This window comes from Pezoporus wallicus, unplaced genomic scaffold, assembly GCF_028554395.1.
Source record: "Pezoporus wallicus isolate ANWC-B61680 ecotype Strahan unplaced genomic scaffold, APGP_CSIRO_Pwel_v1 contig_1181, whole genome shotgun sequence".
Classification (NCBI taxonomy): Eukaryota; Metazoa; Chordata; class Aves; order Psittaciformes; family Psittacidae; genus Pezoporus; species Pezoporus wallicus.
Genome location: NW_026641428.1, coordinates 4,073,812 through 4,216,566, shown reverse-complemented (window position 1 = coordinate 4,216,566; position 142,755 = coordinate 4,073,812). Strand labels below are relative to the sequence as shown.

Here is a 142,755-nt window from a genome sequence, read left to right as displayed (position 1 = left end):
GGAAAGGCTTCAGGACAGCCTTGGCAGCAGAACCAGAGAAGCTGCAGTCATCCTCGCCGAGAAGAAAGAACGGGAAGAAATGCATTTACGCTCCAAAGCTGCTGTAAAAGACTGGCCTAATACCTGTATGGCAAGTACAACACACATTTGTAAACAAATCATATATGCAAAGCCACTCATAGTAATATTGCTAGCTGCACTCCCTTTGTTTAACATTTGCTTTTAAAATATAAATATTTTAACTAAAGACAATTAAATATATTTAACTTCTAATATCAACTTTTTTTTAATCAAAAGGTAAAATACAAAATTAATAAAAACCCAAAACACTGAGTATCTCACCTTCAGAATGGTTTATACATTTTTAATCCATGGGCTTTAGATGTGATTTCTAATTCTAATTTTATCTGCAATATAGGGCATGGCACAACGGAAACTAAAAGCCAGAAAATTACGTGAAGAAAGGGAAGAAGAAGAAAGAAAGTTAATTGATTTGGAAGAAGCAAAGTTCCAAGCAGCAAAACGGAAGGAGGCTATTGATCGTGCAAAAACCTACCTAAGCTATCAGAACGAAAGAATTAAAGGGCTTCATGTGTGTTGACAGGTTTTCAAATTCAAGTTGTACTGAACGTCTTTAAACACTGCTGAACATGCAAATTATTCTAAATGTTCTCTTGCAGAGTGCACTTCTACTTACCAAAGTCCTAAAAGAAAGAGATGCTCAAGTTGAATTTAAAAAGTTAAAGTCAGATGCTAACAAAAAGAAGGATGAAGAAAAGGAACATGAATATAAAGAAGCTAATTTCAGGGATCAAGAAGAGGCACGTCGGCGTTACATGAATGAACAGGCACTACGCAGAGATCAGCTGGAACAGTAAGTAATAATCAAAAGTTACCCTAAGTTGTTATTTACTCTTCTCACAAATACATTATACAAAGTTTTTGCAGAAACTTACTGAATCCAGGGTGCCACAAAGGACCTTGCACAAATGGGAAAAGCTGTGATATTGCACTCTTTTACTTGCCAACAGTCTACATGTAAACAGTCTAGCGGGCTTCAATAGGTTTTAGACAAATCACTACTCAAAAGTTGTCACTGAAAGTGTATTTGAACTCAGTTTCAGTTCCAAAAATGGTTAAACCAGATTTTCCATTCACCCATAACTGGAGTCCGGAGAATGCATCAAGAGAACACATCACTGCCACCTCCACCGGCATCAAGAGAACATCATTGCCATCTCCATTCTTTCTGTGGGGCTCTTCCAGATACCTTAATGAAGGAGTCCCCAGGAGTATTTACAGACATCTGGCCCTGGTGATCTGATAGGAGTCAAATTCCCTGAGGCAGAGGAAGGGTTCAAAGACTGGTCTCACGTATTCCAGGTCCAACACATGAATCCTTGCAGAACTTCTTATCGAACACTACCAGCTTAAGCTATTGCCTGCATGACCAGGGAGAGAAACACAGATACAGTGGGACTTACTGGAGAACTCTTGTGACTGAGGATGCTGCAGAGAGAGGCCAGAACATTATAAATGCAATGGTGCTAACGAGTCATCCAGATAAAAGATTGCAAACTGTGAGCACACCATGTACCCAATTTCTCGTCAAAGGATCTAGGGCTACCATTACAAAAAATGATGCCATTTTTCACCTCTGATATTCCACCCATCTTCAATTTAAAGTATCACATTCTTCTGTGCAAGGTACCTATGGTTATGCAGAATCCACATCCGTTCATACTTTGTGCAGTCCCTAGCACATTTATTTATTTATTTTTCCCAATTCAGAATAAAGGAGCGCAAACGTCAGGCAGATCTGGCCAAGCTAGAAGACAAAAGAGAAGGGGAACAAATACAGTTATCAAACCAATTGTACCAACTGGAAATTCAGAAAGACAGAGAAAAGGAAGAGAAAGAAAAAGTTGAACGCCGGAGGCAGCATCACGTAAGTAACAGGAAGTCAGAGTTTAAAATGCTTGTTTCACCTTGGCTGCCTGGAGTGAAGCTGTTGCATTTGGCCCACAAATAAATGGGCCTCCTGGCAAGAGGAGGTTTGCTTACAGCTTCAGTAGCAGTGGATCATATGCCTACCTTGCCAGCTGCAAGCTGTGTCTTTCCTCTGTGCCTTTGAGAAAGGCCTCTTGCATGTACTGGTGGGGGTTGCACAGTCCCATTCCTCTCAACATCCCCCTCTCCCATGTGTGTGAAGGGAAACAAGGGATAATGCTCACTGCATTGCATAGCAATTTGTCTATGTAATGGGCTGGAGAAGCAGCTGGTCAATGCTCAGTTCCCCTTCTCCTTACTCATATCTACTATCTTCTCTTCATGTATGAACAGGGAGGCAGGAATGAAGGTACTGAGAAACTATTCCCTCTCTTTTTTGAAACAAACGCAGAAAAAGAGAATTGGGAGTGATTCTTTTAAGCTGCTACCCTAGGCCCAGATTTTCTCAACTTTCCCCGTTACATCAGGACCGTTTTGCCCCTGCAGGAGCATGTAGCTGACCAGAAAATAATCAAAGCAGTAGAGAAACAAAAACAAATGGAAGAAGATGCTCGGATCGAAGCTCATTTTAAAGCAAAGCAGATTATCGCCAAGATGACAAAAGAGAAAAAAGCTGAATTGCGTAGGTAGGTACAAAAATAGAGTATTAATTGCAAATAAACTAAAAATCATACTGTAGCCATTTTCAAATCTTTCAGGCTGATGATATAACACAATCCACAGTTATTCTAAAAATTAAATTATGATAGAGAGGGTAGGAAATTTGGGAGAAAAAGGAAATTCTGTCACGGGTTCCTTAGTAAGGGGGGGGAGGCGGGGGAAGCGATCTTTCCGCCCTTCAAAGTACAAAGACATACAGAAGTACAAAGCTCAACACCAGTGTGTTGGGATTAGTGATTTTCCATGTCACCTGCCAAGCCTCCACCTCCTCAACAACTAAAGACAATTAAAATCCTCAACAAAAGTATTTTTGAGCATAAGCTATATTTCCCTGTACCAGATCATGAAAAATAATTGACTTCTTAACTAGGCACCTGTATTAATTAATTACATTGGGTTATTATTAAGGGAAGGTCATTTATCAATACAGGGACAGCATGATGATACCATTGAGATGATCTAAGACTTTCCTTCTTTTCTCATTTTGGGCCAATAGACCCAGCATTTCTCCCCTCATGGCAAAATGCTAGGCAGACTCTCCACTGCATGATCCAACTCATTACTGCAGCAGAAAGCTAGTGTTACAAGAATACAGGGAATATTTATTAAAGCAGACAATTAAAAACAAAGAAACAGGAGGAACACTGGAGATTGAGGAGTTGGGTGGGTTGGGGTAGACTGTGTGGCAAGAGGAGAGAAAACTAGAAGCAGAACACCTGAGTTTGGTATCAGTAGTGCTTCAGGTAGGCCAAGGTATGTATCCTGGTATGTTATGGTAGCTCATATTCTTCTGCAGACAAGCGCAGGAACGTCAGGACAAAATTGTTAAACAATTAGCTTTACAAATGGCTGAGACATTAAAGAAGGAAGATGGTCATCTTGCTAGAGACACTGCAAAAAAAGCTGAAGAAGAAAAAAAACGCAGAGACAAAGAGGCAAAGAAGCAAAAGGCTGCAACTGAATCTATTGCTGAATACAGAGCCACTGCGGTAAGAAACCTAGCCTGTTCTTATTCCTGCTTTACCTCAACCAAGGAGCCTGGCCCAGGTCACCTCTGGTGGCTTTAGTGCCCTGCATCAGCATGCTCCACCAGGGCCACTGACATCTTTCCTGGCCTTCTCTCTCCCTCTCCCACTTCTCTGTTCAGTGCATATCTGCCATGGCTGCTGAAAGCCCTGGGTTTGGACACTGGCCAGCCACAATGACCATGCTCATCAGAGCGCTGATATGGGGCTGCTTCTGCTAAAAGATATGAGTTCCAGCTTAGCAGGCTAGCTCCTTGGCTATCCTTTTTTGTGTATTTTGTAAAATACAGATGAAGATGAAAGCGGACAAGGAGAAAGAAGAAAAAGCAGAGAGTAAAAAAGAATATAATAAAATAATGGAAAATTACCACATTTACCTGGAAAAGGAAAAAGACAAGAAAAAAAGACAACGTGATGCCAGTATGGAAGTACAGAAATTTCAGATCCAGCAAATGGTAAACAGAAGAGATGTAACCTGAAAGAAACATGCATCTAAACCAACAGCACTAGCTCCTACCTGAGAGGAAGAATGGAAGCTTACTGTCTTTTGGTTGGGGGGGGGGGGGGGCATGAGGGGGTGTGTGTTTGTTGGGTTTGGTTTTCTTAAATCAATTATGCTCTGCATACACAGAGTAGCCTCCTCTCAGCAGTGGCACAAGTCAAGGTCGGTTTACAGTCACAGATTACCTCCTGCACTGTGCCATTATGTACTACTGCTGTCCTCTTGTATTTTCTGGGCAGGTCACCAAAGAGCAACAATTAATGCTGATGTTCACTCAGCTATCTAATGTACCATTTTTGAGGGGATGCGGCAGGGGAGAAGAGTGGGGAAAGATTATATCTGACAAGTATCAACTAACATCACCACATCTCCTAATACATTTAAGTTTTAAGGGACAGTTATGTTGTGAAAGAAATACTAAGCTTTGTTATTCCCTTTTCTTCATCAGGCTGAAAAGCAGGCAAGAAAACAGCAGGAAAAGCAAGCAGACTTGGACTACAATGCTCAGACAGAGTTTATTGCTCTCTGTAAAGAGCAGGAATTTCAGAGCTATGCAAAGCAAGTAATTGAATCAGAGGCCAAGACTACACATCATCTTTATCCTCTTCTGAAAGCATACAAAGATGTAAGAGGACTTGGACTCAAGCCATTTTCCAGAGAAGAAGGATCAAATGGTTTTCAAGCACAGGATGGTGCTGGGACCCAGTAACCTTGCAGATGTACTACTGCACAAGAAGTTAAAAACATGAAGTAATACAGAGACTATCTAGCAGGGAAGGGCAGAAGCAGTTTTCATGTGGTTAAAAAATGTCTTTTTGAACCTTACAGGCAGAGTTAAACTGCATCTATTATATACTGTGAATCACAAAGTCTATTTGAAAAACAAAAAGATATTGCCTGAGAACTGGTCATATTCTCAAAAATATAAGTTAGTTTATTAAACTTGAGGCAGGAATGCATGATATATAATTGACCATCCATGTAACCCATTCCAGCCAAAATCTCACTATTACTGTTATATTTTTATTATTCACTGTTCTAAAAACTCACTGTCCCAGGTTTTTCAGGCCTGCAATACAAATTCCCAGTGCAAAAGTTCACATTTTTCACTAGCTTACTTCCAGTTAAGTATTCCCCATACTTTCCACAATCATCAGAGGAAGAAAAAACAACCTTATACACGTGAAAGTCAGAACAGTACTGCAGTTTTTACATAATTTTGCAACTACCTCTGTAAAACAAATGTTCCACTATAAATGAGTTATATTTCTATGAAAATAGAATGTGATTTGATCACAGCCCTTAAGAGGTCACCTAGGAAACAAATATAGGTCCCAATGTAACTCTCAATAGCTGCTACAAAAACAGCATGGCAATGAGAGACAATATCATTGAACTGTTCCTTTAAAGAGACTGATTCAAGCTGTGGTAAATAGATCTGACCTGAAATTGCTTCTCAGATTCTTCATCTGATTTACTCTCCAACACCCAAATCACCCACACATCTCACTCCTTAAGCTTAGTTTCTTTGCCAAAATTTTACCATCATGTTCCTGCCTTGGACAGGGTTAAGGTTTCCTGTAATGACTTTTGTGTAATGACCTGGAGTCTAAATAGGGTATCCCCCTATTCTGGGTTTCACTGGAAACAAAACCCAAGAAACCTGAAGCTTTGTTTTGTTGCACACAAGCTTCTGTCCCAGCCTTCCAGCTGCCCATCTCTGCTGGACAAACTAGAAAATTATGCAAGTTCTAGAAAAAAAACAGAAACACAAACAAACAACAAACCTGAAACTGGTTTTACAGAAAGGATGCTTGACAATATTTCAACTTGGAAACAGGTCTTTCGTGAGCCTGGTTTCAGTAGCAACAGGCTTTGAAGGAAGCACAGGACTTGAGCAAGACATGAGGCTATACCGGGTGAGTTCCCTCCTGCAAGCTGAGGGCCAAGCAAAGCTAGTTTTGCCTCCCCTACAGTGTAAAACATCTGGATGTAAGATGAATGTACTCCTTCCCCAGAGCAGCAGCCACCTCCTCCCTCGAGGAGTCTCTTCCAGGCAGGGCAAGGAAGGAACTTGTCGAAGGAGGGGGAGGAGAGACCCCCTCATCCAGCTCCCAGGGGTTTTCCTTAGGGAAAACAGTGCCCAGGGGCCACTTACTGAGTCCAGATAATGGATAAAGGCAAGTCTCCAACACGCAGCTACAGGCAGGCCTAACTGGATGGGTGTTACGTGCGGGAGCGGCAGCCCACAGAGCCAGCCAAAGCGCCGCACCACCTGCCGCGCAGAGCTGAGGCAACCCGGCGGGAAGAAAACCCGCCGAGCTCGGAGCGGAAAGGCGGAGGCAGAGCGGAACGTTGCAGCCTCTTACCGGGTACGGGCCCGTACAAAGGAACGGGTGTTTCACGCACCGGCTGCGGACGAGGGCGGCCCCGGGACAGGACAGGACAGGACAGGTCGCGTCGCGCCGTGGCCTCTGCAGTGACCGCCGCTGGTCGGGCCGGCTTTTGTGCCCGGCCCGGAGGAAAGAAAGGAAGGGAAAGAAACTCCTCAAAGGCTGAACTGAGCCTCCCCTCCCTGAAGGAGCAGCTGACGCCCGACAGCAGCTTCCGGGCGGGGCGGGGCGCTGTGTTGCTATAAGAGCTGCGGCACAGTCCCCACCGCTGTTCGTGCTGTGAGGTAACGCTGCTCTCTTTAGCTCCGGGCAGGGTGGCTCGGGGCTGGGAGCTCCCGCGGGCACGGAGCCGGGGGAGGGTGGTGGCCGCCGCATTTGTTCCCTCTCTGGGGGCGGAAGAGCGAGCCTCGACTCCCCGGGACACCGGGCTGTCGGTAGGGATACGGCTCTCTCTCAGCAGACGCTACCGCTTCCCGGAGAGTCGGGCACTGGGCCGACCCGCAGCGGAGAAAAGCCGAGGATGGACCGCGACGGGCCGGACGCTGCTCGGCGGGAGGCAGAGGTGGAGCGCGGGCGCTACTTGGCGCGGCGGGCGGTGGCCCAGGAGCAGCTGGCGCAGTGAGTCCGGCGACGTGCAGAGGGGAGCGCGGCTGGGTTAAGCATCACCCCGTAACCAGCTCCCTGCTGCCGGGGCCCGCCTGCACCGCCCGCGGCGGGGGGGCACACAGCACAGGCGGCGAGTGCTTTGGCGCCAACGCGGCTGAGGCGACCCTGCACCAGCCGAGGCGGGAGCGGGTGACTCATTGCTCGTAAACCATTGTTTGATTCAGCATCGCTCCCTCGTCAGGCTGAAAACTCGTCACCCCCTTGTTCCTCCGTAACTCCGTTTTTCCAGCTTCACAAACGTCTCTTGCTTTCAGGGGCAGACCTAGTCAGTTAAAAGAGACTGTCTAGATTCTGGCAATGAGAACAAGCGGCTTGTTTCTCTAAGGCAAAATTCCTTACTGCCGATGCCCCCTGCCCAGAATCACTCGCAGATCCTACTGACACGGCTGATGACCATGGCCACGCCTTGCACAGTGCTGTGGCACTGCTTGGAAGTCAGCTAGCTGACAATGGCCCAGCTTGTGACAGTGAGTGGGCTGACAATTAAACCGGGCTAACCAAATTATATCTACTATTTGAGTCGCTATACACGTCATACTTGTTTTTGCTAGTATAGGCTTAACCAGCTCCCTTGCACTAGACCCGAGCTTTAGCCAAAGGACTTGCACCTGCCTTTGAAAAAAACATGGTTCTATTTTTAATCTCTGACATTCTACTTTCACTTCAAAATATTAAGGCTTACTGTTAAACATACCTGTAGCTGTGCAGAATCCACACCTGTTCATTACTTTGTGCAGTCCCTAGCACATTTATTCAACTTTTTCCCAATTCAGAATAAAGGAGCACAAACATCAGGCAGATCTGGCCAAGCTAGAAGACAAAAGAGAAGGGGAACAAATACAGTTATCAAACCAATTGTACCAACTGGAAATTCAGAAAGACAGAGAAAAGGAAGAGAAAGAAAAAGTTGAACGCCGGAGGCAGCATCACGTAAGTAACAGGAAGTCAGAGTTTAAAATGCTTGTTTCACCTTGGCTGCCTGGAGTGAAGCTGTTGCATTTGGCCCACAAATAAATGGGCCTCCTGGCAAGAGGAGGTTTGCTTACAGCTTCAGTAGCAGTGGATCATATGCCTACCCTGCCAGCCGCAAGCCATGTCTTTCCTCTGTGCCTTTGAGAAAGGCCTCTTGGAAGTTGTATTATGGCACCTAAGTATTGACTTTTCTAAAATGGAAAAAGTCTGCTATAGATATCAAGGAGATTGTCCTTGACTTGAGAACTGAATTCATGGGTTCCATGTACCCATTCTTTAAGGCCATTTGTTGGGAAGAGGGAATTAGTCTGAGACTGAACATAATATCTTTTTGACTTGTCTTTCCCTTTATGACTGGAGAGGTTTAGAAAAATCTGTCAAGACATCCTTACCACATCCAGTATTTCCCTCCCCATGCCTGCTTGAGCAAGGAGAAGTGGAGGTACTGTGATGATTCACTGGATTGTGAGAGAGTAAGAGGAGACAACTCCCACTGAAACCCCACTTGCTCCCCCACCCCATACTCTTCTCACCCCAGTTACACAACTTTTACCTCAATTGTTCCCAACTTTTAATACACAATAAAAGCTGTATATGACTGCCAATTCTGCACTTTTAATACACAATAGAAGCTGTATATGACTGCCATTTCTTTATATGACTGTGCATTCTGCACAAATGCCTTGTGCTTTACAGTTTAGTGGTTCTACAGACTCCTACTGTTTGAGGCCTTCAGTCTGTGCTGTGACTGATGCACAGGATGGGAGCAGTACAGTTGGAGCCAGCGGGAAAGTAGAGGAAATAATATAACTTACAGATACTGTGCCATGGGGCTGCAACCAGACACTGATTTTACTCTTGTAGTAGTTTGTGGTAAGTAGGTCATGAGAATGCTCCTCCACCTTTGGGTTACAATTTTCTATAGCTTCACCACTGCTACAACCAAAGAACTCTTATTAGGTTAGGCCTGAAGTCTTTGCTATATTCCCCCCCCCCCCCCAAGTTTATGTTTTCAAAATCTCATTCTACATAAAGGCTGTTTTCTATGTAAACAGGAGTATGTATCTGAAAAGAAAACAATTAAAGCTGAAGAGAAACAAAAAGAAGATAATGAAGATGATCGGATTGAGGCTTATATTAAAGAAAAAGAAATGATGGCTGATCTGGCAAGAGAAAAAGTTGCTGAGACTAATAGGTAGGTCTAGGGCTACACTTTTCAGCATTAAGATTCAAACTTGCAATTTTATTTTGTAACAAATGTTACTCAATTTTGTATCAGCAAAATTGAAACTTTGTGATGTAGGCAATCTTTCTGTAATTAAAACTTGAGGGAGAAATAGAAAGTACAGAAAAAAAAAAAAGACTACTAGTTCCAGTAGTAATTGGTGCTGTTGGGGGTGGGATTGCTGGCTTTGGTAGGAGCAGTGCCCCAGGTAAACTGAGCAGATATCCTGGTATGTTACAGTAGCTCATGTTCTTCTGCAGGGCAATCCAGGTGCATAAGGACAAAGCTCTTGAACAACTAACTGCGCAGATAAATGAGGCATTTAAGGTTGAAGATGATCGTCTTGCTAGAGGAGCTGCAGCAGTAGAAGATGAATACCAAATAAAAATCAAAGAGAAAGAAGCAAAACAAAAGGCTGCCATTGAAGCTATTGCTGAACACAGAACCACCATGGTAAGAAACCTAGCCTGTTCTTAATCCTTTTTCTGTCATATACTTGTACTTCTGAATACCTTTTGGAAACAGCATAGATTCTAGAAAAACAAGTGAGAGGCACATGCAGGTTCTCACTTAGCAGCTGCCTCTCAAATTTACCATCTGTAGTTTCAGAATGAACTTCTTAAAGAAGGTGTAAGCAGTAGATGTGATGATCCTCTCTCAAAAGTTAGAAGGCTCCAGAATTGTTGGCAATTTGTGCAGACATTTTTCCAGATTCTGCACTGCAGCTGAGGAGCCTGGCCCAGATCATATCTGGTGGCTCTGGTGCCCTGCATCAGCATGCTCCATCAGTGCTACTGACATCTTTCCTGGCCCCTCTCTCTCTCTCCCACTTCTCTGTTCAGTGCATATCTGCCATGGCTGCTGAAAGCCCTGGGCTTGGACACTGGCCAGCCACAATGACCGTGCTCATCAGAGTGCTGATACGGGGCTGCTTCTGCTAAAAGATATGAGTTCCAGCTTAGCAGGCTAGCTCCTTGGCTATCCTTTTTTGTGTATTTTGTAAAATACAGATGAAGATGAAAGTAGAGAAGGAGAAAGAAGAAAAAGCAGAGGGTGAGAGAGATCGTAATCAGCAGATGACAGCAGATCACACCTACCTGGAAAAGGAAAAAGACATGAAACAAAGACAACATGATGCCAGCATGGATGTACAGAAATTTCAGATCCAGCAAATGGTAAACAGAAGAGCTGTAACCTGTCAATGCCTTCAGACAGAAGCACGCTTCTAAAGCCATAGGATTAGATTTCCTGGACGGGAGAGAGAAAGCAAGCTTACTGTGGGTGTGATATGCGTATTCTGTTGTTTGCTTGTTTTTACCTGTAAGCACTGCAGGTGCTGAAGCTGGGGACCAGCTTCCTCCCAGAGCAGTGGAACAGAAGCCTCTTCCAAGGTGACTTGGCCCGTGCTGGTCAGGGAGGATGACCTGAGAGGGCTGGTAATAAGAAAGAGATCAACAATGATGGATCATATCCTGTCCTATATCATTATGTCATTTTTTCCAACCATATCATTGTTTTCCTTTTGTATCTTCTGGAAAGAGTAGCAGTCACTGAGCTATTCAGTCTACCTTTTTCATGGCGGGGTATGGCAGGGGAAAGAAGTTTAGAGGAATGATATTTGACAAGTATCAACTAACTATAAACTAGCATTACTTCAGAACTCCTGTAAGCTCATCCTCTTGAGTTTTAAGGGAAAGTTAAGTTGCGAAAGAAATACTAAGCTTCGTTACTCCCTTATCTTTACCAGGCTGAAAAGCGGGCAAAAAAACAGCAGGAAAAGCAAGATGACTTGGACTACGATGCTCAGAGAGAAGCTGCTTTCTGCAAGGATCGAGCATTTTGGAGATAAAGAGTGAGTAACTGACTCAATGCCATTACTGGATCTAATTTTTATTCTCTCCAAGCTTCTAAGGAGGGACCAAGACCTGGGCTTCTTAACTAGCAAACTTGCAAGATTGGTGGAGTGTATACATGTGTAGTATTACAAAACAACTCAGGGGTCAGGGGGAAGGATAGTTGATAAGAGGATTCTCCATATTCCTCCTGCCAAACGTATGTGAGCCCTCAAGGTTGCTCAGGGACTGAGCATTGTGCAGGAGTGTTACGGCTTGTGTTGCCCCCTCAAAGCCCTGCCTGATGACAGAGACAAGAGCTCTCCTCCAAGCCAGCACATACCAGGAATTGTCTTGGTTAGTCCATCCTGCTGTGGCCTAGGCTGCTACTAGGTTTTTGGACAGCAGGACATGGCTGGGGGGGAGCTGACTGGCTCCCAGTACCCATGTCAGTTAGTGTGGCCCATAAGGGGCTTGTCTGTAGAGTGAGGAAGTTGCTGCTGAGAACTTTACACCCATGATGCGTGTTTTTCAGAGGTTTTGCCTAGAATAGCTCTAGCCACTGCTTGAAGCACATCTTCCTATTTAAGTTTCATCCAAAAGGATCCAGATTGTGATCGCTCTGTAATGTGAACCAAAGCACAGTAAGTAGAAACAACCAAGAGACTTGTTTCAACAACTCAACTTGTGATCTAAACTAAAATGCTAACATTGCTGAACTATCAACTGAAAGAGACACAATTCTCTCCAATAATCTTGGAGTAATGTATTTTTTAAATTACATATTTTAAAAAAAGAGACATGGCAATTAACTTGTGAAACTGTCTCAAAAAATTTACTTGGTTCACTAACAAAAGACTTATATCCCTTCTCTGAGCCAGTGCTCCTTTTACTACTTCAAGCTTTTTTCAGCAAGCAGAAAGAATGAAAACTTCTATTAAAGCCTTTTGATCACAGAAGCTGGAGCCTTGAGAAGCACTGACAACAGCAGACGTGGTGCTGAAACCTGCAGAGCTTGGTAACTCTCCAAAGGCACCCTCAAGTGCATATTTGCACGTGCTCACGACCATGCAATTGGTGAGTTAAATGGGTTTTAGTCTACCTCTACAGAAGCAAGAACCAAGGTGGACTGCAGCCCGATTTCCTGTTCTGCTTCAAGAAATGCCCTGTTCTGCAGATTATGTATGTCTGCATTTGAAGTCTACAGCCTGCTTCCATGGGGTTTATACTCTTTTTATTGTGAGCATCTACAGAAATATCAAAATCAACTACCAGAAAACAACTCTTCCTTTCAGTACACCTAAAGCGAGTATTTTTTTTAAAGCACATTGGCTAAATGCCGATTTAGTTACCCAAATTAAGCATGGAAAAAATCCAGTATGAATCATGGTATCACTTTATTCCATAGTCTGAGATGCGCATGCTTTGTGTGTCTGCTTTAAATGACAAGCTCTAGTTAGTAATCCTCTATAAAAGCTGGCAAAAAAATCTTCAAGGGTTTTAAGAACACGAAGAAATACTCCAGGTTCTAAAATTTTCAGTAACATTTAGTAACATTTCATTGTCTTTTACAGTTTTCCAACATGAAAGGCAAGAATTGGAAAGCTGCTTGCAGGAATAATACAGAAGACTAAAATCAGTTTGTTTATGGTATGTTGAAGATGACAGGAGTAGAGGAAATAGGCTGAGAGAACAGCTCCTTGTGCAAGCAAAAGGAAGCTATTCAGCAAATAGATGAGAATCAGTCCAGCAATGAAAAGACTCCTTAAAGAGCCAAACTCTTCTTAGCAGAGTCAGGTGACTGATATAACAAGCTGTGACATGGGACAACAGGCTGAGTAGACACGAAAGCCTGCTTCAGCAGGAGGTGGTGGAATCAGTACTTGTGAAGGCTTTAAAGATGTCCCATGTATGGCAGGAGGTTCGTCTAGCTGACCATCAGAGGTCCTTTTCAGCTACCATTTAAAGATGGCAACAAAATACATGGAGATCAACTGCAGCTAAGGAAAATTGCTGACCTGGAATAATCTCCTAATTGAGAGGTACCTCTGATCTAATGCCTAGCATCACTACTTGTATTAGTTAATAGTTGGAGTTGAGTCACTATCCTCAGAGGTATTTAAAAGATGCATAGATGGTGGTGGACTTCAGTGCTAGGTTAAGTTTTAATTAATAGCTAGAAAATCAGAATATTATTTGAGAAATTATTTTACTGGTAAACTTCAATTACTGTTTTTGCTCAACAAAGCACCCTGTCAGATGGTCTGCTGCTTTAGGAAGTTATAGCAGATGAGAAACATAATAGGTGTTGGCCTTACTACAAAGCCAAGACCTTAGAAGTGCAAGACAACCCTTGGAGGGACTGAAAGAGACCTCAAAATCAAACTGCATATTTTCCAAACCTGTCACCCAACTCTGGAAGTGGAGCAGCAACTGAAGTTTAAACACACAGGACTCCAGGGTCTAAGATGATATTCTCCCAACCGTAACACAACTGGTACCTGTGGCTGTGGTACCCTTGTAAGACAGTGCTTTCATCATGGATCTAATAAAACTCCTACCTAAGAAACTAAGAGAGGAGCCTTCTAAAATGCCTCCTCTGCTAAGGGAATTTGAGTTGACTCACTGTGCAGCTCTTTACTGTTAGGTAGTGTTCCAGGCTGGAGTTGTTACTTCTGTTCAAGCTCTTTTTAACATGACAGCCTTTGCAACTGCTCGGCTCTGAGGAAGTCTGAAGAGGACACATACCTGGAAACAAAACTACCTACAAACAGAAGAGTTGGTGCTCCAAGAGCTGGGACTCCTAAGGGTGGACACTTTCATGTTCCAGTACAGACTGGCTGGGTACTCCTGAAAAACAAAGAATTTTTATTTATTTGCTTATTTTTCCCAAAGCTCACTGGTCATGTTAGAACAAATTATTCGTTCTGTTTCAATAGGTATTTTTTTTCAGATGCCTGTTATTAACTTACACCTTTCTGGTATCTCTTGAATGGAAGAGTGCTACTGCTAGTTTGTAATCTTCCTCCTTGTTCTAGCACTGCATATTTTAGAGAAAGAAAATCTGCTACTTACAAATAGCTCTTAAACCCCCCCAAAACAGCACTAACACAAAAACAATAACCCTCATCTCTGACAGCTAAGACTAAGAGGGAGTTGAAGGCCAAAGATGTGACAAGACCACATGAGATGTCATCTTTGGAATCATTTTAAAGGAATTCCTTTCTATTTAAAATAAGCTGTGCTATAGACTTTGTTAAAGTTGAATATATGTAGTCATTCCCTTTACATTCCTGCCCTGCCACCATTACAATTTAAGCTTTTTCTAGTTTTGGTGCATCATGGTCTTTGATGGCAAGAACTAGATACCCAAGTAGATACATAAATGATTCAAACCCACCCTTTAATCTGTTAATCTCTAGAAAGCAGTCTTAAAGCATAGTTGTTCATAGCTGGTTGAGACTGTATTGCATAAACCAGCATGCCACTTTTTTTCTGTAGGCTTCCTCATCTCCAGTATATTATCCAGAGAAATGCACAATTCTGTTAGGTGATGAAGGGTTTAAACATCAGAACTGCAGGTCCAGTAAAATTCAACATTACATCTCCATTAACATAATAGTAGTTGCCCGTCTTAAATGAGTGGCAGCTGGTCTGACTCCTTTCCTATTTAAAAGGGAAAAAGTGGGAAAGGTTAGAAAGCAGCAACATGTACTGGAAGAAGCAATAGTTACTGAGCAGACCAGAGACAAGATCGAAGATGAGACCACCGATATCTGGTAAATACAGATCAAGCAACTGGTACAGTGGCATAGTGGAAAAGGGACACGTTGGACATTTTGGTAAAGCTTAGTTATATATAAGACAAGTATTTCTGCATTGGTTTCAATTACAGATGATCAGAGCATATACATATAAATGTAGTTGCTAATTATACAGCAAGACTTAAAACTCTGTTTCTTCTTCAGAAATACATCAGATAACTGCAGAAGTATCTACTAAGGAATAAGAAGCTAGCCACTGCCTCCTTACAAGTTAGATGTGCCTGTGAAACCTATCAGTGCCTAACAGCTGGAGCAAGTTACAAGGCATGCTATTTGCCAAAAACCGCCTATACTCAACTTCAGCTCAACAACAAAGTGCCACAGCTTGCAACTGTATCAGTAACCGCTCTGTTTTATTATGGAACAAAGCAGTAGATTTACTTTTTAGAAGTCACAAGGTAACAACCAAAGGTAAACTATCAACTCACCTGCACTGTATTTGAGTATTGCTGGGCCTCCAGGGTTCATTCAAAGTTTATGCTTTGGCTTAAAAAAAAATTTCTTGCTGAACAAATAATAAAATTGAGTAAGCTGTTTAAAAACATCTGCCTGTATCAATAAGATCAATGGTGAGAGCACCTTTTATTTGTTACAGTTTTCTATTTGTGACTTTGGAGAATGCAATGGAAGATAGTATTCCTATCTTGAGATTCAAGTTGTGGCACTGAGTCTAATCCTTTATGGGAAAGTGATGTCTGCATTAAGACTGTGGGTATCTAGCACACAAGTTTCTGAAAGGACTGTAGGGAATGGGAAAAGTACTTTGTTGCCAGGCTGCCAGTAGGTGACTTTTTTGATCAAAAGTTGTTCTTTCATTCAGTTATAAACTGAATGTAAGCTGTCTTACCCCTACTTTTGAGTGCAGACCATGAACAGGGAGTTCTATAACTAGTGAAAGCTACTGTGCTTCACACACAAGACTTATATTTATGCAAGTACAAGATCAAAGTTTGCCACTAGCAAATAAACTATCAGTACAACAATCAGTTGCATTATATGACTACATATTTATGTATGTTACAATATATAGCGAATAGACTGTCATTTGTCATTCTGTAGTTATATAGTGAATAGACTGTCATTTGTCATTCTGTAGTAGACATTCTAATTTCATCTACAGTATCATCCAATTTAGCATGGAATAAAAATCTGACTATTCACATCTTCAGTAAAAATGAACAGACTGGTTTAACTGAAGAGGTAGTGCCCTGACATCAAATCACCATACTTTGTAAAGCTGTACTGACAGCACTACCACTTTAAAAGGCTGAAGATTTGACACTCACAAGCACATTTACACACACAGGTTGCACCATATGACTCAGAAGTGAGTATTGATCTAAATACAGAAGATGCTAAGTAATACTGCAAGAAGCACACATGGCAGACATATGGAATACACTAACAAATATGCAAAAAGGCATTTATTTGAGAAGTGTTTTAATACACAAGCTGTACATTCCATATCAGCTACTTCTCCCAGCTGAGAACTGGATCTTCCCTGTCTATAAATTACAAAATGTCCAAAGACTGAGGTTTCCAAATACTCTGCTAAATATTACATGCACAATATTGCCTCTGTGATTAACCACAATTCTTTTAGCTGGTGAAGGAAACCAGTAATCAGCTAGTTCTTCTTCCAACTGAACATAAATTAATAGGCTTAACTTCTTTTCAATCCTTCCAGCCGTTCTTTTCATTAGCAGTTATGGCAAAAGCCATACACTGACTACTTTTTATATACAGTTACAGAGATATGTATAGGATATGTGAAAATGTCTATCATATGCACTAGAAGTACCTATGCAACAAAATGGAAAGCTAAAGTTTTAAGCCAGACAACTGCGGAATTCTACCAAACTCAAATTTTGCAAAATGCAAAAAGTTCACACTTCTGATATGCATTTTCTTAAATAATTTCATTAAACACTGCATTAGGGAAAGTACTATTTTCAGCAAAAGAAGGAAAGTGGAAGTAACAGTTCTTTACATTTCTATCACATTGACTCCAGCAGCATGAAGATTAATTTTATCACTGGTATCCTCCAGGTTAAGTTCACACACACACACACACACACACATACACACAAAAACACCCACAAAGCAACTCTGTTGCTAAAATACTGCCTTTTCTCACAAAGCTGTCCTTTGAGTATTGGAGAGAAAATACATAGATGATTTAAAAGAGGGATCTTTGATAAAGCATAGCATGAATAACTCTAGGTTTTCTATTATAAGGAAAGTCCTAAGATCAGGGATATATATTTTTGTCAATCAGACAAGCAATCAGTCTACTAAGCCCCTACAAGGGTGTCAAAATATACTTTATTGGCTCCAAATAAATAAACATTTCCAGGAAAGGTGGCTAAAGGACTACTTTTTTTTATGTTTACATTAATATAAAATCCACTTGCCAGACTGACACTATGACAAATTAGACATTGCTAGGAGATCACTGCAAATTCTTCAGGGCATCTGACATAGACCACTGCAAGAAAAGTCTGTAGCATGGGATTTCAACCAGCAACTGAGAAGTTTTAGGTTAAAATTTTGACAACTAGATAGAACACAGGATTTTTTCTTAAAAACTAAAGCAAAGCAACAACTGCAACACTGGCTGTCTCAAAGAATTCACAGACAGCAACGCATCTTTTACAGGCAACAGTGTCTACACAACCTTATGTTATATCCACCCACCCTCACTAAGAATTTGTGCCTCCAAGTTGATGGCAGTACCCAGAAAATCCAACACCAAACAACAGTCTCTTTCTGCTGAACTTTGGAAAGGTACTGCCAATACTAAATTCAGTATTCCATGCATACATAGGCTGTATGGTACTAGTCAAATGTCAGTATCTACTGTCAATACAAAAGAGAATGCATGTCTAATGCCTGTATATACACTTAACTGCTTACAAAGTCAGTTTCATACACCCTGCCCTCATTTCACTGAGTCTTCAGGTTCACACATTCTCTGGAGTAAGGTCAGTTCCAGGGTACTGACAGAAAAAGCTGTCCTCTCAATGTGCTATTTTCCACATTTGCAAGGAACAACGTCAAGCATTGTTTTGATTACCTCTGGTACACATACAAGTATTGCTTTTAAATATGCTTCCAGTCCAGTTCTCTAAGCCAAAAGCCAACAAGCTGTGACACAGCTGCCAAACATGGCATTGAGCCACACTGTGGCTACAGCACAAGGCGGTTACTGTGAATCTGGGAACAGGAAAGCTCTGCCAAAGAGGGAAGAAACAGTTCCTGGACAGCGAGAGCAGCAGTCAGTGCTTCACAAGGCAGCAAGAGCTCACTGGTGCTTGGGATGTCCGTGGGATTGTGCTTTAGTCCCACCAAATTTTTATCAACATTGCCAATTTCCACGAAAAAGCACAAATGTGGTAAATCCTCCCTCTTACAAGGGAGGGAAACACAAGTACACTTGTTGTGTTTCAGTTTAAACAAAGCGATCAGCATTAAACCAATTCAGCACCAAGTATGGCACAGGTAAAGGAATGCACCATCAAGAGATCAAGTGTATCCCACTGTGTGCAAGTAAAAATAACCAACTTCTCACAAAGTACATTAAAACCCAAGAAAACTAGCTTTGTGACACCAACTCAGGTGAATTTTAATAAACTATGAAATAATTTAGAGCTCAAATTTGTACAAATACTTTTCAGAACTGTAACAAAGCAGTCAATATGAAAGGGCATACAAGCACATCTTCTGAAATAACTATATACAACTGTAAACTATTATTGGATATAATCTCCATTTTGAGATTTTGAATTAAGGACTTTGCAACTTACTTTGTAACAATTCCTATGGATTGCCTTATTGCTGCTTTTCTCCCCTCTTCTGCAGCAGTCAATACAGTTGAAGAATTTTGCATTTGTTTGCACGCTTATATGAGCTTCAGTGGTATTGGCAAGAATATGAGTAGCGCAAATATACTTCTTCAGCAATAGTTTACTTGTGGTTCAGCTCCATAAAAATAATGATAATACTGCAACAAAGAGCTTTTAAATGAGACTGTGAAGCACATGGCATGCATAGTACCAAATGCACCAAGGAAGTCTCTGTCCAAGGCTGCCATACAGTTCTCTTAAGCCTAATTTCCTTTTTCTTACTAAAGTCCCCCAAAACAGGACTACATCTTCTCCACAGAGTTCAGAGTGGCTTCACATGGAACAGGCCTACTATACAGGTCTTTGGGTCACTACTATAAGCGGTTTTAACTAACAGCTGTATCCTCCACCCACATGTGGACTTGGGAAACATTTTTACACATTCTGTGTAAAACAACCACCACAATGTGAAACTCATACTAAAACACAGGAAAAAGTTGATAACCAAAGCGGCTCCACTTAAGTATTCTGCCAGAAAGTAACACTATAGTTTTCTTCCCTTGAAAAGGATGCTTATGTGGTTCACAAACCTGGATTTTCTTTTGCTTTCAAAACAGAACCATTTGTTTTCTTTTAGAATAACGACTGCCTGGATCACATCAAGCCAAGTTTCAGCAATTCTGCTAATCTGCTGTAGACACACACTGATCACAAAGTGGGTTATATAGCAAAAATGACAACTCATAACAAAGACAGGAAGAAAAAGTTATGCCATATACTCAAAGATCTGCCAAAAAAAAAACAAACAACAAAATCAATTTTTTAAGCATTGTTTTGCTTCAACACAGCTTTACATTAATGCTCATCACTTCTCCTGAGGGACTTCATGATTTGCCAACCTTCAGCGTGACTAGTTGAAAGGACTGAAAGCAGCGCTGGGGTGTGTACCCAATCTATCCTCCTCTCAGACCACTACCACATCCCAGCTGCTCTTTGTTGATGAATGTGGGCACTCCTGTAGCAACACAATCCAACCTCCTCCTCTTTCATATGAAGATGTGGAGGTGAGAAAGAAATAGGCGGATCCTAGAGGCAAGAAAGAAAAGCAGAAAAGGGAGGGAATTGGTTTGAGGAAGACATACATGTAGCAGGGAATGAGGAGGAATTGAGAGTACAGTCTTCAGAATGAGGGGATGTAGGAAGGAAAGCAAATTTTTGTTTTAAAAAAATTAAGAGCCTGTCTGAAACACCACTTGAAATTCTGCTCCAACTACACCAAGCTCCAGTACTGGAGAACTGCAGTAGCCTTCTCATAGGCTGCAAAGAAGCAGCAAGAGTAGAAAGGATTTCCTTGTTCCTTATTTTGACACCCACTGTGAATTCTGGCAATCTGCTTCATCTCTGTGCATCCATTAATTAGCAACTGAGGCAGGGCAGTCTGGACCATCCAAGCTGAATTTTCTGCAGCAGACAAACACAGAAGCATGGAACAGAAAGAGGAGGTTACAGAGAAACTAATTATATTGATAAGCACTTAATTATTTTTTTTTGTTTAGAACAAAGAAGTAACTCCCAAGCACAGATGACAATGACAGAAGTACAGTGAAGATTTAAGTAAATTATTTCACTTCGTGATTACAAAAAAACCCCAACAATGTAGTTTTCCTCTATAAACTGTTTTCCTTAGGACTTATACCTACTGAAATACAGATGTAGCAACAGCAGTGATGAGCATCTCGCAACATCCTTCTAGCTTTAAGATGACATGTAGTATACTTGCAGCTTTCTTCCCCACACACGGATAAGCTTCTTCACAGGCAGCCACTGTCCTAAACTAAGTTCATCAGGTAAAAAATAACTGCAGCATAGAAGTTAACTTTCTAGCTGCCAACACACAAAAAGGATACATAAACCAATGAAATATTTAAAACACAGCACACTGTATTACACACGTAATTCATTTTTCATTTCAAGTTTATTAAAACTTTAGCAGTACAAATGATCCAGGTTTTAGATTATCAAAAGACCAAACTGAAGTCCACATCTTAAAAAAAGGCGTTCCCCAAAATGTCTCTAAAACTTTGAGACAATGGAAACATTAAGTCCACACACTCATCCATGCCTGTCGTCATCTGTTCCAGGACTTGTTTCGTGGTCAGACTTTTTATCCTTACTAGGGGCATGATCTCTTTCCTGACTCTTTGATTTTTGGTTTATTTCTTTTTCTGCTGAGGATCTGGTCTTTTCCTTTTCTTTACTGCTGCGTGAATATGATTTTTTTGATTCTCTCTCTTTGCTACTTGGTCTCTTTTTTGAGTCTGGACTTCTATCCTGATCTCTACTAGACTTCTTATCTTTACTGGATTCAGGACTGCTACTTTCACGGCTTTTTGAACGCCTCTTCCTTTGGCTTTCAGAATCGTTCCTCTTATATGAGCTTCTACTTTCTCTATTTGCGTACCTCTCCCTGTTTCTGCTTTGACTTTCTTCCCTCTCTGAGCTCCTTGATTCTCTCCTCCTCCTATTTTCTCTTCCTCTGTATCTATCTGGTGTACCTCTTCTTTCTCTGCTTCTTGACCTTCCTCTTCTTCTTGTTTCTCTATCTCTATTCCTTGAATAGTCTTTACTTCTGCTGCGATCTCTGTCTCTGCTTCTCGATCTTCCTCTCCTACCCCTGTCTCGGCTTCTGCTGCGATCCCTTGTTCTACTGCTGGAACTATGTTTTCCTCTAGCGTGCTCACGCTCTCTACTTCTTGACCTACGTTTCTCCCTGTCTTTACTCTTCCTATGGTCTTGTTCATTACTTCGTGAGCCTGCCCTTTTACTTCTCTCCTTGCTTCTACTTCTTTCTTTATCCCTCCCTCTAGAATCATAACGTTTTTCTTTTTCTCTACCTTTCTCATGGTCTCTCTCTTTGCTTCTTGATCTTATTCTCTTTTCATCATGTCTACTGTACTTAGAGTCTCTTTCTTTACTTTTTGATTTCTCTCGGCTTTTACTATGGCTTCTAGATTTAGCTCTTTTCTTGGCCTTGCTCTTGTTATGCTTGTCATCTTTTTCTGAATTCCTTCTTGTCTCCCTGTCTTTACTGCTGGATTTGTGATCTTTTTTCTTCTCTCTTTCCCCTCTTCTGCTTGGGCTTTCAGAAACATGTCTGTGGTCTGATATTTTTCTCTCTTTTCCTCTTCCTGGGCTTTTTTGATTATCTTTCCTGTTTTCATGTATTTCACTCCTTGGAGAGAAAAAGATATGATTTTTTAAAATATTTTGAATCCCCTCCACTCTGAAAAATTAAGTCAGAAGCAAGACAGCTTCACAACTGAAACTTAAATCACATTAGGTCATCTGTATCAGTAACTATATATTTACAGTGGCATGACTAAAATCAGGCACAAATAATGGGATAACCAAACCAGCACCCTGTTTTTTTTTTTTCCAGAAGTAACCATAATGGAAAATCTAAGATGACCGGTATCACTTTAAATATGTAAAAAAATTTCAATGCATATATTCCAGAAAGAAGTAATCTTACTTGTCCCCTTTTATCCATCTTTCTCCACTAGATACTCTCATTCTCTGAGCTCTTTGCATTTCTTGCCTCCAATGTGGAGGAGTTTCACTGCGTCGGAATCGATCTCTTGACCTGGATCTGGAAGGTGTCCGGTAACGCTTGAAAGGAATAAGAGAAAATTGGGTGTAAGTCTGAATTTCACATGGTGCGATAGCTATGCAAGATTTTTAGCCCTGGCAGTTGATTCTACATAGCACATAACATCACACTTCATACATGTATAACAAGTTCACATTGCAAGTTATTAACTTACTGAAAAATACATTTGGCATTCAGCTAAAGCAGGAATCTAAAATGTCTGATCAAATAACTATTTTAAAGGTAACTTTGATTTTTGCACTCTGCTCAGAGGTCTTCTCCTGTTGCTTTTCTAAGAATGAAAATTCTTAGCTCTGACAAGCAACACAAAGACAATACTTCACACTTATATACGGTGTTTAGTAGAATTTGAGGGATAGAGACTTCTGTTGCTAAAAACATTTTGCTACAAGTACTGTGTAACATACGGCTTCACAGAATAAGAACCAATCTGACAGCTCCCCCTGCCAAAAGGTGGAGAAGTCTTCCGCACATTCCTGTGACCGATGTCATACTGCTTCTGCTCATCACGAGAACCATTTTTGAGCTAATTCCATTCAGAAAATCAGAGAGTACTACAGTAATATGAAGCAAGCATTTTTTTGTTCAAATAAAGAAATTTCCCCTTCAAATAAACCTGGTATGCAAGCAGGAAATTAGTTTTTCTTCTTGTCTTCCTTCAAGCCTCAGTCCCCAAATCAATTACAATGCACCTTTTCTATTTTACATCAACCATCCTAATGAAAACGGTTCCTAACACCAGCTGTAAGACTGTGCTACCACCTTCTTTATTCTGGGGAACAGATTGTAAATATTTACCCTTGGTCCTCTTCCTTTTATTTTCCTTCCAGATCTGGTCACTAACAGCCTCCTCTGGTACGTTGACTGTGAATTCGATAGATTACTAAAAGTAATTTTTAAAAAGTTACATTGTTATTGACAAAAAAAAAGGAAAGAAAAAATAAAAACCAATTTTAAAACATCTTCAGAAATTAAACTAAAGGAAAACACACATGCAATTTTATTTTTTATAATCAGTGCACATAGTAACAACCACACAGTAAAAAATTCAGGTTCTGTGACCACAAAATATTTGACAAGATTTCCAGTTTTTCCATTTTTGAAAGAAGACTTTATAGATTCAGATTGGGCATGTTCCAATAAATTCTAAATGAAATTAAATGCACCTTCCTTTCTTTTTCTTGAATTGGTCATTTTAAATTTTTCATTCTTTAAAACCATTTTCAAAGCCTAAGTCTTTGTTCTAGGACAAAGGCAACAGCTTCCAATAAACTCAGAAATCCTTTTTCATCCAGCAGTACTCACAATATGGAACTGTTTCATAGGGAGAGGCCTATCTTAACATTAGAGTCTTAAAACAGTAACCTGACCATACCACTGTCAGCGCATAGTCAAATTCAAAACATAGCATGTTACCTATCCCTTTCCTTCTCTCTGCTTTTCCTCTCTTTTTCTTTCTCTTCTTCTTTAGGAGGACTTTTCCTCATCAGGAACCGGTTTTCAGGTACAGGAGGAATTTCTTCAGGACGGACAGTAGACACTGGCTGTGCTTCAGCATTTTCATCTTCACTTTCACTGGAAGAGCTTTAATTTTATTTAAAGAAAAATTATACTTGAAGTGAGTTATTAGGACAAGGGAAAACCTTTCAATCCATTTAGATAATTCAGAAATTCTCTCAATTCAACACACAATGATACCACAAGGAACTCAAGAAACAGCTGTTTCAGATGGAACTTTTTTCTCCCCTGTGGCATCTTTGGTCTAAACTAAAGAACTACAGTAGATTTCTGACCAACATTTAAAAAAATCTATGAATTCCAGTTCACATTGGAACAAAACTGGTGCAACACTGAACATCATTTACTCTCTACATACAGCTTTTTTTATCTAAAAACACTATCAGGAGAGTCAAATTCAGATTTTACACTAGCATATATAACTGGCTACAAACTACTGGAATTCCAAGCAGTTGGAATAAAAAAATTTGTGTGAAACGAGCTTAGTCCCACTGAAACAACGTTTAGGCAGCACTGCCCTATGTGAACATGTCTTACATTTTGCTGCCAGCTTAGAAAAACATGGCTTGCACACACTGACACAACTTGTATCTCACGTTAACTGTAAGTGAAACTATTAGATTAGAAGTAACATTTTCAGAAGCAAGAGTGCCTTTTGAGTTTTACCAATTTTCAGTGACATGGCAAGACTTCTGGCATATCAGACCAAAATAATGTTCATTTATTCATTTCTCATTTAATTTTGCAGACTACATTCTCCTAAGTCCCATTGCATACAATTTAAATTGCATCATACAGAAGTGAGTTTAGGGAAGCAAGTTATCACCACCTATTTCAAACTAAGCACTCCTACAACTTTTCAAGCCAAACCCATGTTAAGTCTTAGCCCTTTCCTTCACTCCTTTACAAGCTGCAGCATGTATGCATATGGACACTGTCCTTTACCATCATATCAGAAAAATTTAAGCTTGTATATGGAAACTGACTCTCTCCCAAACTTCAAAATACCTAATTCACTAGTTCAAAATACTTCAATATACCTAATTATTATACCTAATACTTCAAAATACCTAATTCACAGAACACTATTCCGCAGTGATAGGACAAGAATATGTATGGTGTACATGTAACAAAGCAAAGTTTAAAATTCACCTTTTCTTGCTTTTCTTTCTCTTTTTCTTTTCTTTCTTATGTTTCTTGGAATTTTTCTTTTGTTTCTTTTTTCGTTTTTTAGACTTCTCTTCCGAAGCACTCTCAGAATCCGACGATGAATCAGAAGAGGATTCTGAATCACTTGAACTTTCCGAGTCACTAGATGAGGAAGATGACTTGTGCCTTTTCTTTTCTTCTTTCTTGGCTTTCAGTCAGAAGAGCAAAGACACATTTTAACATTAAGCAGGAAAACCAACTCATCTAGTATCTGCCTGAAATTCTTGTAATTGCATCATGAGACTACTTCATCAAAATCCTTAAAAACAAATGGAAGTTTTGGAGAAAACAGTGTTTCTCCCAAGTACAATAAAGGGTATGTCTAGCAAGACATCAGAAATTTCCAACATTTTGCATTTACGAAGCTCTAAATTATCAAATTTATACTGTCAAGAACTTGTAGAACTGTGCAAGTTTTCAGATAACATTCCATTCAACATAAGCTACATATGAAGAATTACTTAAAATTTACAAGATGTTTATTAAAAAAAAACCAACTCTTTGGCTTTAGGTTTAACCTGATTTCATATAAAATCTATTCAGATCACAAACAAGAGAAGTTTTGAAACAGGAAGTAAGTGCCACAGACTAAATTGATTACTCACTGAATTTAGCTTGGAGGGAAGATTCAAATAAACAATCTTCCTGCTAAGTGAAACCATGCTCAGAGAACAGTCCTAAACCTCCAGCTCATATGTTGTGGTTGGGTTTTATGTTTGTTTGATGGTTTCTGGGTGGTGGTGGTTTTTTTCAAGTTATTAACCATCTGGTATGCAAAGGAACCCTGCTAAAGAGCAGACTAGTCCTTAATTACGCAGTTCACCATTTCTCATGTGGCTGCTGGAGCTTCAAACCAGCAACTTATTGGCAATCTGGCACTTGTCTGACTGGAAATAATGCAAGCACACAGCTTTTCATGCCCTTTAACTGATCTGAGCCCTACTTAAGCTATTAAAAGTGACATAAGTATTATTTCAGAGTCACAGTAATTTGAAAAATCAAAAAGGGCACCATAAAAACTTTACTAAAGGAAATTTAGGCTTCGGGGTTACGATGCTTCTGGTAAATCAGTTAAATTATATGAATACTTTTGAAATGTGTTAAGAAATTTGTACCAGGTTATTGTTCAGAAAATTAAAAGCTCTACCCAGAAAAATTGAGAAAAAACCACTGGCTGACTTCAGACTGCTGTAGCTGACTTTTCTAATTAGCATCAAATATCATTTTACTTTGTCATTGCAAATTACAAAGATAGCTCATCATTCACTACACAACATACTACAGCCACAGACAGAAGAAACAGAACCTTCACCATTAAAAAATAAATACTGATGTCACAGAATCACAGAATCAGCTAGGTTAGAGAAGACCTTTAAGATCATCAAGTCCAACCATTACCCCAGGACTGCCAAGTCCACCACTAACTAAACCACGTCACTGAGGGCATCGTCTACATGTTTTTCTAGAGACAATGATTCTACCACTTCTCCTGGGCAGCCTGCTCCAATACCTGATTACCTTGCCTGTGAAGAAGCTTTTCTTAATATCCAGTCCTGTTTCCTCCTCACAGTAAACAATCCGTATTTTAGGAAAACACTTGTTAAGGCTTCAGATCAGAGACAGAAATGAATTTTAAAGTTGTGTATGAATCCTAACTTAAAGTATCAGCATTTTGAAAAGCATTTAATAGCTTGCTCTACCCAAAGAATTCATGGTTTAGAGAGATATTATCTGAGCTACATTGACATGCAAGCAATTTAAATGCAACCTCCCACCCCCTGCACTTCATCTGCACAAAACAGCTACGGGAAAACATTAGGCACCAAACACAGGATTACTGACTACACAGCCTGTCTGCATCTGAAAACAATTCAGAGAACACAATGTCTTCACATAGCAGAAAACATAGAGATGTTTCCCTTAACAGCCTAACCTTCTTCATTTCTATTAAAGACAGAAAAATTGAAACTACTTAGTCTGGCCAAGCATTTCTTCTGTTGGTTTCCACTTGTGCCCAGTAAGATAATGCAATCTGGATTTAAGTATTATATATCAGTCATTGTTATAAAATAACTAAGGCAAGAAATTAGAAAAACTCTTGTAAAAAAGGGGAAAAAAAAAAAGGTACAAATGTTATGATTCTGTTAACATGATTTTTTGTCCTTGCTCTACAGAAAACAAGCCCTCTTGGGTATTACAACAACTCAAGTGTCAGAAGAGAAAAAGATTTCCAGAACTTCAAAGAATACAGGTTATTAACCAGTTTTTTTTTTACTTACAGCCTTGATTTTGTACTTATGGATGGGAAGAAAAACTCCACTTCAGAATTCCCTGCTATGTGGGAATGTAATATGCTATGTAAGCATATACCACACTTACAGCTGCTTATATTCAGAAAAAAATGGCAGCAGTACCAAATACCGAGTAGTATATATTAACAGTTACTCAACTTCTAGCCTTCAGTTATTTGGAAAATGGATTCTTTTAATTCTATATAAGCAGATTGGACCTGGAGGCAAAAAAACCCAAAGGTGATACTCATGTAGAGAACTTTAGGCAGTGGAAACATTCTACGAAGAATACATCTGGTAACTGCCCTTCTGAAAACAAAAGTGACCATTTAGCTGTTTAATGGAACAGTGTATCCATTTTTTGATTTATCAGTATTAGATACTCCTATTGCTTAGCAGGTATTACCATGCTTACTGACTCTTGGGAGGTAGCAGTAGGCATCTGCAACTGCAAACACAAGCTCAATGTGGAAACGCTCAAATTCAGGACTAACTTGGCCTGTTTTTGCAAAACTGCATGATGGGAGGTAGCAATTTTTCAAGGATGATCAAAAGCAACAAAACTTACATAAAATTCCTTGCTAAACTGATCAGAGAAGGAAAATGTATCCTGGGGATAATAAGCCTTAGTGTAACAGTTAGGGATGCACTATTTGTAACAATAAGCTAGTACTTCCTACCAACTTAACTTTTCATAAGAAAAAACATTCCCATTTAGGCTAGAATGGTAAAAATCAGTGAGGACAGATCCATGGTTGCCCAAAACGCATATCTAGTTGCACTTCAGACAGCTTCTCTGTGACTGGTGACGAGCTGTGCGAACTCCATATTGCCACTTGCAAAATGGATATAACTGGGTATGCTTTAGAGTAGCAGAGTTGAATGTAGATGTATTATACCACTGCAGAGATGGACAAAAGAGTCATAATTTCTCAGAAAAGCATCAGTTAAGCTTTCATTCATAGCATCATCTTTTAACACTAACTTTTGTTCTGCATATTGTTACTGAATGTAAAACAGTGAATTCAAATGTATGAAGTTGTCATATTTTAATCCCATCAATCCATCTTCTCATCTACTACATCCTGCCCAGAACACCTTCTGCCTGTGGAAGGTGATGCACTGATGTTCTAGATCTATCAGCAGCCTTCAATATTATTCTAATGTTTTTATTACAACATCCATAATGAAAGCTAATCATACAAGGGACCTTAAAGATCATGTACTTCCAACCTTCATTTATTAGACACTTTTGGTTTTGGCTTACTCAAAAACCCCCACTATATTGCACTATATTGTTTCCCACCTCCCTTCAGGGAAAACAAGGTGTCTCCAAACTCAATTTCAGAAGTTGTTGAATAAGGCATCAATAAATGTAGTTATTTTCTGTATTTTATCCCTCCTGCATCTGTTTTAAGCATGTCAAAAACTATCTGTGACAGTTTTACCTGCATTAGTGTAACAAGTTTAGGTGCGTTATAGTTACTACTGGAGGTGAATTAGTGAGCAACTACCTCAACAAGTATAATGTGACCCTTATGCAGAAAATAACACCAATAGCAGATGCATTTGGGAAATCATGTGGCAGGTAAGAAGTGAAATGACAAGGGCAAAAAAAAACACATCCAAAAATCAAAACAAAAATCCCAAAATAAAACAAAAAACCCAACAATTAAAAAGCCCAGAACTGTTTATACAGCAAAGGAAGAAACATAGAACAGTTTAGGTTGGAAGGGTCTCTAAAGATCATGTAGTCCAACCCCCCGCAATGAGCAGAGGCATTATCAGCTAGATCAGGTTGCCCAGAACCACATCCAGCCTGGAATGTGGCACAGGTTGCCCAGAGAGGTGGTAGATACCCCATTCCTGGAGACACTGTGCTAGTGTTTTACCACTCTCATTGTAAAGAATTTTATCCTCACATCCAGCCTGAATCTCCCCTCTTTTAGTTTAGAATCATTACTCCTCATCCTGTCACAACAGGCCCTGCTAAAAAGTCTCTCCCCTGATATCCTCTTGTGGCAAGAGGTTTTAGATACACTTTCTGGTGACATCTAACTATCTCTGTCCAGCAGCAAATGCTATTTTGAATACTGAACCAATTTGGTGCTGGCCAATCACAAATCACAATAAATGAAACCAATCCTGCAGCATGAAGGTCAGCAAGAAAGAAAGAGAGTTCTACTTACAGTCCAAGTGTTCCAGCTCATTACATTCAGGATCAGGTTTCAACTTATGACCACATATGAAATAGATACACTGCTTCCTACTCCATTCACTGTGACCTATTAGCATTTGCCAGACTTCATGAATTACATGATCATGCTGCATGGCACTGCCAAGGACTCTCTGCATCTCAGCTGCTTGTGACCTGCAGCAAGTCTTACATTAGCCCCATGATACCAGACTCTTGGGCTTGAAATGAAGAAATGACCTGGCCAGAAAGCAGGCGGGTTCAGGCACTTTTTTAGTGTTAGAACAGGTGACCTCATCTTGCAATTCACAGCAGTGACACTCAAAAAGTTACTTTACAGTCAAATCCAATAACTTGTGCTGGCCTACAGCAGTCCCCCAAAAGAGGGTTCCTTTAGTTCAGGACATTTAGACAGATATTTTCCCTGATAACTTTTCCCTGTGTTTAACTGCACTGTTCTTCAGACTATCAGGTCTTCTTTCTTCCTATTTCATGTGCATCTTGCTTCAATTATTTGCCATGGGTTCCTATTATGTCTTTCACTGCTTGATTAAGGACCGTTATCTTACAAATGAAAATTATATACAGTAATCACATAGGGAATACTGCTATTCTTGATTCCTGTTGATCAGATGACATTGCTACTGTGAAGAGTCCTGCATCAAAAACGCCCTGGATATAGACGTTTCTGTAGACAAGCAACCTACCATGAAACTGCAACAGCAGAGGAGGGGGCGGAAGAAGAAGAAAAAAAGTCATCTCCAGCTCCACTTTGACCAGCTTCGGCTAAAGCCAAGCCAGTTTATACCTCATTGCTAGCTCACTAAAAGGAAAAAAATAATAATCTGGAACAGAAAAGTCTGAAGTCTAGGTAAGATGTGACTTACCAGAATAGCCACATTCCAAAACTGCTCTTATTCCATAGGTATTCCATGATTCCTAAATGTGTCATTTTGTACTGTATCAGCGCTTGAGAATTTGTAGTGATACATTTTTAAGGAAAAAAATACTGGCAGAATGATCTAATTACAATATTGTTCTTCGATGAATTATGAAGCAGCCACAGCCTGCCTTAATTGCAGAAAGCACACTTGCACGAGCAGTGACTCTACAGGGACACTGATGTTGTCATCAATGAAGATCATGAATCAAGCCTAGCACTGCTCTGTGCAGAATCCCCAAGCAATACACTTTTCATGAGAATCTTCATTACAAGCTCTTATTAAAAACTACCTAATGCACAAAGCTATTTAATTTTGTCATCTATTTTTGAACCAGGATGTCAGTGTCTCACATTCCTGAAAACATCCAAGATATACCTTTGATTAACTAAAGTCAATGCAGCCAGCCTTGTTTAATTAAACCCCCTTCTCAAAAACTTCGTCTATCAGTATCAACCCCCTCCTTTTTTCTTTAAGAAAGTTAGCATTGTGTTACTTGTTTCAGTTTTTCTTGAGACTTGCATTAGTTTATCTAGTCCATAACGACCTTTCTAAATACTCGCTCTATACTTAGGCTTTCTTCTTTTATTCCCCCCTCCACCCTTCCCCCAGCTTTCAGGATTTTCCCTGGAACTTTTTAAGTTTTTCTAACAATAGCATCACTTGGCCAGAGAAATTATTCTTCTGTAATTTAGCTCCTCTCATTCATTTTTACTAAACCCTTCAACTTGAAGGAACAAAAAGAAAAGGAGGGGGCAGGGAGGGGGAAGTGAGAGGGGAAGATGGCAAGTATCTTACTTCTCTAGCTGATCATCCTCTCAAATCCCAGATGAAATTTCTGATCTAGGCCTCTGCAATATTATAATTGTGACCGTTGTATTATTCAACTTCATTTGATTTTAAGTCATTTGATTTTAATGGACTAAAAATGGAGTGTGGCAAACCGAGGCAAACATGTATACAGACATGTAAACAGGTAACTACTAGATTCACCCATTCTACATCTGTATTGGTTTATTTTCTAATCTATGCCATCCATGCATTTTCTAATGGATACCATGTTCCCAAGTACTGTCCAGAGAAACAAAATTATCTCCTAACACACAAGGTGATTTATGAGTTCATCTGAGAAGTTCCAGAAGCTTTGAGAAGTCAGAAGCCCTAAGATACTTTGCTTGGAATTCTGAGGTATTGAAAAGATCACTTCAGACTCCAAAGACATTCTACTAGATACCACAACAGGTGAACACAGAACTACATCAGAAAGGAGAGGAAAAACTAAGAAGCTCAAGTTTGATTGCTTGTATTTTCCTTAGGCTGAAAGAACAACTATTCTCTTATCCTTCAATATCCCTGATGCAATCCTTCACAGTACATAGCAGCAGAAGATGCTATGAATGAAAAAGCATGATGATCCCTATCACAGGTCCTACCCAACGTGCATCCTGGGTTTCTGCTAATGAGATTCTCCAGAGTGGCACCAACATCTTAGACTGAGCCTTATTTTGTAAAAGATGCAGAATCCAATCTCCAATACCATGTTCAGCTCTAAAATGGTACAGCAGAACATCCCTTCCAGACAGAAAAACAGGTACTGTCATAAACCTGTTTAAGAGTATAGTTTACAATAATTATTGAACTTATTCCAAGTTTATTCCAGGCTTTACTAGTCTTCAATACCTGTTCTGAAGATTTACCTAAAAGAAAATTGAAACAAGTTCAATACCTACAAAAATTTCAGCAGTTATCAAATAGTCGGACTGCCATCAACCTTAACACAGCACTATTTTCTATGTGACAAGTGCTTGCCAGCATTGTACTAAAATTTAGCTACTATAAGGAAATCCAAGGCAGGAGAAGCTTTAAAGAAAGCACACGGGATGTTTCTTTAATGTCTTCTGCATCAACACAAATTGATGTATCAGTTAGGTTTTTTCAAAGACAAACTGTACTGCAAAATTCACCACCTGCCCCACCATCCATCACAAATAAGTTTCTAAATATTTTTATAAGCAACCAACCGGGAAGAAAATGAGCAAAATTACCTCACAGTTTGCATCCATGTAAAATGTACAGTTCAACTTTACCTTTGGATTTTGGAATTAACTCTCCGCAACTCAGTATGCGTACTTCAGCATATGGTTTACTAGATGCATCTGTTTTCTGGTTTTCAATTTCTCTCACAACTTCTTGACCTGAGATGACTTGTCCAAAAACAACATGATGTCTGAAGAATTTAAACAACAGTATTCTTAGTACTTCATTTTCCCAAGGCAGTTCCCAAACAAACATAAGAAGGAGATAATAGATATTTACCCATCTAAGTGAGGTGTAGGTTTAGTTGTTCTGTTGTTTCCAGGTTTTTAAAGAGAAAAACAAAGTCAGTATTAGTGGAAAGCAGTCACCATTTGAATAATGCCATATACACATATGAAGGTGCAAGTCTGACTGAACTAACAAACCCAGTATATGTTATTCTGTGTGCAGTTAAAAGTATTTCATGTTTTATACATTAAACTACCTGTTCAATTCATTACTTTATGACATTTTACTGAAAAAAATGTGCACATAATTTTTTAGACAGCACCCTCATACAGGATAAGTATTCTATTTATTAAATGGTATAAATAATACCAAGAACAGATAAAAATTAAGGCAAATGCCTCAGAACAGGAAAACTGCAAATAACCTTGTATGCGTTAGAAAATAATCAGAAATCAAAGGAAAAAAATAACTGCATGTACAGATTAATCAACTCAGAAGTACAAGTGAATTTCTCTCAGCTTTCCCCAATATTAGCCCCAAGATATACCAATGTCAGCCATGGCAGAAGTAAAAAACTAGGATAATTACAGTAATGACCAGTCAGAAATCCCAAAATAATGGCCTAATGGCAAGTGACATCCACAGCTCACCATTTAATTAAAGCATGAAATATGAGTAAAAGTGATGTATTTCAAGACTGTTTTCTGTAAATAAATTAAAGAAGAGTCTACTGCAATGTATTTTAAGAATTCAAGTTTTAACTGTAAATGAGACTGCACTGGAAAGTTATTATGTGACCAAAAAGCCCCAAAACTCTACTGTTTTTGAGAGCCCACAGAGCTGTTCTGCCTTCTTCCAGACAACACATACTAGAAGAAAGTGGTAAGAATTCTACAAGGAACTACCAGGCTTGCTTTATCGGCCAAGTTAGAACACAAGCTACTGAAAATTATCAAAAGGTCTTCTGCACTAAATAAGCACTAAACACAAAAGTGATAATAACTGTCAGGTTCCCTAAACCGTATATTAGGAAAATGTCTATTTCCATGCGACTCTGTGACAAAACATCAACTCTAGGTTTGCAAAGCATCTGGTCTTCAATATTTACAAGGATTACCTTTACAACTTACAAATGGCAAGCCACACACACATTTCAGGGCAGTACAATACTTACATAAAGAACTGTGAACCATTTGTATCTTTCCCTCGGTTGGCCATTGAAAGGAGAAATTCTTTGTTGTGCTTTACAGCAAAGCTTTCATCTGAAAAAGCGTTTTCAGTTACTTTAAATATATGATATATGCTTAAGATAAATGCTGTAATCTAAGTACACTCATCCTTATTAATGATTAAGAAACCCCTCATTTTGAGGCAGTTTTGTTGGTTTTATTATTTTTAAAACACATGGATATCCAGTTTGGTAACAATCCTGAACAGCTTCTGTTTGTCAGACACGCAGATGAACTTGCCAAGCTGGCCATTAAGAAAATAGCTTTAACTTAAACGAATACTATTTCTGATAAGCAAATCACTGTAACAGTTCGAATAAATTCTAATGAAACTGTGATATGTAATCACTATCTGCAGGAAATTATCCTCTCTCCTTTCCCAAAACAGCATAAAGACTGCTTTGACAGAGGAAGTTGACTCAATATTGTGTAGGTACAGATGGCAGGAGCAAGTATTAACAAAGTACTAAAGAATACTACCTGTAAAGATATGGTTTCACAACACACTGTAAGCAAAAGGGACAGTCCCACTCTCTCTTCAGTCACCTGTACAATTGCTATCTGACATAGCATTGTGTCAATCTAATCCTATAGTGAGTTGGGTAAGGGATCTACAAAAGCAAAAACTCCCATGAACTAATTTTCATGCTGTGGATGAGGTGACCAGCCAGCTTGCAACTGCCAGAATGTAGGTAGAGGTTTTGCTCCCTCTTCCATCTCCCCCAACCATACATTTCCTCAAACCTAGCTACTCGTTTGTGTTGGTTCTAATGCTTGCCAAATCACTGAACTGGGGCCACTCGCTAATATGGAAATAAATCCTTTTTTTTTTTTCCCTGCAATAGCCTTTGGGCATTTTAGAAAGTTGAATAAGCTGAAAGCTTGATCTCAATGAGAGTCAAGGCAAGGTAAGACCTTCTTTTGGCAGCTGCAAACTGTTGATTCAACTCAAGGTCTGATACAAAATAGCAGCTTGGCCCTACTAAAATAGTGAATAATTCTTTTGTTTGTTTGCTGCAAGCTCAGGCAAAAACCAACGTTAAAAGAAAAATGGCAGGGATGAGGGAGGAGCATAACCACTCCTGCTGGTGACAGCTAGCCACCACATAGGGTTAGGTCTAATACCAAAAACTGCTCTGCAAAGCGCAGAGATGCTTCACTATGTTCTGGATAAACACACTGGAGTGTAGAAGAGGTACTTCTGCAATACTGTCTGAAAAAAAAAAACAGGACCGTGAGGAACCAGACAGCCTCTATTACTACTTCCTCCCACATTCAGGAAAGGAGGGGTTTATGCATTCTTTAAAATAAACATTTGCAAGGAAACCTGATTCCATCATGCTTTTCTCCTTTCACTGGAAGAAAGGACAATCCCCAATTTTTATCTAGCTGCTCAAGACAAAAGCGTATGTTTAAAAACAGTTAAAAAAAGGTGAATCTGGTAAAATGGGCAAATACAAAAGAGCTTGGTCTTAGTTTTTCTTTAATTAAAAGGTTCATATCTTAAAAGTAAAATAAAATAACCTAAACTGGACAGTCAAATGCCTCCATGACTGAACAAAATCTTAACAAAAACAATGCAGTTCAGGTTTACGGAACAGAGACTATAGGCTGTAAAGGTGATTGCTTGTAGTAACACCAAAATAGAGCAGACTGATAAAACTCACCTTCAAAAAAGCCACCATAGATGGATTCTCCTCCCCTGCCATTTCCTTGAAGAAGAAAAAAAAATTAGTTACAACTTCAAGTAGTGGTAAAGTCAAGTTATGCGGAAGGTGCTTCATCGAACAAAATACTAATTCGACTGCATCCAAGCCACTGACATTATTCTCCAAGATATGCAAAGACGACCCAAGACACATCTTTGCAGTCCCAAAGCAAACCTGAAAACCAAGAAGGCATTCTCCCCTGTATTCTGCTAGTCTCTCCTTTTTTTTTTTCTCCAATTTCCCAGCAGCAGATATTTTATCCTCATATTTAAACCTTTAAATAGAGAGTACTTACTACTGACCAAGGAAATAACTGAGCAAAAGTGTGTGCATGTGTGTGCACATGTGTAAATTTATACAAGTTCATTACTTAAGTTTTCATATAAAGGTTCTTATGAAGAAAAAAAGGGGAAAATAGAGGCTGAATCACAGAATAATTAATATAAGTAAATGATGCTACACAGAATTCCTGCAACATCCTATCACACAAGCGCTTCTTCAAAGATTCACATCATACCTTCACTGAAGTCACCTCCTTGGATCATAAAATCCTTCACAACCCTGTGAAACAGACAACTTTTGTAATGCAATGGCTTTTGGGTGGATTTTCCTGTACCCTTTTCACCTGAAGGAAAAGAGGAGGAACAAAACCCAAAATTACTCTTGGTACCTGTAGAACTTCCACTGCAAAAAAGTGCTACTTAAGTAAGCACTTAATCAAAATCATCTACTAAGCTCTGAAAAATTAGCTTATGAGGAAGACACATACCTGCAATACCAATAAGAAACTAGCATTTAGGAAAGCAGAGCAGAAACTACTTTCTGTCTCTATGGTTACACCAGAAGAAATCCTTACTTATGTTAGTATACAACTCTGGTCTCTTCCATGCAGATGGACTGAAATTAAACAGCTAGTTTAAGATAAATGACATTGCTCAGAAGCATTAAAGAAACACTCAGATCTTCAGTTACAACATGGCATGTTTAAAGTACCATAAAAGCTCATAACAAAAACAAAGAGCCAGGTAGAAGAATAAGGAATCTCGTTTCCCACTTTCACTCATGATTACAACTGTCATCTCTCTTCCTTATGTCAGATCTGGTGCTCAAGACCTGTCAGCAAACTCTCTGCTCCAGCTACTTTCTCTGCTGCCCTCAAATAGGTAAGGTTTCTGCTGAACTGGCAAGACAAACGGCTCATGGTGTGTTCTGTGAATGGCAGAGCCACCTCAAGATAATAGCACGGTAGTCAGTGGTATACGTTGGAAGGAAAAGGATCTCTTCCTCTCAGTGCTGTCAAAGTGCTGTTTAGCTCTTATAGCTCTTGCTCTAAGCTATTAAAGTGGCAGCTATTGTGAAAGGCAGTTGCCTCTGAACTTATCCGTAACAGACTGGTGTCTCCGTATGAATCTGACCAGCTAGAAAACACTCTTCTGATAGAAACTTTGACAAATGTGAAGCTGTATCTGTTGACTACCTTGGCATATGTCTAACACAGGTATGCCAGGAAAACACAGAGCTGTTGAAAAGTACATGCTGTCTTAACACAAGGATCAAAACTGCCTGAAAAAAAACTGCATGAGGAAAACAAAATCAAAATTTGAATTAATCTGCTGATAAATATCATAAACAATCAGCCCATGTATTTTCCTCACTATTCTTAAATACATTAAAGCAGCAAAGTAGTTCAGCATGTGTTTGATTTTGAATGTCAGCAACTAAGTATGAATTTAGGAGTTCGCATCCAAAATGCTGTTGAAAGACTTCAAGTAAAAAATTTAAAGCAGTAGCACCTTTATGCAATAAATCTGACTTTTGGGCAGATCAAGAATATCATGATCACATGATAACATACTAGGAGATACGAGGAAGAATCACTTTAAGGTTCAAATTTGTTAACAAATTTTGATAATCTGATTTTGTGCCATAAACCTCATGTCAGATCAGGTAATACCTACACTCCTGCAGATACACATGGTGCATTAATTAATGGTGTTCTAGCTAACTTGACATGAATGCAATTATGCACCCACACCTGATTCATGCAATATTAGTACTGCTGAGTGATTTCAGTACTAACAGCTACAGAACTTGACCTGAAAAACAACAGAGCTGGAAGGAAAGGAAGCAGAAAATGCTAAAGACAAAACAAAAAGCATGTATGCTTGTGTATTCACAGAACTATTCTTGCGATAATAAATTTAAGTCTTGCTAAACTGTATTTTCAACAAAAGCATGCAGTCCAGAGGACAGTAATTCTGTTTGGAAATGCTTTCAGGGTAGAATCTTCTCAGTATTATGCTCAAAAAAATAATTTGGATTTTAGTAGGAGTGAATATCGCCAGTCTCCATCAACAAATTAAGCGAGGGGGGAAATACTAATGAATACAGCAAATATTGTCAAATACCTCAAAGGATCACAAGACTGAAAAGTAAGTCTGCATGGTTGACCTCCTACTGGCTACCTTTCAAGACTGGATGATGTTATGTAATGTGAACAGTAATATCTATGCTAGTAATGGAAAATCAGCTTACTGTGTCTGTATTTAAAGTTGATTAGTATATAGTCCCTGCAACATACTAAGCCAAAGCTACAACTGCATTGATTCTACATCAGATGTATTTGAGAAATCAGACAAATCTCAAGAGATACCAAGAACCAATGTTTTATGGACTTATTTTGCATGTAAGAAAAGTGTCAGAAAAATATAATAGACATCAAACTAGCTAACATGGTATTATATTAAAAATTCCAAATAAATTTAGAATCTACAAACCTGTGCAAAGGCAGCGAAAATTTTCACATGTCTTTGGACACACATCTGAAAACAGTTCAAAGACCACTCTTCCAGCTAGAAAAAAAAAAGCCATATATTTTATGCCATTAATTCTTGTATTATTCTTATGTATCTTGTATGAATATCATGCTACTCAATGGACGTTTTAATTTTCTTACCAGGTACATTGTTGATGGCTATGTCAAAAAAGCAACGAGGCCTCTGGACCTTTACTCCCATGGCTTCAAAAGTTTAAATGCTGCGAGTAAGAGAAGTAAATTTAGCTCTTCCTTTTGTATAGGAAAACTGTGTAAAATCTTCTACATTGACTTACAAAGACAACAAAAACTGCAAAAAGCAAACCTTAAAAAAAAAAAAGAGAGCAAACCTAAGTATTTTTAAAGGTTCAGAAAACATGAAGTATTCTAGGTCATTTCCATGTTTTGTAGACCCTAATGAGTTACTTGGATTGTGTTTGCTGCAATAGTATTAAACTTGAGTGCTATGCCTCAGATAAGGAAATACAAAACAGAAAGATACTCTAGAATACGGGGATAATAAAGCTTGACATCTTGCTATCGAGACAGTACAGGTAATCACCTAAACTGCCTACTCCTGGAATTCTATATCCTAGATAAAATAAGCATTAGCGAGTGAAAAAAAAAAAAAGGGGGGGGGGGGACGGGACACCAACAAAAAACAACCCAGCAGCTTTGAGACCAAGTAGCTTGTTTGAGAGCTCTCAAGCAACTTTTTGCAATTACCTGTTTTAAAAATACTAATCTGCAGTTTCTGTTAGGCTCAGTGTTAGTGGCTGAGGAGGCTGCCATCTCCACAAGCCAACCCACCCCTCTGGTCAGGGTTACCAGCTTCAGGTCAGGCCTCTTCTTCTCAGAAATAAGTCAGCTGTTGCGGTTCACAACCCAGTTCAGTTCATCTCAGTTACTATTAATTACCTGGGCCATGAACTACAGCTGCTCAAGAGAGAACATAAGGCTTGACTACAAGCACAAAAAAGTGAACAGTGCAGGATAGTGAACTTCAACTGTTGTAGGCAAGTAGCAACTGCACAAGTTAAGCAGGCATACTTTAAGAAATACCCAAACTTTTGCCACAAACAGAATGGTCTAAGAGTGGAAAATAACTTACGACTGTTACAACTTGATAAACCACCAACATATTGTTACGTTAAGACTTAAGCATTCAACTTCTTAAGAATATATTTCCTGGATTCCTATCACTGCAATTATCAGGAGCTGCTCTAATTGAGAATGAAACCATTCTACATTTAAAAAAATTAAAAATACACTCTTCCAGCTACTGTTGAGTGAAACTATTTTGGCTTTTTATTATTTCCTCATCTGAGTCATCATTCCTGGAGGTATTTAAAAGATATGTAGACACGGTGCTTAGGGACATAGTTTAGCACTGGACTTGACAATGTTAGGTTTACAGATTGACTCGGTGATCTTAAGGGTCTTTTAGCTAAATGATTCTATGATTCTTTATCAAGAATTTTAATGCAATTTCCCCTTTTCTTTGAGTATATCCCTTTGGTTTTATGTAACAAGCACTATCTTAATCCCATTTGTATCTCTGACCTTCCAACATTATGCACAATCACACTATTCTTTTCCTTTTCTGAAGCCACATACCCTCTGAATTACTTCAGAGAGGGAAAAAATCCCCAATGACAGCAACAGGATCTGTAAGACTGGAGTACCTCTTACAGAAGTTGGAATATAATACATAAATTTTCAGTTCTAATTATTTTTATTGCCAGAAAACACTACTGAAATCTAGCTGACACACTGCATACATCTCTCCAAAAGCTTCACTCATATCTGTGCCACAGAACAGTCTCAGAAAATTCAACTGTCACCATCTGTCACTCTCATCTTTGGAACAAGAGACTGTAAGAAATCAAAAGACAGCAGTGTAATCATGTTAGTCTATATTCTCTCACTTGTGCTCAGTGCCACTCCTAACATTTTGCCAAGATTACACAATGAAAAATCACAAGAACAATGCAGGACTGATTTAAGTTAAACATCATCCAGTAAACTAACTTCACGTGATTTTTAGCAGCATGACGAGACTTTGCAAACACACAGAATCCCACTAGATGTCTTTTTAGCTATGTAAATACACTAATTCCTACAAGCCAGAGACTTATCAAAAGCAGCAGGCTCAGTCTGCTCACTCCTCTCCCTGAATTACATTTTCTCTTCTATTAGTATAACAAATTTTGAAGCCAGGCAGAGGAACAAATAGAGAAAACAACTGTAGCTGAGGACTTTGTCAGGTTAGCAGAAGGCTGACCAGCTCACCATGCTATACTGCACAGACTCTAGGACAGCTCCAGGAAGGTGGCAGCATGGGCAAGGAAAGTAGATGAGAAAGGTGGGAGGGGACAAAGTGCCCACAGAACTGAGACCAGCCCAAAGGACAGTCACCGACTCATACTGTCAGCAGCAGAACAGACTGTACAGCTGCACAGATGGGCAGGGTTGGGTTTTTTTCCTAGGAAACCTCTCAGAATAAATGCTGCAATAAATAGTTTGCTGATAGAACTGACAGTTTTAACCGAACTGAGACATCTAAGAACCAGTTAGTACCACAACTGATTGATCAATTGTACCCAAACTTTAGCCATTTAGCTGTAGAGCTTGAGTGAGGAAGGATTTAATTCGCACTTTACAGGCAATTTGCTTCAGAAATGTAGAGGTATGCCTTAACATTTATATACAGTATTTTAGCCAAAACAAATGAAACTATCTTTATATATCACACAATTTTTTTATTTCAAGCACTGATAATGACTAAAGCCAAACTGTAAAATAAATGTCAGTATACTTATGTCAGTCAATTTTTAACTCAGTTTTATGGAGAACTGGGTGAGAGAGAGACGGAATAAATGAAGAAGTCTACCTGAATCCCTATTCTCACAACCTTTAGCTCAATTTGATGGTTTTCTACCTCTCTCTTGCCTCAAAAACATGAAACAAATCAAGTCTATTCCGTGTTCTAAATGTTACCTGCACTTTCCCTAAATCCTCCAATAAAATCCCTTGAGCACTGACTGCAATTGGTTCTAAATGACAGTTATGTCAAATGGTCAGTATGAACACCCTGACTGGTCAAATAAATATACCTAACTCTTGAGCTGACATTGCCTAGTAAGCCAGGCTAAAATATCAGTGATATTTATCCTACCTACCTAAAAGTCAAATGAGCGTTTCTTTTTCAATATACTTGAACATCCTTTGTGAAGTTGTTACTTCAGACAGACCTGAAGTGTTACAGAAAAAAAACTACAGAGCTACAAGTGATCCATGAACTATTAATTTCTATTCATGTAGCATCAAACACCAAATACAATCTTGTACATACTGATCATTTAAAACTTGTCTCTATTAAAAGCAAGTATATTGGGTATGAATGTTAAATACAGACCCAACAAAGATACATTTGAAAATACCAAAAATAAGGTCAGAAAAATACAAGAAAAGCTCAATAATACTATATGTCTAGTACCAAGAAGGCTTACATGACTTGTGTACTTATCTCTTCAAATTTGTTTTCAATTGGAATGTGGATACTCTTAACCCACAATACTTTTTATTTTTTAATTGTGAACTTGGTGGAATTTTACCAGTGAAGGGAATATTTTTAAACTCAACCCAAAAGATGCTTGCTATACATACACACAAAAATGTGCTTTGCAGGGCAATCCTGAGAAGTTGGCTCACTTCTTCCTTCCAAAACTCTGTAAGAAAGGACAATATATCAACCTAAGTACTATCCTGAAATGTTTAAGCCATTCATCTTGCTCAACCACCTGCTGTTTGGAAAGCCTTTTTACTAAGTCCAAGTGGAAATTATGTGAAAAGGAAAAAAAAAAAAACCACAAAAAACTAAACCCCCAAACCAGAAAAAAAAACCCCAACCCTGAAACAACCAAAACACCAATTCAGTATATCTAACTAAAGAAGCCTGCTGGTTTTATTTCTGAAAGTGGAATTCCAGTTCAGCTTAGAGCATATTTGTGTTTATTGACAAATACACCAACAATATTTAGTCTTTTCAGAAAAGCTGCATCCATAGCAGGGGCATCACTAGCTGTGTCCATGACAATTTGCATCCCTTCACACCTCCATTAGCTTCATTACTTTGTTCAGATACTTGCAGGATAAAACTGGCCAATTCACAGCCAGGCTGCAGACAGCTGCTCTCCTTCAAAATAATCTGTACCAATGGAAAAAGATAACCATCCCAAACTGTTCACAGGCATCTCTCTGCCAGAGATCATCACTCAAATGTGTTGATGTGCTTAAAAATACATCTTGGGATTTTTTTTTTTCCAAAGTCACCTGTGCTAGCAAGGATCTGGTAATAATACTGTTTAATATAAACCAGCTTCTTTTAATTGAAAGGAGCTAAAGAGCCCAGATGCACACCAACTGAAGTATCAACATGTCATACTTCTCGCAAGAGCTGATGGTAAGCAGCAATACAGTAGTATTTCCTAATTTTATGAGGGGAGGGAAAAAAATTACTTGCAGCTATGCTGAACAGGCCATGGTACTACCTAGCTGTTTCAGTCCCTGCACAGGACAGAACAATTACGGAACAAAGCTGTTTTCAGCAGGAAAAAAAACAACATACAGTGTCCTATTCCTTCACTTCTTTCTCTGTCATCACCAGCTCCCCCCTATTTTTAATTTCTTCTTGACCTTACATTTGTATTTGTTTCCTTCTATCAACTTACAACCTGCTCCATTGGTTTTCATTTAACATCCAAATGAAATCAAAAATAAAGAGCATAAATTCACATTCTTAGCATCTTGTTTTAGGCCATCGACAAACGCAGGGAGACAAAACTACATTGATTTACATTGCAAAGATAGCCATCTGGAATCTTCAGAAGTACATTTTTAAGCAAAACTGAGTCCAGAAAATGAAAATGCACAAAGTGAATACTAAAAATATATCACATGCACTTAGGCTGTGGGGTTCCAGTCACCTGAAGCCAATATAAACATGGGCTGATACCAAAACGGAGGGCTCATGCATCCATGGGTTTGGCTTTCATGCAAATGGCCACCTAGCTGCAGAGAAACTACCCTTTCCTCCCTGCTCCAAGAAAAGATTTGGCAGTAACACACACCAGCTTACAGTGACAGTGGAGCCATAGAATAAAGACTAGAAACGAAGTTCTGATTGTGAAATGGAAGACATGAAATTTTGTTCCTAGTTCCATTTCTATGTGGCAAGTATTCAGACACTTTAGGATGATACAATAAAAGGTGAACAACAAAAATCCAACCAGCCCAACCTTCAATTTCCATCATTTCCTCCACATTTTCCCCAAACACCACCATCTTTTCCTCCATGTTTCACTATCAGTATGATTTTTTGCAATTATTAACATGAATTTAGTCTTCTTGTATTAAAGTACATAAGGAATGCACAGACATTTATAACATCTCAGTTGGGAGAATGTAACATTCAGCTGAGAAGGTAGTAACATTCTCTCAGACTATTTAAACAGAAATGCAGGTTCCTACTAGATCATGCACATTGTTTTATTTTCCTAGAAAAGAGACACCTACAGTGAGAAAGATGTTCAAATATGTAAGCATACTCTTGTCAACTGCAAGCAAAAAGCCCTGTTGTCAAGAGTTAGTAATGATTTTTTATTATCTAATTGATGCAGAAAGTTTTTTTTCCTGTTAAGATTTGTGAACAAATGCAAGTGCTTTCTCCCAAAGATAAATGCCTGTGTTGGTGTTCACTGCTCCCCCAGAAGCAGCAAAGAAATATGTCCATTCCGATTCTACCATTCATAACCAGAAAGTGGATTAACATAGGTCTGAAATCATGAATTTATATTTTAAAATTTATAAATGATAACAAAAAGCATGTTTCAGCATTGTATAAAATGAAAATGAAAAAAAAAAAAAAAAAAAAGCTTTTAAAGGGTCCAATGCAATCTCTAAGCCATTTAACCAGTAGGACTCCCAAACTAAATTTCAGAGTGGAATCCCTTCCTACCCCTGTTATTGAAGATGAGAGCAATGCAAGACCAACAGTAGGAGCTAGTTCTTAATACTGACCCGCATTTGCCAATCATAACAAAATCCCCTTATTCTACCATCTTTTATTCTCATGCTCTCCTTTCTCTAGTACTTTAGTTCTAAATCCCTTCCATACCTCATCCCAGCCTCCTACCTAAACCTCATTCCATTAGAAGATGGCTAAATTTGCTCCTTGGCACTCACTGACTCTGCTTCCAAATGGAAAATGGCTCCTAAATGCACATGGGATGGAGGACTGAACTGGTAGTGGACACATCATGCTGCAGCAGAGTAAAATCCCCCATTGCAGTACATATTTCTTCACTCCAAATTCCCTCATAATCCACAGATTTTCTGAGATCATAAGGGGGGGGGGGGGGAATAAATCTTCTTTTAATAACAGCTTGATGACTGCTTAGCTAACTTAAAAAAAATCAAAAATGTTTCTGTTTCACAGAAGAGGACTGGAAAAATGTAAAGTCTTAATAAGACACATAGTGCAAAAGGGTGCTCTCAGAGGACTACCGATGCTGGTATCCTTTGTATGTTCCCCTTCATGCCTACTTCATATACAGGAAATTATACTTTTTTCCAAAAATCTTTATAAATAATTTCAAAAGCCAGTAAAACAAGCTCTGCAAGTTGAGATAAACCAAGCCTTCATAAATCATGTGTAGTTTCCATGTTTTTATCATAGTAGTACCTAAAAATAGGGGTTCTGTTGGACCCCAATGCATTAATGAATAGGAATAGTAAAACACGATGGGGGGGAAAAGATTTAAAAAAATTATGTATTAAAAAAACCCACAACAAAACCCAACCAGACTAAAAACATTTATCCCTGTCCAAAGAACAGCCTCTTCTGCAGGCAGTACAGCACAGAAACATGAAAAAAAAACCAACAAAACACTCTCTCAGAAGATACATCTTAGAAAACAGATTTAATGCAAAAGATATGGTCTCATGTTCCTCTTAAAGCAGGTCTCAGACTATTACTACAATATAACTAACTCGCCAAACATTAGGCAACTACTTGCAAAGGTAACTTTATCATCATTATGAAGTTACTTTTCTAATTGTGACTGAACTGTAAGGCAATGTTTACAACTACAGTAGATAATTTGCCCAGTTTCAATAAACTATTTCTTTTTCTCCTATGCCTCTCTCCTTCAGAGCCTCCTCAATGACTGAAAGTACAATCATATACTACGGTTTGGTCGTGGCTGCACACTACCTGAGCCTGAAACTCCTTACTGATAAAAATCCCCTTAAGTGCCTTAGGAAATCCTTAGAAGAGAATGGCAGAGGACCCTTCCTGCCAGCCATGGTAGCTCCTGTAGGCTTCACTTCCCTAGGAGAGGCCTGCGGAGGGGAGGAGAACATGTGGCGCGCAGTCAGGCCGGTTACTTCGCCTTCTAGGGGAGGAGTGAGGACTCATTCAAACTCCGGAGCAGGCAGCGAGGAGCACCCAGGGCCGACCGGGGGCTGGCTGTGGGCAGGCAGACCGGCACCGTGCCGACCCGCGGCTTGCTGCGCTGCGGCGACAATTCTCAGCGGCGCGGCCCCTTTCACCTGGAGCAATTTTGGTCGGGCCCCGTGCTCCGTTTCACCCACCCCTCCTGCTCCCACCTGCCGCCCGGCCCCACTCGCTGCTCCTCACGTCCCCATTTCCTCTCAAGGACCACCCTCACCTGGGATGCCCGGGGGCCTCCCGCCGGGGCAAGCGCCGGCCGCGGCCCGGCCGCTGGCTCGCCCGCCCCCCGCACACGGGCCGCCGGGCCTGCCGAGGGAGCGTGTGTGTGCGCAGGCAGCCTACCACAACTACCCCACAGCGGCGGAGCAGCGGTCAGTCTAGTCCCCTCAACAGGCCGGGGAGGGGAGAGAAGGGGTGGGAGCTCCCTCCCCCATCCGTGACCCAGGCTCAGGCCCCGCGGCGATGTGACCTCCCCCCACAAATTCCCCGGGGCCCGCGCTGCGGTCTGGGCCGCGGCTCTCGTCCGACCGCATGGCGACCGCGCCGGACCCCTGCAGCGACTGGCTGCGGCACCGGCACTCACCCCGCTCGCGGCCCGCGTCGCCCCGCGCTCCTCAGTGCCTCGCCGCCATGTTAGAGCTGGTGCGGCAAAGACTGCGTCAGTGGAAGGAAAGGGCGGGAGGGGGCGACCCCGGGGGCGGTGCGGCGGGTTGGGTGGCGAGGTGCGGAGATGTGAGGAACGGCACCCCGGCCCGGGAAGGATGAAGGAGATAGCCGGACACTGTATAGCCGTGGCCGGTACCGGCGAGGAGGCGGGGGCCGCTCACAGCCGAAGCAGTTGCGGGAAGGGGCGCCCGCCTCCTCCTGCTCGTCAGAGGTGCTCCGCCCCCTCCCGCCGCCGCCTGAGGCGAGGACGGGCTCAGCGCGGGAAGGCGCCGGGGTCGCTGGAGCGGCTGGAGGCCTCTGCCTTGCGTCTGCAGGTACACGGTTGCTCTCCAAGCAAACGTGTCCGGAGCTAGCGTTGGCCTGCCCTGCTGGCGGGACACTGATGGATGGCTCCGCGAAGAGGGGCGGAAATGGCCAAGGGATACACAGAATCACAGGGCCGTTAGGGTTGGAAGGAACCTCTGGACGTTGTCTAGTCCAACACCCTGCCAAGGCAGGGCCACCTAGAGCAGGTTACGCACGTCCAGCTGAGTTCTGAATGTCTCCAGAGAGGGAGACTCCACAACCTCCCTGGCAGCCTGTTCTAGTGCTCTGCCACCTTTAAGGTAAAGAAGTTGTCCTCATGTTGAGGTGAAACTTCTTGTGTTTTAGTTTATGGCCATTGCTCCTCATCCTGTCACTAGGCATCATCCTCCTGGTGCCCACCTTTGAGATATTTAAATGCATTAATGAGATCCCTTCTCAGTCTCCTCTTCTCTAGACTAAACAGGCCCAGCTCCTGCAATCTCTTCTCATAAGAGATGCTCCAGACCGCTGATCATCCTTGTGGCCTCCTCTGGACTCTCTCCAGTAGCTCCTTGTCTTTCTTGTACTGAGGAGCCCAGAACTAGACACAGTATTCCAGATGTGGTCTCTACCTGCTGGCTGTTTCATTGTTAAGTGAAACAGCCAGGACAGTGCTGGAAGGGCTTAGGGTTACTCCAGCAGTACCTGACACATGTGGTGCTATGGGTTGTAAAGAACCAAAATGTGAATTTAGACCAACTGTATGCAAAAAAAAAGTTCCTGTAATCCTGTCCTGTACGTCTGTATTGTCATTCAAATTCAATTTCAATTGACCTTAAGAATAGGGAGATGAAAGTTTATGAGAATGCATAAAGCTGTGAGCACCTTCAAAATTAGTTAAGACTTATCCAGAAGTATGTACCTCCTTTGAAAGGTTTTAATTCAGACCAATGAGCATTGAGGTTAGTAATCATAAGTAACAGGAGGTGTTGGAAGTCCTCTCCTACGAAGACAGGCTGAGAGTTGGGCTTGTTCAGCCTGGAGAAGTCTCGGGGGAGACCTGACAGCAGCCATCCAGTACCTAAAGGGGTCTACAAGAAATCTTGAAAGGGACGTTTTACAAAGGCATGCCGTGATAGGACAAGGGGGAATGGCTTAAAACTGACAGAGGGTAGATTTAGATCAGACATTAGGAAGAAATTCTTTACTGTGAGGGTAGTGAGGCCCTGAAGAGGTTGTCCAGAGAAGCTGTGGCTGCCCCATCCCTGGCAGTGTTCAAGGCCAGGTTGGATGAGGCTTTGAGCAACCTGGTCTAGTGGAAGGTGCCCCAGCATGTGGCAGGGAGCTGGGACTAGACGAGCTTTAAGGTCCCTTCTTACCCTAACCATTCTGTGATTCTATGTTTCCATGGCTAGCTGTCAAGAAGTCTGTTGAAAGCAGGAAAGCAAGTTTTCTCCTGAGTTTCTGGGGGGAAAATAAAATAAATAAAATAAAATGGACTTCCTTGAGTTCTGAAGTCCTGAAGAAGCTGCTGACTGGACTTGCGTTTAGAAAATGAACACTGACTTCAGCACAGCATGCTTTAATAAATCTTGTTTTCTTCCCCTGCATGTTAAAATTTAAGGTCATTTTATCTAGCTTTTTAAATTTGTTTTGCAGATTATTAACTGGTTTCATCCAAATGTACTTGATAAGTCAGAAGTGGAAAGTTCAGCATCTTGTAAATGAAAAATCTGTATGATTTGCAGAAGTCTCCTTCATCTGAATGTGGAATAGTTTTCCTCTTGAGTGGGAGATCAGACGCCTTGGAGTTTTTATGTGAATCTGCGCTAAGCCTGAGGCTCTTGAGAGAGGTAAGCGCCACATTTTGAGATCGCTGGGCAGGGTCTGGGTCTCACTCTGTCACTTGTACGCCTGTGTAGACTGTAAGGTTATATGGATTTACTAGCAGAAAGATACAGGAGCTGTTCCAGTTACTTTAGAGTTAGAAAAGTTGTTACAAATCTAGTTAAAATTTTTATGTGCTGTTTTTCCTAAAACATTACAGACCTTAGTAAATTAATTAGGGGCTATAATATTAGCTTGAGTGAGTTCCATATTCATAAGCATCCAATATATGAGGTACACATATGATCAACAAAAAGTAAAACAACTCCAAACCTTTGATAGTCAGCTGCAAAACAGCAAGTAAAAATTGGTCATGGTAGTAGTCCTAGCTGTGATTGTAGAATAACCTGAGGTTCTTATCATTCTGTCTAAATGTACTTGTTATGATAATAACAAGAAGAAGGTGTATGTGTGGGAAAGCAGTGATGTTGTAGGAACTGAAAAAGTGGGTAGACTCAAGTTTTTGAAAGGTTATTATGATGAGAAAGGAAATCAGATGGATTCTTATTTAACTATTTTCATCTGCTACACTGAAACTTACCAATATACTGCTTTATTATTTTCTGTGGAATGATTTATACCTACTTGATTTTCAGTTATTAAGTGTTTAGATAACAGTTAGTGGTGACATAAGGTCCAGAAATTAGCTGGAGCTATATGTATACAACATAGGCAGAAAAATCACAAATCTTTGGTTTTATCAATATGACCGCAATAATCAAGATGACCTTGGAACTTTTTTATTATTATTTTTATTTCCTTTGGAAGGTCTAACTGGCTGGACTTTTCCCTTTCTCCCTACTTTCCTGACATCTCAGCTCACGGGAGATGCTGATGTTGGGGCATGCACATGGTGAGTAACAGTGCAGAGGCACACGGAAAGCTTGTTTTGAGAGAGCAATATCCAGATGTGGCTTGAATACAGGGAGGGTCTTGTGAAAAAGTTAAGCTAAGGACTCTCATGCGGGTGCAGGGAGGCCTCAAAGTTGCGTAGACGAAACCGACTCCTTCGTTTTCCTATTTATCCCTGCCGGGAGCTGGACGTGGCCATTTCCGTAGCCCTCGCCCGCGCCAGCGCGGGCAGACCCGTCGCTCCCCGGGGTGTGCTGCGCTATGGCCTGCCGAGAGCGGGGCCATGCCCGCCGCCGGGCCGCCCCTCAGAGATCGCCTCCACCTCTGTGCAGCGCGTGATGAGAAGGCGGGCTGCCGCTCGGCCCGGGTAGTGCCGCCCCCACCGTGTTGTGCGGCGGTGGCTGAGGGACTTGCGGCTCAGGACCCCTTTTCCCCTGCACGGCGGGAAGGGCAGGCCCTGCCGCGGCTGAGCGAGGCAGTGCTGGGGGGCCGGGCTCGGAGCTTCCTCGCCTCGAACATGACAGTGCCCTCTTCCTCCCAGGACCTGGAGGAGTGCAGCCGCCGTTAGGCAAACGTGGCCGAAGGAGCGGAGGAGCGGTGGAGGGAAGCGAGCCAGACGCTGCGGTTTGGCTCCTGCGTGCGGGTGGCGGGCAGGGGGCTGTGGCCGTGAGGCCCGCGTAGCGGCCCCAGCCCCTTTCCCCGCTCCTTCTGAAGCGCTTCTGGGTCAAAATCTCGCCGCGGGGAAAGAGGAGGCGGCCCGCAGGCGGGCTTTCCGCGGGAATCCGGCGGAGTCAGAACATGAGGTAGGCCGCTGCTTATACCCGTGTGACAGGGATATAGCCCCACGGCATGGCTCACGGAAACGGGATTCTGGCAAACGGGTTAAAAACACTCTATATCGCGCAAGCAGCTCACTTCACTCTTAGCTACTTAAATCTTTAATACTTTCTATACATGGGGAGTAGTGGGTGCCCACGTTTTCTTCTTGGTGGAAGACTTCGTGGCTCACTGTAGTTTGTAATGCAGCCTTGAAAATGCTTATTGTGTTTCAACTGATTGCAAGTGATTTTAAAGAATTTTTTGTCCTGTTAGTGTATGTTTTGTAAGTAGAACACTTTAGAGATAGTTTTTTAAGTAGATATAAATTACCTATTTTTAATATATGTGTTTATAAGCTTCAAAACATCCAACATTTCCTATTGATTTCATTTTAATATTAGAATTAATTACAATTTAAAATTATATAGAAGTCTGTGGTAAATCACATGCATCTGGTAAATGCCTTCCAGGAAACTTTCTGCAGACCGTTTCAGGTAGAGATGCTGGTTCCCCAGTCACTTAGAGATCAGGGGTGCGAGGTCCACTGCAAGGGGTAAGGATGTGTTACCTGGGCTTACAAGGAAGTTATCTGAGCCTGAAGTTTTTATATTCCCTTCAGGTGTCTACTTCATCCTGTCTGCTGTCAGCTTAGCTTGCTGGTACTGTGGGGAGTAAATGTGAATTGATATTTTAACTATTTTTTCATTGGATGAACATGAGTGTAGAGGAACAGCAAGTAAGACAAAAATACACTAATAAAATGCCTTTGCTTAATGTTCTCTAATATGGTACATTAAATCTTAAAACCAAGTTTAAATATATCAGTATTTTCTTAAAGGGTGGAAAGGAAACTCTGGGAGCAGTTGATAGGGAGGGTACAGTAGATATCACTGTGGAATGCATGCACATATATAGCAAGAAGAATCCAGTGATGCCAGCTCAGGAGCTCTTGCCACCTCACTTCCTTTTACCACCAATGGCTGTATTTTCTGGCAGTTCCCAGACCCCAGTTTGGGATTATGGAGCAGCCTAGTGAGAGCAATCCTTGCTTGACTTAATTATGTAGTGCCTGCACGTTAAAAAGCTCTCTTGGTTGTAGCACATGTACCTTTTAAAGGCAGGTTTCTAACTCTGAAAACATACCAAATGAACTACTTTTTCTTAGTGCTTGTGAGCACATCAGTGTTTATTGTTGGGAGCTTCTCTGAGAAGAATCCAGGCTATAGGTTCTTCTCAAGTTTATCTTACTCAGAACATTAAAAGATGGAGACATTAATTTTTGGCTGGTAGTTATGGCTGCACTTAACTACTTTGATTCTATCTCATTACAGGTACGTCAGAATTGGATTCTTAATACAGTGACAATACAGAATGAAAGAAAAATGATGTTCTGTTTTGCAAATACTTGAGTTTGTAACAACACGGTTTACTGTGAAAAGTGAAAGAAGACTCTTTCTGGACACTTCAACAGTAGCTGGTAGGCATAGCAAAATGCTTTGTTTGAGGCAGGTTTGCCTGTTTACTCTGAGACATTACAAAGCTCGGACTCTGAGTAGTGATCTGCTTTTGAGCCAGATAAAAAGCTGCACCCATGAAGATGAAGTGTTCAGCCTTGTTGGAAGGAACAAGGCCAGGCTGTCTGAAAAACATGTGGGAATTGCATTGAACATGCTGTGGCAATTGCAAAAGAAGAGGCCGCTTCTCTTAAGGACTAGTGACTATGTAAGAAATCACTCCCAGTTTGTTACCCTTTGCATTTTAGCAGAAAACAAGGTGGAACGCATGGAAGATGAGGTCATAGTGGACACCCTGTATAGTCTTCTGAGGTGAGCAGCAATATGTTGAATTCCACATCTCTACATTTTTTTAATTTGCTAATAAAAAGAGGTGGAATTATGACTAGAAAGCCATTCTATAAGGAGACTGCTCTATCCCAGCTTCCATAATCTGACTGTGTGACACAGACAACTTGATGTCCTGTGCCTGGTTTTTGAGAGGCAGGCAGAACTGATCTGCTTTGCACTACCGGTACATGGAGTTATGATTATTAATAACTTTGAAGAAAACCAAACTATTATGTCTTTCTTCTGAAGGCTCAGTGTTGAAGACCATGATTCTCTAACAGAAGCACTTGTTACAGAAGCATGGAAAAGATTAGAAAGGCAAGTAATATACTGCACTGCTCTGCTTTGTGAAGGGTGTAAGTTGCAAGTGTGATGTGCTTCATTTGAGGCTACACAGAGTTCTCAGTATTTATAAGATGTTATAAACATTATGTAAATATTTTAAAAGTCAGTTGTATTTTTGAAGGTTTTGGAAATAATTTTTATACATATGGAGGTTTTGAATATTGGTAAATTTAATGCTTGCAATATTCACATACTGCAACAATGGGGACTGGCACTTAAGTTTTTGAAATATATTGTCTGTGTAGATTTATGTGTTTGAAGTGTGTTGCAAGTTTTGATATTTAAGGTTTTATCTCAGTGCTTGCTGTCCAACTCTTAAAAGGTTGTTAGAACCCTGCTTGCCTCAATTTTACTGAAAACCTTTTGTATTAAAACATCAACATTTTCCCTTAGGGTGGGGGTTTTTTGGTTGTTGGTTTTTTATTGGGTTGCTTTGGTTTTGGTTTTTTTTTATATTGTAATTTTAATTCTTTAGTCTCAGGCTAATGGCAGAAGCTAGTGTCAGCTTTGGCACCAGCATCACAGAATTGCCTCTCCCAGCTTAACTAACACCTGGGGCATCTCGACAAATAAATAAATTCAGTGCACCTAGAACACAAAATGACATTCAGGTAATAAATTGCTCCCAGGCATTTTAGCTATTTCACATCGCTGCTTGAGAATATAATCTTTTGAGATTTCTTACGCTGATCTGGTTAAATGCAGAACTTCTGATTTTTTTAGAGATTCATATGCACAAAATGCTCTAATAAGAAATACCTAGGTGTTTTGCCTGAGTCCAAGGTATCAGTATAGGTGCCCAAACAGAAAATGTTTAGGTATTTTGTTTCCTTGGTTTGTAATTTGAATATAACCTTGTCTTTTATGTAATTGTTGAAGTAGATTTTTGTCTTTAGGTATTCACTAGAAAGAAAAGGTAAATATTCTGTCTTTCTTTATTGTCTTGACAGGCTTAGTTTGCCAGCTCTGTCTAAATTTGCATTGTGTTTATACAAGCAACACAGACATTTCAGTCCCATAACTGGTGAAGTAGCTCATATTGTGGACGTGAAACTGGATTCTATACAGGATATAAGGTAAGTGTCAAAATGAAACTGGGTAGCAGGAGAAGCAATATGTCACAATTACTGAGCTGTCTTTGCTGGACACTTTCTCTTTTTCTCAGCTGGAGGCTGCTTTTTCTCACTTTGGGGTTTCTGGAAAAGAAGTATTTGTACATTGATTTTCATGGACAGGTCTGCTTGGGTGAATGCATTTTCTCAATGAATTTTAAAACAATTTCTTTATACCCAATTTAAACACTTGAATAAAACTGTTGTTTCACTTACAGTGGGAAAACAGCAGATATTGCTTTATCCTGATCCTAATTTTACATGGACTTTTTTTTTTTTAACTTAAAGGCTATTGACTCACCAGAAGATGTTTTTCTTCCTTGACATTGATAGTTTTTTTTAGTATGGCATTGATTTAGCTTACTATTGTGAGTAGCAATAAGGAGTCTTAAAGCAGTGGTATTTTTGTTTATCTTCAAAGTATTTTTTTGGTCAAACTGAATTAATCAATTCTCTTGCTAGCATGTCTAGTGCATTACTCTAATATTAAAATTATGTAAAATCCAGGCTGACTCAAAGAAGTCCAAGCTTTTTGTTGCCTGTGTTCCCCCTAGGCCGTTATAGCAAAGGCTGCTCTCTTTATACAACACCAGAAGCCCCAGCACTTATTTTGGCAGATACGAAGAGCCTGCTTTTGAAAATGATTGAATGGGATTGCATTTCTCTACAGAAATTACTCTTCCTGTGGTCATAAGTTTTATTCTCTTGGGAAGGGATTTTTCCTTTGGGAGTGACAATGACTCTTCTCCCTATTCTATCACTTGAGTTGCTTGGGTTTCTTTAGTTTCCATTGAAGGTTAAAGATATTTTTGTAAATTTGCATCAGACAAGTCAGTATGTTGCCTCAGGCAAATGCTTTCATCGCATGCAAGTTTGTGAGGGATGGCTGAAAAATCTCAGTCGTTTCAGAAATTTACCAAAAGCAGAATTTTTACTTTAGCAGGAGAAATGGTTTCTGCTCATCTGCACTAGATGTGAACTTCTTTTTACGCACAAGTCAGCAGTACCCTGACTGACATTCCTTTCTTTGCATAGCTTATTTCAGAAATCTAACATTTATTACTTACCATGTTCAATGTGTAAGTGTAAAATCTTTTGAATTTTTTAGGGTCTTGTCAGTTTTGATGATCAGCATATCTGATGTTATCTCACAGAGTTTTCGAGATCGGTTACTGCAGAAGGCTGAGCAGCTCTTGGAAGAAAAGAATGAAGTCCACTTCAACTATGCTAAAAGAACACTACAGTTTCTACAAAATGTTAAACTGAGATATCATCCACTGCTAGAAAAATGCAACCAGATTTTTCTTAAGAGTGCCTCCCATCTGGATATACACAGTATTAATTTTATTTTGGGGCTGTACGAGCAGCTGGGTTTTGACAATGCTGAGTTCCGCTTGGTTGCTAAACAGCTGCTGTCTGAAACCATAGATGATTATGATGATTCTGAAACCTTTACAAAATTATTTTATAATCTTGGGCCTATGGCAGGGTCCAACGTAAGGGTGAGGTAAGTTTATTTAGCGACTTTGTCTTATTTATGATATATGCTTTGTCTTGCACAGAAATAATGTACTGGTCTTTGGAGGAAAGAGCTGAGCATTAGGTTTCCTAGTTGCAGCGTTGTAGCAATGTATTATTTCATTATGGAAACACTGTTGTAGCAGTTTGCCTCAAAACAGTTGCCGAAAAAGCTGAATGCAGTAATTAAGGTGCACGTGAATGCTGTTAGGCAGGGCCACCTTGTAGCTCTGTCTCTTAGACTGCGGGCTTCCTATCACAGTGGATGGTAGTAAAAAACTTTGTCTTGCCCCTGAGAAATATATGCAGTGGTATATGTCTTTCCTTTTTAAGACTGGCAGTAGCTGAAACAGGCTTGTCCTGTCCCAGATTGCTGTACATCCTCTTCTGTATGAGAGGTCATCAGCAGGGAACACTTCAGCATTTATTTAGCAGTTAGAGCATAGTATTGTGTGGCAGATTTTTCTCTGCCTGTTTTTCTAGTGCTACAAAATCCTTTTTTGGGGTGGTATTAGTCATGGGTCTCTGAAAGTCTGCAGTTTTAGGCAGAATGTGCTTTATTAATTAAAATTATTTTCAGACTTTTCATCTTGAGCATTTGCCTCTATTTAGAAGCCTCTGTATGCTGCAAGGCTGTGTTGGTTTTGCCATAGCTGACTTAGTTCCAAAAGCTTTTTCTATATTTTATTTTTTTTTAAAATCATTGCGAGGTAGAAAAAGTCTTTGGCTTTATTTGCCTCAGAACCAGTTCAGCTCATGTTTGGTTCTGTTGTTTGTAGCTTGCTGGTTGACCATGAATTGTTTAGTGTCTTAGAGTTCCTTCCCTACTTCTTGTCAACTTTCAGAATTATTGGACTTGCTGGTTTCTAGGATCAGAGCAATATGGAGTTATGGAGTGATATAACACATTCATATCTCTTTAGCTGTGGCATACAGATCAACTGCTTAGAAGAAGGGTCCACAGAACAAAGGCTTCTAGTTTGGGGGAATTTGTTTTCCTGTATTCCTGAAATAATCTATTGGCTCTTTCTCTCCTAGACAAAGAAAATGGCTCCAGTCTTCACTGGAGATTTTAAATTGTTTCTCTTTGGAAAATCTTTTCTTTTCCTCTTCAGGTTGTTAACAACTGCAGAGTACATGGCAGAAAAATTCAGCAGTTACCAAGTATTGCTAATACTGAAGGCGATGCAGAAAATGAAATGCAGAAATTCACATCTACTCAAAAAGTAATTTTTTTTTGATACTACTAAGAAGTTCTGTTCTCTAAGTAAAGTCCTATCTAGGAGATGTGAATTGTTTCTTCAAAAGTCATTGTGCCCTATATTGAACTATTAAGTCTTATGTCTTTAAGAACCTGTGCCAGATTTTCTGCAGTTGTAAACTGAACATCGTTTAAAGGGAGATGTAATGTCTTTCATACAACAAAGCAGTTGAGGTTTTGGGCACAGAAGATGTAGCCACAGATGTGTCACAAATGCAGCAGAGTTACATGCTGGTTGTGAGCAGTATCTATATAGAGTGTAGTTGTGTGAACCAGATAGATCCTGGGAAGAAAAAGAGCAAGTAGTACTGTGGAGCAGAGTGGTATTAAAGGGAGGACCAGGTGAATTCATGCTTTTTCTCATTGAATCTCACTGTCTAAAGAAGTTCTTAAGATATTATCTTTCCCTACAAAGCCCCTCTTGCAGCTTTAGACCAACATAGCTGTATCAACCACTATTGTACAAGTAAGTGAGCACAGTGGTGCTAAAGCTGGTGATGTTGTTCCAGTTTATCCCATTCCTGGTCCACTAAATTTAACTGACTGTAGAATCTGCACATAAATTATTAGAGTGAAGTAGCTGTTTTGCTGTGATGAGGGCTTTAATTTTGCAATTCACTAAGTGGAGACTTAGTGAACATTGTCAGGATTCAGGTCGAGAGGAATCCAGGTGTGCACAACTCCCCACTTAGGTACCGTGCATCACAGGACAGCCCTTCTTTATGTGCAATATCTTGTGTATTGTCTTAACACCATGTTATCTTTTTCTGTTTGCATTCAGAATGGCTTCTGTTCTGCATAAACACTTGGATAGCTATCATGTATTACATCTGGTAAAGTTAACACAGTACTTGGTGGCGTTGCGTTGCCAAAATCTGGAGCTGATGGCTAAGCTAAAACAGTTACTATTTGGGTAAGTGTGTATTCTTGGAAATGTAGCTATTTAAGAATTAAACAGTTGTCTACTTAATATTTTAAATAACAAGCTAACATGGTTTGTTTCCATAAAATATGAAGAACTTTATTTGTATTTGATCTATTAAATGTGTAAATCAGAGGATAGGAAGTGGATATTTTCTTGACTATAGACCCAATAATATCTGCTGCTAGATATGATATCTCTTAAAAATGGATTTTTTTGCTCCTCTTCTGTTGGCCATTGCAATTTAATGACACTGAACAGGAGATTTTGGTTGGTACTTTATAGGAAGGGTAGGTGTTAATGTCTTCTTTAATGTTTGAAGGAACAAGTAATGAAAAATGTGCAGTAAGAATTGTCTTGGTTGGGACAAGTGGAAACGTGAAGCAGAAGTACTCTTTTTTAGACTGAAGACCTGTTTAGTTAGCTCTCCGGCTTGAACAGTTGCAACATAGAAAGGGAAACCATTTCTGAAATCGTGGGAGAAGAGATCTGCCACTTTTGACACCATTGCTCATTCTCCGTAGGAATGCAGCACCCTGGCTGTACACATTATGTGCAGATGACACCTTCACGTTCCTCAGACACCTCAGAATCTGGTGCTCCCCAGGACAGAAATCACAGAAATTATCCAGGCCCAGAAACTCACAGATTCCCTTAACAAAGATGGACCTTCTGCCCTTGCTAAGGATTTCTGTGTTTATCACTACCACTTGAAGCCTCACCAGCTGACTGAAATGCTCCCTGTCTTCTCTCCTTTTTCAGTTTTGAATAAATTAGAAGATGTTAATCTCAATGAGAAGAGATGGTAGTAACTGTGAATTTCTACCATGTCATTAATATTCTACTTATATCTGATGTGCTTTGACACACATCAAATTTGACTTTTAAAATAGAATTTTCATGTATGTAATTTATTTGGTTTTTTTTTTTTTAACATTTGCACATTTCAGGACTGATTTTATTTCTGTCTCTCTTCCAGTTGTTTAAAATCTAGTGTAACACCTGCTGATACTGCTGCAATAATTCGTGTTCTGGCCATGCTTCCTTCCTTTCAAGTGGAGGAGGTCACTATAAACAAAGTAGCAGCAATTCTGCCTCAGTTCAGTCTCCATCATTTGAATTGCATTGCTACAGCTCTTGTCAAGTGGAATCATTATGACCAGCTGCACTGGCAAAACAGTTCTGAGCTATGTGTAAAGCTTCTGCAAAAACTAAATGACTGTGGGTTGCAGAGGCTTCAGAAAGCCAACAACCTAAATCTTCTGTTAGAAGAACTTACACATGTGAATGGAGAGTGGTTAGAAGTCATCAATGAGGAGACTATGGTCACGTGTCAACGCTTGATAGACCAGATAACATGGGCAAATGTATTGCCATTGTCATGTTTTCTCATAAAAACAAACTACCGTTGTCCTTCGTTACTTGACAGAATAGCTTCTGTGACTGCTGAAAACATGGACAAGGTATAACAGTCTTTCTATCTACTCTAAGGTATTCAGTAAGAAAGGACTAGTTAGTAGTTAATGTTTCAGAGCACAGTCCACACACTAAGAGTTCTTTTCAATGTACTTGATTTGGAGCCCATCTTTCCCCATGTTCACTCAAAGCTGTTTTGCTTCCATGTGTATTATTTTGCATGTGCTTCACTTTTGTTATTGTCTTATTTTATTGGTCAGTCAGTATTAGATCAACCATAAACCTCTGCATTCATCTTTACATTTGACCATCTGAAATAATTGGATTTTTAACTTCTGAACACATAGTCACATCACATGGTACATATCTTTACATTGCTCATTCTTGTGGGGATTTCCCCAGCAACCTGTCTTTTTGGTCAGAATTCTGTGTTTTCTTGCTATATTTTTTTTTGTTTCCTCCTTAGTTTGGTATTCGTATAGATCTTTGATTTTATTCTGTGGCAGTTTAGTTTCTTTGATAGAATTTAATGGGAGACCTTCTTAAAAGCTCCTTAAAGTCTTAAGTATACAGATGCACTCGGATCATATACATGAAATAGATTTTGAGTTTTGGCCATAGCTCCAGTTTTAATGATTTCTGCATTTGATTTTTAAAATGTTTTTTCTCTAGGAAAGGTTGACAAAATAAAAATCAGAAAATAGTTCCTCTAGTCTTGCACTTTTGACTCAAGGATCACCTGCTACAAGCTCAGGAGTGTTGCATCCCAACTAGAAGGAAGTGCAGCAGGAGGGCCAGGAGACCTCCTGGGATGGATAAGGAGCTCCTGAGGAAAATTCAAATGAAAAAAGAGGCTTATAATAAGTGGAAGCAAGGACAGGTGGCCTGGGAAGAGTACAGGGATGTTGTCCGGGAAGCTAGGGACCAGGTTAGGAAAGTTAAGGCCCAGTTAGAATTAAACTTGGCTAGGGGTATTAAGGATAACAGGAAGGGATTCTACAGGTACATAGCGAATAAAAAACAGACTAGGGAGAACATAGGCCCCCTCAGGAAGCTCTCGGGAGAACTGGCTACACAGGATTTGGAGAAGGCTGAGGTTCTGAATGACTTCTTTGCCTCGGTCTTCACTGGCAAAGGCTCTGACCAAACCACCCAAGTCTTGGAAGGCAGACACAGGGACTGTGAGAATGAAGACCTTGCGCCCACTGTAGGAGAGGATCTGGTTCGAGACCATCTTAAAAAATCTGAATGTGCACAAGTCCATGGGTCCTGATGAGATCCATCCGTGGGTCCTGAAGGAGCTGGTGAATGAAGTTGCTAAGCCGCTGGCCATCATATTTGAGAAATCATGGCAGTCGGGTGAAGTTCCCAATGACTGGAAAAAGGGAAATATAACTCCCATTTTCAAGAAGGGGAAAATGGATGACCCGGGGAATTACAGACCAGTCAGTCTCACCTCCGTGCCTGGCAAATCTTGGAGCAGATTCTCCTGGAAGGCATGCTAAGGCACATGAAAAACAACAAGGTGCTTGGTGACAGCCACCATAGCTTCACTAAGGGGAAATCCTGCCTGACCAATTTGGTGGCCTTCTATGATGGGGCTACAGAACTGATGGACAGGGGTAGAGCAGTTGATGTCATCTACCTGGACTTGTGTAAAGTGTTTGACACTGTCCCGCATGACATCCTTGTCTCTAAACTGGAGAGACATCAATTTGATGGATGGACCACTCGGTGGATAAAGAACTGGCTGGAAGGCCGCACACAAAGAGTTGTGGTCAATGGCTCAATGTCTGGCTGGAGACCAGTAACGAGTGGTGTCCCTCAGGGATCGGTGTTGGGACCGGTCTTGTTCAACATCTTTGTCACTGACATGGACAGTGGGATTGAGTGCACCCTCAGCAAGTTTGCCGATGACACCAAGCTGTGTGGTTCGGTTGATACCCTGGAGGGAAGGAATGCCATCCAGAGGGACCTTGACACCCTTGTGAGGTGGGCTGATGCCAACCTTATGAAGTTTAACCATGCCAAGTGCAAGGTCCTACACCTGGGTCGGAGCAATCCCAGGCACAGCTACAGGTTGGGCAGAGAAGAGATTCAGAGCAGCCCTGTGGAGAAGGACTTGGGGGTGTTGGTCGATGAGAAAATGAACATGAGCAGGCAGTGTGTGCTCGCAGCCCAGAAAGCCAACCGTATCCTGGGCTGCATCAAAAGGTGCGTGACCAGCAGGTCAAAGGAGGTGATCCTGCCCCTCTACTCTGCTCTTGTGAGACCTCACTTGGAGTATTGTGTGCAGTTCTGGTGTCCTCAACATAAAAAGGACATTGAACTGTTGGAACAAGTCCAGAGGAGGGCCACGAGGATGATCAGGGGACTGGAGCACCTCCCGTATTAAGGCAGGCTGAGGAAGTTGGGGCTGTTCAGCCTGGAGAAGAGAAGGCTGCGTGGAGACCTCATAGCAGCCTTGCAGTATCGTATCTGAAGGGGGCCTATAGGGATGCTGGGGAGGGACTCTTCATTAGGTACTGTAGTGACAGGACAAGGGGTAATGGGTTCAAACTTAAACAGGGGAAGTTTAGATCGGATATAAGGAGGAAATGCTTTCCTGTTAGGGTGGTGAGACACTGGAATGGGTTGCCCAGGGAGGTTGTGAATGCTCCATCCTTGGCAGTGTTCAAGACCAAGTTGTATGAGGCCTTGGGTGATACGATTTAGCGTGAGGTGTCCCTGCCCACGGCAGGGGATTTGGAACTAGATGATCTTAAGGTCTTTTCCAACCCTATCTATTCTATGATTCTATGATAAACCTACTTTTTATTGTAAAGCAATACTAAGGTATTTTGCAATGGTTTTAGTTAGGATGTCTTTTTTTTTTTTTTCCAGATCCACCCCTCTGAAATCTATTTTATTCTCTTCCTTTTCTCTGCTCTGAATTATGACCCTCCTGCTAATGAAGAGTTCTTTGAGAGTTGTATCCAACATCTTACTTCTAACTTGAGTAAGTGCATTAGACAAAGATATTTTGGCACCAAATAAGTTAGTGTCATTGCAAGTTATTATTTGTACTGAATAAAACTGGGAACAGAATGGGATTATTCTGTGTCTGTGTGTTACTACTCATACTCCGCCTTTAGGGGTTAAACCACAACAAAGTTTCAATGTATGCTTCTGTTGGGCTTTCTAGCTTCATTTTGCCCTTTAAAAGTTACTGTTGCTAAGGAACTAGCAAGGTACCTTGAACATAGTAAAAAAACAAGTGAAAATTCTGATTATTTCACTACGCTGTTATTGGGTAGAATTGTGGTATTCCCCAAGGAATCATCATCCGGGGACAGGATACATTTTGTGGCTCATCACAAGGAAATGGCTAAGTTGTGGAGGAAATGTGTAGAGGCTTTTTTTATTATTAATTATTGATGATACAGCCTCACAAACTGTGAAAATTGTCCTCTACTGAAATATTTTAATCTGCCTGTGTGTGCACTGAGCACGTTGAAAAGAAATTGGATTATTTGGAAGGCTGGGGGGGGGTGGGGGGCATTGCAAATCCTTTTAACTTCATGTCATGTTTTAATATGGATTTCTGTCTGTTTTTTAAAGGTTGTTTTGAAACTCACCACTTGGTGCTACTTGGTCATGTTTTGGCAATGGCTGGTTATTTTCCTCCAGTTCTGATAACGAAGATATTTAATGTTTCTTTCCTAAGCCAACTGGATGCTCAGCTTGAAGGTGCGTATCTACCTCTCTGATGAATTTCATTATGTAGCATTTGGCATAAAATGGAATTGTGGACCTGTATATGGCTTAAGAAGTAGTAATTTTACTGCAAAGACTCCCTTGTTTAATCCAGTCATTATTTGAGTGCTAAAAGTGAAGGAATGAGGAAAAATTTGTGCTTTGTTTTGGAAGTACAAACTTGTATTGCAGATGAGAGAAGCTCATTTAAAACAAATTTGATAGTCAATTTATTGCATTCAGTATTTAATAGTTCTTCAATTTTATTGGAAATAAAATTACCTGAGTGTGGTATTTATTGTTAGAAATAGCCATAAAGCTCAAGAAATAACGTGGGATTCTTGTCTGCAAGAGATGAATCCTATCACTCTCTTCTCTCTAAATAAGAGACTGAGTGTTTGTCTGTTTCCTTCCTCTCTACCTGTATGTTGTTCACTATCAATGTACTGTTGCCATTTTGTTTTCAACACTTTCATTAAGAGTTAAATAATAGAAGAGAATTTAATTTACTTCTTATTTCTGTTTTGCTTTTGTTCCTAATTTTGAGCAATACTGTATTTCTCATACGTTTTCTTCAGGGATTTTGAGAATCTTTTTAAGATTCTGCAGCGTGAATGTTATAAATACCATAGTATACAGATATTTGCATTTCTAGTAGAGAATTCGCAAGTAGCCATTTCCTTCAATGTGTTGAACCATTCACATTTTAGTTCACACCTTTTTATTTTGTTCAACTCAGTCCTGCCTCCTTCCCTGAAGAAGAGGGTCCACATGCACCTCATGAAGTTGAACAGAGCAGTCTGTCTGGAATGCCCGGAGTTTCACATCCCTTGGTTTCATGAGCGCTACTGCCAACGTGTTTATCATAGCCGTAAGTCAGGAGAGGAAAAGCTGCCCTTGTTAGTAGTAGGATTCTGTTTTCAACAGTCTGCCAGACATTTCTGCCTGTTGACACTGGCACACAATAGAGGCTCAGGAAGGCACACCCCACTCTGCTGAGGATGTGTTATTAAAGGTGAACATTTTGCTGTCTCCTTTTGAACTCCCTGCTCTCATCTTCCTCAGAAGAATCAAGAGCCATCAAGGATGAGAGATGAAGAAGTAGGCTAGTGACCAGCTGAGATCTTTAAGAATAGTCATCAGTCCAGAAAACCCATCTAATGCAAATGCAGTATCTCCTCCACTAATTCCCATGATCTGCTTTGACACCCATCACACTCACATACTTCATCTCTGAGACTGAAGATGTTTAATGGAGCAAGGGAAGTGACAGATTGTGTGGTGTGCCTGTAATAGACTCAAAATAAGTAAATATTACTTAAGCAAACACTCCACCAGGTGAAACCTGAAATTAAAATATTTGTAATTTGTGAATGGAAAAAATCCTGGCATGGAAAGTCTGGGTTTGAAATTCGTGCTTAATAGGCACTTGCCAATTTCCACCCAAAAGATAATGACATCGTTTCTGAATTATGATGGAATAACACCAGAGATCTGTGTAAAAGCTTTAATTCAGTAGGCTGGCTGTCAAAAATGCAGTGTCACAAAGTGCTATTTTCAGAACTTTGGCTGTGGCAGTTTTGATGTATGAATTCTTTATTTTGTCTTTGCAGGCAGTAGCCGAATAAATCCACTGCGACAGCATGTTCACAGAATGCTGGCAGAGATCTTAGGAGGGAGCCATTATGCAAGAATATCTGTTCTCACACCATACTACTATGAAATAGGTGAGAAGTCAGTCCTCTGGGGATTGTTGTGGAGAACTCTGGTACCATTTTTATTACCAAGATTAGAAAGCCCCTGGGCATGTGGCCACAAGATACTGCAAATAAGAAACTGCTGTATAAAATACAATTTCTAAAATGTTCTGCATAATATAAATAATGTTGGGTATCTCTAATTATGGTTATCACTTTGTTTTTCTTGAACTAAACACTGTACAGACAAAATTCTTTCACTTTTTTTTTGGTCAGTGAACAGGTTTGTTGTGCTTTCTTGCAGATTTTGAGTGCATTCTGGATGAAAATAAAACGCCTCTTTCCTATATGGCTCAGACTACATCTTTGGGTGATATGGGGGGAATGCACTTGAGACACGACTTCAAAGATGAAGGGAGAAAGGCTTTGCCACCAGGAGCTCAGAGGTTAGTACATTGAATTCTTCACATTAGCTCCTCCAAGCTTCCAAGTTTAGATCGTGTTTAGACCAGGTTTTTGGTGCTTATGTCCTGAACAGTTGTTGCAACCCCTGGGCTATTTAGTTTTCTGTTCTCTTTTCCAAAATCTTATGAGGTTCAGCCTTCCTGCGTGTGGTTGGTTGACTCCAGACAGTAACTAAGCTCCCACCCAGCTGCTCGCTTACTCCCTTGCAGTGTGATGGAGGAGAGAGAGTCTGGGGGTCAAAAGCAAAGGGGAAAAAGAAAAACCAAATCTGGGTTGCAATTGAGAGAGTTTGATAAGTGAAGAGAAGAAAGAGGGAAAACAATTGATGCAAAGGCAGTCACTTGCCACCAGCAGACCAGCGCTGGAGCAATGGCTACTTTGGAAAAAATCTGCTCCCTGCTTTATTGCTGGGCATAGTGTTACATGGTGTGGAATAGTGGAATATTGCTTTGGCCAGCTGAGGTTCCGTCTGTGTCCCCTTCCAAGCTCTTGCCAACACCAGTCTATACGCTGTGGGTGCAGGGTGAGAAACAGAAAATGGCTTGATGCTGTGCAAGGTCTCTTCAGCAATAGCCAAAATACTGGTGTGTTATCGACCTGGTTATGGCCTGCCGTGAAGGGATGCAACTCCATCCCAGCCAGATCCAGTACACTAGGTCAGACAAGGGTGTTCTTGCAGTGTGTTTCATGAGATTGGAACTTCACCACCACTTCAAATGTAAGCCTTGAAAATGCTGGTTAGCTGTTTTTGCCATTTGAACAAAAACAGATGTAGGGAAGAAATGCTTCTTCTAAATCATGTGAAGTTCAAGCATCTCTTGATAAATATGAGGAAAATGTTCTGTCTGGTTTCAGGGATTTGCTTATTTTCTGTGGATTGTCATGTTTATCGAGTATTAGTCTTGCTGCAACTATCAATACTGAACTAGAAATACCACTTCTTGTTATTCAGGTCAGACCTGAACGTAAATGCACACTTTTATTGTTTGCAGAATTGCTCTGGACTTCCTTGATTCAAAAGATTTTAGCAAGGATTCATATCACCTGAAAGGAGAACCTGCAGTGAAGAAACGACATCTGGAAATGCTGGGTTACCGGGTAGTTCAGGTGAGCAGTCAGCCCTGGTTTTTGTCATTTCTGAATTGTATCAATAGTTCAGTTTGATACATTTGCCTTGCAAGAGATTTAAAGATGGTTTTAATAGTTAAAAGCACCTACTGGGTGAGAGCAATTTTTGTATTTGGGGGGAAAATTCCAAGCTGCTCTCAAGATGGCGTAAGGACTTCATAGAACTTGCACCTTCTCAGAAAGTGGCTGCAGCAAAACTGAAAGCAAAAACTCTCAGTCTTACCTTACTGCAGGCAAACTGGCAATCCTGACACAGCTTCAGTAAAGGCAAAAAGGTGAAACCAGAGTTTCAGTTCAGTTCACCAAAGACTTCTGCACTAGAAAAGGATGGAATGTACTCTCCTTGAGTGATAGACAGTTATGGCAGCTGCAAGATGCAGTATGGATGCTGTCTGCCTGCTGCAGTAATAGTGCTGTGACAGGCAAGGCTGGTGGCCAGAGAAAATTCACAGCCACAAGCATAGAAATGTTTGGGTAACGGAGGCTCATGAATACAGATCCTACTGTATACATAATTATTCACCTACTCTAATTTTAGCTAAAATCCTTCTTTAAGCTTGTTTGTTGTTTTATTTTTAGCAGGATAATAATATTTTCTCATATTGCCCTGACAGTAAATGTTATGCTACCAATACACCATTCCAGTTTGATACATTAACATTAGAAACTATGGTGACCTGGGATTCTTCTCTTGATTTGAGTTTCAGAAGTGGGAGGTGTTGTAATGGGGTTGTCATAGCCTGTGTTGTGTGGGCATCTGCTTTACAACTCTGCAACGGTGCTGCTTTTTGGAAGCAAACTGACTGTACTTGCATGAAGAAGAATATTACATTGTGAAATTTAACCTTCTCAGTATTGGAATAAGCATAGCTTTTAGAAAGATAGGTCTAAACCAAGTGAAGAACAAGAGGTATCAGAGAGCCTTGTCTTTGCTGTAAGATAGCATGTGGCTTACACCAATGTTAACACTTGGAATGTATGATTTTGTTATACAGATTCCTCACTTCGAGTGGAATTCTATGGGTCTGTCAACAAAAGCTGAACAGGTAGAATATCTGAGAAAGCATCTCTATGGAACACAGTGATGTCAGACATGCAGTGAGAAGTACTTTTTTTATAAACACCTTCTGTACCATTAAACTTCTTGTAATCCTGGAATACTTCATTTCAAAGATCTCTTTATCTGTGAGTCAGCTGGACCAGGGCTTGCCATGGGGCATCAACTGGATGTCAAGAGATTTAATCCTCAGTTCATTAGGGATTGCAAAAGGCAGGTCACAGTGGGCATGAAGATGTGGTAAGGATGCTTAAAATCTCCCATTTTCTGGAAGCACGTAAGTCTGTGACAGTTCTGCCATAAAATTACGTTATCTCCTAAATAAATAGCACAGGGGCTTCACCAGACATAAAACTGTCCAAAGAAAAAGTTAGAAATACGCTTGACTGTGAGAGGAGGCAGCAGATCTACTGGAAACTATGTCTGTCCTCCAGCATGTGACAGGATGAGCAATAGGGATCAAACAGTTTCTGTACTGTGAAACCAAGAAACTGAAATGCAGATTCGCTAAGAATAGGCCTGCTATTACATCCATTCTGTTTCCATCCTCCAGAACAGAGGTACTGTGGGTGACTGTGTTGGGGAGGGTGTTGTTCAGTGAGGAACTTCCAGCTGCTTCTGCTACCCTCTCATGTGGTGTGTATGGCTAGACCCTTCTGGAACATCTTCACATACTAAAAGGACAGACTAGTTCTAGAAGTCTGGCAGACCCTTGGAATACCGGCACTTAACTGGGAAGGGATACCTGAAAGGTTTATACAAGATAAGGAGCAAAAAAATGCCTATGTCAGACATAGGCACTTACTAGCAACTGGATCATTCATGAAATTTAGCATTATGGCATTATGCATTGGACCTGCCCTTGCTAATAGAAATAAAATTAGATAAACCAGCTAACCTGCCTGGTCTGTAAATAAGATAATGTACAAAAGAGCAAAGTTAGACTGAAAATTGAAACCAAGAATCAAGACCAAGAAAAGTCTTCATAGTGACACCCACCTTGGTTACTGGTGGTGAAAAACACTGCTGGGTTATCATGTTTGGAAACCATAGGCCAGTTAGCAGTTACCAACTTCCTGTGACTGAGCCCAGCCAGGGTTTGATTCAGGAGGCATGAAATACTGAGATGTAGAAGGAAAAAGTTGGAGTATCCAAGAAGGTGTTCACTGTAGAGCAGTAACTGCAGCATAGCCGTACTTCAATGAATCAGCCAGTTTTCAAAGGCAGCCATGTTGTGACTACAGCTGTCCCCATCTTCTTCACACACGCAACGTGTGTATGTTTTCCCTTTTTAGTAGAAACAATAGACATTCTTTTTACCACTTCCTTTTAAACCTGGCAAAGGTAAGCAATTGCATTCTGAATTGACCATCTGCACCTTGCTGTCACTTTTTTTTTTTACTACTCAGTAGTAGAAGGAGATACTTTTATTGACTGGACATGAATCAGGACACTAGTGAAAAGCCAAGAAAAAAACAACAGAATAGACCTAAGCTGCAAGGAGCTCTCCTCCTGAGGCAGCCCTCACATTTGTGGAATGACTGAAAGAAGTAGTAGATGGCTGCCTGCTTATGGTCTCAAAAGGACAAGGGCTCCAAAACATAGAAGACAAGTGCTTTGAGAAAACATCATTGAAGGCATAACACAGAGAAAGACTCTATGCACATTATGTTTTGTAAAAAAAGGAGTAATCATACATACCAGCTAGGATCTCAGATGGTGGGCTGCAAGTCAGAGGTCTCTTGCATGACCTGGCTTTTGTATAGATGGCCTTCAAGTAGCAACTTCAGAGCCTAAGAAAGGTGGCAGTGGTTGTAGCTAAAGTGATCAGTCATGGGTGGTCATGTGTTTGAGCTGAACCCTGCTTTTCAGGTATCTGGCAGTCATGCTGTGCCAAGCCAGAATCTTCAATTCAAGTCATTTATGAATAAAGTTATGAGCTTTCACAATGGGAAGAGAATTAAAACTTCGTGTGATTGGATTCAGAAAGGGCTTCTACAAAAAGCACAATGTAAGAGCATTTCAGTAAAATGTCCAGCTTTTGATCCTTTGCATTCATTCTTTCTCAATTAAATCAGCAAGTGTTAGAGCAGATGTGCTGGTGTAAGCCAGTGATTTAACTGGAGCCAATGAAAAGATGCCAAGATCAGCTGAAGGTCTGGGTATTAAAGAGGATGAAAAGACATATGTCCCACACACAGATCAAGTACCAGTCCACAGTAACATACTGAAAGGAGCTATGATGGCTGCATCTTTGCCCCATTAACCTCTGTCTCCTAGAAAGGCAATGCAAGGGGTCATTTGGTAATTGGAATTGCTACTTGGTCAGGTGTGGTGGGCTGCTTTTCCAGTTTTCTTGCTACATCAGTTGTAATAAGATTTAGATTTATGACATCCTTTAGATTGATGACACCCACTTTATCCAAGAGTGAAATCCTTCAAAGAGATCCTCTATAGAAATGGTGGGTATAATCTACTTCAAGGAAACTAAGTGCTGTTTTGGGCAAAGGCTGTAGTAAGCAATCTGTGTCCTGCCACTATGACAGTGATGATGAGCTGATCACTAAAAGAGACACCACCAAGTGATAGTTTTATAGTTTTAAAAACAAAGTTTAATTGTTAAAATTTTCAACATCAAAATGCATCAACTCTTTATTAGATGAAAAAGTCCTCTCTGCCGTATTTGCTGATGATCTAGGACTTTTTCATGAGTTCTTGTTAATGGCCTCAGATCTCTGAGAAAAACTTCCATAAAATATTTGCTTTGGAAATAAATATAAAAGCATAAAAAAGTGGAAAAAAACTTGTTACCAGAAGCTTAAACAGTAGATGAGACAGTAGAGCTACTAATCTTGTGACCTCTGCTCTCTTTCCTCTTGTCTGGCTACACTGCTATCTTTGGCTGAGAATGGCATTTCTTAGGCCACGCAGTATTAGCCCACTTTTCAACATGCAACTTCAATTCCAGGCTAAATTATTTTTAGAAGGCTCTAATGAAAATATTTTCAAGATATGGCTGAAGAATGCAGGATTTACATATGTTGCTGAGGGGGAAAATCAGGCTGTACAAACAGCCAATAAGAATAGTATGAGCTACCTACTAGTTATATTTAACTTAACAGTTAATTCATGGGCATTGTTTGGAGGATATATCCTGGATTGTCTGAGCATAAGGAAGTCTTAACTAGTTTTACTGGCAATTCCATAGAGTGAAAAATGGAGTTCTCTCTGAAATCTTCACTTATTCTAATAAACATTAATCAGAATTCTTCAGGACTTAAAACCCTGCAAAAAATCGGTTAGCTAGTAAGACTTGGACAGACAGATGACCTGTTTAACAGTCAATAGTATAACTAGTGTGCTGCTACAAACCTCTGTACAATCTGGGGACATTTCCATGCAACAAAACCAGAAGAGCTTACTGAAACTCCCTCGCCATATCCTGTATTCCAGCATTTTGTTTATAGTTTTGATAACTTGAAGAGGTTTAAGCGAGTGGCCAGGCAGGAGGCTCCAGTAGCATATCGGATCTCTTTCAGTATGCCAATCCATTCCTTCTTTTCATCATCATACCTAGGTTTAACATAACAAGGTCAGAACATAACTTCTAAAAATTTGGGGTTGATACTTCATCACACATAGAATCACAGAATAGTTTGAGTTGCAAAGGACCTTAAGATCATCTAGTTCCAACCCCTCTGCCAGGGGTCTGGACACCTCACACTAGACCATGTCACCCAAGAAATACAGGAAATGGAGGACAGTCCACATGTTGCAAAAGCTTATAGCAACCGTCTGCTGAAAGATGGCACAAAAACCTGCTTTTGACCTCTAGAACTAGAGGAAATGCAAGTTGTCCTTTTCCTGGTCCGTAAAGCTTGTTGCTGGCCTGCCACGCTTCTTTAATTACTCCTACAAAAGCTTCTGCCTTGTCTTATGTATCCCTTCTGAATTCCTTCAGATTCTTACATACAAAGATGTTTTTTCTGGGAATCCTTTCTATCCTTCTGCCAGTTAAACTTCTGAATCTAAGTTAGCAACTGAAGAGTCACAGCCAAAGTGTGATGTTTCATCACTGCCACTGAGATTTAGATTTAAAAAAATGATCTACAAGATAGGCATTTCTGATTCTCTTGGAACAATTAATCATTTGACTATTGAGACATGACCATGTACAAACCCCTGTGTATAGAGGCTTTTCTGCATATCATGAAACAGAGAATGTTTTTTTTATGGTACACTTACAAGGCTAAGCCTGCCAAGAAAGACTGGCAATTTACTCTTTTGAAAAGAGTAGAGCATCTGAAGATCATGACTCAGACTGTTTAAATTAGCAGTAGGCAGAAGTAGTTATTAGATCCAAATCTCATGTTTATCTCTTAGTTTCTGACAAACTCAAGAAGTGCTTTGCAACCTGTGCTATGGTTCGTTTCCAGAGTTAAACAGAAAACCTCTATTTTAGATCTAGCTTTCCATCAGGAAAATGTGATTAAAGTGAAACTTACTTCCATATATCAGTGACTTCATTGGGTGCAAATTCTTTAGATTCAAGCTGAATCATTGCAAAGCCTCCAATAGCATACAAAGCTCCACTTAAGGTGACTAAACTGATGGAACTTCTCTCCTGGGGAAATTCAGGCATTATCTCCCACCTAAAGATGAAAAGAAAAACCTAAGTTAGCTAAGACATGACAAATATTCTACAGAGAATTAATTAAAATACACCTCTGGGTGACAAAAATCCAGATACCAAGGACATCTTTGAGTGAATGGTTTAGTAAAAGGAAACAGATCTGGCATTTAGCAGCAGTTTCAGTATCTCCATCCCCACAGGGACTACCCACAAGTCTTAAGTGATGGAACTGCATTGTGATGACATCTCTTACCAGATGTCCACTTCTTGCAGGTTTCTTGGGCCCATCATCAGCAATATGCGTTATACAGATGTTTTGTTCCCCAGCTACTTTCATTTTTTGTCTACAGTTTCCAAAATGCATATCCATGTCAAGTAGCATTGATATAATCATTTGAGTTTAAAAAAAGTCACTGGAGCTTATTAGCATCCTTCCAAGTTTTCTGCCAATTCACACCTAGGAACATATAAACCATACAGACATCCCACTGCTGAATAATGGCAAAATCAAAACTAATAGGCTAATTGGTTTCTCTCACTTGTGTGACTTGATTGTAACAAACCAGAGTAAACCAAGGCAAGAGCCTGCAGTCAGCATCCTCAAGCAGAAGGTATTTCTGAACAGTGGAGGAGAAGACTGCCCAACATCATGGTAACAAAGTGACCTGTACTTTCCTTTGCTTCTATAGGAGCTGTAAAGTCCAAAGTTCCCTCAGAATTACTTCTTGCATAATTCACATTTTGTATTGGTAAACTCTATAAGCAAGTCTCTTTGGGATAGCATACAGTTAAGTTAAAGCTTTTGTTGTGAGGTTGATGGCTGCAATGCCATCTGTCAGTGAAGACAGCCCAGCCACGTGTTTATGTACAGTAGAAGTGCTTGTTGATAAAAGAGCATCCAGGACCACTTACAAGTCTGAGCTATCATAATAAAGCTTTATGGGTATTATTTTAAATGAAAGTTCGTAAGTCAGATAATAGGAAGGAAAAGTAGCAAAAATAACCAAAATGAAAATTAAGAGTAGAAAGACAGATACAGAGGGTATAAACTCCTGGAAAATCATAAACATTTGAGGGATGCTGACTGCAAAAGATCATCTGTGTTGTAAGGAAGAGCACTGGAAAGTTTCTGAACCAAATAAGTGAGCTAATTTCAGGTGGGACTTACTCTTTGTCATTACTTTTTCTTTACAGCAATTCATAGCATGCACTTAAAATTGGAAGTCTTCCTGGAGTTTTCATATTAAATAAATAAGCAGAATTAGCTGCCAGTCAGTAACTAGTAGTAAACAGTATTTGCTGCGACAAGGTACATGAACAGCAAGACATCATGAGGCCACATACCTGAAGGACATTCAGCTAGTCCTGCTCAGGGACCTGATTTCTCTTGCTGGGGGTTCATGTTTAGTGTCAGTGCTGCTTCAACTAGATACTGCGGCCCCTGCCCATCTCTCCCACTTTTCCCCTGTTATGCCAGCACAGATGGCATAATATGGCTGTGTGGTCAACGAGACTGGGAAAGTAATCAGACTTAAAAAAACCCAAGATTAGAGGGTGGGTTATTTTTGCTACTTGAGCTCTTTGATCATGTTTGCAATATAGCTATACTAGCATAGAACATGCACATGGGGGCAGGAAAAATGGCCAGAGATACTGGTTCTTTAAACTGCTGCTGCTGTTGCTATTGCTGTAGATGTGAATGTAGACCAAGTGTCTCAGTGGGAGTATAGGCACTTGAACACCTTTGTGACTCAGCTCAGGGCTCCTAAAAGTGATTTTACCTAGATGGCAAAACCCTTGCCTTAAAATAGCTTGAATGTTGTACTCACTTATTGGTGGTCAGATCAAAAGCTTCAACAGATGCAGTAAGGCCTTCTTCAGTGACACCACCTGCAATGACAATCTTGCCCTTATGGATAGCCGTTCCAAACATTGAGCGAGCCACTTTCATTGGAGCCAGGTCTCTCCAGTCTCCTTTCTTGGGATTGTATACGAACAGTCTATTAGTACATTTCCTGGGGAAGAAAAAAACCTTTATTCATTCTAAGGAACTTTTGGCTTGTTCCAAGCGAGACCTAGTTGAAGTGGATTGTGTGAGTTTAGTATCACACCTCTCTCCCCTCCATGAGATCCTTTTTTGTATCTAATCTGGGAATATTTGCATGTCTACAAAGCACTAATCACATCCATAGAACTAATACTTTCAATGAGGGTCCTCATAGCTATGTATTACTAATGTGTCTGCAATGTAAGTAAAATTTGCCTTGGAATAAGTAGGGTTATTACAATAACTAGTTGGGATTACAAGTTATATGCAATTTTTCCTTGTAATGAAAAAGATATCGTAGGTGCCATAATGTGTTCCCCTCTGCCAAAATGTTAGCAACATTAATCCAGAGATGTAAAAAAGAGCAACCCTAACTTCTGAGGGTGAGAACATATAATCTATAAAGACCAACCAAATAACATTATAAATCATCATGAAAAGACTTAGAGACTCACTTATCATCAGTTTTTCCACCAAGACAATATATCAGTCCATTGTTTGAGATAGTAGCATGGCCATATACTTTGATGGGTAGTTTTTTGATCTCACCCCATTTCATCGCGCTGGAACAAGAAGAGTATCACCGTTAGGATCTTTCAACTAACAATGGGCTAGTTACACGTCCTCAGTGGGCAGAATTAAATTGTCAACATACACAGGATCATAGCACAATCCTGAATCTAGAGACTCCTCTGTGCGAAGATCCTTGCCTGCAATTACATAGATCTTGCTGTCGGACTCTCCCAGCCCAAAGAGACACCTGGCTGACGGCAGTGGAGGAAGGGCAAGCCACTCACCAGCGATGCTATCCAGCTGAAAGAGCATCAGAACAGGAAGTGTTAGGAAAGGCAAATAGTAAAAATTCACACAATGAACACTGTTCCACAAAATTAATCTAACTGCAATCAGTGCCTCCGAACAGCTCATCTGCTTGCTTGAGCAATCTATCCCTCCCTCAGTGCAGCTAGTGATGATGACTTCTCCCCAACTCTGCTTCATGGTGCTGAGAGACAGCAGAGTCAATGCCACACAGCTCTCTTTGCATCTGTTCACCCTCACAGTTTCTCTGCCCCGTTATTAAACTTCTTCCTTGTTTTAAGATCCTTCATTCTAAGTTCCCTATCACATGTTGGAAAGAACAAATTGTTCTTCTTCCTGTCTGAAGAAAGCAGGCACTCCTGCTATTCCACAACTACGCATTTAGCTGGTTGTGCTCATTGCTGCAATGAGAGATGCCAGACATCCTCACACCATTCTTAATCATCAGCAAATGTCACAGATGTTTATTCTGCAACCCCTACAGCAAAAGACATGGTGTTTCATCACAAATACCCTCAAAAGCTCCTGAGATCACTGAAGGTGCAATGCATAAAGTCATCATTCCTAAGCAAAAAAGGCAGGCAGTGCAGCTCCCTTGGCAATAACATTGATGTCATCCCTATTGAAGTACTCCCACGGCTGTTTTGATTCATATTCAGTATGCTGAAAACACCTAAGGAGAAGCAGCAGAAGGAGGACAGAAGAAAGCAAACAAACGAAACAAAACAGTGTTTTTCTAGAACTGTGGTGCTCAATTTTTGTTTTGATCTGAGAACTTGCAATTGAACTTGAATGCTTTCTAACATTGAAAAGAGTATCTATCTTCTCTCTTCTACTGTGTACAGATTTGCTTCATGATGTGCAGGAAGGGAAAGTAAAATGCGAGTTTGCACAAATGTAGAGGCATTTGATAGAAAGCAAGAGAAAGTTCAGTCAAAGCAGTCAGGCCTGGGTTTAGCTCTGTGACAACCTTTTCCAGATGTATGTTTCACAGTCAAGGTCTCCATGCTAAAATGCATCTCCCAGATTTGATAGACCACCCCTGTTGGACACCCCTATTGCTTTATTGCAACAGTGAAATTTAGTTCATGGGATTAGCCCAGCACCTGTATCTGGGTGGTTTAATGAGAAGAAGATGTACCCATCACAGATCACAGCACGCTAGTTAATCACTCTTGAAGATGACGTATCTACTGATACTGGCATAAACTAGTCATGCATTTTTGAGGCAGTGGCAGCCTTGTTTGCTCCTAGGTTGCTACCAAATAAAATGGTAACAAGTGCTCCACTGGTGGAGCAAGGGAGATCACTGAATGCAAATTGGTTTGGCACCACATTACCATTTTAGAGGGAAAAACAGCTACATCGGTATTGCAGAGAAGTGTTTTAACTATAGGCAGTAGCAGCAGCAAGGAAACTTTAAGACGACAAGCAAGAGATCAGGATTTCAGGAAACGTACATAGACACATAAAGTAGAATTCTGAAAACTTTATCAATTTTTAATATCAATCTTCAGGTTAAGTTTTTCAGAGGCCCCTTTCTAGTGGCCTGAGACATGGACTGTTTGTTTCTGGATTATATTATGACATCATATTACATTACGACATCAACACAGTATTTTTATTAGAATAATATTTCTGTAACAAAGTTTGCACTTCAGTGGTCAGTGTTTCACACCTACATGGAAATGAAACAGTGCTAATCCCTCTCCAGCAAACTAAGAATTCCCTCTCATAGGTATAACAAATGCCTGAAACCAGCACTTTCACTGTGTATGAAATTGTAGTAAGCCATACTCGTATGAACACTTAATATTTGGATTTTTTTAATATCTGAAGGCTTTAAAATTCCATCACTGCTTATCACTCTGCTTTATTTCATATTTGAATAAGCACCTACTTTCATTCTCTTAGGCCTAAGGATGGGATGTGGCCAGCAGCATATTGCATAATTCATTAGCAGATAGTTTAAATATTCCCCCAAGCATGTAGGCAGGTAGCTCAAACCACAACAGGTTATGGTGTAAGCATGCCAGATTGGAGTTTTGCTCATTTTTCTGAAACATGTTGTGCAAGTTACAGTTTGTATTAATCGGTCTTCTACAGATTTACAAAGATATAAAATTATGCTTTCATTTGAAAGATGGTATTTAGTTTACTGCCGTTGACAGTTTGCCAAGAAAACAACCTTCTACAGCTAAATTCTGTATTTTTAGAATGCCCTCCTGTTTCCAATATTGATGCGACAAAAAGACTTCTGGAATTTTATCAACAGAAGTGGCATTTAAAATACACACATTACTGCTGTCACAAAAATAGTTCAGATTCAGAAAAAAGAAAGACATTATGTCTAAAGCAGCAAAACACTCTGGTTTCATGGAAATTAACACGAACTCATAAAAGGTGTTTTACAGAAGTATTACTAGGCTTAAATTTAGGCATCTATACCATGAAAAATCTGGGCCTTAAACAATGAAAACCAGTGCCTAGATATAATACACTACTCTTATTCATCTCTTCCAAGATCTCGCCAGGGGCTTGATCTTGAAAGAGAACATGCAAGTCCCTTGGTTTCATTGATCTCTCTGAGACAGGAATAGCTCTTTACAGATACTTCTCTCCATTGACTGTGCAGAGAGACTAAACAACTCACTTGCATAGACTCAGAATACCTTTCAGTAACTCTTATAAGCACCCGTTTTTGCACCAGTTATGAAGCTTATACCTGGAAGAAGTATGACTGGAAAGGCTGATCCTTGTTCTCCTCTTCCACATACAGTCCTCCAACAATGTAGACCTGATTTTGTTTGGTGACTATACTGGAATGATTTCTGGGAATCTGTTCTGCCAGGGCTGCTAGGTAGCATTCGTTTTCAAGAGGATCATAAGCTACTGCAGCAGTGTCATTAACCAGAAGTATTAGGTCTTTGACAAACATGCCATGCCTGGGAAGGTCATTCAGGTAGCCAGGCAGTAAATCTTCATCTCCTACATCACCGTTCACCTCCCCTTTGGTTGACTTTTCTGTACTTTTGCCTGTGTCAGGCAGTTTTCCAGCAAAAGCATCCTTAATAATCTTTACTTTTTTCTGGAGGTCTGAGTTGCTTTTGATTATATCATCCTTCTCAACATGTTCTTTGAAATATTTTTCTGGCATAAGACGAAAACGTATGCAGTCAAAAATTTCCCCCAGGCTCTTTACTCTGTTCTCCTTATCTGTTCGGACCCATTTCATTACTGCTTCAAATACCAGTTCTTCCTTCTCTACATTTAAGCTGTCAGGTGAAATAACTGAGATAAGTTCATGCGGGGCAAGCTGCATGAAGTCCTCCTCTTTGCAGATCTGCACAAAGTGATCTGAAACAAAATCACGGGCAGAAAATGCAAGCCTTGGGCAATCAAGCAGAACACCCAATCGAAGGATGGCCAGACAGTTACCAACAGCAAGCCTCTTCTGAAGGTAGGAGACGCACACAGTGAACACAGAAGGGATCTGAAAGCGACTGGCCAAAGCAAAAATATCTTGCACATTAGAATCATTAAGATCAATACTTGCTGAATAAAGGTATTTGACAATCATATCCAGGATGTTGGGGTCAACATTCTCTAGAACCACCTCCTTCTTTTTCTCTTCATTTTGCTCGGATAAGAAGTACTCACGAAAATAAGGGCTACATGCTGACAGAATCAATCTGTGGCAAGGCAGGCTTCTGTCACCAGCTTTTAGAGAGCAATCTACAAACTTCTTCTCTTCAAGGAGTTCCTTGAGGCCATCCTGAAGAAGGGTGGATTGGTAAAGTCTGAGCTCTTCAGTGAGTTCCCTTTGGGAATCCATTTCACAAACACTTGGGAAAGGGGAGGGAGCAGAAAGCTTTAGCTGTTGTCTGCCCAAAGGTCTGTCTGTAAAAAAGGCAGACCAATGTGCTTTGCCCTGCCTGAAGCCTCTGCAATTTAATCTAGCTAGCTAAATATAGGTACATACTCTTACAGGTCGGAATTTAAGATGGCAGGTTTGGAAAAATAGATCTTCTCTCGCAGCTGTTAAAGAGTGAAAGAAGCAACTGTTGCTTTAGTTGCTATGGTCAGGTTTTGTCACCGTGCTCCACACTGAATCAATGAGATTACGTGCAATGTAAGAAATTACTTGAGATGAGTAAGAACAGCAGAATCTGACCCTCAGTGAGACAGCCATGAGCAAGATTGTAAATATACATGTTACCAAATATACTGAAACAGAAATATTGTTAATCAAGTTGTCAGCTGCAAGTACTGTTCAGTTTGTTTCAGAGTTTCTCAATACTTAAAGATACTGAAAGCATCCAGAACTTCACATCAATTATCTACGCTTTAAAATTATTTTTTTACATACCCATATCACATCTGCGATTTCTTCAGATATTGATAATAAGACTTTGAAATTCATTCCAAGCTTCTTCTTAATATCCTTTTGGTTGTATTTATTTGTAAACTAACTCCTACTACTCAGACATAAAAGATGCATTAGTCAGGTAAAGTTCTGCTTTCAAAAATAATTTAAGTAAGTCTCCACCCCCTTACTAAACATCATTCTTCATTTCAGGTACTCTGGACCTTACCAATCCTTTTAAATTTGACTGTACTAGAAATGGTGCTAACTGCTGTTAAACTAAACCAAAACGAGTACATCAGAACAGTAGAATAGAGAATGAAACACATGGAATCCACCAGTTTAACATTATTTAACAAATGTGTAATTTAAAACACCAAAAAGAGAAATCTGAATTAAAACTAAAAAAGCCCACAATCAGAAAAGTAGTTCGAAAAGTGAATGTGAATTTAGAAAAATTATGCTAATGTTGAACATTTCACAATTTAGACTGGGAACATTTAGATGTTTATTTAAGGTTGTAATCCAGAACCGAAATAAATTTGAAATTTTAAGCTGTTTAATGTACCTTGGTGAAGGGCTGTGTTTTGCCCATACCATGATTGCTTTTTACTCATATGGTAAAATGGTCATTAAAAGTAATAGAAACAGGATCAAAATGCAACTGTTTGAATGCAAGATCTACAGCGAGGTATAACATTATCGATGTTTATTGAAATAGTGACTGCTTTTCAACATAGGCAGTATTTCACTAAAATACATACCTTGAGAGACTTTTGACAAACACCACAATTACATTCACACCACAGTTACTTTACTATTAACAGTCAGCTGCTAAAACAACAGCTGAGAGGAGGGCTCATTTGACTTTTTCCACTTATAGAAAATAGCGTAGAGGTCTTATCTCACTAGAAAACGTAACAGCTGCATCTTCCTTTAAACAATAAATGACTCATTTCTCTCTAATACATAACATCAGAAAGGTCTAATGACTCAGACACAGAAGCTATTTGTGTGTGCACTTTTTTCAAGATCATTCCTTAAAGAAGAGCTCTAGGGAAAAAAAAACAACAAAACCCAACAACAAATACCCAAACACTAAACAAAACATCAAAAAGAAAGAACTGTATGAAGATCTCTGGAATACGATTAAGTAAGTATCTGGAATGATATGTGCTTATGTGCTGAACATTTAACAAGATTATGAGACATCAAAACTAGTATTTGGAACAGTATTGCTCTTCATCAAAGTTTTCAGTGACAGCACAGCTGCAGTGACAGAACCAATATGCCTAGATACAAAATGTTCCGCATATGATAATATTGCTGTGTTGCACAACATTTAACAAGTTATGGACCTCTGATCTAGATGTAATCATTATGGGAAAATACATCACTGTATATAAATACGTGACTACTTTAAATTGAGCATCAAACTATCAACCACACTGCCCTATCTCTAACGGTGGTCTTCATGTGTGAGGAAGAGGAGTCTTTCTTTTCCAACATACTTGCAGGTAAAATGACTAGTGTTAGCTGGTCCTGGCAGCCCATTGCAGGGCAGTATATAAACACATGGGTCATGGAGTTGTAAAATAAAAATAAATAAATGGTGGCTACCTGCCATAAAATGGTGTCTGAAACACCACAGTGGACCCTGTGTTGTTAGGGGAAGGGAGTTCCTGCTCTGACCACCTTCTGGGGCAAGCAGGATGGGATGGCTGGTCCTGTCAGTCACAAGCCTGAAAACACCTGGGTATGAGCGTGTCAAAATCCACAGTCAGCCAATCAAAAGCAGAGTGAAAATGTGGCATATGACATTTTACATAATGGCAGTGGAAATAAAATGGGAAGGGACTTCCAGGTCCTCACAGCCTGACAGAGAGGAGGGACTTCTTGGGGCCTTACAATGTGGGACCAGAGGAAGGGTGGGACTTCTGAGGTTTGTGGAATGTGTGAGTGTCTGCAGGGGGCACGGCCTCCCCCAGCAGCTGGGGCCCTGCCCCTTCTTACATTAGATACTGGTAGTCCTCCAGCTCTTCACACAACGTAATAAATACAACACTTTTATACATACAAGGGTTTTAAATAATCTTTCATTTATGACATATCCTGAGGGCATACCATCCAATATTTGCCCACTCTTTGGCATGTTCTTTATCTGTTACTCTGGTATTTCTAAATCATCTTCTACAGATCCCACAAGCCCAGTAAGAACTGAGAGTCTTTCCTTGCTTAAGAAACAAATATGTGACAATCTGAATCAGGGTATTACTTCCCAGAGTCCCTGGAGTGTGAATCCATCCTTTAGCTTCTCTATTGCAAGTCCTAGTTCTTCTGAAAAAACAGGCTCCCCATCATGTTGCTTTTTGGAATGCACGAGGTATAAGAGAAAATAAAGCAGAAGGTACTTTTTAATTTTCTTATCCCATTTTAACAACATGAATTTGATAGTATGAAAGAAGCTGTTCTTACCTTGTTTTCATCAGCAAAGTAAGCCTGCAAAAGAAAGGTAAAAAAAACTCAAAATGTTGGGAAAAAAAGTCTAAAGCCAAATCTGCTAATAATTCCTTGGGGTTAAAACTGTATTTGCTAAGCTGTCTTCAACAAACCAGTCTGTGTAAGAACAGGGTTTTTTCTATGTTGAAATAGAGAGTTCTAACAGGAGTTGGTGCTTATGTTGTTTTTCATTAAATACCAATCTTTGAGGTTTCCATCATAATAAACAAAGATTTTTAAATGGTAAAATATCCATATTATGTTTGTTACACTGAAAAATAAAGGGAATAAAATGTTAATATGAATACAGACTGACAGCATCCTAGCATTTCTTGCCTCATGTGCAGCAGCATCTACTATTCAATTTCAAACCCTAACTTAAGTATCAAATGTCAGTTATCATCATATTCAATCTAAGAAACAAACACAGAGTAACTGTGATTAATTAACCAGATTTTTCTACTCTCAGACAGAATCTGGGAAAGAGCTACAATCTTTCCCATTCTGTGTGTGGAAATTAAGTCTCAAACTCTTCAGGGTATCAGGTCTCAGTGACGTAGTCAGGTGTTAGATTGCAGAGTAAATTCGGAAATTCCTCGGAAGAAGGGCATGAAGTAATCTCATTCATTTAAAAGTAATCTTTCCTCAAACACTGGAGACAAACAGGAATGCAGTTTGCTAAACTGGTATTGTTAGGAGCGCAAAGGTTGTCAGGAGTGACCCAAAATTGCTGCTTTTCTAAAAATCTTTCAATCAAAAAGTTTGAATTTCAGATGAATGCTGAGGATATAGATAATACCATCTATTAATCTGCTCCAAGAGAAGGAAGACTTGTTTTAATTTAATGTATTTGTTTATATTATATTATACTGCTAGTTTTCAAGTTATTCCTGATCTTAATGTGTTGAGAAACTACACACAACTATTACTTTAAATACTTACTACTAATTATATTGAATAATAGTTTGTTCTTAAATTAAAAAATCCATACATAGAATAAATACCTGCAGTGATTAGCACTTTGAATAAAAGGCGTGTAGATGTGTTTTAAATATAGAAAGTTTGGTTGTAGCTTATCTTTAAAAGAGGATTACAGCTTTACAGTTGAATAACCAAACAAGAAGTATTTTACCACAGCTTACCACAAATGCATCTGTATGCTCGTCAGCTTCTATTTCCACATCATCTTGAACCTGCTCCACAGTTAGATCTTCAAGAAGTTGAGGCTGCAAATTAAAACACTGAAGTAAGTAAATCATAGAATCATAGAATGGTGTGGTTTGGAAATGACCTTGAGATCATCTAGTTCCAATCCCCCAAGTCACAGGCAGGGAAATACACATATCTAATATGTTTAATACATTTTTATTACTGCTGTTAACACAATAATGTACCTAATTTAAGTAGTAGAGTACCTTTTCTTCCATTTCATAATCCACTCCAAATATAGGGTTAGCAGAATAAACTCTGTGAAGTGAATTAATTTCTTTCACTGCTTCCTGTAGTTTCTCCACAGGGTCTATTTTAAAACCAAGGACATATCCTCCACTCTATATAACAGAGAAAAAAAACAACAAAAAACCCTACATTTACTGGTATTGCTTATTCTTTAAACAACTTTTTTCTCCATTATAAAAATGGGCAATAAACTTTTTGCATAGAAAATCAAAAGCAAACGGGTGGGAGAAATTCAGAAGTGATACTAATTCAGAAGTGATACCAAGTGATTTATTCCTAGCTACTCAGAAAACGTTTAGTCTGTTAGAGCTTGATGTTGTTATTAAAAAAGCTTTCAGATACAGTACATAAAGTTAGTTGAACTTTAAAAATAAATCCTACCATTAAAACCATTTCTGATTAAGGCCAAATTGAAGAAAAGTAATTTTGTCTCTTAGAGCGAAACACATACAGAAGTGAAAAAGAATAAAAATAGTGGTCTTGATTAAGTATAGAAGTAATCAGATCCCAAAAATAATCTGACAGGAAATACTGTTTAACACTATTATTATGAGTTATTTTAGTTAACCAGTCATGCTGACTTATTGCTGCTTTGCTTAGAGAAACTCTAACTCACAACAGCCGTATCGACCAAAACACACAGACATTTTAAGCAGTGCAGAGGGCTTTTCAAAAGCTGTGTTCAAAAGGCCCCAGAGGAGGAATACTAAATACCTTAAAAGTAGCCCTGTAACATTTTGGAACTAGGCAATTATTATATATGAAAATGTAATCAATGAAAAAAAAAGCCTACTGAAGGTTCTTACCTGCTGAGAACTCTCTATCACAAGCGCCAAGCCAAACTTTGAGTCTCTTATTTTTATTGAACGCTAATGGTAAAGAGGCAAAAATGTTTTGTTAAAGATTTTGGAATTACTTGATAAAAATCTGCTTTATCTTTTTCTTTTCTTTTTTAAACACTACTTATTATAATTACTGGTTCTGAAAGCTTGGCTCCCAGCATTCCCTCCCATTTACCACTACAAATCTGAACCTCAGGGAAGAGTGTCTTTATCAGGAGTAGTAACAGTTCATTTCTGAACATCAGGTTCACAGATCATTAATCCCAGTGTACACAAGTGGCATGAGGAATCACCCTAAATAGTTTGAAAATTGGAAATGCAAGCCATTTTCAACATCTGTACCTGCCAGTAAAAGCTCCCAGTTAATCTGGACAGGAAAAAAACAACCCAACCCAACCCCCAACGAAACAACAAAAATACCCCAACAACAAAAACCCACAAACACAAAAACGCCTACACCCCCCCCCCAAAAAAAAAATCTAAACAAACAACCCTACCCTTTGGTTGATGCTAGTAAGAATAAATTCATCCCTGACTGTGGGACATGAAATATTAATTTTGGTCAGCTGGGAGTTTTAACTGAATACTTGAACTTATGCCAGTTCATTTTGAAAATGGTTAAGACACTTACGATTTGTAGATACGGTATGCTGACATTAAAGCTGTCATTCATATTTGCATGCCAAACTATTCTCACATTAGTAATAAAAAATGTTCCCAAATTTCCCTATTAAAGAAAAGACATGTGAAAACTGCTCTGAAGTATACAGCCTTTTTTTTGTTCCAAATACAATGATTACTGTTATCCATTCAAACATGAGCAGGACACGGCTTCATATTTAATTCAATAAAAGCCTGATTATTTCGTACCAAAACCAGTAAAAACGCTTCTGTTGATTGTAAGGGAACAAGAGCCAATCTTCAAATGATACAGTGCCCAAGTGGTGAAAATAGATGGTAGCACCCATTACTGCAACTAAGCAGGATCAAATCACAGCATAGCAGACCTCATGGGAGTACATGAAGCGTCTGAGCGTGTTCTTAACTGTACAGATCTGGAATTGGCGTATAGTGTAAGTACAATGGCATGTGGGTTAAACTTAGGCAATTGTGGAGATGTGCGCCAAGGGAACGTAGAGGACAGAACTTTTTAGCTTGTTAGGATGGATCTTATTTCCATTCTGGAATAAAATTGCACAGGAAGAAATAACAGCTCCCATTTTGTTTCATGGCTCTGGGAAATACTTGCAACTAATGCCCTGTAAAAGAATATAAATGTTTTCTATTTTTTCCTTATTAGTCTTTATTTTTCCATATTTTAAGACATAGATTCCTATTCCAATGTTTTCAATTTCCAGCAATCAAAAGACAATATAGTCTTACACTGCAGTCAAAGCTGCATGTAAATTTACAGATATTCAGAGGAGCACTCTGGAAACAACATGATTGTCCTACAGGATGATACTGAGCTTTAAAGACAAATATATCTTTTTAACAGGAACTGGGTATCTAGTTCCTTGCATATTAGCAATGTCATGTAGACTTCATGTTGCCAAAAGCGACTTTGTTGTACTGAGTAACAAATACATGGGATCAGCTTCCCCACACACATCAGCTGATGAACTGAATTAAGGGTAATTCCTCTGAGGTTACAAAACCAAAACATTGAAAGACAAAACATTTTAATGTTGCTATAGTCAACATAGTCCCATTTTTTACTATACCTGGTCACTTGACAAATTCCAGACTCCATTGATTTTATCATATATTTGTTCTTGTGGTAGTAATCTCAGTTGCTTGTTTTGAATCAACGCACTTCTCAGCTTCAGATCACGATACATTTTTGAAGTTTCATAAGCTCTGCAAAAAATAAAAAATAAATGTCACCATTTAAGCATTTTCTACTATCTTTACTGTTTGTTTCAGCACCAATATGACATGGTGTATATTTTCAACTTTTTTATCACCATGTTGCACAAAAATGAAGAGTACTATTGAAACTTCATCAGTATAAAACATTACATTTTACTTTTCCTAAGTGAAGTTATCTTTAAATGTAAAAGTTTTTTTTTGGCATCTGTTTTGATCTCCTGTACTCCTCATGTGCATACTATTTCTTTCTTAAGACTAATCTCCCAGACTTCATTGCAAAGAATAAGTCTTCTGGGTCCCATGTTATAGAAGAATTGTTTTATCACTGCTTAAGTCACAACCAACCAATATATATACACCTGTTTTCCTCAGCTCTTAAACAGAAACCTATGGTAATGTTTTATGTACCAACTCATCCAGATGATTTATCTTCAGGTGGGAAACATCCACTGTTTTGTGATCAATTAGAGTTTTGACCAGGATCTAACTTTTTTGGGGGGGGGACCATTAAGTGGTCCAAAATTACAGTAAATTATTATAGACAGAGAATACAGGTAGAAAATGCACACTGAAATTAGCTCTTTGTGGTTTTATCTGTTCCAATAGTTTGTACACACAAAGTGTATAAACTGTGATCAATGACTGGTATTACTCAACATTAATTTTCATTATGCACGGTTACCTACTAGAATACGTGATCATTCTCTCCCTTCCTTCTAGAGATTGTGTTCTACTCTGTTGGGAAAGTTTTCTGAATGTTAAATAAATAATTGTATATTAACATATGGTGTTATATACTTGGTCTATCAGCAGTAGTAATCCCACATATTTAATTAATTGAATTTTATAAATGAACAAATACTATTTTAAGTATGCTACCTGTGCACAGCAATAACTGAAGTGAAGAGTCTGGGACTCCCGGGGACAACATTGGTAAATATGAACTCAAACCGGGTATTGTTACATTTAGTCAATATATACAGAGCTTCTGTCTGCCCTCGTAATTTCTGTAAGGGAGAGATGAAATTTAGCATTTTGACAATACAGTAGCTTGACTGTACTTGACATAAATAATCTTGACATATTTTATAAATTCTTTGTCTAAATAGTATATCTGAATATGTAATCCTGATTCTACCACTGCTCTACTGCTGTCTTCAACTGAACTAGGGTGTGGTTTTTTTTTGAGAAAGTAGCAATTCCATCAACAGTAGAATTATGAAGCCTGCCTGCTATATAATTGCAGTATTATGACTGAAACAGTATTTTTGTGTTTGTTACTATGTAGTTGCCCAGGGGAACCTGCATAATCTCCCCTTCTTTGCTTCACAGTTGTATGAAATTCAGGCTATATATTGAAGAGCTTTCTTGCACAAAATTAGTGCCAATCTAGACTTTTGTTAAATTTAGACACAATGAACCAACATGTGCTTGACTTATCTAGAGGGGAGAAGAAATCACCACTGTGATTATACCAGTTTTACTGCCCTAGGAAGCTGACTAAACCCACACTCCCATAAAAATGTACACTCCCAACTTGTAAACTAAACTTCCATTATTATTCGATTACTGTTCTTGCACGTAAATTTTCAGATTATTATAGAAATACACTGCAATAGGTACAAACAATGAATTACAGCTTTATTATTTTAAGAAGTTTTTTTTGAAACTTACTGAGTTGGCAGTTCTTGTAGTTATATTTATAATGCAATTGTAACCAACAGCTAAAAGTTAAGGGAAGGGAAAAAAAAAGAAAAGAACAGTTTTGAGAACAAGAAAAAATAAGTCAAAATAACCAAGTACAATATTGAATTTTGTAGCACGGCTTTGGATGCTATTTGTGAGAATTACAGTGTGGTTAATGGTCTGGGAACTTACCACAAAATCAAAGACTAATCTAAGTTGGAAAGGACCTTGTCCTTTTTGTACCAGGTTATACGGTCCAATGCTTTTGTCAAATCAGGACCAACTCTCAGGGTACTGCTCAGGGTACTGTCCAACTGAGTTTTGAATATTTCCAAAGAAGGACATTGCACAACCACTCTGCGTTATGAACAGAATACAGATTTTCAGTATTGCCTGGCTATTAGGAACTTAGCAATTAAAATAATTTGGGCACAAAGTAAGGGCAAATTAAACTAAATATTTAATTTAATATTTAATTTAGCCCTGTTAGCTACTCATACAGTTAAAATTAGAAGCTTGTTCAGAGCTTACAACAGTAAATCTGGAAATGCAGGTATTCGTGGGGAATAAAAATTGTAGGACAATATTGAATGTGAGTAGCAGACAGGTGGCAACAAGAAGTACAAGTAAGATGTAAAGAATCTCAAACTTTTCTTTCTTTTGAGAAAAAATAATCCCATTTATGCCAAATGAAAAATATGCCTGAAGTACTCTTCCACTTCTATTTTGAGAAACTAACATTGAATATTAATAACAGTTCCTAGATTACAAACAGATTCATTAGTAATAGTTTATTTCACACTTCACAGAGCAACAGAACTATACCTTACTATTCTATACTGTAATCAGTACAGTTGTGAAAGACCAGTATGCCCCTATAAAGGAAACAAGAACTTTGCAGTTGTTTAACAGGAGATGATACTTACAGAGATTGACTCTGGGCAATGACAGTGAGCGCCAAATAATCCGCAAATTTGTCACAAGCAGTCTACCTGGAAATAAGGAGTGTAAGTATTTTTAATCTGAGGAATTTCAATTCAATTAAATGTCCCATTCTGCAGTACATTACCTCTAGACTTGAAACAACAGAATAGTCCTTCCTCTTGACAGGAGAAAAAAAACAAAAGCACAGGACACCCCAGCAGAAAAATCACAATGCTTTTTTCTCTTGAATGCTCAGAGAGAAAATCCAGCAAGGAACAGATGGAACAACCTCTCATATATATAAGCATTCCTCAAAACCAAACCAAGAACAGTTACTGACTTCACATCCGCCTGCCTATGGTAAAATTGCAAAGACACAACCAGTACAGAACTGCTCTGGGGAGGAGAAGGGGAAGGCAGTGAGTTAACTGTCGCAGCTGTCTTCATGAATAACCTCACCCCTCTATGTCACATGCAAATTTCTTCACTTCTATACCCTCTACAGTAACCCATCCAACCCCAGGAAGGGTCATCTCAGCTCGCTGGCAGCTTCATGACCTTGCACACTAAATAAATATATTCCTTACTGATTCAGTTTGAACTAGGTTACAAAAAACCTAAGTATTAAACAGGATTACAGCAAAAGATCACCACGATGTTTATAAATGGATTATACTTACAAAGCTTTCAATTCTAAACAAATTCTGAGACAATATTATTACCTTCCTGTAACTTTGAACAAGAGATCCCATTTGAAAATACTCTAAGGGAAGACAGATCTGTGAAAAAGGTAGGACTTATTACCTGCAACAGAACATTGCTACTGAGTTCAATGGAAACCAGACAGGGCTTTTAAGAACTTATACACATTAAATATTAGAAAGTTTACAATTTCCCTGAGTATGCAGTTACCTCTGTCTCCATTGTTTCCTTTGGTATCTTCAACAGACTCTAAGCAGTCTATAAGGATCTCTCCAGGTCTCATTTTCATTTGTCTAAAAGAAAAAAAAAAAAAGGAAGAAAAAGAACCCCTAATGAAAAACAGATTAGATTTATGCTCTAAAAGGCCATTTCTATTTTCCCACTTTGCTCTTCTTCCTCCTTTTTCTGCTTAGTGCATCCTATGTACAATGAAAAATATATACATGCACACAAACACACAAATCAACATTATATACCTGAAATTGATATCACTACATCTGGCATATGAAGAATATTAATACCATCATCATCCAATTATAACAATAAGTAATTATGTAGCGAGTGTGCTCAAGCAAACTATACCCCAAAATTGGGAGTATAAAGTATGTGAACATAGGAGGGAAAAATCCAAAAAGTTGCATTAACATCTTTTTTTTGATGGATAGTTTGTTGCCCCTTGCTGTACTTTTAGGTCATAGGGAATGGAGTTAGGCATGAGAAAGAATAGTTGCCAGCAAAGGAAATATCCACAAAGGGTATGGTTTGTTTTTTGTGTGTGTGGTTTTTTGGTTGGTTGGTTTTGTCTTTTTGTTTGTGCTGTTGTTTTTTTAAATTATTATTATTTGGTTTGTTTTATTCTGCTTTATTTAACTGGTCTAACTACTTAAATACATGTGAAATTTTGCTGTATTTTACTTGTATTGTGTAAAGCGGCCAAATCTCTTCAGTGTATTGGCATGACAGAAATAAAATACATTATCAGGAGTGGAATTCTGTGAGAGACTCTAAGACTACTGAAGATCAGGATCAAGACACAAAGTATGGACTCAATAATACATCACTAGAATAGCACAAAAGACATTAGAGTGGAGGTAGCAAGAATAGCAACATCAGCATTAAATATGGAAGCAAGCTCCGTCTACATGACGATTCTACAAGAAACTAAAGACAGAACTGCTTAGACGTCCAAGACACAATTTCATGTTTCTAAAAATACTGCAGACAGCGTGTCTAGAGGTCAAAGAGTATTCTCAGTATGGTCAAATGAGTAGGAGCAAGATGAAGTGTGATAGCACACTTTCAGCCTCCATCCCCAAAATCATCAGCCAGCTGCTAATTTGTAGCTCCGTATTACAAAAGCTATGCAAGGTTTTGCCACAGAAACCAGAGCATAAATTTTATGTCTCAGACAAAGTTCACAGCTCATGAGAGGTCAAGGTCCGCAGGAGCGAGGAAGCACGGTGTCTCATACTAAAACCAAACCACAGCACTGTACCTGCTACTAGGAAGAAAATTAACTCTCTCTCTGCTGAAACCAGGACACAGCTGCCACAGGGATGTGACAGCCCTTCAGCTCTGGCCGCTCTGCACAGCCACTGTCCGCTTCCGTGCGCTCAGGCTGCCGACACCACGGCAGCGACAAAGAGCCCTGTTACCAGCGACTGGAACCATGCCCTCAGGCACTGACTTTTGTTTCAACGCCAGCTAACGCTAGGAACAGAACACCCTTCCCTCAGTCCTCCAGTATCCAACCTTTATTATTTTCCCTTTTCTTTATAGATTGGAAACGGTGACTACACTCCACTTAGCAAGACCTCCCCATTCAACTCGCCTGAGCCCCAAGGGCCACACAACCCCTTTCCCGCCCTCACAGAACATGACAGCTCCCCCCTCCGCGCCGCCGCACTGGGAAGGATCCCAGCATACACCGCAACACTAATGGCGGTCGCGCTCAGCCCTTGGAGAGACAGCTCTCGGCCTGCTGACAGCTGCCGGGCTGGCCCCGAAGCCCCGCTGCAAGGGGAGAGCAGTGCAATGGCACTCACTGCGGGGAGATGTCGAAGCGGACATCTCTGTCCTCCCACAGCACGTCCAGCACCGCGCTCATGGCAGCCAACCGCGGCGGGGCGCAGCGACACAGCTCTCTTTCCGCCGAGTCCGCGCGTCGTGCTGGCAACGGGGGTGATGCCTCGCGCTCCCTCAGCGAGCGGGATTGGCTGTGGTGCTGCACGCGGGGAGGGAACCCTCTCTCCTGCCCGCCCTCGCCCCGCCCCGCCCCGCTCTGGTCTGAGGTAGCGGCCGCAGGTGGCGACAGATGGGGATGGTTCCTGTCACTGGGCAGTTTGGTGTGTTCCTTGAGCTGGCCGTCGTGCTTGCGGGCGGCCCGGCGGCGTGGAGGTACAGCCCCGGCAGCGCCAAGTGCTCCTTGGCCTTTGCGAACGTTCTGTGAAGGAGAGTGGAATGCTCTGAGTCGTTGGAACATCCCGTTCAGTAGTTCCAGCTTTTCCTCTCGTCTTAGCTTTGCCTGGTACAAGGCAACAGCTGTATTGCCGTGGAGGATTGTTACGCCAATTCCCTGTACAGTTAGGAAACCTGAAAACTGTGAAATCTTCACTCAGTAAATTGCAGCTTTAAGTCCTATGTTGGTTCTTGGTGAGGGTTTTTGTCTGTGGGCTTTGTTGTTGTTTTTTGTTTGTTTTTTTTTTGGGGGGGTGGTGTTTTTTTTTTTTACTAAATGTGATGTATTTTTAGTTTGAAATAACTTGAAAATTGTATCCAGCTGAATTTTAATGGCAGTAGCCTACCAATTAAAAAAAAATTAAGTATGAATCATAGGAAAAAAACTCGATGTTTGGCAGGTTGTTTCCTGGAGCTGGTCTCTGAATTGGTGAGGAACCCATTGAAACCCACCTGGAAGTTGATGCAAACTTCATGAAGTAAAAAACATTGCAGGTGCTGGCCATCCCTTCTCCTCTCCCTCTGCCCATGTGAAAGGCAATGTTTTGCCACATCTAGGCAGGCTCACTGCTGAGGGTCTTCAAGTAGGAAGGGTAGTGGGTCTTCGGCTTGAGGCCACATTCCATCTTTTGTTGTTGATATGCTGAACTTCCCATGTGTTCAGGAAAAAAATCCTCGAACCCAACCAAAAGAGATTGTCAGGTTTCATATGCAGGAGTGCCTGAGAAGTTCAGTCTTGTTAAGGGCTATGTCAGAAAACCAGTTACCTAATCAGGAGCACATTACACAGTAGGTGTAATTTAGCTGTGAGAGAAGCTTTTAGTCCTGTAAAAGTACCATTACCCGTTCTCTGTCCTGGCAGTAAACCTAGAAATGTTTTATTAGAAAAAAGCTTTTAAGTATACAAGTCAAGTAAAAGGAAATACATCATATACAGGCAGACATAAAGGTAAAAAGCAGTATGTCAGTGATAGACAATAAAGAATACACTCTATGATGTGTTTCAATGCTTTGAACAGAAATTTAAGAGTTTTTTTAGAAAGATGAAAATATTAAAATGCATTTAAAATTTTGACTTGGCTTTCAGAAGGGAAATGAATTGATGACCACTTTAGACATGAACTAACCTAATTTAGTGATGCCAGCTATTGTTATAATCACTCATATAAATCAATGGATGTGCTTTAACTGCATTTGTCCTGTATCTTGCTAGCTAATGGAAACTGAGGAAAGTTTACAGGAAAAAAGGACTAAATGTAACTATGATGTGATTGGGAAAGGTGGGCTGCTGAGCCACCTCCCCGTCTTGTGACCCAGAGAGCACACAGGCCACAAGTTGATGCATTTGCTGTATTTATGTTTTATATTTATATTTGCTGTATGTTCTGAGTAGCACTTTGCAAATAATTTGGAAATTGGTAATTTATGCTTGAAGTATTAAAATAGGATTTATGGGAATACTTGTGCTTTAAAAAAGTGAAATCTTCATTGCAGTATTCATGCCAAACATCAGATGCCTGTAATAGAAAATAAATTACATCATTTTAATGACCAAAAATTCTTTCAAAAGCCATATATATATAATTTTAAATGAAGTATAGTTAGTGATTATACAATGGTAGTATTTAAAGATCTAAAGAAGGGTAATTACTACAACAAATGCTATACTGGCCTTACTATATCTAAGTAAAAAGGAAATTTTGTACTCCTGATACTGATGAAAAATTGCTGTTTGTTCCATAAAGACTACATCATATGATATGCAAAAGGAGTTTAAGTGATCTCGCACAGGTATACTTTTTTTTTAATCAATGAGCATATGAATTCAGAATGTTAATATTCTTTAAATCAGTGTGTTTGTTTTTACATACCATGCTGGATACTTGATAACAAACCCAAACAATCAATATCTTTAACTTGCGCTTTGTTAATGTAGAGGTAAATTCCTACCTCCAGCAAAAAATACACAAGCCTCTCTACATTCTTCTTCACTCCCAAAGCGGTTTCCATTTCCACCACAGCCACCGTACCAAAACTGAGCACAAGCATTGGCTTGTTTATCATAGTACCATTTTATGATATAAACACGGCATGGCCCTTGATCCAGCCTTAACTTGCACCTGAGGTCCATGTCTGAAATAAAGGAAAAAAGGAATAGAAAAAAATCAGTTTGTAAGAGTCAAATTGTATTACATAGATTTTAACTTTCAAACTCTGATTTGATTTTATTTTTTCTGCTAATGTATATAGCAGTTTGAGATTCACTTTTGCTTCTAAAGATGTTATCATTGGAGGCAAGTTAAAAGTGCATCTTAGTAGGTCAAATAAACCATTTCTTTACTGGCATGGTTCTAGTAACTCCAAAAATAATAGTATTATAGCTCCACATACAAGAAGAGCAAACAATATGAATCTTACAGTTTTGAAATCTGATTTTTAAAATCTAATTATAAGCAACCAGTCTTGTGAGCAACCCAGAAATGTAAGCTGAAGAGCTGTAAGCTTGTTGCATCTGCTATTTTCAAACCACAACTATGACCATCATCCTTCTGCAGTACATTGCTTCAGTACATTAGTTCTCTTTGTGGTGTGGAGGAAGAGGCATTAGTATAGTGAGAAGAATATAAAAGTTTATTCTTCATTTTGTGCTAGTTGTTGATGGTTGTGCTACTTATACAATGGTAGTAATTATGTAGATACTTAGTTAAGTTTGAATGTAAAGTTTCTTGGTCTAATGATTCCTACAGGTAGGCGTTAGAGGACTGTGATCCTAATCTAGTTTCACTCACTTTAATAATTCCACGAGACGGAAAACACTTTTCCTTCAAATTTAATATTGTGACATCAATTTTGCATTGGAATCTAGTATCTTGACACCACTTTTTAAAAATAAAAGTTATTGCCAGAGACAGAATAATAGTCATGCCCATGTTCCTAAGAAATGGGAATATGTTTCTACTGCTCTCTTCTGTTGCTCCCATCATAATGGACTATTACTGGAACTGGTATGAATCCCCCAAATGATGAACACATTTAGACATTTCATATGAAAATAATCCTTTGAGCAGTGAGCTAATTACTATAATTTCCTTCAAATGACTAAACGCCATTTTTCCTTCTTCTCCTGTGAATGAGAAAACTATTCTTCCTGTTCAACTCTGAAATTATTATCTTCTCTGTCTTTAATGAAGCTTCCCGTCTCCATAGACTGCCTCTTCTTGGCTGACAAATTACCTGCTCACTGGCCCACCTCAGTTAGTTAGCACTGTGGTCTTTTTTTTTTTTAATGTCATCTATGAGTTCTGTCTCAGGTTGACCTTGCTTTTACTCTAAGTGGAGCAGTGGGATCTGGAATTTCGGAAGACAAAAACTGCAACTAGATCTGTATAAAATCCTGATACGGATTCTCTTCCACAGATTGGCCTCATGAAGTTTTAAGAGTGTGGAACAAAATTACTCTGATTTAAAGCTTTAGAAAAAAAGTTAGTATCAGGAGAAAAGGCAATAAAATGAAAAACTAGTTATGATCTATAACCTGTTCTTGGTATGAGCGCTGCGGTTGAAAGGGATGATGTCATCACTTTGTCTGATGATGATGGTTTAGATGGCAATAATGGTACTGCAGCTGCAGGCAAAAAGAAACAGAATGAGACACTGATTTTTGACCAGCCAAAAATGAAGAAATGAATGATGATAAAAGTACCTCCAGTGTCCACTGTCAGCAAGGATGATTGTTCCTCCTCCTCTTGTTCCTCTTCGTAGGCTTCATACACTACTACAGGAGGTACTTTGGTCTGAAATAAGCATTTAATTTTCTTTGCTTTTCAGATATTGTGAAATGTCTCAAAATAAACAAGCCCTTCATCATTTAAAGGTTTTCTTATGTTTTTCCTTCCCTGATTTCAGTGTTAAGAATCAGGATTTTAACCTCACCTGGCTGGTTTACCAGGAGAATTGTCAATCCTAAACCTGGGATATATGATTTTTAATTGACCTTTACAGAATTTTATTTATAAACTTAAAAATATAGACTGCAGTTGAGTTTAATTACTATTCTTAGACTTAGTTATTACAGTGTAATTACATTTTAATAATGTTATGTTTCACACTGTGCCACAAATATTACTGCATTAAACACAGGAGTAATAATCCTTGTAACAGTATCAGGAATAAATTATAGCCATTAGACAACTGCCTGTATGCAACATCAGAACTCTTACATGGGACAACCAGTTCCAAGCATACCAAGTTAAGGAAGCTATTATAATACCTGTCTTGTAGAAAAGTAGAAGGAAAGTTACATCAGGCAACAGAGAAGGATATCTACAAACATCAATAAAACTTTTGCTCATTAAAGCTGAGTTTTCATACCGGAGCTAACGGTTGAGGAAGATCAGCAGGACTCAGAGGACTTTCTACTGTAGATACTCCAGGTGTCTGTACTGAAAGAGACTGTCTATTAACATTGTTGTTCTGAAGTATGTACTGTAAAGAAGATACTGAATGGAAAGACTGTCCACTTAGGCTTGCACCATTTCCATTACGGTTGTATATTAAGGTACCATGTTCATCTTCACAAAACTGGTTGACTAATTTGGATTCCAGAGCTGTTAAAAAAAAAAAAAAGGTAAAAACCTCATCATACTGAGAAATGCAATGTACTTTGTGAATTATTTATATGCATAAATAATACACATGTAATCCAGTATTTCTTTGGATTATTTATATGCATCTAAGATTATTCCATGTTCTCTGGACTGTGGCTTTTATATTTCACAAATTGACCAGCCTGTAAGTCCTCTATATGGTACAAAATACAATGAACTTACTTAAAGAGATTTATCTGAGCTTAGTAACAACTACTAGTTGGTAGTGGGAAAATAACTGCTTGCCTTATTCATGTGAATAACCCAATGAAAATAGGTTATTTCCCAATAGAAGTGATTAAGTAGAATTTACTCCAGTGGGTTTTATTCTGGTTTCCAGTCCAGAAGATTTATAGTGCACTTATTCTGCTTTAGAAAGTTAGTTTATGCAGATGTTTTCTTACACTGTAGATGACATCCTCCTATTGGTGTGATGTATCATTGCCCTTTAGTGTAACTCCTCAAAAGGAGAGAATCTGTATCTCTAGGTTCCTATTACTTTGCACCTTGTAACTAATCCTGATCATTATCAAAACATAACATGTCCACAAAGATAATGATTCCCCTTACCCTGTTCTGAGAAGCATCAGATACAAAGCAGAATAAAACTGCAGTGAACACACCTGGAAGGGTATTGAAGTCATCAATGAGATACATGTGTTCTCTGTCTGGATCCGAAGCAATCAGATTTAGTTCACGCACAAACTCAGCCTGTGTTGGATCTGAAGTATTTACAATCCCTATTGCGTACATTTCGATGTTTGCTGCGTGAGCCTCTCGAACAACAATATCTAGTTTTACAGCTTCTCTTTTGTCTGCTTGGCCATCTGTTAGCACAATCGCTACTTTTCGCACTCCTGTTCGAGCACCAAAAAATCCTTCCTGGGTTGCTTTACGGATAGCAGTTCCTGTGTAAGTGCCTTCTCCCATGTACTGCATTTTTCTAATTGCTTGCTTAACATCCTGTTGAGTTGTATACTTGTTGAGACCAAATTCTAGCCGAACTTCTAAACTGTATAACACCAGGCCAATTCTGGTAGCATTTCTGCCTACTGTTACTCTGTCTACTAAAGCAGTTACGAAGTCTTTGATAATCTCAAAATTTTCTGGTCCCACACTCTCAGAGCTGTCAATCACAAGTACAAGCTCCATAGGAATTTCCTTGCATTTAATACCACAACCTGCAAAGGAAAAATAAAACAAAACAGATCATGATGACTGGACTTGGGATCCTTTTGGAAAGGAGAAGAATGTAAATGTAACAGAGAAAAAAAAAAAATAGAATCTGCAATTAAGAATTTCCTGAGTACTTACCACATATCTCTTTAATTAATTTAATTATATCTTCTCTCTGGATATGAAAAATATAAGGTATTTTACAATTTACATCTTTCAAAATAGCTGCAATATTGACACTACCAAAGATTTTGTTTATAATAAATACCCGCATTCTACAGGGACTTTAAAAAAAAAATCTTACTGTTTAACTTTCAAACCTGACCTTCCAAGCTTGGCATGAGTCCCACAATTTACAATGAACTATTTTATATGGCATATAAGAATCATTAATTTGACATCTCAGTAATACCTCTACCTAAAATAATTAACTACCGTTACTTTAAACAATGTTTTGTGATGATTTTGTTCTTGTTAAAACTTAAAGTCAGTACCCATTCATATTTTAGCATCTGAATAATATAGATATGCCTTTAAATGTATTGGGAGTGGAGTAATAGACCCAGTTTCAGGAAGCATATTGCTTGTAGTGAGCTGGCATATGAAAGAGAGTGCAACATAGAATGGAAGTGGGATTTGTGAACCCTGATGTATCCGGCCCACTGTATTACCCAGCTTTCAGCAGCACAAAAAAAAAAAGCTGCTGCCACCAGAGCTGTCTGTTCAGAGAAGTGATAGCTTCTGTGATATGCAAACGAAGTGTTTCTCATTATTAGAGCAATCATTTGTTATATTTTTTTTAAATGCATGACGGGACTCATTTGGCATTGAGTCAGTATTTCAAATACAACCTTTTGCTACTGCTGCTCAGCTTCCATCATAAACTTCAGTAGTATTTTTATACTCACTGACATGCTTCACTGAATTTGGGTCTGATGCAGTTCAGGCTTAGCAGAAATGTAACTAAGTTTTTAGCGTGATAGACCATGACAGGTTTGAAGATCTTTGCTCTTTAGACTCTCAAATACTTAAAAAAAAAAATCTTTCTTGCAGCAGGTGCACACCTGGGTCATCTATCACTAACTGTAAAAGAACACATAACAGAAAAACACCTAACATCATCAGGAATTTTAAATTGCATAAAGTAGATGAGAAAAGAAGTCAGAAATATTTGCATGGTTTATTTCTATATTATTACTGAGAAAACGTCAAGTCAGAAATATTTGCATGGTTTATTTCTATATTATTACTGAGAAAACGTCAAGTCAGAAAGCTCTTTCTAAAATAATTAACATAGGATACATTTAATCTGAAAGTATTGTCTATTGTTTATATCTTGCTGTAATAGGATTTAAAAAATGGAATTTGCTTACTGTTAGGCCTTGCTCTCCCTTTGGTCCAGTTTTGCCCTGCAACAGTGATTGTTAATTAAGCTGCTGCAATTAGTTAGTAGCACTGTAATTCAGAATATGACTTCATCAATACCATTATTAGAATAATACTTGGCCAATAAGAACTTTGGCTAGAAGAATCATGTTCTTGTGGTATTACCTTGTGCGTGCAATATCTACAATCTCCTAAGGTGGTGAGGTTTTCATGGGAATTGGATGACCTCAATCTCCCACTGGATCATTGTTTGTCAGTTCACATTAGAAACGGATAATCTGTGCAAAGCTTTCATGTCTGCCATGTTGTGTTTGTTTCCTTTCTCAAGAAAGGAGGTATTACTGTATACTTGCCTGAAACCAGGTATGAATGATCAGATTTCTGCTTCATCATATATGAGTCTAATAGAGCCAGTGTCAGGGCAAGAATGGCAATGGTGTTTATGTATCCCTGCTTAATAATATGCAAATATCATAACAGACGGGCACTTCATTTTGCTTTCCAGCTTTTGGGGACCTGCCCTTCAGCAGAAGTTACTGTTTTGCTTCCCTTCATCTGTTCATCAGCTTTGAGGGAGGGTCCAAGCTACAGTTACTTGATAGGCATGGAATAGAATTGCATAGTTTTGTCTTAAAACATGGCAGTTGTCTTTCACTGCCTTAAGAAAGAGACCACGTCTTTCTCAAGATGTGGGAAATGGGATATTTATCTGGGAAATGTGGTATTCAGCATGGAAATGTCTTTTCTATGCTTTAAACAGTTTTCATGCTTTCAGTTTATGAAGTATTTCAGATCGTATGTAGTTACATAGCAAGCACACAAACCAGTGTTTCACTTTTAAGCAGTTTAAGAAAACAGACATGATAAACTTGCGTTACTCACAGGTTCTCCAGATAATCCAGGGTCACCCACATCACCTTTTTCTCCTTTTTTCCCCTTTTCACCTGTAGCTCCTCGATCTCCCTTTAAAACCATGTTGGTAAGCAGACAGAAAGTGTATGTCAGTTTTTACTACACTTTGCACATTTCTCTCTAGCTGCCCTTGTTGAATTCACCTTTAGCTTCTGACATGAGTTAGAAATCTTTTTTGGACATTCTTTAAATCAATTGGTATTTGTGAATTTTGTGAATAACTTGTAGTATTGGCTAAGCATTTTAACGGGAAAAATAGCAGACACAGTTTGAACATTAAACCATCTCAAACAAGTACATGCAGACAGAGCTGTTTCATGGGATACTGCATGATGGCTATTATCTGTGTCTGAGAAAAACAAGATAACAGTAAGGAAATTGAGAAGAAAGACAAGCATGTAATTGGAATGAATAATGGGAAGGTCACTCTGAGAAACCTTTTGGCCCAGAAAAGGTGTTTGGAATAACAAACAGATGAATTAGTGCCTCCTGGTTTGATTTTCAGTAGGTTATGGGACTTCATACAGCCTTTCTGAGCTGGTATGATCACATCCAAAAGCTGATTCCAACCATATTTCTCATTTTCTTAACATTGATGTAGTCCCCAGATTTTCCAAAGTGGGTGGCTAAAAGAAAGACACCGATTTTAGATCTAATATCAGTATTTCGTCAAGTTGCAGTAGAAGGTAAGCCTCATATAATATTAAAATAAGCAACACTGAAAGAGATGCTGGTATAAAATATTAAAATGTGAATCACGTGAATTACTGGGGTTTTCCCAAATCCCCATTCCTTTCTCACAGAACTCACATACCCTCAATGAGAGCTGACCGCAGTGAACATTTTTAGTATGTTGGCTTTAGTCTAGGACTTCATCTCTGATTTAGGTATCATACCTTCTGTCCCAAAAGCCCTTCTCCAGGGGGGCCTCTTGGTCCTGGCATTCCTTGAATTCCTTGTTCCCCCTGATGATAATCCGGGTAGTGATATTAATCCTTTGTGTTAATCATTCATCATGCATTGATTTTAAATTTCAAAGAAAAGGTATTTCAAACTGCATTTTAACAAGTGTCTTGATACACTTGGGGCAACAGCTTATTAACTTACATTTCTCAAATGTGTCATAAGGATCTATATTGAAAAACTCCATTACCATTACTAGTTTTAATTCTCCTGTTCCCCCTTTCTATCCTATTTTATTTGTTATCATTCCTCCTTTCTTATTTCTGTCTTGAGTTTGTGTCATCTGGGAAAAATTGATATTGCACATAGATTCAGGATAGAGACTCTTTCTCTACCATAGGTGGTAGTTTATAGAACTACTTCACATTGCCTCTGTGGGCATGAGACATGGGGAAGAGGAAATGGCATTTTTAATTTTATAAGGCTATATTCCACTGATAAAAGACGACCCTGCTTCCTCATTCCTCAATATGCATGTACTTGGGCTTCTTGTTTACAGCAGTAGTGACAGAACATACTTTCTAGGTGCTCATGTTTCCTTCTCATTTTCTAGCCTGAGGCTCTCCTCATAAAAGAAAAAATGTGAAATCTCCTTAACACTTTGCTGCTCAGACTGACCACTCAACACAGCTTAAATATTGAAGATAGAGTCCTTTTACCTTAATTCCTTGAATACCTTCACCAGGAGGTCCCAGAGCACCCGGTGGCCCTGGGCGTCCGATGGCTCCCTAGAGAGAAACCCTGCATATGTTAAATACAATATTTATAATAAAAATCCACAATAAATTGTTACACCAGCATGTAATTTCCTGTCCGTCCTCTACCAAATTGATGCCCTCTTGTAAGCAGTGAGGATAAGATTGCTGTAGCTGACAAAGTCCCTTTTTACCCTTTATCAGATTATTAAAATACAGTTTATACTTCAGTCACTCAGGGCTTAATGCTCATTGAGTATGAATAGCCTTGCTGATAGAGATATATGTTGCACTGAAGGATGGATTGTATTGGTGGGACATTTGGGACTGAATTAAGATTTAAGAGAGGATTCTTATTGTGTTATCTTTCATCTCATTTAAGCTTACACACTAAGCCCTACAGAGATACATATTAATGTGGCATTACAAATAAACTTGTTGCTAGTTGATAAGCTAGGTTTTAAAAGAACTTTAGAGAAAATATTTCAGTTCCATGTTATTCATAGGAAGCAATTAAAACCCACATAGCACAATATTAATTTTATACCTATTCCAGTATCCCTGCATGAAATTCTCTGTTTCTTCATTTGTAAGGATCCTGTGCACATGCCAGTCCTTGGGACTAACACTGGCCGAGGAAGTGCTTAACCACTGGTTACTTCTGGACCTAGCCTTCATGCAAATATGAACTGAATCTCTGGGACCAATAAGACACATTATGCAGGCAATACATTATTATGGTGAAAAATCTTTGCATTTCACCTTGTTCAGTTTATTTATGTTTACATTTTAAACCAGTTCATTATATTAATAGACTTCTAAAGCTGAGCTGTAGGAGTATAAGGGTTTCCAATCTGGGAGGTTTCATAGTGAAAATTACTTTTTATAATTACAGTTATTTCCTGGCCTATGTCGTCGTCCTTTTTTCCAGGGATTAATCATCATATTGGTTATTAGATCATTATTGGTTTACTTTTTATAGTAAAAAAAAGGAATTAATTCTAGAAGATAGGAGACATAATTGTTTAAATGGCTTACTTTTGACCCTGGCAGGCCTTCTCCTGGGGGACCTGGGAGACCAACTGGTCCTCTACTACCGGGATCACCCTGAAAGTCGATACTTTAAAAAATAAGTAGTGAATACCAAAGTTTAATTTATCTATAGATACCAGCATCTGTCTACTTAAATGAGGCAAAGCAAGGAGAATTATTGAACAGCACAGTGCAAGTCTAAACAATGCTAACCCATGAATACTGCAGTCAGGACAAGAAAGTTATTTGGGATAAACAGCGGTCAAAACACCTTCAAGACATGTACAGTCAATTATGCAATAGTTACATGGGAATTACAATTCCCATATTATAAAATGAGCTCCATGTTCCTGAAACCAAAAATGAAAAAGTTTTTGCTTCCTGCCTGTCATTTGAATCAATGTGTTCACATTGGCACTGTTCTAGCTTTTTCCTATCAGTGCCTTCAGACAGGAGTTTGACGTGAGTGGAAAAAAAGATCTAAATAATTTTAAGAGACATTAAGTATATTTAAATAGCTGTAGTCAATCCTTTAATTGCCTTTATATATCCAATAATCCTGAAGTCAGCATCAGGATGAGTTCTGAAATGGAACTTGAAGATCTGTGTGATCTACCTTTTACATACTGACAGGTAAATTAAAGCTGGATTAAAAAGGTATTCTGACTGTGACCTATGGGTAGAAATTACATCTGCATTAAGTGGAGTGCACACATGCATTTACTTTTCTAGCAGTTGAAGTCTGTACCTTAGGTCCTGGTAGTCCAACTCCATCTGGGCCTTGTTCACCAGGAATCCCAGGAAGGCCTGGCAAGCCCTGAAATTATATGCACATACAGAATATAAATTTAATTTATGGCTATATTGACTACATGCTTTTGTTAACATTAATATGGTAGTATCTTGAATATATAGTCTTTTAGTGGTATCACCGTGGTCTACAATTGGCTAAATTCCACTCTAATAAGCCAGACGTGGTGCCAGTGGCATTTGCGTGTGTGCTGCCTGTCACGCAGAAGACTTGAATGTGTTTGGAGACAGAGGAGTCTGATCTGGAGAAGCAGGTACAGAAGCAATTCTTCATTGGATTGCACAAAAATCTTAGGAAGTATTATAAACTGAATTCCAATTGTTTTTTATTCCTCAGTGTGGCAATTGCATGCCTTTTTACCATTGTCTTTAGCATAGCTAAATGGTAGTGTGTCACCAAACTCCCTGATTCTCGCCAGCGATCTTCCAGGGACTTCCTTACTGCACAGGCATACAGTTCATTACTGTACAGGGCTGGTGGAGCACACTGTCGAGCAGAATAGATACATGAGGCCAGTGCTGCATACATGTGCAAGGAAGTGAGAGGAAGAAACCTTTTCTTTTTGTATCCTTTTTGCAGGGATTCATCACATTTACCAGTAAAGACCTCTGTAAACGGCTGTAAAGCAGATCAATTCTTTGCCACACTTCCAACAACCTGATGAACAGAACTGAGGATGGTTTGCTCTTCTGGCTCTTTTGACAGTAACACTTTTTTAGTGGTTCTGGAATGTATGTGGACATAGCTGCTTAGCTGTACTATATTCTCCTATTTGGGAATAAATTTTGTTTGGTTGGGCAGAAGACAGTATCCCACATCAAGACATTGAGAGAACCGATTGAAACATCAGTGATACTATAGCAAAAAATATTCCCCACTTGGAATATATTACATTGTGTAATCAGGAGAAGTGGAGGACATGGAAGATCTTGGACTATTTCATTGGGAGATTTCTTTTTCCTTCTATGCTGAAATGCATTTCCAAAGTTAAGGAGCTTTCTTAGACTTCTAGAGCAGCAAATCTTCCTAGCATGTCAGCCATGTATGCAAGCACTTTGGTGTAGCACCTCTTTGTTCCCAATGCACATTAATAAAAAAGTCTATAAACTTACAGGTGGGCCAGGATAACCATCTCCTTTTGGCCCAAAGGGCCCGGGTGGTCCTGGAAGACCTCGGTCACCCTGGTGAAGGCAGGAAAAACAGATGGGGTGAATGCCAAAACCATTGCTAGCAGGAAATTTTCCACAAAAGTGAAACTTCTTTGGCAAATATACTGTACTTTGATTTTATCTATCTGGTAATGTATTTTACTATCTGAATGATTAGTGTAGGTTATTAATCTTGGACTAAAACTGGGATATTTAATAGCCTGAGGATTTACAGGACCTTTCATTGCTAAGCCACTAATTTGAATTGTTTTCAAGAGCTCTGTCTTGAATGACTTCAGTTGCATTTCCCATAATTTTATCATGCTTATTATTATTCCAGCTTTGGGAGAACAAGCCCAAGTTGACAGACAGCCAAAAGTCTAGCATGGGAACTGAATTACTCAGTAGCTGCTTTATGTAATTCTTATAACTGCAGATAGATAAACTGCTGCAGAGTATTGGGAAACCCCCACAGCTCTGCACATGCTGTGTGTTTGTGTGGTGAGATAAAGGATGTAGGGCAGAGGACAACAATGGTTTGTGTGACCAGTTTTAAAACTGTTGTTTTCTGTCACAAGATTCATGTCTGGTTTTGTTCCTTCAGATCTGTATCTTCCTATAATGCTGCAGAACCTCATTAAAGCTATTGAGTATAACAGGAGCTTCCTATTGGAGATGTACAATTAAGCTCCTTTCGTGGATCCAGATAGCTGGAGTATCTCAAGAAGAAATTTACCAGGGAAACTAAGAGGACTTTAATCCTCTCAGCCATACTGGCTGGTGCAGTGATTTGCTCAGAGTTACAACTGGATGGATGATCATGATTGTGTTTGTCCCTGTAGCTACCAAAATATGGGTATGAATAACAGTAGCAAGCAAAGGCCCATGAAAAATAATTTAAAAAGTGAGACTGTAAGAGGTTTTGCTTTGTACAGCTTAGTGCAGATATGTGTCTGTGAGTGAAGCAACAGCAAAACCACTGATACTGACAAAGACAGCAAAAAGTGAAGAGCATAGTCACAGAATCATGCAGTGCTGCCCAACTGAAAGACCTCTGGGGGCTTAAGGCTGAGGGAGAGAGACTTGCAACTCTTGGCAAAGGACCTGCTTCCTGTTGATGGATGCCTGTGGGATACCCAGAAACAGGACAACATGAAGTGCTCTGAATTAAATGAACTGCACCAGAAAAGTACATGATTCCATCACCATCATTATCTCCCCCGATGAAAAAAAAAATAAAAAGGATCTTGAAAACCATTAACTGGTCAAAAAAGGCTAAAGGTTGTTCCATGTTTCTCATGCTTCTATTACTGTGTTCAGTTCAGTCAAAGAGCAAGGGATAAGGGCTCTACTCAAAAGCACTAAAACATTCACTAGGTTAAAAAAAAAAAAGTCGCAGGGATGTGGTTTATTTTGAGAAGCAAAGGTTTGTATGTCCCAGCTTTCTTGCTGTTCAAACAAAATCCACCTGGAATGAAGAGCAGCTTACAAAAGTTGAATCTAGGCAACCCTGAGGCAGTACTAGAGAAGTGCTAGAGAGAAGTCCTTAGAGATTAGATACTTGTTAACATACTTCTTCCATTATCTAAGGCATTTCTTCTCATATTGCCAGTTTGGCCTATGTACTCACATCTTTTTTGAGTCTGTGGATTTCCCTGTGTCAAAATTAGGAATGAAGCAAAGGAGCCTGCCTGAGAAAAAACAGCTATGCTTTACAGGTAGACTGTTGTAAACACATAAATCATGTGTTCACTTTGTATTCACTCCTCATTAATTAAACCCAGTAATTTTTCTCCTAGTTCTCTGCCACAAAAGCTTATGGCTCTAGGATTCTGGAAGGTTGACTATCCATGGTTTTCTGGCTCTGCAAATTGTTATACTTTGCCATCATTGTCCAACAAACACATTAAGAACTGTAATGAACAAACACTTGGCCATGCTAGGCTATTTGCTGTTGCTTATTGAACTCCTGCCTTATTTCACAGTTCTGCCAGAAATTAGTTTACCAATTTAGGAGCTACCTTTGCCCCAGGAAGCCCAAAACCTGGTTCTCCAATTGGTCCAGCAAGACCAGGTAACCCAATGTCACCCTGCAACGAAGAAAATAGATATTCTAGTTATGTATCTTAATAAACACCAGCCACAGACTGTGGGTTTGGATTTCTGTTATACACATTTATATATATAAAATTAATAGCTAATTTTATTTATTGCCATTGCAAGCATAAACCACCAAAAGCAGAAGAAAGAAAAGTATTTTGATACCCAAGGTTGTCTAAAATAAGAAATTAACATAGGCAGGCCATCTCAGGCTGGCATACAGTTAATACCAGGGTATGGTGGTAACTAGAGTGGATACAGTTCATAACTGTTCATTTTTAGTTGAGCTTATAAGGCTGAAGTTATTTGCACAAATAATAGCATGGCCTACTTCACAGTTTTCACCTCGTGTTTATAAGCATTAGGAGCTGGAGTGTGGGTGTTACCTTTGGTCCAGACACAGCTCTTCCAGGAGGGCCTGGCATTCCAAGACGTCCTGGTGCACCAGGTTCTCCCTGTAGTGAAGGAGAGCAAAACCAATGGATTTTTCTGAAAATGAGCATAAGCCACTTGTAGAGAAAGCATTTATGTAATAATTTGTAACATTGCATTAAAATTCTGTTAGAATTTCTAATATTCTATTCTATGTGGAGTAATATCTAACTACTTGAAGAACTGATAAAAAGGTTGATTCTGATTTCTTAATGGAAATGAGGTTCTTCTCGGTCACTGAACAAATGTATGTTATTAGAAATCCCTTTCTAATGTATTCGAGACTTGGTCCAGCTCATCCAGCACTGCAGACTTCCTGCCCAGCTGTGCAGGTCTACTGAAAACATGTATTTTTCTGTTAGAGTAGATTTTTATAAATAGTTCTTTCAGTTCTTTTTCACCCCTATTTTTCCTCTTCTGGAAGATAGGGGTAAAATTCCTATCTTAAAGAGTGTGTGGAAATACACGCTCTTGTGTATATAGATAGCAAAAGGCTTCATGTGAAAGCGGAAGACAAACTTGGAGTAGCCCTTCTCTCACTTTCAGTGAGTACTGAGTGAATAGCAGCTCCAAATCCGTAAAAGTGTATCAGCCATTATTGAGTGTAAGGGAAAATAAAGTGCCGTCACATATGTTTATGCCATATATCATTTATCTTCCTAAATATCTCATCATAAAAATACCAGTATTAGTGTCCCTTAACTTTTTTCAAGCTGACAGGGAAGCAATATGTTAAATGCAAAATTTATTTAAAAATCCTTCTAGATGTTTTTAGGGATCACAGTGCACCTTGCTAAGAGAAGCCATCGCTGAATTTTATTTTAATTATCTTTTAAGAAGCAATTTAATTCCAGGACAGTTTTTTCCAAGACCTAGAACAAAGCACAGCTTTAGGTGCCTATATTACACGCACATAATGTGGTAATAAACCTACTTTAGCTCCAGCAGGTCCAGGTACTCCTGTTGGTCCTGTTAATCCACGTATTCCTCTCTGACCTTGATCTCCCTACAAAAATAGAGAAGACATATCACATACCAAATAATATTAAGAACATGTTAACTGAAATTAGTTGTAAATATCAGTGAAAGACAGTGAAATTCTGTCTTCTAGCTGGTGCACATAAAATCATAGAATCATAGAATAGTTAGGGTTGTTAGTAAGAAAGTCTTACCTTTTCCCCCTGAATTCCAATCCCTGCAGGACCTTCAGGACCTCTAAGACCAGGTAAACCTGGTTCACCCTTGAACAGAAAAATCAAAGCAGCATTTCAGAATGCTGTATAGACATGGTGCAAGATCAACTCTGTATTCATTTGAATAAGCTCATTAAAATCATAGATCTTTCAGAGTCAGTGGCAAAACTCCCACTGAGGTCAGTGGGCCCAGGATTTTCTTTCCATATTGAGAAGCAACCATTGTAAAACTCTGTGTGGAATGCATGAAGTGGCATGTATGTAATCTTTAAATGTGTGGTGTTTCTGAATTTAGGAAAATACCCTGATTGGAAGGCTATGAAAGGATGCCTCTAGCCATTCTAGTGGTTTCCCTTCTGAGTTGCAGGGCACTTTGTGGATTAAAAAGACCCCAGAACTGTAAGCAAGGTAAAACACATGCCCCTCCTCTTTCCCCCCTCACCCCCCCCCCCCCAAAAAAAAAGAAAGAAAAACTTTTACCTAAAAAAGTATGTTTGAAAGAATTTCTCCCCCTCTTCAAACCCAACCTCCCCCCCCCCCCCCCCCCAGGAAATGTGCTACTTTTCCTCTTGTCCAAGAATACTCTCTTCTAGGTTTGGGTATCCGCACAGGGAGAACAGTAGAAATGCTTGCAGGGAAACAGGTAGGGTGCAGAAAGAGATGAACCAACCTTTTGTCCTGGGGCTCCATCTTCTCCTGGAAGACCAGGCAGACCTGCCAGTCCTGAAGGGCCTGGCTCACCCTGACATCAGTAAAAAGTAAGTCCTTCTATTAAACACAGGCTTGGTACTACTCTTTCTCTGAATTAAGGAAATCTGTCTTTAAAAGTTCACTTAACTGTGTTTGTAGCAAACATTTATGCATATGAACCCAAATATTGCTGGTTTTTAATCAACACAACTCTCATGTCTGGAAAAATCCTATTGTCAGATTGTTTGAACTGTAAATTTTATCCATGCAATTGATATTATTAGCTAATAATGCTCCAGATCATTCTTAAAAAATAATGCCATCATTTCATGAAGCGGCAGCATTTGAAGTAAATACCAGATAGAGCTGACTGTGACATGATGATTGACATTTTGCTGGTGAGTATCAGTGCAAATCTATTAATGGCAGTAGAATTTTTATCTGATTATTTCTCTAAGGTTCAAGCGCTTGATCTGATTTCAGATAAAATAACATCATTTGGTGTCAAATATGTTCACTCAGCATTACCATATTTTGTGAAATTAAAGAAAGAAATTGAAGAGTTTCTTTCCTTTTCCAACCTGTGTCCCAAATCCCTAACGAACAAAAGCAAAACCAGGATAGCCCTGTGTCTTTCCACTATCACAAAAGTACTGTTTACATCCTATCCTGTATGAAAAGGGAAGAAACAGAACGATAACCACTGTTCAGTGCTTTTTTTCACCAGCTCTGGCTATAGCTGAGCTTATGCTGTGAGTTCTGGCAACTGTTCAATATCCTTGATGGCATTCTGGACAGAGTTTTAGCTGAGCTGTATGCAAGTCTGACTTGAGCACCGGCCAGGCAGGTGGAAATTTTCAGTCACTATTTTTGTACAGAACTGGGGTATTTAAAATATTCCTATTTCTGGAGGTTCTTGAAAGTCTGTGGTAAAAATTTTGAAGACTAAGAAGCTAGATTTTTATTTCTAAACCTATTTTTATGTGTCTACAGAAAGGATACTCAGGAAAAACAAACTTCAAATTCAAATAAATAACTAAAAATAATTCCTCTATTAACAATGTACCTTAGAACCAGGTTCTCCAATACCTCTTTCTCCTGGCACTCCAGTCTCTCCTGGCAAACCTTGTTCACCCTGAAGCAGAAATTAGTTTTTAACAGCATTATAATGGAAAAATATAGAAGCATATTCTTGGGTGCTTATATTTAAAGAAATATTAGTCTTTAAATTCTTGAAGATTTTTTTCATTAGTATGATGTGTTAAACAGTTGGGCACAAAGACTGGGAATCAGTAGCACGATTTGAGCTGTCACCATAAAGCTGTTGGTGGTAATGATTAATGCTGTAAATCTCTAATTATATGTCTTTTCCTGCCAAAGTAGCTGGTATTTCAGGAGCAGATCTGACATCCACAGACAATGCAGCCTTCTCTATCTTTTTACCAGTGGTGAGGCAGATCCCAGTACAATCACTCAAAATGTAAAAGGTGATCACTGATGTTGCAAAATACTTTACCTGGCAGGAACCCTTGATGCTTAGACCTCTAGTTCCTATATACTATGCTTTAATTGCCTTCAGTCATTGAAAACTTTCATCATCTCTTCCAGAAAATCACTTTACATCTTCAGTCCAAATACTTCAAGGGTGACATTTTTCATTAACAGATCTGTATTTTGCTAATCAGTCAAGACTAAATTATTCTGTCAGTTTTCTTAACTGCTATATACAGTAAATACACAAAGTCAAGTGTGACAACAGGCAGCAGAAGGAACAAAGTAGGCAGCAGGTCTGTAAGGTATGTATATTACATTTATGGAATGGAAACAGTACAGTGAGGATGAAAGATGATATTGAAATTTTGGTGGTGTTCCGTGTAAAGTGTAACTACTTCTTGGAATTGACTCAATATATCTGCATCTGATATGATGAAACTGCAAATTCAAGGCAGACAACCCTTTCTATGGAAATGTATTGGACAAAGTGCAGTTCATGATCTGGTATGTAGTACCTCAAAGGTTCTGTGGTGAACCAGGCCAAAACCTAACTAGATAGCTATAGCATTGGTTTATCAAGAATTTTCAGTGGAGTAGGATCTGCTCTACAGTTTGATGATATTAATAAAGAAAATAATTTCCTGCAACTATGTCAACACTTAGATTGGTATTCAGCACTTTAACAAGGATAAGGATAGAGGTGGAGCATTTCTTAATCAGGAAATACAATAATAAAAACAACACAGTATCTTTTAGTTCAGAAAACTCCCTAACCTTTGGCCCAGGTAGTCCCTGTCCTGGTAGCCCTCTGGAGCCAGGTGGTCCTTTTGGGCCCTCAACTCCCTGAAAAGATAAGTTAATTATTAAAAATATTATCTGTAATTACATATTTAATGTGAGGTGAGGGGTAAGTGAAAACTGCACCTTCTCTCCTTGAATTCCAATTCCAGGTAATCCAATTGGCCCAGGTAAACCTGGAGGACCAAATTCACCCTGGCAAACAAAGTACAATTGCTTAGTTATGTAAAGATACAGAAACAATCTGGGACAGCTCCTGTGTCAGTATGTGCTGATTTAACTTCCCTTTAATCAGTGAAGTTGGGGATCTGACCTTTTGTCTTTCATATATGCATTTATTCCCTGCTGGTTCAGGGGCAAACAACTGCTAGTCTCTTTATCCCTTTCTAAACCTTAACTTTCCCACAGAATCAGATGCTTTTTGTAACATTTCCTGTTTAATATGAAGAGATGTTAAAATAGGTTGTGAGAGTTCATTGGGCATAAATCTCTCTACAAAATACCTTATTATCCAGGCCCTATTGTAGGGACCTTGCCTCATTACACCTTTTGTTGTAAATTATCAACCGTGTATTATGTAGATTTACTGGCACTTTGTTAACCTCCTGGTGTATTTACTGCTCACCTTTTCACCTTTTATGCTGATGCCTGGAAGTCCACGAGGGCCTTTTGGTCCGTCAAAACCACGTTCTCCCTGCATGAAAAAATAATGAAAAAATAATATGTTGTTTATTGTAGAAATATACATCTGTTTTCTCTGAAGTAACTAGAGACACTGCTCTGTTGTTATGAAAAATGAAATAAGAAACAGAAAATAGCTTCTGAATCTGTTTTCCAGGATACCAAAGAGGTCATCTTTTCAAATGAGCTTGAAACTGCTAATGAAAGAGCTGAACAAGCTTTTTTTTATCTTTCTGCCCACCTCAATTGCTTAAGGTCCTGTCCTGCTTTCCCTCAAATCAATGGCAAAGCCACAACTAATTTAAATGCAAGCAGGGCTGAGTAATGAGACTAACACAAATCTGAATTCTGCTTATTTGTCTAACGGGTTATTCTCACTAAAGTGTGGCAATGAGGATCTGGTTCTCACTAAGAATTTTGTGAGGATAAAGAACAGGCCAAACTGTATTGTTGTCTATTTCTAAATGTCATTGTCTTTCTAAATGTTTATTTACAAAAACAGTACTCTTGGGGGAAATGCAGGCTACTAATAAGGACATAAATATTGTGCTTTCTTGTACTTCTGCTAATAAAACATGTAAAGACAGATGTTAGCTTGTGTAAATTGTCACAGAATCACCCAAGACAATGAAGTGATGTCCCAGACAGGTCTCTTCTTTCTCTAGTAACTAATTCCACCTTTTAACTTTGACTGCAATATATTACGTGGATTTCTGTTCAAAATAACATCCTTTACTTCTGATGCCCTAGAACACCTGCCTTCATTTTCCTTTTTACTGAACTTTGAGCATGTAGTAAAATTGTTCAGAAGAAAGCAACTGTAAAATTTACTTTAGATTAATAAATCACCTGTTTAAAATGTGTTTAAACCAGACAGCTGACATATTTGGCCACTGTAAATAAGACCAGATATACGTATAGACTCTGTTGATACATGCTTGACGCCAGATTAGATTTGGCAGTAAAAAGTAGTACATCTTAATGGAATCAAGAGTTCCAATAATGCTGGCAGACTTCCAATTTGATTATTTTATTCTGCCTATCTATCTCAGTTGCTCAATACTTGTGGCTAGATTATGCAGTCTTCTGTACTTGTTCCCACTGTGCATTGTGTTGCTGCTTATTAGCTGTAGTGTTTCTTCCCACACAAATTGTTATTTCAGTGGCAACGGAATGATCCCTAAATACTTTTTCTTCAAATCATTTTTTGTTTGTTTTCATGCATGAGATCAGCTAAGCAAATACAAACCATCAACAATGAAGTTAGACAAGTCATATAATCATAAAATGCATACTGGATGTTTGAATATTCTGTGTTGCTAGCTGACCAAAGTATTGTGCTAAGCAAAACCATGAAGATTTTTAGTAAAGGGACATCTGGGGCCTGCATCTGTAAAATAATTTTTTATTGTTTTCCTGACAAAAGTTGCCTTGGTGCATGCATAGCTCATATACAAGCTGTGTCACTTTGTTACTGTAACCAATGGTCAAAGTGACAATTTAGCCTGGGAGTTGGTTTTGGTTTTCAGCAGTCAGCAAAAGGGATTAGCACTGTGTCCATCCATGCAGGTGCAACTACTACTGTCACTACTTTCCCTGGATCCGAAAATTAGTAACAGCAGCTTTCTTTTCCCACAAACTGAATTTAGACTTCTGCCAAAATGCATAAATCCGTGGCTGAGGTATTTCAGAAGCTTAGAAGCCTGTTTTCAGTGACAGCAAAGATCTCTAAGGATTTAGAAAACAGCATCAATAAACCCCTAAATTTTTCATCTAGTAATCATTTGTACAATATTTTATTTGAAGTCAGATGCTGGAGGCTGTTTTAAAATTATAGCTGGAATTCTTTTCAGGCTTAGATCTCACAAATCAAGCATCAGGTGAATTAAATATCATCTTTACAGGCACCAATGGCTAGCTGTGTCTAGAAGTCACGTTTGGACCAACTGAATTCTATGAAAATATATTGAGTTAATTGATGCCAAATTTTAATATTAAGTTAGAAGCTACTTTCTCAGATTCCTGTGTTTTCTCTGGACTTGTTTTGGCATGTACTCATTTAATAGTGCTGCTCTGGTCTTAAAACTCTTCAACTGCTGTACCTTTGCTCCTGGAAGCCCTTCTCCTGGTGAACCTCTTTCACCTTGAACACCTTGTGGTCCTTGAGGCCCCTGTTAATGTATGTTTAAAATGGCTTAGAACATGTACTAATCACTCAAATCAAAAGCAGCAAGTTCTATGTCATTGTCAGTTTCAAGTACATATTTAAATGTTAGTGTAGTTATAACTTGTTAAAAATAATACAGTAATACGATATTCAAAGCGAATAAATGATGAGTATTCTGGCCTGCAGCAATAACAAGGCAGACAGTTTTACTTTTCTAGTTACTTATGAATCACAGGTTACGTAGCTGAAGTTCCTATTGCTTATACTTTCTAAATCTTCACTCCCTAAACTTTAGTTTGGTTCACAAATTGTTACCAATTGTTATTAACACTACCAGTACAACCATAAGAGACAGGGAGAACCAGATTAAAGACCATAGACAGCAGTACTGAAGAAGAGGTAGCTGTAGAGAAATCTGACTATAACTGGTGAAGGGAATAGTAACATGACTTTCTCTCTTTTAAAGCAGACCTCATAGGAGCACAAGGAGAAAATAAGGCAACTAAAACTTTTCACTAAATGGAAGTCCAAAACCTGTGCATATTGAGCCTGCTCCACAGTGTGTTCCCGCATCTTTATTTTTCCCTCTGGCTTATTCCTTGAGATTACACACACACACCACAGAATGACAGTAGATTTGGCTCTGCATAAATATGCTTCTGTGTCTTTAGCAGAGAGCTTCAGAATTATGCCTGGTTTGATTGTCACCACTGGCCTTATTAGTAATTCTCTGTTCTGTGGGCTCTTCAACGAGAACTCTGTCCTCTCCAGAGGTGTATTTTCAATCAGGCATGAGTTCAGTTTCCAAACTGTCTTTCTCTTTTTCCTGGGAGCACCTCTTTTGAAATCATTATTACCTTTCCTTGCCTTATGAAAAAACTGCACAAAATTTCCCCCTTGTGGTTGCACTAGAGGTCTTTCAACCAAAAATGAGTTTGAGTCAGCTGAATTGTAAACAGCTCAGTAAAAGATGCTGTCTGACACTTTGGAAAAAAAGCAACCTTAAAATTGGTGTAATTGTTTTCTGAATTACCTCAAAGAGGTTTAGCTTACAGCCACCAGGAGGAGGAAGGGAAGGAAAAGAAGGAAGAGACTTCAGGGCCAAAACTACTATAGAGTCTGAAAGTATATATATTTATATATATATTTTAATTTCTCTCACTGTTATTTCTGTGAAGGCAATACTGGTCAAATTGTTACCTTTGACCACCTATGCAATCTGAATATCTTCAAGAAGGACGTTTAGGTTTGACTGTTTCTAATGTTACAGTGGTTGAAATGGAGTCTCTCCCTCAAAACCATGCTGATGTGAATGTTCTAATGATACTGAAAAGCAGTCAACTTTGAAGTTACCACATGCAGATTTGAATCTATTGGGAACAGATTTGTTTAAATATGTACGTGGTTTTGCATAAGGTGGTATTTTTCTTAGCTGTTTCAGAGATTAAGATAATTAGAAAAGTTAAGGAACTGGAAACGTTCCCAGTTTATTGAGGGAAATGAAAGTCAGACAATGTAAAACGTATGGGAGCGAGAACTAGTGGAAGAAAGAAGAGATGGTATTATTTAACACACATATATCCTTTTTAACAGAGAAGCACTAAGAATTTTTCCTTTCTGTCATGCTTCCCTCACACCAAATGAAAAATAGACATACCATAAGTCCTGGCTCACCAGCTCCGGGTGGGCCAACAGGGCCTGGTCTTCCTGTCAAACCGGTGTCACCCTTCCAACAAAGATGTGTTTTGAAAATGACTGATTTAGGTATTTTTATGTGCATAGCATATAACAACTCATCGGGCATTCTGTGCTTGAAATAATTGATGTAGGAGAATACAGGAATGGCAGAGAAAATCTGAGTGTCCTCACAGCCATAAAGCATACAAGGCCCAACAGACACTGAACTGGTGCAGTTTTACAGCATTAGGATACAGCCTCAATTCTGCATTGAGAGAAGACAATGTTGAATCTAAATGGCTAATTATTCCCATCATATTCCTAGTATGTCATGTATCACTTACTGTCCATTTCCAAGGAGTTAGTATTTTTATCATAGTGCTTTTCTCCTTATGCCAGTCATCCAAACCAACAAGCCTATTTTTCACAGGATAATTTCTGTTTCAGACTGTGCATGCATTTTACTCAGGCATACACTGCTTGGCTTAGTTATGCCAAGCATACGAACTACTGTAAAAAGTCCTTTGAAGTACGTACTTAAAATGAACTTTCCACCCTCCTCCCCCCAAGAAGTTTTGATCAACATACAAAATACCTTCCCAGTACCACAAAACCAGCATTTGGAGGCTCAAATTTTCTCATCACCAGCAAGTATAGTCTCTCAGCTGTTTTGGTTTTCATTCTTACCTTACAGTACATGTAATATAGAAGGTGAGAGATGCTTGTACCTTTGGGCCTGGCAGTCCTATTCCAGTCTCTCCAGGCAAGCCAGGTGGCCCAGGGAGACCTCTTTCACCCTTTTCAGAGAATGAAAAAATAAACAGTTCTGTTTATAACATTTATGTTTAACATTTCCATGTCTATGGAAATCAGTTTAACTCAGGTTGTAAGTTCATTTTTTGTGTATCCTGACTTTCAAGGTATACATATACTCTTTGTATTCTACAAGGTTCTAAGAAAGGTTTTCTTATGATTTGCTAGCAATGTCACATTAAACTGCATTCCCTACAAGAAGGGTATGGGGTACAAGGATAAAAGCATTATTGTTGTGAGGCTATACTAATACTATTAATACCTTTTAACATTAAGAAAGGAGAAATAATGCAGTTCTTGCCTTCGATCCTTGCAGACCTTCAGGCCCTTGGTCTCCAGACTGTCCTTGTGGACCCTATTAAAACAAAAGGCATTTAATGAGATTTTTTCAAGCTTTTAGAACATGGCAGCTTGAAAAACAATTTCTAATTTGATGTAGTCTGCATGAAAATATGAGTTACAAATATTTCAAAACTGAAGCTTTCCATTCTGATGCACATATAGACTAAGTTACTCAGCTAACTTGGAGCTGGGTCTGGTAACTGGGGGAGAGAAATTTTCTCTCTCTTCATTTGAATGCAATTGAAGGTAATCTATAGTCAAGATTTACCGAAACATCCCAATGCTTGGGCCTTCAGTCCAAGAGTACTGGGATGAAAAAATACTAGTGTTCCCATATACTTCTGTGAGATAAAGAAATAGTTAAGACACTAAATGGGAAACGAGCAATTTTGGTTTTTATGGAACTGCATTTGCTGTGGGGTTTGAGACTGAATGAATTATAAGGATGATTTACTGGTCTAGACTGCTCCTCCAAATTCTTCTTAATTTTGCTGTTTAAGAAGATTAATTTTGGATGCCTTAATTCAGTGACTCAAAGATTCTATGATGGTTGTGGTATGGTACTATTTCATACCTTTGAATCCCAGGGAACCAGGTATTGTTTGATTTATAGTTTCCTTTCTTTTTTTACCTGTAGCCCTCTTGCTCCTCTGGGGCCTACTGGACCTTCCGGACCCTGAAAGGCAAGTGGAAAAAGGGATACCTTTATGTACATTTTGATTTGGTCAAAACCACTTTTAGAGAACTTTTTACTAAAGTATCTTACTTAGATATCTTTACATTAAAGTAAAAAGTAAAATCAAGAGAAGGTCAGCAACCAGCAAGTGTTGGATAAATAGTTTTAAAATTGAATGTGGTAATCAGAATGCAGAGTAAGAATAAACAGTTAATTATCAAGGACCAGTAATACAGGATTAAACTTATTTGTTTCATTTAAAATATTCACAGCAATTACACACCAAATCTTGAAGACTGGTGTTAGAAACCTTGATTTCACTTTCACCTCTCATTTCCTTTGCTTACTGCTTGAAGTCTTCTGCCTCTGTTAAAGTCAAGCAGAGTTTTAGCACTGTTATACACTGGCTTAGGTTTGGGCCCTAAGAGGAATCACATGAAAATATAGAAGGAGCTGAGAAAGTTACTGAAAATGGTATCCTGGCTTACTTTATTTTTCTTAAACTGTCAGATGTTAATTTCCCTCAGCCTTGGAATTAATATCTGTCTTAAATCTATCACCATGGTTGTTACTGAGGAAACTCGTTTTTCTGTGTTTGTGTTTCCTGAAGGTGTAACAACCTTTTGGCTACTTACTCTGTCTCCTTTTATCCCTGGGATTCCACATTCACCTCTTTCACCCTGGAAAGGAACAGGAATATTTATGACGTATATTGAGCATATCACCCTTATTCTTTGGGTGCTTTAGTTGGACACCTAAATGATCTTCTGTTCAGAACATATTATAGCATTTGTGCAGTAAGTTCATTTTGGAAGGAACACATCTTTAATTAGAGTTTGTGCAATAGCTGGTAAGATGATGTTATTGTTCGTTACTGGTATTTATAACAAATACAGCACTATACATAATAAATAGTAATAACATCAAATATCTGTGTGTAAGCAGAAGTTCTGACTAAGAGTATGTCGTGGTTTAAACCCAGTCAGGTAATTCGTTCGCTCACTTCCCCCCCCCTTTCTTGCCCTCCCCCTGCTCTCGGAGGGATGGAGAGGAGAATTGAGAAGAATGCAACTCCCACGGGTTGAGATAAGAACAGTTTAGTAACTAAGGTATAACACAAATCACTACTGCTACCACCAATGATAATAATGATAAAGGAAATAACAAGGGAGAGAATACAACACCTCAGCACCAGCCGACCGATAACTCGCCCCCCAAGCCCAACCAAGCACCGACCGATACCTCCTCCGACCCTGCAGTCTCCCAGCCCTTCCGGGTAACTCCCAGTTACATCCCGGGCATGACGTGCTGTGGTATGGAATAGCTCTTTGGTCAGTTTGGGTCAGGTGTCCTGTCTCTGCTTCCTCCTGGCTTCCCCTCCCCCCTGGCAGAGCATGAGGCTCACAAAGTCCTTGGCCAAACCAAAACATCATTGTTATCAGCTCTGTTCCCGAGCTGAAAGTCAAAACACTGCACTACACCAGCTACCAAGGAGGAGAAACATGACTGCTACTGCTGAACCCAGGACAGAGTAGTACCTTCTCTCCTTTATATCCAGATTTCCCCTGGGAAAATAAAAAAAAAAGCAAAGCAGGTTGTGAGGATATATAACCCAAATGTAAGCATGTGAGTATTTGCACTACTAACATTCTACTGTCTAGAAGCCTTTAACGTACTGAAAATGATCTCTGATAAACATAGTAATATGACTCTAAATACTGCAGCTACTAGTCATGATAGATGTGTTTTATGTGTGAACAATCTTAGTCAGGGGTTTTGATCATGTAAAAACAGATCAACTAGAGTTCATATTTCCTTCTTAGTGAGGAACATGCTCACATAAGAAAGCAAGAAAAATTAAAAAGGATGTAGTGAATAGATAAGAAAATAAAAAATAGGGTGATTCATGTGTGAATGAATTCAGAGTTAAGCACTAAGTGGCTGGTCCTACAGTTACTACAGTCCTACAGTTACTTCCTTAAATGTATTTTTTCAATTCTTTTCATTGCCATGACACACTGGATTCTTTATTTGCCAAATGAAAAATTTAAACTGACCCAAAAAGATGCAGGCAGAGTGTCCATTTCTGTAATGTTCTTAGATTATTATTAATGTTCTTAGATTATTATATCACAGCTTTTCACACTTTTTAGGAGCCACTATGCATTATTAGAGAGCATTTTCTAGATCACTCTTATAAGAAGGAATTATTTCTTTTCTTTAAGCAATGATAATGTTTTCCTGTCTAGTGTTAATGAATCATTAGCTGGTAAACCATAATGAATTCTAATCTTTTTTAAAAAAGGTGTTTTGCCTTGAAGGAACACTAACTGCTCATGGGAGAAGAAGGTAAAAAATCTTCTTTTACCTCTATTCCATCTCGTCCTGGAATTCCATTGAGACCTGGCTCCCCCTATGAATAATCCAACATCAAGATCAGTGAAATAAGTATAAGATTGTATTGTCCTGATTAACTGAGTAGATACCTCATTGCAGTACAGGCAGCATACCAGCTCCCTCTTTTTACCGTTTGATGATTTTACACATTATATATAAGCTTTTAATTTGTAAAGAATCTTAGTCTTTACTATAGCAAAAGGGTGTAGGTGATGTTCAAAACACTCACAGGTGGAAAGTACATGGGCACTATTAGGATAGTCTTTTCATATTAATGAAGTACCAACTCTTTCTCCTAAACCTGAAAAATCACATTACCTTTGTTCCTTTCAGGCCTGGAGCTCCATCATCACCAGTGCGACCCTTTTTACCCTGAAAACAATGAAATAAAAGTAACAAAATTCTGATACGTTAGCCAACTAATTTTGTTTTACAATATATACACTTTTTTTTTTTATATTTAGGTTATTTGCTTTAGCCTCTTGCTCTCACTCTTGTAAGAGAGCTTTTTGAGAGCTTCTCAGATATTAATGTTTGATTTGGGCCTAGTTAGATCCACCTGGTCTGGTTGTCTCATTGTGAATAACAGGTGAATTACTGTTCCATACAGGAAAGTTGCTCCTTCCTGCCTTTTGAACTGCTGTGGCTAAAAGGAGAGGCTCAGCTCAGCATATCACACTGCTATTTTCAGGAGCATCTGATGACATTCTCAGGTCTCTCTGTGGATTTCCTATTGGTGTAGCACTTCTATGCAATGTAACTAGCATTGAACATTCAACTTTTGATGTCTCAGGATTTGGGTTCAAATAATTTCCTAAAAAAAGAATACAATAATCAAATAAATTTTGATTTACAATGTTTATCAGTTATTTGAGAAATGACAGCTACTTACAGCAGGACCAGGAAGGCCTCTTTCCCCCTTCTCACAGTTACATGTGGCAGCCTGGGGACACTTTGAATGAAAATAGTCCAAATCAGCACATTTTAATAGAAAGGATAGAAAACACATGAACATTGCTTTTAAGTTACTGTATGTAATGACATGGTTATATTTACATATTTTACAGAAATCTTTCAACTGTCAGTTTACCACTCATGAGGAACGTGGTCTCCTACACGCCATCCAAAAATCCGTATCATTCCTAGTCTTGAAATTTCAGTCATGTTGGTAATGGCTTTACCTCCAAATTATTCACAAGGTTAATTTATTGGTGTGCTGTGTCTATGGCTATAGATTTGGTTTGACTACTAGTCACTGTAGAGATAGCCAAGACAATGGGGTAAGAGAACATCTTACATCCTTGTTCCACTTCGCTATATGTAGGATAGATCACAGTTTAGCTCTAGCTTGATCTATAAACAAAACATGTTAGGGCTGTATAGTTTTATCTAGTTAATGCAATTAATTCATTGTAACAGTTTATAATTGTTCTTTTTCTTCTGCCATCTCTACTGTCATGTGTCTCAGACATCATTATGGTATGTAGGATCTTTTTGAAACTTTAAAACCATTACAGAATACAGAATTATTACAGATGCTGGGGTAATTTTTGGAGGAGGAATAAGCAATGTTGTTTCTAGTTTTGGTTTTATTATTTATTAAACTTCCACTAGATGTCTTGAAGGGTTTAAATATCATTCTTACTTGAATATCACAATTAGTAACAATTTGTTTTGCAATGACAGCACTGAATGTCTTGCTACTTCAGCATTTGTTCTGACAAAAATCAACATGCCAGTGGAAATGAATAAAAAATAAAATGCTTTAAGTTTTGCAAACACTCAGAATATTTACCAGATTCTTTGAGCTGCTCATCAGAACAGTCTTTGTCCGAGATAACTGTACCTGAAGTAGGACTAACATCTTTAAAAGGAAAATTAACTTTAAAGTTAATCTTTTATCCCAAAATGGCAGCTAGACCTATCAGTGGCTGCAGGCAGGGTGACACAGTGTGGACAAACTGGAAAAGTGCAATGGTTGAGATTTTTCGAGTTTCTTCCTTTTTTAAAACTCTGTTAGGAAGAGCATTATGGGCCAGACCTGCACCACATTCAGCTCTGTGTCATGTTTTCTTATCCACTGAGTCTGTTGGATGATGTGCCAAGACATATCAGCAAATTATTGCTAACCTGAATGCTCACTCATTGTTCTTTTTCAACTTTGAAAATTAGGAGGGAAAGTAAATGACATTAGGGTAGGAAATCAAAGCTCTGTCCTGTAAATGCAAAAGCATGTTTTACTTGAAGGCAATCGCATTAGACTCAATATTTCACCAAGTTCCTGAACTATCAGTTTTCCTGAATTATATTTCCGTATAATTGTAAATGTCTGTATTAAGCAGTAGATCTGTACAGGAAAAAAACCAAACAAAACAACTTACCTCTTCCTCAGAGAGATCTTTCTGTAAAGACAGATATTCAAAGCAACATTAGAAACTTAAAGTCATAATCCAGCTCTACAGAAAGGACACTAAAAGATTGTAAAATAAATTGCTTCAGCAACTAGTTAATTAAACAACATATTAACTAACATTAATTAAGTTTCGATTTCTGAGAAACATTCTAGCAATCTCTCCATCCTAGAAAATAATTAAAAGCATTAAATTCCTATTATAGATTGTTGACTGCACAAATCACTGACTCCCCTTGTCCAGCCATTCTCATTTGCTAAAACTACAATGGTGAACAGACCTAAGCCAACATAGTACCTGTGGCAGGTACATGGGAACCCAGAAACTACATTGTTTCCAAAGTCCTGAATAGCAGCAGCTCTCTAGTAGAAGTAAATGATACACACTCTACACTTGCAAAAATCAGAAGCTCTTCTAAGCATACTATCAGGCAAACACACAAAATGAGAACCTTAGAAAAGCTTTGGCTTTAACAGTGATTGTATAAAGTTATCATTGAATTAGCTGTTAGTTTTTAGATCTCTACAGCTGAAACACCCACATAGAATGCATTCCCCCCACTTCATACAACTGATGTAGTCTCTTGAGAGGACATAAACATGTTGATGAGCAGCAACACAATGCAAATCTCTAGAAGTCACATGTATACACATATATTATGCCAAAACCATTATTTAAATCAGACAGCACCCATATTCTCAAAAGCAAGAACTTGTAACGGCCTGTTTCGAACAGGTAAAATAAAGGGTGTTTAGACACTCGCGAGGTGGTTGCTGTCATACAGAAAGCAATGGTAATACTAGAGAAGAAGGGAAGGGTGATATGCAGGAAAACCAATGCAACAGTTCTGCAGAGTGGCAGACTGCTGCAGTGCAGGGCAAACAGGAAGACCAGCTTGTGTACATGCTCAAGATCTGTATGAGCCTGTATGATACTTATGTGTCAGTTTCACTGCAGAAGTCTCCAGATAAAGGAGTCTCCTGGTATTTTATATTTCTGTGAATGCTCAGATTAGGACTTCATCTGCAGCTTGTGTCACCAGATCTACAAGCTAGAAGATGACTGTATTCTCTATACTTGCCAGGGAATATTTTTTATAAATTAAGTTCATATGCAGAAAAGAAGCACCCAAGCAAAACTTCAAGCTCAATTTAAACATTTCCTCCTTATTATGTGGTAGGCTTTCCATGAAAATTTAAAGACGGCTATCACCAAGTTCAGATTTTATCTAAATTGACATATCTCTATTAAGGGCTATGAATTTATTTTCACTTATGCAAGAGCTGCAATTTTTGGTACAAAAGGCAACGTCACATTTCTACTTCCTACAGAAGAAAGCACCGGGATGCCAAAAATTGTTGTTGTTTTTTGTTTATATTTTTTAAGAAAGGGGATTTAAAATACCTTTATTGGGAGGAAAAACAGAAATATAAATAACTTCACAGCAAGTCTTCTGAAACCTAATTTCGGTTCCAACTTCAAATATTTTGGCTGGCAAAATCTGAATGCTGGGGACAGAAATGAAACCTGTACTTTGGCACAGTGGTCTTGTTAACAGGTGGGCTACTTTAACATTTAAAAGGTACAGGTTTCTTCAATAGCATAAGCATTCCAAAATATTGGAAGTAAGAGCATACACATATGATCCTGTAACTCTTTAAAATTCTTTCTCATACATACCATTTCTTTGACAATCTTTTCCACAGTTTCTTTCTCCTGAAGGTTGAAAACAAACCTGGATGCTGGGACACTGGCCAGGAGCCGGAGCTTGGCAGCATTGCTGACCTCCTCAGCCACTCTGGTCATTCCCATTGTGAAAAATACAATTCCTTGGTGTTTAGCATCAGCTATAGCTGCAAAAATATCTGGGTTTCTCGGATGGTCCACTCCATCAGTGAACAGCACAGCTACTTTAACACTACCCGGAGTCCCTTCAGTCATGTAGAGTTGTGTGAGGTTAGTTATAGCATAAGTTGTGTAGGTGCCATGACCTATGTAGGTGATGGGAGCAAGGTGGGATTTGAATGCTTCAGGACCCTTCCAGTCATGGAAAGTTTGCTCTATGAAAACAGTGCTGCTGTACTGGAGTAAGGCCATCCTCCAGCTAAGGGTACGTCCAGAACTAAGCTGCAGACTTTTCATTCTGTCTACGGTTTCCAGTACAAATTTTTTCTGCTGTTCATGGTTATAATCCTTAGCACTTTCGGAGCTGTCCAGTAAAAAAGAGATTTCCAGAATGCAGTCTTCATCTAGAATAAATAGGGGAGGTAGGTGAGTGGAGTGATTTCATACTAAACCACATTCTACCCCTACCCTTACATGTATTTCAGGCTTCAAAATTGTGAGTGAAATTATTTTAAACATCTGTCATCACAGATGTGAGACCCTCATGGAGATAGAGCATATCGAGGCTGAGGAATTTGCTTCAGAACAGATGCCCCAGGGAATAAGAAACTGAAGGTGAGGTTATGTCATGTAGTATAAAATGAGGAGTGTTGTAATGGTTTTAGATATTCATTATGTCCTCTTGCCTGATATTTCACTGAATATCCTACCAGGATGAGGACTGGGAAGGTGGAAGTCATCTACAGGAAAATGAATCTTACTGAATAAGACACTGGAATGTAATTTGTTGGACCTAGATTTTGTCCCTGATACTGACACAGTGACATAGAAGTTTTCAGAAGTAGGATCTGCAGAGCATTAATTTTCTGAACTACTGACATTACTTCTATAGGCATACAGTTATATGGGCTATTGACAACAAGAGGTTATCAGCCATACCACAGTAAAGCCCCAGAGCAATCTCTTTTTCTGGGATACATAAAAGGGGATGAGAAAGATGGGAGTAGAAAGACAAAAGTGCAAAAATAAGGCATGTGAAAATGTAGGATGAGGTGAGTCTGGCTGATTATAAGCAATATCTTAAAGGGCCACGTAGTCCAGAATCCAAATAAATGAATCGGGTGGAGGGAGGGAGGAGGGGAGAGAGAAGGGGAAGGGGTGGGAGAGGAGGGAACCAAACCACACTGTTTTAAAATGACAATATTCACCTTGATCACTTGGGCTGGGATATTTTTCTACAGTATTTGACAGAAAGTGTTTAGGTTTTGTTCTTCTCAATCCATATCTTTTTTCTTCCCTGAGATTTTCTGCTAAAAACTCATGGTGTTCAAGTATCCACAAAAGCCACCAGAATCTGAAGAACATCATTTGTTTGGTTTGTTTCCTAAATGACACAAATAATAATACAGAAGTACAGCAGTACAAGGGAAATAAAACATTTCATTTTGCTTTTATTTTGCAGCTAAGCAACCTTTCTTCGACAGGTTGCTTAGCAGGCTGTATTTTAAAATATAGTCCTTAAAACCCAGCTGATTTTATTTTCTTTTGGTAAGATCTTTTCCAAAATATGTAATAAATAATAAGCAAAGACATACTGGGGTGGTTTTCAAGCACTCTGCATATCGTTCTAGCACATGACAAACTGCTGACAGACATTTTGCAAACACACTTCAGTTCTCTCTCACTGCCTGGTAGCTGGTTAGTTGTACAACCAGCCCTTCTTGGAATCCTTAACCTTGACTGTGCCCATGTGGATGCAGTGTGAATCCCAAGTGTCATTCATAGGGGTGGCTCTATTTTACATCTACTTTTTCCAGAGCTGGCATGGAGAGAAGGAGGTACAGAGGCAGTACAGAAGCAGACACAAGTTTTCCCCTATTCTCTTTACTTAAGAACTGAGTGTCATGCATACGTCTTGCTGTCACAGTCCCCCTGTCCTCAGCAGTCCTCCAGAGGAACGGTCAGAGATTGCTGCCCAGGCAGTACCTGCGGCACTGCCCTGGAGACATGTAGGCTCCACAGCTACCTGCAAGGCAGGCTCCCTTCTGCAGGGACAGATGTTTGTCCTGGCCTCACAGACACACCCGAAGCAGCTCACAGGCTGCTCAGGGATTGACAAGTCAGTCCAGCCCCACTAAGGTTTCATGCAGTTCACTGCAAGGTCTCCCTAGAAAAGCACAACACACAGCAAAAAGGCAACTCAGTGGCACGAATGAACCTGCCAGAAGTGAGTATCTCATGGAAGTCCCTAACACAGCCGTATCTGCAAGGTTTCTCAGCTTCTACTGGTTTAGGGCAGGAATTCTAGTGCCCACAGACACTGAGAGTACAGGGGGTTCTTACCTTGATGTTCATAAGCAGAAGGCTCTGTGGATATGCAGGATGCTGCCCTGGGCTTGCTGGCAGCTGCGCTGTCCCTGTGCCAGATGTTCTGTGAAGAAAGGAGGGAGAAGTTGGGCTCCAAGCTCCTCTGAGAATCGGTATCATGTGTCAGGAGGAGCCAGCAGACAGAGGCACAGAGAAAGGGGAAGAACAGCAGTCCTGGCTCCCCCTTCTCAACTCCCACCCACTCCTCTCTTCTTCCCCAGGCTATGCACATGCATCCTAGGTTTTGTACCCCACAGCCATTCAAGAAATCCTCATCTGTACTTGCACATGTATGCAAGAGGACTGTTCTCACCCCAGCAGACTTCCCTACACACCAGCCCAGTTGTGGTCACTCTTTAATCACTACCACACATCTTTCACCCCTATACTTGTGCGCAACTGTCATGCTTTAGCATGGCAGCTTTTGGTACTAGGTATCATGCTTTCATTATCATTGTAGCAGCCCATGTCTGGAGGATCTCTTTCAGACCTAAAGACAGATTCCCACTATTGCTGGAGTAGAAAGATATTTACTGTCCCATGGACTGGGCCAACTAAAATGTCAGTTGCTGGTGAGATTGCCCACTGTGAGGACATCAAAAAACAACTGAGCATTCTGAAAGCTGTACAGTTTCTCCAAGCTTTTGTGTCACACCAATTATTTCAAAGCCTGAAAAAGGTAGAGAACAAGGACTGGCACATAGTATGCTGCCTTCAAAATCTAAGCTAGATGGCTATGGATCCAGAAGGCTGTGTCTTTTACCAGCATTTGCTGCTTGTCACCTAATTCTTCAAATATCCTTGGAAAGGTTTTGCATTACAAATGAACACACTAAACAAGTTGCTCTTTTTCACAAAAATACCTACATATTTTTGTTTGTTTGTTTTGTTTACTGTGGACCCATCATTTTCCAGCTACATGCACACTAAGAAGCCCCAGTGTTAACTGCTGTCTGCCTTTCCATCTTAAGTGTCCACCTGCTCAGCCGACTTAGGACAGTCACAGCCAAGGAGGCAGAAGTGACTGTGAGGAAAGGATATAGCTTTGGCTTCAAATTAAATAGGTGGGAGGGACTAGTAGGACAATGCAGCTGGATGCTGAAGCCATCTGCTATGATTCTAACCCTGTTTTCTATTTTCCATCTTTGCTAGATATAATTAGTGCTAAATTGGTGAACTGGGAAGGCTGAAGCACAGATCTGCATATTGTATGGCTGCTCATCCCTACCTAAGGTGAACTAGCTCAGATACAGCTAGTTATGCCACAGTTACAGCTATGAAAGAATCTTTTTCAAGGGTGGGAAGAACTGATTCTTATTTCTCTTCAGCCACTTTTATTTTTCTATGCTTACACTGACATATTTAGATGATTTTTATTATGGCAAGGAATGAAAAGGCATTTTTTTGCCCTTTAGGGAATATGAACAAGTCAATGTTTAACTGAAATAGATATAATAAATCTCACATAGCCCCTAAATCATACTGATAAAAAATCTAATTCTAGCAAGAAAAAGCATGTTGACTATGGCTGGGATTATGTGCCCTCCATAAGCAAAACATTGTCATTCTTTCATTTTTACTGCTAATTCCTACCTTAAAACATAGCTGGCAGTAATTCCCTAATTAAAAACTATTCTGCTTGTATGTTTAGCAGCAAGTTCTTGGCTTCAGGGTATTTTCTTTTATTGATGAATGGTGTTTACCCTTAGGATAATTTTTAGGGTTTTTTTTTCCAGGTGCAATTTTAAAAGCTTAGTGGGGCCTCCACATTTTTATACCTGTTTTGTGGGATGCATGGTATTATTCTGTCCAGAATTCCAGGTATGTGACATACCATACCGTACACTTCTAGACTTGCAATCTTCTGAAGTTGTGATGTTCTCGATACCTGCACTGTTCTCATGGTGACAGTTTATCAAAACATACATGATACCAATGTAAAATATAAATGCATTGGTGCATTTAATATAACTCCTAAAGGTAAAAATTAACAGCAAGCTTTCCTGCCTCATTTACTACAAACTTTAGCAACTGCTTATTTAACGTTCTAATGGCATTACACTGTATGCATTTTTAAAATAGAGTAAGTGTCTTGAAAACCATGATTAGGAACATTCACCCTGTCATTTAAATGTTATAAAGTTATTGCTAGAATTCTTTATTGGTTTTTTTTTTTAGGGAAAAAAGTTCCATATTTTGTCTTAAGGAACCTAGACATCAGATGCTTCAGCACAGAAATCCATTTCTATTCACCTGATATTTAAACATATTTAAGTATCTCAGATGTCTCTGGGAGATGACTCTACAGACTTGTGTATTTAGTTGACCAAGTTGAGCCCAGGTACCCAAGGTCACATATGCTTCCAACATGATACCAGTTGGTAATCTTTGCAGGAGTCAAATACTGAAATGAATATAAAGGCTATGATATAATTGCATCAACAGAAACTGAGGTCACAAATATTACTGCATATCCAGATCTCAAGATTTTTTGCATCACTGAAATCCAAGAGTTCTCAGCTATCTGATCTCAGCATTTCAATCTGAAAAATGAGGCCTAACATTTTTTTCAAAGAACAAAGGGGCATGTGACGGCTATTTAAAACAATGGCTAAATAGGCTATACTCAGCCAAAGGGAATTTCATATAATTTTAGAACCATGAGTAGAGATATCATGTAGAAAGATACACTCTTTCTGTGACTGAGTGTGTTTAAGCACTGTTAAGAAGGGAAACCAAAGCGATTTGAGGCGACAGTGTGCAGTCACAGTCCAGAAAGCCAACCATATCCTGGGCTGCACCAAAAGAAGCGTGACCAGCAGGTCAAAGGAGGTGATCTTGCCCCTCTACTCTGCTCTTGTGAGACCCCACTTGGAGTATTGTGTGCAGTTCTGGTGTCCTCAACATAAAAAGGACATGGAACTGTTGGAACAAGTCCAGAGGAGGGCCACGAGGATGATCAGGGGATTGGAGCACCTCCTCTATGAAGACAGGCTGAGAAAGTTGGGGCTGTTCAGCCTGGAGAAGGCTGCATAGAGATTTCATAGCAGCTTCCAGTATCTGAAGGGGGCCTATAGGGATGCTGGGGAGGGACTTTTCATTAGGGACTGCAGTGATAGGACCAAGGGGTAATGGGTTCAAACTTAAACAGGGGAAGTTTAGATTGGATATGAGGAGGAAGTTCTTTACTGTGAGGGTGGTGAGGCACTGGAATGGGTTGCCCAAGGAAGCTGTGAATGCTCCATCCCTGTCAGTGTTCAAGGCCAGGTTGAACAGAGCCTTGGGTGGCATGGTTTAATGTGAGGTGTCCCTGCCTGTGGAAGGGGAGTTGGAACTAGATGATCTTAAGGTCCTTTCCAACCCTAACTATTCTGTGATTCTATGATATTACACCCTTTTGTCACTGCTGTTATCATTGCCTATGTAGTGACAGCTTCAGAGCTGTAGGAGGTTGCAAGGCCACTTTGAAGGGACAATGAAGGAAGATTTAGGGTTTACAGATGCCAGCTGCCACAGTGTAGCATGACCTCTCTTGTTAGCAACAGCCCTCACTGTCACTTCTGGACAGTTCCAAACATCTTTCCTGGTACTCTCTTCATCTGTACATCCCCTCTCTGGGTGCCTCTTACAGCCTGGTCTGGCTCAACTGCTAATTGTTTTAGCAAAATTCAGTACATTACTGAGAAGCTTTGAGTAATTTCTGATAAAATGGATTAACAATGTCTTCTAGCATGATACCATGTCACTAGAATGTGACGGAGCCCTGACTAGTCCTTCTTCAGCTGTCCAACAAGCCTGTGAAAGGACTGGAGATGGAGTAATCATGAACCAGCATAGCTGGCAAAATATCACTGAATATTTCTATATGCTAAAAGAATACTCAACAACCAGGGAGTCTGTTTTCTGGAGTAGTATGAAGCAGACAGAATATGCTTCTGATTTTCCTTTGCTCTGATGGTAATTTTTTTTGTCACAAAGAGCTTGAAATGATGCTTCTGAAATGTGTTTCCAGGTTTTTGCCACCTCAATGTGAATAATGCACATATCTTGTCTGCTGTGAACTGTTAAAAATAACACACATTTCACACAATCTTCTTCTAGTGTTTCATGGCCTCAAGATAGTCTTGACCATTTAACCTGACTGCATCATGTTGTAATGGTATTTCAAGACTGTTTATTTCATTATACTACACACGTCAGTACATGACCAAAGTGCCCAGAAGAAACAAAAACGTACCTGACTTGAACTTGTAAAATAATGAAAGCACACTATTTACAGTATTTTTGAATCCTGATATTAAAGAGCAATGTTATAAAGAATGGGGTTCACAGTCCTGTAAGTTTTATCACACATATGAATTTTAGAAAAAACAGTTCAGAAGTTCAAAGTAATCGAACTGGAAAACTTAAAAAAGTCAAAGCATTACAAAACTTTTGATGATTGTAATTGAAGAAGGATAAAGTACAAAACTGTACTTTACCTTTTGACTCCAAAATGTGTTCTAGCGGATTTGACAATTCAGGATTCAGGCTGAACAGTCAGCTTGGTATGGTAAGTCCTTAGAAATTGATTCTTCTTTATTAACTGTTACTGCTGCAGTTTTAAAATGTTTTTAATGTGGACCTATGTTCTGTGACAAAACCTGATTATTGTATATGAAAATGATCTCTTAACAGCACAGCCTCATAAAAACCTATAATGAAATCTTGGTGTATTCAAAGGTAGTGATGTAACTATTCATTCCAGAAAGGACAGGATTTTGCCTTTGGTTTTTGGTACAAATCTTCAGCATGTAGTCTGTAAGAGCTGATCAAAGCAAATCAGCTTTATTGTGCAATGGAAAATGTAAGCACAGTCCTTGATGGCAAAGATTTTAATTATTCTTTGGGACTGGAGTGGTAAACATGGCCTTCTCTTTTGCAGCTGGTATGAATCTGGCTCTCCATTTTCCCTGGTTTTAATATTGCTCTTCTGCAACATTTTTCTGGGCATGCAGTGAGAAAACTTAAACCCTAACACGGCACAGAAGGGAGAAGCCTGACTTCAGTGCTTGCCTATTTTGTCTATATACAATACTGCCAAAAGCTCACTCTGAGCATTTTGGTGTTAAGTAAATATTCATAATCTGTCTGTGTGTGATATCACTATATTCACTCTTGGTTTGTTTTGAAAATATCTACTTACTTCTACTTTTATTCTAATAGTTCTCCTTTCATTTATAGTTTCCCTCACTAGGAGATATTTTCTACCTTACAGCCGAAGTATGTAAACACATCTATACATGAATAAGAGTTATTTTCAAAAGTATTTGTAGCATTCTGCCTAACAAGGGAATGAAAGCATATAAATGAAAGGGTACAGATATACTTTTAACATACTAAATATTTGACTGAACACTTGATAATATTGAACATTTAACTAGATCAAGAATACTCTTAAAATGAAACCTAAACCAAATCTCAATAATTTTATTTGCTACATTGATGCCAATGTAAATGTACTTAGACAAGTAATTCTTTTGAATTTACTATTGCATCTCAGTTACTTCCTACTGTAAGGTGTACTTTGCACAGCCATTTTCTTCCACCTGCCTGATTTTCAACAGCAGGATAACTTAATTAGCAACACAAAACTCTCTTAGACTATTCCTTTTTAAATACAGGAATTATGTTTTTCAGGAGTGGAAGCTCACATATTTTGATAGAGTCGGAGTAAAAAGCACATGCCTTAATCTCACCCAGCACATTTAGAGAAGATATTGTCTGATAACTGGAAGAGGAATTACTCTGCTGGAAATATATTTGGCAAGTTAAAGCATATTGCTGTATGTAGTACACAGTATTTTGCAAATTAAAATGGTATTTGATAGAAAATTTGAGTTCCATACAGTTCTGAAGTTGTAATGCTTTTAGTATCGGGAATAAGATTTTGTCTTTCTAACAGGCAATTATTTATAGTGTTATAAAACCACAAACATTTACCTTGCAGCCATTGTTGTTAGTTGTCCTGGGTTCATCTGTAACAGTTATTTTTCTCCTCCTAGTAGCTGGTGCATTGCTATGTTTTGGCTTTAGTCTGAGAACAACACTGATAACACACCAATGATTTTAGTTGTTGCTAAGCAGCACTTATCCCTATCAAGGACTTTTCAGTCTCTCATGCTCTGCCAGTGAGGAGGGTCACAAGAAGTGAGGCGGAAGCTCACTGAACACTGACCCAAACTAGTCAAAGGGGTATTCCATACCACAGTTACCCAGAAGGCCCAGATTGCTGCTCGGGCCAGGCTGGGTATCAGGCAGCGGGTAATGAGAGAATGGCTGTGTGGTGCTTACCAGCTGGGCTTAAACTATGACATCAGTGTAATGCTAAGCTTGCATAAATGCCAGAATTTGCATCTTTTGACCTGCAGATTGTATAAAGTGCTCATAAAAGTATGCATTAGACTCTGAGTTCACAGTAGTATTGGGCTAGTAAATGAGCACTCAGAGCCCTTAATACACTAATAAGCTTTAATTGTCCTGACCTGCCTCCCCTGCTATCCCTAACCAAGTCCTTGCCCATGGGTCCGAGACTCCATTTCAGCTCAGCTTGAGGCCATCAGTCTTAGCTCTAGTGGTGCTGTGGGATGTTGGTCACTGGGTCTGCCACAGCCCTGCCTGGACATGCTGACCTGTGGTTGATGTCCTATCATGTCTCCATAGAGGTGGCTGACACTCTGGCTGGGGAGAGTGGGCACTGGCTGTGAGGCCCTGCTCTGCTGTCCTCCTGGGATGCCCTTGTGTCTCCCACCCTGGGGATGCAGCTGCCACTGCTGCTCCTGACAGAGCTGGTGCCATTATTTACAGCTTGGCAAGAAGGCTGGTGGCATCTGAATGCCAGTAGGTGTCCATATCAAACCCATCAGTGCTCCCTGTGTGAAACATCAGCTCTGTTGCACACCGTTTCCTTGTAGCTGGAGCCATGGTAGGTTTTCAAGTCTCATAAATTAGCAAAACTACCTCATTCAGAAGTTTTTAAAAAGATGAGTTTGTTTAAACATGTAATTGAAAACTTGTAGAATGTAAACAACATAGAATTGCTTCTATTAGGAGGAACGCTGATCGGTTCATCCATTCTATATGGTGTTCAAATGGCTTTTTCCTTTAGGTGTGCCTGTTGCATGCTCCATAAATATGTTTTTACATGTAGGTACACATTAGTGCAGAAGGAGTCTGTATTTTAGCTTGGCAAGTTGAGAGCTTAATGAAATGCAATTGAGTGGTGTTGCAAGATACAACAGACAGCAGTAGGCAGCATTTAATCCTGTCTATTAACTATTTTGAGCACTGAGCCAGCTGGATCTTGCTTTTTAGCCTTAAAACTTAAGCTCACCACCTTATTTTGTGTCTGACTTAGAGGACTTTAGTGAAGGCATTACAGAAGACGGTTGAGAAGGTGGGTTACTACCTGTGGTCATAAACCGAACCTCGGTAAAGGCTAAACTGCCTTCGATATCGTGAGAAAAGTGAGCAGGTGGGACCGCCTGCAGGGCTTGCCCTCCAGGACCTTAGAGTCGGGGGGGAAGCATGATAAGCCTAGGCAGGGGCGATCCTGCAGCAGTGCATGCCGGGAGGTGTGTAGGCCTGAGGGGAGGGAGGTGGCTGTTCGCGCTGGTTCCCTGAGGGAACAACAGAGAGCTTTAAAAGCGAAATCTAATCGATTTGTTGGTGAGCTGGTGCATAGAGCTGGAACTGCTGCAGTACTTCTGCATGCAACTCCTCTTCTGAGGGCCACCAGCTTGGCTCTTCTCAGCACTTCAAAGTCATAAATTTGGGAGGCAAAAGGCAATTTAACCTGAGAGGAATGTTTTCATATGGCTAGTGGCTTTCTGCAGTACAGACTTGGTTCCTACTGCAGAGTTGATTTACTAAGTTGCTTAAGTATCTGATAATAGCCATACAATCCTCTGTAGGAGTGAAGGAATACAGTCTGAGGTGTGAAGCTGAGGGAACATGTGTTTTGAAATGCTTATGCATTAATAAAAGTGAAATGCTTATTCATTAACACATTCAGTGCTAGTATAACAAGGATTTTTGTAGTGAAGAAAAGCATTGGTTCCCTTAGGTAAGATCAGGCTTATTGAAGGACATTAATAATTCTCTGTAAACATCTTCCAGTCAAAGTACTTTCTTCTGTAATCCTTTGTATCTAGACTACCAAAAATCCAAGTAGACCTTTTTTTTCTGGCTCTGATGATTGCTATAGAAACTGAGCTATTAATGATGATGGGGTTTGTTTCAATAATATTTTTGTTTCAGTGTTTTGGGTTTTTTTTTGTTTGTTTTGTTTTTTTTTATTTGTATTGGTTAAGTTTGCGGCTATCCATGCTGAAGCTCCTGAATTCAAAGAAATGTGTTAAGGTAGTTATGGACTTGTTAACTCTGTGTGCCAGATTAAAAAAAAACTGGTAAGGCTCTGATGTATTCTCTTTCTTTATCTATACATAAACCATATAGAATCATAGAATCATAGACTCATAGAATAGTTAGGGTTGAAAAGGACCTTAAGATCATCTAGTTCCAACCCCCCTGCCGTCGGCAGGGGCACCTTATGCTAAATCATATCACCCAAGGCCTCGTCCAACCTGGCCTTGAACACCGCCAGGGACGGAGCATTCACAACCTCCCTGGGCAACCCATTCCAGTGCCTCACCACCCTAACAGGAAAGAATTTCCTCCTTACATCCAATCTAAATTTCCCCTGTTTAAGTTTGAACCCGTTACCCCTTGTCCTATCACTACAGTCCCTAATGAAGAGTCCCTCCCCAGCATCCCTATAGGCCCCCTTCAGATACTGGAAGGCTGCTATGAGGTCTCCATGCAGCCTTCTCTTCTCCAGGCTCAACAGCCCCATCTTTCTCAGCCTGTCTTCATACGGGAGGTGCTCCAGTCCCCTGATCATCCTCGTGGCCCTTCTCTGGACTTGTTCCAACAGTTCCATGTCCTTTTTATGTTGAGGACACCAGAACTGCACACAATACTCCAAGTGAGGTCTCACAAGAGCAGAGCAGAGGGGCAGGATCACCTCCTTCAACCTGCTGGTCACGCACCTTTTGATGCAGCCCAGGATATGGTTGGCTTTCTGGGCTGCAGGTGCACACTGCCTGCTCATGTTCGTTTTCTCATCAACCAGCACCCCCAAGTCCTTCTCTGCAGGGCTGCTCTGAATCTCTTCTCTGCCCAACCTGTAGCTGTGCCTGGGATTGCTCCTACCCAGGTGTAGGACCTTGCACTTGGCATGGTTAAACTTCATGAGGTTGGCATCAGCCCACCTCACAAGCGTGTCAAGGTCCCTCTGGATGGCATTCCTTCCCTCCAGCGTATCAACTGAGCCACACAGCTTGGTGTCATTGGCAAACTGGCTGAGGGCGCACTCAATCCCACAATGATTGTTAGTTTAAATGTTAGTGGAATTTAAGATGGGATGGCATGTCTTTACAAGTTCTTAAGTCAAATGTTAAATAACTTATGCAAGTAAAACTTGAAGAAGTTTTGCCTACACCTTCTTTTTCATTATTACAAATACAAGATACCAAGAAGTCTGAAGGCTAGCATGACTTTATATACTTTAATTGCCACATGAACCTTATTATTGCCCACTGCAGTCAGAGTAGTATATACTTCAAGGCCTTACTTCATAGTGGAACTTGTCTGCTTTACCTCTGAAGTGCAGACATTTTGAAGTGTAGACATGGAAAAAAAATTTGGAAGTAATTTTTGCAAGTAATCCAAGTGATTTCTCAAATACTCTTTGTGCAAATGATAGGAGTATCACTCTTAAAGGAGTGTTTTCTCCCTCAATTCAGACTATGGAGTCCTTGTTGGATATCAAAAGGAGACAGGAAGATGTTCCCTGTTTCCAGAGCTATGCAGAGATTAATTAATACCACAGCAGTAACAAGATGCCTTGAAAATATCAATGGCTTGTGTGCTTATAGAAGTTGAGGGTACTTGGCTACTGAATAAAAATAGTGTTTCAAAATTATTTGTGTTATTTTTACATGTAATTGCTGATTGAATGTGCGATAGTGGTAGTAAGTTTTCAGTTGTGTATATTACTCAAGAACAGGGAGGACAAAAGGATAGTTTTGTGTCCTTGCACTTTCCCAGGTATATATCTCTTCTAGGTTATCAGCCACTGCCAGCTACAGACATGGACCCAGTGCAGGAAAGAATAACTGCTACACAGAAAGGACCTTTGCACCTTTATTGGTATCAGTAGCAAGCTTCTAGCAACCCAATTTACATATAGTAAAAGTAAATGTAACATTTTGCACCAGGTATACATGGTACAGATATAGTAAATTTTGTCCTCCAGTGTTATGTGACTGCTAGTGTTTTTTAAATCCACATGCTGTTATCCTGTGCCTTTTAAAGAGCAATAGAAAAAATAAAAATTAACAAGAACTACTGGTACTCTGAATGGCTTATTTCAAAGTGGTTTGTGTTTAAGCAGGTGATCTAATTGACCCACCTGCAGATATTTGGATGTATAGAAGCCACCACAGTACTGCTATCCTGTGCTGTTGATGAACTGGGTATCTTTTCAGCAATAGCTCTCCTGGATTCCTCACTGGAAATGATGCACATAATCCTATAGACTATGAGTACTATGGTGGGGGTTGCACTCTAAATAAAATTCTCCTGGTAGCTTGTTTTTGCCTCTGCTGCTTTCTCCTGTTACTATTCATATGGGAAACTGGCATAACTTCAGATTAAGCAACTGACACTTCATAACTGGCATCATGTGCAGTATTCACATTCCATTTAAAATGATTTTGAGAGAGGATTTATTTGCATAATCTCCTCCAAATAGGATTGCACATAATTTTAAGATACTATTACTATTTTTGAAACTGATACACTGTCTAAGGAAAACTAACTGCAGCTCATACTCAAAATTCAGAGACTTTTGTCTCAGACTTTTCAGGGTATTGAAGTTTTTACTGGTTATGAGAAACGTACTATCTCTGAAAGAAGTGATTCTCAGGTGTTTTAGCTGGTAAAATAGTAACACCAGTCCATCAAAGTTGTATTTTAAGAGATAAAACACAACTTTGCTGTATTGTTGATACTTTCCCACCTTTTAGTGGAGAATCTCATTCTGTTAGTCTGGTTATGTACTGCTTTAGGGCTTGAATGCATTTGCTAAACTGCTGATAGTGAAATAATAAGCAGTTGTCATGATAGCCTAATGATATTTGCATCATTCTGCCATATTGAAGGGTCATGCTGCTGAGCATTTACCAAAGATGGGGCAAATGATAAAGAATGAGCTTGTTGCTAGTATTGCAAAACTCATCCATACCATCTTTGGATAAGCTGAAAACTTAACTCTATGTGGTTATGTCTGTCAAGGCACAATGCAGGGACAAAATTGTAACAGCTTGTGTCTTTGATGGAGGATAAAATAAGCCTTTTTATTTTGAAGTATCTCACAAACTTATGTGACTTACCTGTCTCTCAGGTTTAATGATACTCCCCGAGTCAAAACAGACTTGTGTGGGTTGTTTATCCCAGCTGGCAACTGAACCTCACACATCCAGTGACTGTCTTGCCACCCTGGTGGGATCAGGGAGAGAACTGGAAGAATAAAAGTGAGATAAAGACAGTTTAACAGGTAAAGCAAAAGCTGTGTGCACAAGCAAAGCAAAACGAGGGATTCATTTGCTGCTTCCCATGGTCAGGCAGGTGTTTAGCCATCCCTAGGAAAGCAGGGCTCCATCATGCATAATGGTTACTTGGGAAGACAAACACCATCACTGAATGTGCCCCCCTTCCTTCTTCCTCTCACAGCTTTATATGCTGAGCATGATGCCATATGGTATGGGATATCTCTTGGGCCAGTTGAGGTCAGCTGTCCTGGCTGTGTCCCCTCCCAGCTTCTTGTGCAACCCCAGCCTGCTCATTGGTGGCATGGGGTGAGAGGCAGAGAAGACTTGGACTCTGTAAGCACTTCTCAGCAGTGACGAAAACTTCCCTGTGTTATCAGCACAAATCCAAGCCGTAGACACATAGTAGCTACTATGAGGAAAACTAGATCTACCCCAGCCAAAAGCAACATAGGTGTCTATTATGGTATCAATGCTTTTGAGTAAAAGAAGTGAGCTATAGAAAGTAAACTCATATTTTTCCATCTGTGATCATTTTAAATGTGTTGTATACTCTACCTCCATGAGAAAACTACTGCCCTTAGTGTTAGGTTGAAGTTCAATGCCTAGAACCTGTATATTAATGTTGTGTCAAGTGAAATCAGTCACTGATTAGTCAGTAATGCTGGAATCTAATACCATGCTTGCAGTTTGTAATCCTTGTAAATAGGATTATGTAGATGTACAGAAAATAGATGCCCATTTCTGAAGTAGTTAACCTATCACAGTGCTTTAATATAAAAATTTCTTTCTACTCTCCTGGTGTTATCATCTATTATTAACCATAATGATTAGAGAGGTGGGACTAGATTCTATACATTTTTATTTTTTTTTAAAGCCCAATCTAAACTTGTTAAATGCATTTGCATAATTACTACAAAACATGTGACTTGTTAGATGCTCTTAAGGAAACAAGTTTATATATAGTGTGAGTTTTGATCTGATTTATTTTTATACTATGTATGCTATAGAAAAACTGAGGCTTTTCAAGTGGTTTTTGGAAGTGAAGGCTGAAAGCCTGGGGTAGAATCTCACTGTGAAATCTCAATTCTTAAAAATCCGGACAGTACCAAAACCAGTTAAAAGATATGGCCACTGGGTGTCAGTCTTGACTCAAGAATGAACGTTTTGGAAGCGTTGCTGACTGCAGAGCTTTGCTTTTGACATGCCTGGTAGAGTAAAGCTATTAGTATCAGTACTTTGACTAAAACACTTCCTTTTTAAAAAATTTTGGAAATTGATCTGTCATGTAGCAGTAACACTGCTGTGAATATGGCCCCTTCACTTCAAAAAGAGACCAAAACATGTAATGTGGTGGTTATATAGTTGTGGTTTTTCTGTAGAATGACCTGTTTGGGCATTATACTTTACCTATTGATTGCATAGATGTAGAATGGAATAGCTGATCTTTCCTCCTGCCTGAGCTGTGGAATGTTGTCGTAAATTAACTGCTGAGCAAGCACGGGCCTGTAATGGAGTGTTGGCTACCAGAGGTGTCCTTGAAGTAGAGGAAAAAGGGTGGTGGGAGTGGTAGAGGTAGTGTTTAAGATCTTTTGTATAAATAGCATTGCCTGCTGGAATGCCTGAGATACAGCCTTTGTTGGTTAACCTAGCCTGCATAGTGTATTACTGCCCTTTGCATGCACTCTTCCTTTGTATGAGAGCTTAGTCCTTTTTAGAGTTAACCTCATGTGACAGACCTCAGCCCTCTCTGAAAACCACTTGGAAAGCTTCAGTTGTTCTTCAGTGCAGAAAATAAAGTTTTTTTTGAAAATAACATTTCTACACTGTCTTTCCAAAGGTATTCTTAATTGAGCTTTGGATATTGCATATAACAATAAATATCTAAGGCTGTATTACATCTTCTTACATTGCTCATATATCCACCTGACAGACAGGGAGATAAAAAAATTACTTAGACTTGGGGAGCATCCAGTAATAGTAAATCAGTTTTTCCAGGCTCTGTTTGGGAATGATTCAGCTAAAATGAAAATGCTGATTCAAAATATTCTGTAATGTCTTCAGGGTTAAAATTTTCTTTTGAATTGTCTCAGAGAATGAAGACTTTCAGAAAGGTATAATCAAGTTCAAGGGAATGTATATGGTATAATACTACTTAAATTAATTTCAGAATCTTTCTAAAATGAGCACATTACAAGCTCAGCTTTCCTGTCTTTTTTTGAGATCCAAAGGTAGCCTGCCAGTCTGTTCCTTCCCCCACTGCTTTTAATTACATGCATTTACTGCTTATGTTCTCAGGAAGTTTTTTCCCTTGATTAAACTGCTTTTCAAGAGTGAGGCAGTAGTACTGACAAGGCTAACATAACTGGGAAGGAATGTTCCTCACAGTTAACATTAAGAAACTATATTTCCATTTAAGTTAAGAAACTCGATTTCTTACATTCTTGAGACTTTACATTAAATTGAGATAACTTCAAATACATGTAAGCTGAATATTAGAATGTTGAAGTACCTTCTGTGAGCAGGTTTCTGAAGCACTGTATCTTCTGTGTTCTAACTACGCAGGTTTTTATGTGGCTTGTCAGCTGCAGGTTCATATCTTACAAATTAATGTTTTTTTTTGTGGAGTTATCTTTGATAGCTTCACATTGGTTTCTAGAGATAAGAGGTGCTGGGGGCGCTGTTGGACAGAGATGCAAAAACATGTTTCAAAACTCACTTCCATGAATTATATAGAGGTTGCTGAGTTCTGGGATGATGCTTCTAAGCTGTAACTGGGAATTGAGAGAAGATGGATGATACAGGTTAGGTTAAAGAAAACAGTGGTCTTTTTTTATTGCATGCTCCAGAAGCCTGACCTAGGCACTGCAACAACCACTTATACCTGCAGTGCCTGTTGCTTGTAGTGCTTCTAGTGTGATGCAAAGCAGTGGATCTTGGACATTCTTGCATTCTTGGCTTGAGAACCTCTTGAGAACTCTGGTCTGGAGTGAAATATATATATACTTTAAATATATAAAATTCTAGTGAAAAGATTTTAAAATAATAATAATAGAAAAGTGAAGTTGCCTAAACTAGAAGTGCTTGCTGCTGGTTTTGATCATTGTATAATATAAAGCATGCTGTGGCATAGTTAAGACAGTTACTCTGCCAAATGCAAGCAGGAGGAATTTGCAGAGTTTACAAGGATTTTGATGTAAGATCGAGTACTGTGTTTCTTAGCTGAAGTCATCACTGTGTTAGGTATTTGGTCCATCTCAGCCCTGTTGGTAATGGTTACTATCAAGAGGAAGATAAAGTCAAAAAGGAAGAAGTCCTCCATCAAAGAATGAGATGTTAAGTGTACTGAATGCATTACTGCTGTATTTGCTTTTGGAAGTCATTCATGCCATAGGCCTTCCTGAGTAGACCCTTGTAGTCAATGTCTGTTTTCCAGGTCTGTTAAATGTCACCTCAGAGATCAGGAAAAATTTCTCCTCCTCCCCTTAAACCCTTTTAGCTGGGGGCAGCTGAAGTAAAGATCACTTCAAAGGCCAAGCATGGCTTTTTTTTTTTTTTTTTTTCACTTGGCATTGCAGTGGCAGTAGATGGTAGCCTTAATATTACTGTCACAGTCAAATGTTATGACTATGTCTGGCTCTCTTCATATTTGTGCTTATCAGGAACATCTCTTGTAAAGATGCTAGAATTGCAGTAGCTAAAAATTGGTGTTGTAGAAATGGGATCATTCCCCATACATGGTAAGAACTGTAAGGCAGAAAACATACGTGACTCAACATCCCTTATCTTCAGTTGTAACTCCTTTCAGGAGTGCTTAGATAAGATTAAAAGAAACAGGCTTCCTTCCAACCATCTCCCCCTTTTTCACCTGAAGAAATTTTCTGAGAACAGGAGCAGACTCTAGCTGCAGAATTTGAGTCAGCTTCTAGCACGTCACAACGCAGATTCAGATTCAAGGAAAATAGGGCTTTTTTGAGCTCCTTTTTGATGTTGCAATTGAATGGATAGAAAGGATTCTGTTGACTCATTTTTATTATTCATTTTGTGTGGAAAACTCTGCATACCGATACTAAAGGGACCACCAATCAAAATCAAAGTCTGAGAGGATTCCAGCAGATAGTTTAGATAAACAAAAACTAAATTCAAAAACCTATCGGAGTTGCCAACTGAAGTAGTCTGAAAATGTAAATGCTGCTGTTGCCCACAAAACTTTACCTCTAATCCTCCTCACCAATGCTTTTTTTATTTTTTTTAATCTTAAGGAAACAAGTGACAGTAGCAAAGATCTCTGCTTTGTTTGGCAGATAGGGCAATGCAGATGTAAAGATCAAAATGACATTAAAATTAAAGGGAATTTTTTATTATTTTCTTGGGTAAAATCACAAAGCTGATATTTAGTGTATTCAAACTGTTCATAGTGATTTGCATTTAATTTTGGCCTCTCCCTTCTGTGGCTGGATTCTAAACTGAACAACAAGTTACACAGGTGCTACAAGAGCAATAATGAGTGATGAAGTCCCTAAAAATTCTGGACTATTTTGTACAAAAGCTCAATACCTGCTGTCAGCTGATTTTGTGCTTCAGCAAGCGTGCCAGCAGTCTATCAAGAATATAACAAATGCAGAAT

At 39.3% G+C, this 142,755-nt stretch overlaps 8 protein-coding genes and 1 long non-coding RNA gene across 12 annotated transcripts in view; 4 read left to right on the top strand and 5 right to left on the bottom strand.

Annotated features, from left to right (window-relative positions):
- LOC130607011 (cilia- and flagella- associated protein 210-like) overlaps positions 1–5,144 on the top strand; it is a 6,708-nt gene extending 1,564 nt beyond the window's left edge. Inside the window, exons 2-9 of the mRNA XM_057423739.1 lie at positions 1–130; positions 419–592; positions 681–874; positions 1,792–1,948; positions 2,497–2,636; positions 3,467–3,659; positions 3,986–4,150; positions 4,646–5,144. The exon at positions 1–130 is cut by the window's left edge and continues 97 nt beyond it. Of these exons, the coding sequence (XP_057279722.1) occupies positions 1–130; positions 419–592; positions 681–874; positions 1,792–1,948; positions 2,497–2,636; positions 3,467–3,659; positions 3,986–4,150; positions 4,646–4,906 (1,414 nt within the window). The 3' untranslated portion in view covers positions 4,907–5,144. The remainder of the gene's footprint in view (positions 131–418; positions 593–680; positions 875–1,791; positions 1,949–2,496; positions 2,637–3,466; positions 3,660–3,985; positions 4,151–4,645) is intronic.
- Positions 1–6,651, bottom strand: part of PHOSPHO2 (phosphatase, orphan 2) — an 11,034-nt gene extending 4,383 nt beyond the window's left edge. Inside the window, exon 1 of the mRNA XM_057423736.1 lies at positions 6,607–6,651. The gene's annotated coding sequence lies outside the window, so the exon portion shown is untranslated. The remainder of the gene's footprint in view (positions 1–6,606) is intronic.
- A 377-nt stretch (positions 6,652–7,028) lies between these two features.
- LOC130607008 (cilia- and flagella- associated protein 210-like) lies at positions 7,029–12,582 on the top strand. Its single transcript, XM_057423735.1, has 7 exons — positions 7,029–7,208; positions 8,030–8,186; positions 9,284–9,423; positions 9,714–9,906; positions 10,464–10,628; positions 11,201–11,305; positions 12,167–12,582. Exons 1-6 carry the CDS (start codon positions 7,111–7,113, stop codon positions 11,300–11,302), a joined length of 855 nt encoding a protein of 284 aa, XP_057279718.1. The 5' UTR covers positions 7,029–7,110; the 3' UTR covers positions 11,303–11,305; positions 12,167–12,582.
- An 8,328-nt stretch (positions 12,583–20,910) lies between these two features.
- PPIG (peptidylprolyl isomerase G) lies at positions 20,911–47,176 on the bottom strand. Of its 3 annotated transcripts, XM_057423678.1 has the most exons (14): positions 46,895–47,176; positions 42,465–42,526; positions 38,937–39,016; positions 38,758–38,832; positions 36,498–36,605; positions 35,939–35,983; positions 34,217–34,304; positions 33,094–33,123; positions 32,865–33,004; positions 25,295–25,499; positions 24,041–24,208; positions 23,423–23,507; positions 22,487–22,623; positions 20,911–22,186 (listed from the first exon to the last, which is right to left on the bottom strand). In XM_057423678.1, the coding sequence occupies exons 3-14, from the start codon at positions 38,995–38,997 to the stop codon at positions 21,067–21,069; spliced, it is 2,262 nt and encodes a 753-aa protein (XP_057279661.1). In that variant the 5' UTR covers positions 38,998–39,016; positions 42,465–42,526; positions 46,895–47,176; the 3' UTR covers positions 20,911–21,066. The 3 variants fall into 3 exon arrangements, with proteins under 3 accessions (XP_057279661.1, XP_057279660.1, XP_057279662.1); XM_057423677.1 differs by lacking the exon at positions 42,465–42,526 and having other exon boundaries at positions 46,895–47,175; XM_057423679.1 differs by lacking the exons at positions 38,937–39,016; positions 42,465–42,526; positions 46,895–47,176 and having other exon boundaries at positions 36,498–36,541; positions 38,758–38,822.
- Positions 47,177–52,223: 5,047 nt separating this feature from the next.
- Positions 52,224–67,421, top strand: FASTKD1 (FAST kinase domains 1). Its single transcript, XM_057423628.1, has 14 exons — positions 52,224–52,646; positions 52,914–52,982; positions 53,960–54,085; positions 55,230–55,628; positions 56,755–56,865; positions 57,682–57,813; positions 58,802–59,285; positions 62,122–62,236; positions 62,839–62,967; positions 63,713–63,844; positions 64,587–64,700; positions 64,975–65,116; positions 66,128–66,242; positions 67,259–67,421. The coding sequence occupies exons 1-14, from the start codon at positions 52,312–52,314 to the stop codon at positions 67,346–67,348; spliced, it is 2,493 nt and encodes an 830-aa protein (XP_057279611.1). The 5' UTR covers positions 52,224–52,311; the 3' UTR covers positions 67,349–67,421.
- Positions 67,422–70,748: 3,327 nt separating this feature from the next.
- KLHL41 (kelch like family member 41) lies at positions 70,749–79,491 on the bottom strand. Its single transcript, XM_057423625.1, has 6 exons — positions 77,545–79,491; positions 74,656–74,813; positions 74,456–74,563; positions 73,783–73,968; positions 71,826–71,972; positions 70,749–70,893 (listed from the first exon to the last, which is right to left on the bottom strand). Exons 1-6 carry the CDS (start codon positions 78,652–78,654, stop codon positions 70,782–70,784), a joined length of 1,821 nt encoding a protein of 606 aa, XP_057279608.1. The 5' UTR covers positions 78,655–79,491; the 3' UTR covers positions 70,749–70,781.
- Positions 79,492–80,262: 771 nt separating this feature from the next.
- Positions 80,263–91,370, bottom strand: BBS5 (Bardet-Biedl syndrome 5). Of its 2 annotated transcripts, XM_057423626.1 has the most exons (12): positions 91,214–91,370; positions 89,379–89,461; positions 88,469–88,534; positions 87,531–87,580; positions 86,736–86,863; positions 85,709–85,844; positions 84,616–84,711; positions 83,949–84,011; positions 83,100–83,234; positions 82,827–82,910; positions 81,661–81,684; positions 80,263–81,550 (listed from the first exon to the last, which is right to left on the bottom strand). In XM_057423626.1, exons 1-12 carry the CDS (start codon positions 91,273–91,275, stop codon positions 81,449–81,451), a joined length of 1,029 nt encoding a protein of 342 aa, XP_057279609.1. In that variant the 5' UTR covers positions 91,276–91,370; the 3' UTR covers positions 80,263–81,448. The 2 variants fall into 2 exon arrangements, with proteins under 2 accessions (XP_057279609.1, XP_057279610.1); XM_057423627.1 differs by lacking the exons at positions 83,949–84,011; positions 84,616–84,711.
- A 2,101-nt stretch (positions 91,371–93,471) lies between these two features.
- LOC130607032 (collagen alpha-1(XXVIII) chain-like) lies at positions 93,472–126,543 on the bottom strand. The gene is made up of 36 exons (XM_057423770.1): positions 126,454–126,543; positions 125,319–125,494; positions 123,946–124,514; positions 122,236–122,256; positions 120,747–120,806; positions 120,173–120,226; positions 119,826–119,870; positions 118,996–119,022; positions 118,093–118,137; positions 117,413–117,457; positions 116,741–116,794; positions 116,355–116,423; positions 115,607–115,675; positions 113,885–113,953; positions 111,727–111,795; positions 111,228–111,296; positions 111,078–111,146; positions 109,876–109,944; positions 108,790–108,861; positions 108,099–108,167; positions 107,861–107,932; positions 106,881–106,949; positions 106,416–106,484; positions 104,359–104,427; positions 103,184–103,252; positions 102,442–102,510; positions 101,368–101,436; positions 100,642–100,710; positions 99,716–99,796; positions 98,821–98,856; positions 97,586–97,622; positions 96,895–97,452; positions 95,997–96,232; positions 95,329–95,419; positions 95,161–95,250; positions 93,472–93,758 (listed from the first exon to the last, which is right to left on the bottom strand). The coding sequence occupies exons 2-36, from the start codon at positions 125,476–125,478 to the stop codon at positions 93,553–93,555; spliced, it is 3,594 nt and encodes a 1,197-aa protein (XP_057279753.1). The 5' UTR covers positions 125,479–125,494; positions 126,454–126,543; the 3' UTR covers positions 93,472–93,552.
- Positions 119,014–120,258, top strand: LOC130607033 (uncharacterized). Its single transcript, XR_008974139.1, has 2 exons — positions 119,014–119,083; positions 119,763–120,258. It is a non-coding gene; the product is annotated as an uncharacterized LOC130607033 (long non-coding RNA).
- Positions 126,544–142,755: the final 16,212 nt, after the last annotated feature.

Excerpts from the sequence above, each read along its gene's own strand:
- LOC130607008 (XM_057423735.1), top strand. The coding sequence starts at position 7,111 with ATGGACCGCGACGGGCCGGACGCTGCTCGGCGGGAGGCAGAGGTGGAG. Across the intron at positions 7,209-8,029 it reads GCCCAGGAGCAGCTGGCGCA|AATAAAGGAGCACAAACATC; the intron begins GTGAGTCCGGCG and ends TTCCCAATTCAG. Across the intron at positions 9,907-10,463 it reads CTGAACACAGAACCACCATG|ATGAAGATGAAAGTAGAGAA; the intron begins GTAAGAAACCTA and ends TGTAAAATACAG.
- PPIG (XM_057423678.1), bottom strand. The coding sequence starts at position 38,997 with ATGGGAGTAAAGGTCCAGAGGCCTCGTTGCTTTTTTGACATAGCCATC. Across the intron at positions 25,500-32,864 it reads GTTAATTCCAAAATCCAAAG|CCAAGAAAGAAGAAAAGAAA; the intron begins GTAAAGTTGAAC and ends TCTGACTGAAAG. Across the intron at positions 24,209-25,294 it reads AGAAAGAAAAGCAAGAAAAG|CTCTTCCAGTGAAAGTGAAG; the intron begins GTGAATTTTAAA and ends ATAAAATTAAAG.
- FASTKD1 (XM_057423628.1), top strand. The coding sequence starts at position 52,312 with ATGCTTTGTTTGAGGCAGGTTTGCCTGTTTACTCTGAGACATTACAAA. Across the intron at positions 62,968-63,712 it reads ACTGGATGCTCAGCTTGAAG|TCCTGCCTCCTTCCCTGAAG; the intron begins GTGCGTATCTAC and ends TGTTCAACTCAG. Across the intron at positions 65,117-66,127 it reads TTGCCACCAGGAGCTCAGAG|AATTGCTCTGGACTTCCTTG; the intron begins GTTAGTACATTG and ends TATTGTTTGCAG.
- KLHL41 (XM_057423625.1), bottom strand. The coding sequence starts at position 78,654 with ATGGATTCCCAAAGGGAACTCACTGAAGAGCTCAGACTTTACCAATCC. Across the intron at positions 74,814-77,544 it reads TCCAGTCATACTTCTTCCAG|CTGGATAGCATCGCTGGTGA; the intron begins GTATAAGCTTCA and ends ATGCTCTTTCAG. Across the intron at positions 73,969-74,455 it reads GGTGGAAAAACTGATGATAA|GAAATGTACTAATAGACTGT; the intron begins GTGAGTCTCTAA and ends TTTCTTCCCCAG.
- BBS5 (XM_057423626.1), bottom strand. The coding sequence starts at position 91,275 with ATGAGCGCGGTGCTGGACGTGCTGTGGGAGGACAGAGATGTCCGCTTC. Across the intron at positions 85,845-86,735 it reads TCAGTTATTGCTGTGCACAG|AGCTTATGAAACTTCAAAAA; the intron begins GTAGCATACTTA and ends TATTTTTTGCAG. Across the intron at positions 81,551-81,660 it reads ACTTTGCTGATGAAAACAAG|CAACATGATGGGGAGCCTGT; the intron begins GTAAGAACAGCT and ends CATTCCAAAAAG.
- LOC130607032 (XM_057423770.1), bottom strand. The coding sequence starts at position 125,478 with ATGATGTTCTTCAGATTCTGGTGGCTTTTGTGGATACTTGAACACCAT. Across the intron at positions 101,437-102,441 it reads AAGGCCTGCCAGGGTCAAAA|GGAGCCATCGGACGCCCAGG; the intron begins GTAAGCCATTTA and ends GTTTCTCTCTAG. Across the intron at positions 95,251-95,328 it reads GCTGACAGTGGACACTGGAG|CTGCAGTACCATTATTGCCA; the intron begins GTACTTTTATCA and ends TTTTGCCTGCAG.